The 134,129-nt window shown below is 54.5% G+C and overlaps 39 protein-coding genes across 39 annotated transcripts in view; 17 read left to right on the top strand and 22 right to left on the bottom strand.

Moving 5' to 3' along the window:
* Positions 1 to 905: 905 nt before the first annotated feature.
* Positions 906 to 4,036, top strand: CABS01_15585 (fungal specific transcription factor; the record flags this gene model as incomplete). The annotated part of the gene is made up of 5 exons (XM_060548919.1): positions 906 to 1,298; positions 1,382 to 1,509; positions 1,569 to 1,633; positions 1,689 to 3,261; positions 3,319 to 4,036. Coding segments are annotated over 5 exons (2,877 nt in total), but the record flags the coding sequence as incomplete, so codon positions are not given.
* A 965-nt stretch (positions 4,037 to 5,001) lies between these two features.
* Positions 5,002 to 7,767, top strand: CABS01_15586 (ATP-dependent metallopeptidase HflB; the record flags this gene model as incomplete). The annotated part of the gene is made up of 2 exons (XM_060548920.1): positions 5,002 to 6,901; positions 6,959 to 7,767. 2 exons carry the CDS (start codon positions 5,002 to 5,004, stop codon positions 7,765 to 7,767), a joined length of 2,709 nt encoding a protein of 902 aa, XP_060391116.1.
* Positions 7,768 to 11,168: 3,401 nt separating this feature from the next.
* CABS01_15587 (uncharacterized protein) lies at positions 11,169 to 13,426 on the top strand (the record flags this gene model as incomplete). The annotated part of the gene is made up of 4 exons (XM_060548921.1): positions 11,169 to 11,431; positions 11,631 to 11,867; positions 11,951 to 12,438; positions 12,501 to 13,426. 4 exons carry the CDS (start codon positions 11,169 to 11,171, stop codon positions 13,424 to 13,426), a joined length of 1,914 nt encoding a protein of 637 aa, XP_060391117.1.
* A 1,508-nt stretch (positions 13,427 to 14,934) lies between these two features.
* CABS01_15588 (uncharacterized protein) lies at positions 14,935 to 15,063 on the top strand (the record flags this gene model as incomplete). The annotated part of the gene is made up of 1 exon (XM_060548922.1): positions 14,935 to 15,063. The coding sequence occupies one exon, from the start codon at positions 14,935 to 14,937 to the stop codon at positions 15,061 to 15,063; it is 129 nt and encodes a 42-aa protein (XP_060391118.1).
* A 3,533-nt stretch (positions 15,064 to 18,596) lies between these two features.
* On the bottom strand, positions 18,597 to 20,903 carry CABS01_15589 (homeobox domain-containing protein; the record flags this gene model as incomplete). Its single annotated transcript, XM_060548923.1, has 4 exons — positions 18,597 to 19,201; positions 19,260 to 19,957; positions 20,022 to 20,159; positions 20,215 to 20,903. The coding sequence occupies 4 exons, from the start codon at positions 20,901 to 20,903 to the stop codon at positions 18,597 to 18,599; spliced, it is 2,130 nt and encodes a 709-aa protein (XP_060391119.1).
* Positions 20,904 to 21,923: 1,020 nt separating this feature from the next.
* CABS01_15590 (uncharacterized protein) lies at positions 21,924 to 22,541 on the bottom strand (the record flags this gene model as incomplete). Its single annotated transcript, XM_060548924.1, has 3 exons — positions 21,924 to 22,011; positions 22,078 to 22,199; positions 22,254 to 22,541. The coding sequence occupies 3 exons, from the start codon at positions 22,539 to 22,541 to the stop codon at positions 21,924 to 21,926; spliced, it is 498 nt and encodes a 165-aa protein (XP_060391120.1).
* Positions 22,542 to 27,983: 5,442 nt separating this feature from the next.
* On the bottom strand, positions 27,984 to 28,394 carry CABS01_15591 (uncharacterized protein; the record flags this gene model as incomplete). The annotated part of the gene is made up of 2 exons (XM_060548925.1): positions 27,984 to 28,095; positions 28,231 to 28,394. Coding segments are annotated over 2 exons (276 nt in total), but the record flags the coding sequence as incomplete, so codon positions are not given.
* A 2,668-nt stretch (positions 28,395 to 31,062) lies between these two features.
* CABS01_15592 (uncharacterized protein) lies at positions 31,063 to 32,692 on the bottom strand (the record flags this gene model as incomplete). Its single annotated transcript, XM_060548926.1, has 5 exons — positions 31,063 to 31,232; positions 31,306 to 31,312; positions 31,623 to 31,814; positions 32,088 to 32,361; positions 32,427 to 32,692. 5 exons carry the CDS (start codon positions 32,690 to 32,692, stop codon positions 31,063 to 31,065), a joined length of 909 nt encoding a protein of 302 aa, XP_060391122.1.
* A 138-nt stretch (positions 32,693 to 32,830) lies between these two features.
* Positions 32,831 to 33,379, bottom strand: CABS01_15593 (uncharacterized protein; the record flags this gene model as incomplete). The annotated part of the gene is made up of 1 exon (XM_060548927.1): positions 32,831 to 33,379. The coding sequence occupies one exon, from the start codon at positions 33,377 to 33,379 to the stop codon at positions 32,831 to 32,833; it is 549 nt and encodes a 182-aa protein (XP_060391123.1).
* A 4,669-nt stretch (positions 33,380 to 38,048) lies between these two features.
* On the top strand, positions 38,049 to 38,276 carry CABS01_15594 (uncharacterized protein; the record flags this gene model as incomplete). Its single annotated transcript, XM_060548928.1, has 1 exon — positions 38,049 to 38,276. The coding sequence occupies one exon, from the start codon at positions 38,049 to 38,051 to the stop codon at positions 38,274 to 38,276; it is 228 nt and encodes a 75-aa protein (XP_060391124.1).
* Positions 38,277 to 42,377: 4,101 nt separating this feature from the next.
* Positions 42,378 to 43,463, bottom strand: CABS01_15595 (3-hydroxyacyl-CoA dehydrogenase; the record flags this gene model as incomplete). Its single annotated transcript, XM_060548929.1, has 3 exons — positions 42,378 to 43,108; positions 43,163 to 43,262; positions 43,329 to 43,463. The coding sequence occupies 3 exons, from the start codon at positions 43,461 to 43,463 to the stop codon at positions 42,378 to 42,380; spliced, it is 966 nt and encodes a 321-aa protein (XP_060391125.1).
* Positions 43,464 to 44,019: 556 nt separating this feature from the next.
* On the top strand, positions 44,020 to 47,544 carry CABS01_15596 (timeless protein; the record flags this gene model as incomplete). The annotated part of the gene is made up of 3 exons (XM_060548930.1): positions 44,020 to 44,094; positions 44,160 to 46,512; positions 46,565 to 47,544. The coding sequence occupies 3 exons, from the start codon at positions 44,020 to 44,022 to the stop codon at positions 47,542 to 47,544; spliced, it is 3,408 nt and encodes a 1,135-aa protein (XP_060391126.1).
* Positions 47,545 to 48,312: 768 nt separating this feature from the next.
* On the bottom strand, positions 48,313 to 50,305 carry CABS01_15597 (epoxide hydrolase; the record flags this gene model as incomplete). The annotated part of the gene is made up of 3 exons (XM_060548931.1): positions 48,313 to 49,903; positions 49,997 to 50,130; positions 50,237 to 50,305. 3 exons carry the CDS (start codon positions 50,303 to 50,305, stop codon positions 48,313 to 48,315), a joined length of 1,794 nt encoding a protein of 597 aa, XP_060391127.1.
* Positions 50,306 to 51,585: 1,280 nt separating this feature from the next.
* Positions 51,586 to 54,465, bottom strand: CABS01_15598 (high-temperature-induced dauer-formation protein; the record flags this gene model as incomplete). The annotated part of the gene is made up of 5 exons (XM_060548932.1): positions 51,586 to 52,565; positions 52,656 to 52,899; positions 52,950 to 53,543; positions 53,596 to 54,309; positions 54,370 to 54,465. 5 exons carry the CDS (start codon positions 54,463 to 54,465, stop codon positions 51,586 to 51,588), a joined length of 2,628 nt encoding a protein of 875 aa, XP_060391128.1.
* Positions 54,466 to 55,272: 807 nt separating this feature from the next.
* CABS01_15599 (nuclear pore complex component) lies at positions 55,273 to 56,751 on the bottom strand (the record flags this gene model as incomplete). Its single annotated transcript, XM_060548933.1, has 4 exons — positions 55,273 to 55,840; positions 55,893 to 56,217; positions 56,289 to 56,310; positions 56,662 to 56,751. 4 exons carry the CDS (start codon positions 56,749 to 56,751, stop codon positions 55,273 to 55,275), a joined length of 1,005 nt encoding a protein of 334 aa, XP_060391129.1.
* A 437-nt stretch (positions 56,752 to 57,188) lies between these two features.
* CABS01_15600 (uncharacterized protein) lies at positions 57,189 to 59,003 on the top strand (the record flags this gene model as incomplete). Its single annotated transcript, XM_060548934.1, has 3 exons — positions 57,189 to 57,618; positions 57,668 to 58,857; positions 58,911 to 59,003. The coding sequence occupies 3 exons, from the start codon at positions 57,189 to 57,191 to the stop codon at positions 59,001 to 59,003; spliced, it is 1,713 nt and encodes a 570-aa protein (XP_060391130.1).
* An 839-nt stretch (positions 59,004 to 59,842) lies between these two features.
* Positions 59,843 to 61,556, bottom strand: CABS01_15601 (major facilitator superfamily transporter; the record flags this gene model as incomplete). The annotated part of the gene is made up of 2 exons (XM_060548935.1): positions 59,843 to 60,153; positions 60,209 to 61,556. The coding sequence occupies 2 exons, from the start codon at positions 61,554 to 61,556 to the stop codon at positions 59,843 to 59,845; spliced, it is 1,659 nt and encodes a 552-aa protein (XP_060391131.1).
* Positions 61,557 to 62,229: 673 nt separating this feature from the next.
* CABS01_15602 (uncharacterized protein) lies at positions 62,230 to 62,475 on the top strand (the record flags this gene model as incomplete). The annotated part of the gene is made up of 1 exon (XM_060548936.1): positions 62,230 to 62,475. The coding sequence occupies one exon, from the start codon at positions 62,230 to 62,232 to the stop codon at positions 62,473 to 62,475; it is 246 nt and encodes an 81-aa protein (XP_060391132.1).
* A 579-nt stretch (positions 62,476 to 63,054) lies between these two features.
* Positions 63,055 to 65,772, top strand: CABS01_15603 (uncharacterized protein; the record flags this gene model as incomplete). The annotated part of the gene is made up of 1 exon (XM_060548937.1): positions 63,055 to 65,772. The coding sequence occupies one exon, from the start codon at positions 63,055 to 63,057 to the stop codon at positions 65,770 to 65,772; it is 2,718 nt and encodes a 905-aa protein (XP_060391133.1).
* A 4,648-nt stretch (positions 65,773 to 70,420) lies between these two features.
* Positions 70,421 to 73,071, bottom strand: CABS01_15604 (uncharacterized protein; the record flags this gene model as incomplete). The annotated part of the gene is made up of 2 exons (XM_060548938.1): positions 70,421 to 72,096; positions 72,159 to 73,071. 2 exons carry the CDS (start codon positions 73,069 to 73,071, stop codon positions 70,421 to 70,423), a joined length of 2,589 nt encoding a protein of 862 aa, XP_060391134.1.
* A 6,561-nt stretch (positions 73,072 to 79,632) lies between these two features.
* Positions 79,633 to 79,815, bottom strand: CABS01_15605 (uncharacterized protein; the record flags this gene model as incomplete). The annotated part of the gene is made up of 1 exon (XM_060548939.1): positions 79,633 to 79,815. The coding sequence occupies one exon, from the start codon at positions 79,813 to 79,815 to the stop codon at positions 79,633 to 79,635; it is 183 nt and encodes a 60-aa protein (XP_060391135.1).
* A 1,524-nt stretch (positions 79,816 to 81,339) lies between these two features.
* On the top strand, positions 81,340 to 82,125 carry CABS01_15606 (uncharacterized protein; the record flags this gene model as incomplete). The annotated part of the gene is made up of 2 exons (XM_060548940.1): positions 81,340 to 81,570; positions 81,742 to 82,125. 2 exons carry the CDS (start codon positions 81,340 to 81,342, stop codon positions 82,123 to 82,125), a joined length of 615 nt encoding a protein of 204 aa, XP_060391136.1.
* Positions 82,126 to 89,631: 7,506 nt separating this feature from the next.
* CABS01_15607 (glutathione peroxidase) lies at positions 89,632 to 90,225 on the bottom strand (the record flags this gene model as incomplete). The annotated part of the gene is made up of 2 exons (XM_060548941.1): positions 89,632 to 90,095; positions 90,183 to 90,225. The coding sequence occupies 2 exons, from the start codon at positions 90,223 to 90,225 to the stop codon at positions 89,632 to 89,634; spliced, it is 507 nt and encodes a 168-aa protein (XP_060391137.1).
* Positions 90,226 to 91,778: 1,553 nt separating this feature from the next.
* CABS01_15608 (FAD dependent oxidoreductase) lies at positions 91,779 to 93,409 on the top strand (the record flags this gene model as incomplete). The annotated part of the gene is made up of 2 exons (XM_060548942.1): positions 91,779 to 91,932; positions 92,016 to 93,409. The coding sequence occupies 2 exons, from the start codon at positions 91,779 to 91,781 to the stop codon at positions 93,407 to 93,409; spliced, it is 1,548 nt and encodes a 515-aa protein (XP_060391138.1).
* A 598-nt stretch (positions 93,410 to 94,007) lies between these two features.
* On the bottom strand, positions 94,008 to 94,979 carry CABS01_15609 (dihydrodipicolinate synthetase; the record flags this gene model as incomplete). Its single annotated transcript, XM_060548943.1, has 1 exon — positions 94,008 to 94,979. One exon carries the CDS (start codon positions 94,977 to 94,979, stop codon positions 94,008 to 94,010), a length of 972 nt encoding a protein of 323 aa, XP_060391139.1.
* A 4,100-nt stretch (positions 94,980 to 99,079) lies between these two features.
* Positions 99,080 to 100,449, top strand: CABS01_15610 (oxidoreductase family protein; the record flags this gene model as incomplete). Its single annotated transcript, XM_060548944.1, has 3 exons — positions 99,080 to 99,103; positions 99,158 to 99,320; positions 99,386 to 100,449. The coding sequence occupies 3 exons, from the start codon at positions 99,080 to 99,082 to the stop codon at positions 100,447 to 100,449; spliced, it is 1,251 nt and encodes a 416-aa protein (XP_060391140.1).
* A 1,588-nt stretch (positions 100,450 to 102,037) lies between these two features.
* CABS01_15611 (ribosome biogenesis protein Nop16) lies at positions 102,038 to 102,857 on the top strand (the record flags this gene model as incomplete). The annotated part of the gene is made up of 2 exons (XM_060548945.1): positions 102,038 to 102,150; positions 102,287 to 102,857. 2 exons carry the CDS (start codon positions 102,038 to 102,040, stop codon positions 102,855 to 102,857), a joined length of 684 nt encoding a protein of 227 aa, XP_060391141.1.
* A 568-nt stretch (positions 102,858 to 103,425) lies between these two features.
* Positions 103,426 to 104,470, bottom strand: CABS01_15612 (uncharacterized protein; the record flags this gene model as incomplete). The annotated part of the gene is made up of 3 exons (XM_060548946.1): positions 103,426 to 103,948; positions 104,012 to 104,232; positions 104,306 to 104,470. The coding sequence occupies 3 exons, from the start codon at positions 104,468 to 104,470 to the stop codon at positions 103,426 to 103,428; spliced, it is 909 nt and encodes a 302-aa protein (XP_060391142.1).
* Positions 104,471 to 104,890: 420 nt separating this feature from the next.
* CABS01_15613 (uncharacterized protein) lies at positions 104,891 to 105,190 on the top strand (the record flags this gene model as incomplete). Its single annotated transcript, XM_060548947.1, has 1 exon — positions 104,891 to 105,190. One exon carries the CDS (start codon positions 104,891 to 104,893, stop codon positions 105,188 to 105,190), a length of 300 nt encoding a protein of 99 aa, XP_060391143.1.
* A 2,370-nt stretch (positions 105,191 to 107,560) lies between these two features.
* On the top strand, positions 107,561 to 109,236 carry CABS01_15614 (initiator tRNA phosphoribosyl transferase; the record flags this gene model as incomplete). The annotated part of the gene is made up of 3 exons (XM_060548948.1): positions 107,561 to 107,913; positions 108,032 to 108,066; positions 108,134 to 109,236. 3 exons carry the CDS (start codon positions 107,561 to 107,563, stop codon positions 109,234 to 109,236), a joined length of 1,491 nt encoding a protein of 496 aa, XP_060391144.1.
* Positions 109,237 to 109,479: 243 nt separating this feature from the next.
* CABS01_15615 (haloacid dehalogenase-like hydrolase) lies at positions 109,480 to 110,293 on the bottom strand (the record flags this gene model as incomplete). The annotated part of the gene is made up of 2 exons (XM_060548949.1): positions 109,480 to 110,208; positions 110,285 to 110,293. The coding sequence occupies 2 exons, from the start codon at positions 110,291 to 110,293 to the stop codon at positions 109,480 to 109,482; spliced, it is 738 nt and encodes a 245-aa protein (XP_060391145.1).
* A 2,177-nt stretch (positions 110,294 to 112,470) lies between these two features.
* CABS01_15616 (psi1) lies at positions 112,471 to 113,839 on the bottom strand (the record flags this gene model as incomplete). Its single annotated transcript, XM_060548950.1, has 3 exons — positions 112,471 to 112,764; positions 112,834 to 113,593; positions 113,760 to 113,839. The coding sequence occupies 3 exons, from the start codon at positions 113,837 to 113,839 to the stop codon at positions 112,471 to 112,473; spliced, it is 1,134 nt and encodes a 377-aa protein (XP_060391146.1).
* A 1,373-nt stretch (positions 113,840 to 115,212) lies between these two features.
* Positions 115,213 to 118,272, bottom strand: CABS01_15617 (ubiquitin interaction domain-containing protein; the record flags this gene model as incomplete). Its single annotated transcript, XM_060548951.1, has 7 exons — positions 115,213 to 115,947; positions 116,007 to 116,263; positions 116,319 to 117,638; positions 117,723 to 117,854; positions 117,916 to 117,991; positions 118,045 to 118,101; positions 118,174 to 118,272. The coding sequence occupies 7 exons, from the start codon at positions 118,270 to 118,272 to the stop codon at positions 115,213 to 115,215; spliced, it is 2,676 nt and encodes an 891-aa protein (XP_060391147.1).
* A 1,464-nt stretch (positions 118,273 to 119,736) lies between these two features.
* Positions 119,737 to 120,478, bottom strand: CABS01_15618 (ubiquitin-conjugating enzyme; the record flags this gene model as incomplete). The annotated part of the gene is made up of 2 exons (XM_060548952.1): positions 119,737 to 120,264; positions 120,329 to 120,478. 2 exons carry the CDS (start codon positions 120,476 to 120,478, stop codon positions 119,737 to 119,739), a joined length of 678 nt encoding a protein of 225 aa, XP_060391148.1.
* Positions 120,479 to 122,403: 1,925 nt separating this feature from the next.
* On the bottom strand, positions 122,404 to 127,598 carry CABS01_15619 (uncharacterized protein; the record flags this gene model as incomplete). Its single annotated transcript, XM_060548953.1, has 6 exons — positions 122,404 to 123,162; positions 123,216 to 123,637; positions 123,690 to 124,689; positions 124,752 to 125,090; positions 125,154 to 127,304; positions 127,386 to 127,598. 6 exons carry the CDS (start codon positions 127,596 to 127,598, stop codon positions 122,404 to 122,406), a joined length of 4,884 nt encoding a protein of 1,627 aa, XP_060391149.1.
* A 708-nt stretch (positions 127,599 to 128,306) lies between these two features.
* CABS01_15620 (uncharacterized protein) lies at positions 128,307 to 130,493 on the top strand (the record flags this gene model as incomplete). Its single annotated transcript, XM_060548954.1, has 2 exons — positions 128,307 to 128,376; positions 128,449 to 130,493. 2 exons carry the CDS (start codon positions 128,307 to 128,309, stop codon positions 130,491 to 130,493), a joined length of 2,115 nt encoding a protein of 704 aa, XP_060391150.1.
* A 269-nt stretch (positions 130,494 to 130,762) lies between these two features.
* Positions 130,763 to 131,528, bottom strand: CABS01_15621 (imidazoleglycerol-phosphate dehydratase; the record flags this gene model as incomplete). Its single annotated transcript, XM_060548955.1, has 2 exons — positions 130,763 to 131,175; positions 131,255 to 131,528. 2 exons carry the CDS (start codon positions 131,526 to 131,528, stop codon positions 130,763 to 130,765), a joined length of 687 nt encoding a protein of 228 aa, XP_060391151.1.
* A 707-nt stretch (positions 131,529 to 132,235) lies between these two features.
* On the top strand, positions 132,236 to 133,542 carry CABS01_15622 (centromere/microtubule-binding protein cbf5; the record flags this gene model as incomplete). The annotated part of the gene is made up of 3 exons (XM_060548956.1): positions 132,236 to 132,282; positions 132,348 to 132,624; positions 133,078 to 133,542. 3 exons carry the CDS (start codon positions 132,236 to 132,238, stop codon positions 133,540 to 133,542), a joined length of 789 nt encoding a protein of 262 aa, XP_060391152.1.
* Positions 133,543 to 133,808: 266 nt separating this feature from the next.
* Positions 133,809 to 134,129, bottom strand: part of CABS01_15623 (uncharacterized protein) — a gene marked incomplete at both ends in the record, with an annotated part of 1,823 nt that continues 1,502 nt past the window's right edge. The window contains one exon of the mRNA XM_060548957.1: positions 133,809 to 134,129. This exon is cut by the window's right edge and continues 845 nt beyond it. Coding sequence (XP_060391153.1) covers positions 133,809 to 134,129 — 321 coding nt within the window.

Genomic DNA, 134,129 nt, shown 5'->3' on the forward strand with positions numbered 1-134,129 from the left:
GTTCCAACGCATGTAGACAGCTTCAATCGGACCAGAAGATTGTCCTTGGATAGAACGAGGCAGTTGAGGCGGCTGATCTTAAAGTGGGAACAATCAACAGCTTCCTTGGACTCTTCCTAGTTCGCTCCCCCCTTTCCCCAAGCTGTGGGAAAAGTACTGCGGACCTTAAGGTGCAACAGGAGGTGATGAGTTATGTGATACCGCCCAGCTCAGCTCTTCTCTTTTGTCCATCGTCCTTCCGTCCCATCATTCAGCCGTCAACTTTTCTTTCATCTTTCCCCCTTTCCCACCCTTCCTAACTAGCTATTCAAACTTGCTGGAACTACGGAACTTCTAAGACGTCCAACAACGCGATAACCTCCCAACTCTCCTTCCTACTTGTCAAAGGTACGTTCGCCCCCCCGGGTTGGAACATACCTCACAAGTTCCCTCTCTACGGATATTTCCCTTTCGGATCTCTATCTCTCTCAACGTGATTCAAACTCATCAACTCGACTAGTCGATCAACAATCCCACGGTCCACCAACCCGACGAGACTTCTTACGCCACCCCGATTACCTTAAGTCAACCGCTTCACGCTCTGCTTCAGCTCGAGCTTCACCTTGACGAGACACTCCACCGCTGCGGATTCCAGGCCAGACCTAAAACGAAGAGCTTCGGGGTCTATCGCCTTGGGAGGTCCGCTACGGAAACAAGTCCACCTCTCGGCGTTAACAATTCGACCAAGCCACCGTAGTACCGAGCGAATAGCAGTGCCCACCCCTCTGCCGCTGCGCTAGCCATCTGACGCTACCTGCTTGCAAATACCGTGACAGGCCGATTTCCTTTAGGCCCTTTTCGTCTTTTACTTCATCCTCGAAAACCCCCCCAATTCCTCCTCCCAACTTTGCCGTCTGTCCTTAGACACCCTCCCAATCCCATTGCGCACAGCGCCGCTTTACAACCACTCCGATCAGCTCGTCGACGATAACTCGCGCGCTTCTCGCGCTCATCGGCATCCTCCCACCTTCACAGCAAACCACGCCCCCGGACCTTGCGTCCCGACGACAACCCCGCGAGTGCCCGGCTTCGGTGAACACCGACTCAATTCGTCCAACATGGACCACATGGGCTTCCAGATGCCTCATATGGGGGGACCGCCCCAGATGATGAACCAGCCGCCCCAGATTTTTGGCGCTTACACGCCCGACGGCCTGCCCGTCACGCATATGCCCCCCGACCTTGCTGCTCACATGTTTGGCGACCCGTCTACCCTTCTCGACGATGCAAACGAGGCAAAGAGAAGAAGGATTGCGAGGGTAAGCATCCAAACTCGCGCGACCATCGCCGGCCCTGCCGTGAAGAAGAGTAGAACGCTTACACCAATCATCTGCGCCCGCAGGCTTGTGACATGTGTAGGAAGAAGAAAATCAAGTGCGACGGCAAGATGCCTGCCTGCAGTCATTGCATAAACTACAAGACGGATTGCGTATTCACTCAAGTCGAAAAGAAGCGTAATCCGCCAAAAGGGTACGCTGAGATGTGCTCATATAGTCCTTTCCGCGATATCCGACTAACAAGCTGTCCAGAGCGAAATACATTGAAGGGCTCGAGAACCGTCTAGGCCGCATGGAGAATCTATTGAGGCTGTCAGGTTGGTGATGCATAAATTGATATGCGTCTGCACATGGTTCTAATCGATTGCGTAGGTCTTCTCGGCGAAGACGACGACGGTGACACGGATCTGGGCACACTCGAAAAGCGATTGGCAGAGAAACAACAGCAGTCGAGACAGGCATCCCAAGCTGCGTCTAACCCTACATCTCCGTCCCAAGCAACATCGGGGCAGAACGAGGCCATGTCAACGCCGCACAGCGCTATAACGTCACCTGAGCCTACCAAAGAATCGCACAGAGATCCCAAGGATGCCGACAAGCGCCGGGCCTCCGTATCCGAGGAGAAGGGTAACGAGGAGGAGGTCGAGGCGCTTTCAGAGCTCATGTGCTCTCTGGTCACCAACCAAAGTGGCGAGACGCGATACATCGGTTCCTCGTCAGGCTTCTCCATCTTTTCGCCCAAGGGTATTCAGTGGGTGAACGAGAAGACGGGCGACAACTCGTTCCAGCAAATGATTTCCGAAGTTTCAATCGACGACCACAAGTGGACCGCCTGGAAACCCGAGGTTTTCAGCGACTTGTTCCGCCGCCCAGTCTTCCGGCCACTGCCTCCCAAGACGGAGGCGTTGTCTCTGCTGAAAGACTTCTTTGAGAACTTCAACTGCATGTTCCCATTGTTTCATCAACCCACGTTCATGCATCTGGTCGAGCGACAATATTCCGACGATCCGTACGAGGGCACCGGTTGGTGGGCGAGTTTGAACTGTGCTCTGGCGTTTGCCCATCGCCTGCGTGTCATGAGTAATCTTGTACCGCAGGAGGAGGACGATAAGGCTTGGGGTTACATGAAAAACGCGTTGGGTACTTTTGCCGAATTATCGATGCGCAACACAGATTTGCTGAGTGTACAGGCCTTGCTCGGAATGGCCCTCTTTATGCAAGGAACTCCCAACCCTCAACCGACATTCCTTCTGGTCGCCACATCCATTCGTCTTGCACATAGCATTGGCCTTCACAAGAGAGGAACTGGCTTCAACCTCAACCCCATTGAGATTGAGCAGCGTAAGCGAGTGTTCTGGATCGCTTACATGCTGGACAAGGACCTTTGCCTCCGAGCGGGCCGCCCGCCAGCTCAGGACGATGACGATATGAACGTCGAGTTACCCGATGCTGATCCGGAAGACAACATTGGTAACATTCCTTTGGCTGATGGTAAGGGTAAGATGAACCTCTTCCGGGTCATGTGCGAGTTTGCGACAATCGAAAGCAAGGTCTACTCTCGACTGTACTCGACCAAGGCCACAAAGCAATCGAGCGGAGAGCTCCTCAACACCATCGGAGAGCTCGACCAGGAACTCGAGGAATGGAAGGACAGGATTCCGATCGATTTCAGACCAGAGCACGAGATCAAGGCGTCGCATACGCCTCTCATCTTGCACGTTGCCATGCTCCACTTGACTTACTACAACTGCTTGACGACGATCCACCGCATGTCAGTCCACCACGGCTACTGGACAAGTCGCCTGTCCAACTATGCCATTCAGGGTCTCAACGCCAAACCCCTCAATCCCCGCGTCTTCTCTTCTGCGGCGCTCTGTACCGCTGCCGCCCGAGCATCGATCTCGCTTCTCAAGTACATGCCACAGGGAGATTCTCCAAGTGTTTGGTAAGTCGAGTCAAAACGCTGATTATTGTGCTTATGACAACTAACCTCGTCTCGTAGGCTTATTCTGTACTTCCCAGTATCGGCCTTGATGACATTATTCGGAAATATTCTGCAGAACCCAATGGACCCAAGAGCCAAGTCGGATACCAAGTTGATGAATCTCGTGGTCAACTTCTTGTCCATGCTCGGTCAAGAAGCAGAGACCGGAGGTGTGCACCGTATGCTCGGAGTGTGCTCAGAGTTTGAGAGGATAGCCAAGCTTGTCATCGAAAAGGGGGAGAAGGAGCAGTCTTCGCGGAGGAAACGAAAGAGCGACGCCGCTGTCAAGACGTCGTCAAGTCCCGCCGCATCAACACACACACCCAGGCCTGTCTCAGTCACCACTCCAACTCCCCAAACCGTGAACGGTGCAGCTACATCATCGACGACAAACGGCCAATTATCACCAGACTTTAATGGAGAAGCGAATCGGAGGAGGCACGGCTTCAGCCCCATGACGACAACATCGATGCGAGAACCATCGCCGGCACTCCCGTCTGCCGGATGGCCGCAGGAATTCAGCATACCAGAACAACCAAACTTCAACAACTTTGGCGAGATGACAGGATTCGCAGGGCCAAACAGCGCTCGATCGCCGCCAGTAAATATGGGCGGGCCGTTCCAGCAACCTCTCCTGCCGCAAGATCTGTTCGCCCTCCCCATGACTCTAGATTGGGACTGGGCAGAGATGAGCGGCGGTGCGTACCCGACTGTGGAAAACGGCAATGTGGGTTAGTTGATCTCGGAACCCTCGGAGCAAGTCCGAAGCGTTGGAATATTTGATTCGACGGACAACCGCGTCAACAAGTGGTCACTGGACAGAACATTTTAGGTTGCATAATGTGCATATATGAGACGACATCACGAACCATTTAACGCATGTACGAGTAATTGGCCTGCCGAACGGAGCTATGGCTGGGAGACTTGTAGGGAGAATCTAGCTTATTACGCTGTACCCTGCCAAAGAGTGGCGGAAATGACATATTCAAAATTACCAAGGCGATGCTCTAGAATTGTTCCCTTTTTTGAAAGATGCCATGTGATATTCGTAGAACGTGCACATTTGAATGAAATCATTACTTGTTCTTGGCCAACAACGGTACGGTAGCAAAGCACCAGGTTATACTCCATACTGCGTAGACATTACTGATGATGTACGTAAGTAGACGGCGGCCTGAGAATCGAGCGGGCGGGACCGCTCTAGACCCTGTCCACCGACGCGTGGTATAAATGGAATTCAAGGTGTCATTCATTATTATCGGAGTTTGCGGGCGGAAAGGTCCTTCTTAGCCGAGAACGGGGGCGCTGGAGGCGGCAGCGGTGGGCCCGGGGGTTTTGCTGGATGGCTGCGGACGGAGTTTGACAGTCACGTGCACCGCTAAAATCTCGGCCTCAATGGGGCCCGACATGAACTCATCACTATGGGAGCTTTTGCCATCCTACAGTCATCCTAGGAACACCTGGTCCAATTACCAACCACACCTTACACGATTTTCTCTCACCACCAACGCTGCAACCAAGTGCGGCTGGTGCTCTACATCGCCATCACAAACCCATTGACACCCGACCTAGCATTGTACCAACGACTACCGGGGCGCATCGATGAGATAGCACATTGCTGTACGCGGTTAATACTCCCTCCTACCCGACTCCGGTCGTCCCGCCTCGACACCCCGCGACATACAGACACAACACAACACCATGGCGAGGTTCCTCCGCCAGTCCGCGCAGCTCGCGCGAGCTGTAAGGATCGCTCAGCAGCCGGTAACACGTATGCGCTTCCAGCCCTCCAGAATAGCACGACTCGGACCGCAAGCTCCGCTAGCTTGCTATCGATCGCGGTTTTATTCGACAAACGGCCCCGAGCCCCCGAAGAACGAAAAGGAGACGAATGAGAAGCAACCTGAAAAGAAGGAAGAGGCACCTGAGAAGAAGCTGTCCAAAGAGGAGCAAATAAGGAAAGAATGGCCGTTGCCCGAAGGATGGGTCTACCTCAACGAGGAGGAGATTGAGAACTTGCTCAAGATGGGACAGAACGACAGACTGCCTCGGTTCCAGAAGGACTTCTTCATCAAGAGTGTGGAGGAGATGAAGCTGTTGGGAGCTCCTCAGGAGCTGAGGGATCTCCTGTTGACACTGAGGGAGCGGAAGCTGAAGATGACGGTCACCGACATCGCCAAGATTCTCCGCGTCTCGACGCAGGTCGCAAAGAGGTTCTCCGAATACGAGCAGACTGTGCTTATGCGCGAGGAGCAGAATCCGACAAAGGAGAAGGAGGACGGCGCAAAGGACACCCAGCAGGGCGAGCAGGGCAAGCAACAGAAGGAAGGGCGCAACTCCAGCTCGGAGGGCAACGAGGGCGCACCAGGCGGCGGATTGGGCGGCAAGAGATGGATCTTTGGCATGCTTAGCACCGGCGACCTGATTGTTGCTGCCATCGTCTGGATCGTCGTTCTGCCCTTCTTTGAGTCCATGATCTTCGGCCAGGAGAAGGAGATCACATGGCAGGAGCTGCGAAAGAACTTCCTGGACAAGGGTTTGGTCAACAAGCTGGTGGTCATCAAGAACCCTGGCCGCGTGCGTGTTGAGCTGAACAGGGATGGAGTGCAGTCGGTGTACGGCGGAAACGAGGGTGTCAACCCCAACATGCAGTACTACTTTTCCATTGGCTCAGTAGAGATGTTCGAGAAGCAGCTCGAGGACGCCCAGAACGAACTCGGCATCCCTACCTCGGAGCGCATTCCCGTCAGCTACGCCAGCGAGGGTGGCATCATGCCCTTGGTCTACGCCTTCGGTCCCACACTCCTTCTGGTTGGTCTGCTCTACTACACTACAAAGTCGATGGGTGGACGTGGCGGCAACCAGATGTTTGGATTTGGCAAGAGCAAGGCCAAGAAGTTTAACCACGAAACAGCAATCAAGGTCAAGTTTAGCGATGTTGCCGGTATGGACGAGGCCAAGACGGAGATTATGGAGTTTGTCAGCTTCCTAAAGACCCCCGAGCGCTTCGAGAGGTTAGGCGCAAAGATCCCTCGCGGCGCCATTCTTGCCGGACCCCCAGGAACCGGTAAGACGTTGCTTGCCAAGGCCACAGCCGGCGAGTCTGGTGTTCCCTTCTTCAGCGTCAGCGGTTCCGAGTTTGTCGAGATGTTTGTCGGTGTCGGTCCTTCAAGAGTGCGAGACCTGTTTGCAAATGCCCGTAAGAGTGCCCCCTGCATCATCTTCATCGATGAGATCGACGCCATTGGTCGATCAAGACAGGAGGGTAACCGTATGGGCGGCAACGACGAGCGCGAAGCGACTCTGAACCAGATCTTGACCGAGATGGACGGTTTCAACACCCAGGAGCAGGTTGTTGTCCTCGCTGGCACCAACAGAGCCGACATTCTTGACAAGGCGCTGATGCGTCCCGGTCGTTTCGACAGGCACATCTTTATCGATCGCCCGACCATGAAGGGTCGTCAGGAGATCTTCAAGGTGCACCTGGCCAAAATCGTTACCAAGGAAGATATGGACCACCTCATGGGCCGTTTGGCAACTCTGACTCCGGGTTTCTCCGGTGCTGACATTGCCAACGCCGTGAACGAGGCTGCCCTGGTTGGTGAGTTTGATCTGACTTCTAGTTCCTGATCTGCCAAGAATGCTAACTTTATTCTAGCTGCGCGTGCCAATGCCGAGTCAGTGGAGATGATTCACTTTGAGCAAGCCATTGAGCGTGTCATCGGAGGTCTCGAGCGCAAGTCTCTTGTGCTCAACCCCGAGGAGAAGAAGACGGTGGCCTACCACGAGGCCGGCCACGCCATCTGCGGCTGGTACTTCAAGAACGCCGACCCCCTCCTTAAGGTTTCCATTATCCCCCGTGGCCAAGGTGCATTGGGTTATGCCCAGTACCTTCCTCAGGGCGATGCCTATCTCATGACTGTCCAGCAGCTGATGGACCGCATGGCCATGACGCTCGGCGGACGCATCTCGGAGGAGCTTCACTTCCCCACCGTCACAACGGGGGCCAGCGACGACTTCCGCAAGGTCACGCACATGGCGCGCAAGATGGTGACGCAATGGGGCATGTCGGAGAAGGTCGGCCCGCTGCACTTTGACGACGACCCGAACACGCTGCAGAAGCCGTTTGCGGAGGCGACGGCGCAGGCCATTGACGCCGAGGTGCACCGCATCGTGGAGGAGGCCTACAAGCAGTGCCGCGACCTGCTGACAGAGAAGAAGAAGGAGGTCGGCATCGTGGCCGAGGAGCTCCTCAAGAAGGAGATGCTGACGCGCGACGACCTGGTGCGCCTACTCGGCCCCCGGCCGTTTGGCGACAACCAGGAATTTGAAAAGTACTTTGGCGGGCAGGGGCAGAAGAGCGCGCCGCCGCCGTTCCCTACGGAAGAGGTCGATAGCCCGCCTGAGCAGCCGCCCGTCGGCCCGTCGCCGACTTTCAAGAGCCTTGAGGACGCGCCGAGGAGATGAAGGGTGTATGTGATCGTAGGTGGATGACGAGGAGGAGGAGGAGGATGTATCGTAGGACGGTGGCATGCGGACGCCAACATGCCGCAAATTGTATTTTTGTTATCAACAACCCCCCGGTTTCTCCCCCTTAAAAAGAACTAGGCTATCTCTCTCTCTCAACTCTTGCCCTTTATGGCGGATGTGTTACTAGTAGAAGGCATATCATCATCATCATTGGGGGCTTTTCTTTCCTGGAGTAAAGATGGGGGAAACAACTTTCTTCATAGTGTTGTACTTGTAGGAAATTATGTAGATACATCTCTACCTATTTTTATTGCTTCCATGGTTTGAAGAAAACATGATGGAGTTGTGGAGTGAAGATGTATGGTATGCAAAGGGAGGAGTGAGGGCAGGCTGCCTCTCCTCGATGCCGTTTGTGATTTTGGGAGGTTTGTGTGGTGTCCGGTGCTTTCGATGCCTCCTTTGATTTGGTTGAGAGGGCTGGTGGTTCGACCTGGGCAGAAATCTAGACTGGTCTTTTTGTGTTCTGAACTGCGATGTGCAGGTTGTTGGCTTCGGTCCTCGACGATGCGAAAGGACAAGAGGATACCCCCTCCATACGGCGACGGGGAAATTACCTTGGGTTACTGACGTTGTGGTGTTCTGGATTCAACGTGCGGTGCAATCTAGGTACTGCTCGATAATCGAAGGCCTACGAGGGTACGCATGCTCACCGCGAACAACATCACTTGTGACAAATTGATGCCGTTTGAACAGCCCTCCGATACGGGGTGGTCTTGGAGACTTTGGATGTGACCTATGATCATGAGCGTGACAGCGAATGAAGTCGGCGAATATCAGTCAAGGGTGAGACTTTAGTCACCCCTTTTCCAAGAATCCCGAACAAGCCAATCCGTCGCAAACCGCAAAGAACGTTACTGGGTCGGATGCGTGCCGAGCTCTTTTCGAACATGGTATACGGGTACGGAATTTGATAGCCAGGATAGTAAGTCTCTTGATTGACCCCATTCCAAGCATGACGGACCATATTTGGACTTTGAAAAGTATGATACCTTTTTTCAGAAGCTTCCATCCATCTTTGAACTCAACGCAATGAATCCGACCTTGACTGGGTGCCGCAACCCGGCGACCCGGGACCCCGAGACTGCAGGGACGAAGATGGGCCGAGATATCCAGCGAGAATTGGGATTGGCACTGAGGCGAATGATTGGTTCACCGCACATACACACTGCCACACACACATACAGAGTGACGACGAAAGAGAGAAGAGCAGCGTGCATGCGCAGGGCGCACTAGAAGAAGGTGGTCCCGATCCTGTGGGCAAGGTGTAGATGGGTAGATGTGTGCCGGTCCTGGCCGTGTGACTGGGTTTGTACTAGGTAGGTAGACGTGTAATCGGCGCCCGCCCGCCACCGAATACAAGTGCCGCGCGAAAGGAGTGAGAAAAAAAATGAAGGTTGCCGATCGTTTTTGTGTAATTTTGCCGACGGATCTCACGCAAGTCGAGCAACCCCAACTTCTTGGTACGAGGTAAGTAAGTAGACCTCTTTGGCAAGGAAAAAAGTTGAGTTGGAGAGAGAGCTTTGGGCCCCAAGTGAACTTTGGCCCCGTCGTTCTTTGCTTTTGCTTGCTTACATCGGGGGTAAGAAGATGGCTGACATGAACGGCGCAAGAGTCTGGCGGACTAGAGGAGCACGAGGGCGCGAACTAATGTGTGACTGTTGACTGCAGAATACCTTGGATCCAACTGCGCAGTGTCCGTAGACGTCATTGGTAATTCTTCAGTAAGACGAACTACTTACCCTTTCAGTAAGAAAACCACAACGAGGCGCGCGCACGCAGCGGGATTCCCTCGTACGAGGTCAGGTATCCCGTATTAGGTGGGAAGACGAAAGCATCCAAAAGAAAAGAGGGTATCGAATAAATCATTCATTCTGCCCAAGCAGAATTTCAATATAGTTCCAGCAGAGCCAATCAAGAGCGCCGATTCATTCCCATTTTGCTTCGGGTTTCCAAGACTGGGGTTGCCGGCGGAGGAATGGGAAGAGAGGGGGGGGGGACACTAGGTACGGAGGAGGTACTGCGTTGAAAATACCTGGATATCGCAAAACTTCCAGGTGCCAAGGTACCTAACGGAGGGCGGCTATACTGCAGATATGCACGTGGCGAGAACTTGCTTCGGCGGTCGGCCTTTGTCAGTCTTTTTGGTGACCAGACGACTCGCTGACTCGGCGAGGAGCGGTGACGGCAAGGAAGCGGGAGGCGACCGACGGCGGCGGGGTGGGGGGGAGAGGGAAGAACTGGTGAGGTGGGATACCTGTGACCTGCCCGAAGTATTGGTGGTGAACGGAGTAATACACTAGGAACTTCCGTCACAACCGTGTTTTCCGTCACCTCTCCTCTGTGCGAGTGAGTCTATTGCGACAACTCTATCATGATGATGCCAAACTCTGTCACTTTCTCTGAAGAAATCACTCACATAATCTCATTGCCGTCGTAAGATATTGCCGTTGAATTCCACCCAAGATCGCTCCCTGTTCGAGATCTCCGGCGGGGTGGGGCCGTGTCGTCTTCGAAATTTGTCTCGTCGACCAATCTAGATTCAGCGTTTCCCGTCAGGACCAGGAACTCAGGAAATCAAATCATCCTCTTTTCGGTCTTGTCCCCCCCCCCCCCCCCTTGTCTCTTTGCGTAACTTTTCTTCCTCCTTCTGCGACCAAATCCAGGTCTGTCGTTACATTTCGCACCTCTTTCGATATCCACTCAATTCCAACTTCAACCTGCGGACCCCCGTATTCACTGCCGATTTTCTCTGGACTCTCGCAGCGCGTAGACGATCCCGCGATCTCCACTCCGTCATTGAGAGACAATAACCCTCCCCGGCTCGGGTTGGGTTTCTTGGAGACTTGAGGCGAAGGAAACCTTGCCTCGGCCGCCCGTCGCTCTAGTCTGTCTGCGGATATCCCCTCTGTACGGATACGCATCTTAAATACAACCGCCAACCCGCCCTCTCGGGCGAGGGCGCCCACGAGCATCACGGGTTCCCCAAGTTGCCACCACCCGACACTCAGTACACGAAGAGTCTCAACCGGTTCGGCGGAGTCGAAACAGAGCTTCAAGACGATCTGAAGGCTCTTGTGTTCCCTGCCGACATGATTGCGTATCGGCCTCACATCCTGTTTTGCTGAACTCGTTGTTGGCCCTTGTTTCTACATCTTTGCATTGCTTTCTGTGCATTGTTTGATTGCAGCATTTTGTTTAGAAGAGACCCTCATCTCTCGTCGCAAGGCGTCATAATCAGCAGTCCCACTGTTTCCAATCGCCAAGCCAGACCTCTCTTACAAGTAATCCGATACTTGATCCACTCGACGGCGAAAACGACGGCGACGACAACGACGGCCATGGTATCTACTATCGACGAAAAGGCGGTCCTGCCGGGTCGACGCCCCTCGCCCGCGCAGGACGCCACACGGAACGACAGCACCGGCACGGGCACCGGCTCCGGCAACCGCACCTCGCGCAGACCTGGCGGCTGGTGGAAAGTGCACCTTTTCCGCGGTATGGTCAACGACCTCCGTCGTCGGGCGCCCTTTTACGTCAGTGACTGGACCGATGCCTGGGACTATCGCGTGGTGCCGGCCACGGTCTACATGTATTTTGCAAAGTATGTCCGTCTCGTCGTCATCCTCTGTGGTTCTGATCCTTCCATTCCTCTCGGACAGTGTGATGTTTAGCCAGCCGTATGCCAGGATGAAGGTCGGACCCGTGTGCCTAATCCTCTGTTGTAATGTTGCTTTCGATGCCTATTGCTATCAGTTATCTCGATACTCGGCTTGTTGACACTCGGCTTACCGGCTTTGCAGCATCTTGCCCGCGTTGGCATTCTCCCTCGACATGTTTACGAGCACGGGATCGACGTACGGAGTCAACGAGGTCCTCCTAGCTTCCGTTCTCGGGGCTGTGGTCTTCTCTCTACTGGCCTGCCAGCCTCTGGTCATTGTCGGCGTCACAGGCCCCATCACCGTCTTCAACTACACCGTATACGATATCATGGAGCCAACCGGCACAAACTACCTAGCATTCATGTGCTGGATCGGCCTGTAAGTCTCGCCCAAACCCTTTCCTCCCTTCCCTTCCACCTTCACCTCATCACGCACTGACGAAACATTCAACGGGGGGCCAGGTGGTCACTAGTCTTCCACTGGATCCTCGCCGTCACAAACTCGTGCAACTGGCTCCGCTACGTCACGCGCTTCCCCTGCGACATCTTCGGCTTCTACGTGGCCTTCATCTACCTCCAAAAGGGCATCCAGGTCCTCCAGAGGCTGGGTGACGCCGAGCCCTTTTACCTCTCCATCGTCGCCGCCCTGCTCGTCTTCATGGTCGCCTACGTCTGCGCCGGCGTCGGCGGGAGCAGCCTGTTCCACCACCACGCGCGCGTCTTCCTCAAGGACTACGGCACCCCGCTCACTCTCATCTTCTTTACGGGGTTCGTGCACATTGGCAGGATGGAACCCGTCGATTTGGAGGTGCTGCCTACTGGTATCGCCTTCATGCCCACGGCGGACAGGAGTTGGCTTGTGGACTTTTGGAACATTCCTGTCGGGGATGTCTTCCTGGCCATCCCCTTTGCTATCCTCTTGACCATTTTGTTCTGGTTCGATCACAACGGTAAGGAACATGCGCTCGACCCTCCCTATCCAAGGCTTCGCAAAACTAATACGAGCTCGCAGTATCTTCACTCATCGCACAGGGAACCGAGTTCCCGCTCAAGAAGCCGGCCGGATTCCACTGGGACCTCTTCTTGCTCGGCCTCACGACGGGCGTGGCGGGCATCCTCGGCCTGCCGTTCCCAAACGGCCTCATCCCGCAAGCCCCGTTCCACACCGACTCCCTGACAGTCAGCAAATCAGAACCCGAGACGGACGAAAAGGGCGAGTTCAAGGGCAGCTACGTGACAAAGGCCTCGCACGTGGTGGAGCAGCGCGTGTCCAACCTGGCCCAGGGCCTCCTGACCCTCGGCACGATGACGGGCCCCCTGCTGGTCGTCCTCCACCTCATCCCGCACGGCGTGCTCGCCGGCCTCTTCTTCGTCATGGGCGTGCAGGCCCTCGAGGGGAACGGCATCACCCTCAAGATCCTCTTCCTGCTGCGCGACAAGAACCTGACGCCGCCGGGCCACCCGCTCAAGCGGATCCGCCGGCGCCGCGCCGTCTGGGAATTCGTGGCCGTCGAGCTCGTCGGGTTCGGCGCCACGTTCGCCATCACGCAGACCGTCGCCGCGGTGGGGTTCCCCGTTTTCATTATGCTGCTGATTCCCATCCGCGCCTGGCTTCTGCCGCGCTGGTTCTCGCCCGAGGAGCTGGGCGCGCTCGACGAGGCTACGGCGTCGCCTTTCACCATGGAAGGTATCGGCGGGGTCCACGGGGGCGGGGACTCGGGTGATGATTCGGACGGGACGCGGGTGTCTGATTATGAGAATGTTGGGGAGGGGGGACGTGGTGGTAGGCGGGCATCCGGGAACGGCGATGGCATCTTTGCGTCGGCGGAGGAACCGGGGAGAAGTCGGGAGGACGTGGCGGAGGCGGGACAGTCTCGGAGCGTGCAGGGTGCGGGAACGACGACGAGGAGAGGAGGGCACGCTGCGACGGCAGATTGAGCTCAGCGTTTGAAGTGACCCGAGATTGGAGAGTATTAGAGAAATACCGTAATGCTTGATCGGTTGATACCCAAGAATATTTACCACTGTTGAAAGATTGAGGGCAGAAAAGGGGATTTGAAGGTGGCCTAGGTCGTGCAAACCGTCCTTCCACCTACCTGCAACCACCAGAGAACATACGTACGGAATTCAACACAGATTACTGCACTTTGTACTGGCCGAAAAGCTGCTTTGCTGGCGTGTATACCAACACCTAACAATGTGTGTTTAGTTGGCGTTGATCAGTATATCAACGCACCTTACTCCGTATCCAGTTCTACTCAGCTCCAGTGACAGTGAACCTCCCGGCAACGTGTCAAAGAAGGGAAGAACACAGGGTCTTCTCACATAACTACACCTGTAGATTCTGGATCAAGGTAACAATTGGACAGCTTTTTACGCGTCAGTAATGGGATCGACACATTGATTCTGGGCAGTAGGAGCGGTCAGCGTCCGCTCGGCCCAGCACGCCCCGCAAGCCCGTTTAGGCAATCGGGGTCTCTGTGATTGGCTTCCAGTTTCCCTGGTACGAAAGCCGCTGGTGTTTGGCATGAGCTCGCTTAGCAAGTCGGTATCGGTTCTGCTGAGGGAGGGAGGAGCCTGCGGACAGGCGTCCCTTTAAGAATCGTTGGCTTCTGAAGAATCTTGACCGTAGTCTGTTTGGTTGACGAGAAGAAGGGACTACCGTGTAATTGACAGGAACGGGGACGGGACGTTGGAATTGAGGATGCGGCGGTGGTCAGTGCGCCTCACACCATACTTCTCTTCTACAACCCCACGATCCCTCACTCCTCGTCCTCTTTACCGTCTCTCTCACATCATCTCTTTCGCCTGACGTCGCCTTCAACACTGGGCGGCAATCGATTGAGTCGTCGTCGGCGGCGGCGGCGCCTGATTCTCAGCCACATTCCATGTATAATGGTTCGGGCAACCCTGGGCCGCTCGCTCGAATACACCTCTGATCTTGACTTCGTCGCCGAATTAAGCGTTGAAGCGTGCATGGCTCGCTCGTCGTCTACTAGGCCTGACGTTACGTTACTATATCGTCTCGGCTGAGGTCGACACGGTGCAAAACTCACATCCCGGAGCGAAACCATCAACCTTCGAGGGTCTCTTTCTAGCGGCACATGGGAAACCAGATTCGTGCCATGATCGGTAGCTCACTGACCCTTCCCCGCCACGGGAAGCTTGCAATCTCGGACAGCTTCCGCCATTGGCTCGCCTTGGGCTCGAAGCCTTCGACGGCATGAACCCGGGGGGTCACGCCGACCCTCCCGTCAGGTCCTCTCGGCAACGCCCTCCGTGATAGGCCGTCTCCTGCATGGCAACTGGTAAGGTATGAGGAACTTCCGTCGCTCAACCACGAGACCCAATCATCGCATCTCCCCAAGGTCAACAACAGGGCCCAATACCGCATACGCAGTCAACTTGCTTCAGTCCTAGCATTGAACCTCGCATCGCACCGAATAATGAGGTACCTCAGAGTACCGAGAGCCTTGGTGTGGTTGGGCACTCGCGGAGCCCTACGTCCTCCACCTATCATGCTGCGGCGGCCGGGTCTCTGTCGTCGGCCGTCTGCCTCCGGACACACGCATTGAGCCAAGCGTCCTCATACGACAAACGAGAACCAGCTGTCGCCCGATCTGACGCCTCGGGAACTAATCGCCTTGGCCCAGCCTAGATGAAGACACGCCCCCCTTCCCCGCCTCAACTACATTGAAGCTGTCGGCCTGGACAATCGCGGCCTCTTGCATGTCTTGCGCATCTCTACCTCCGTATTACTTCGGCAAAGGTTGACTTTAACTTGGCCACATGTAGCCGATTATACCCACGCGTAAGTAACCATCTACTGCAGTCCCTCCGTCGATCTGACAACCCTCACGACATACAGCCCGCCAGTTCTCTTCATAAGTACGGAAAATCCGGGGGTCACAACGTACCGTACCATCCAGACCCCATCCCCACGGGGTAGCACAAGGTTAATACTCTGTCCCTCGGGTAGCTGGAGCTTAACTTTGATACCACGTTCCAGTAATTTATCCAGCTCTCGGGGAGGTTGGGGCATTGGCCGGCTGCCTGCCTGCCGTTCAATCGGGCTATGTCTGTGTCATCTGTCACCGGGAGGATTTGATAACCCGCAGCGGGCGGTTCTGTTAATGGCTCGAAGCAGTTGCCACATATAGGGTGCGGAACCAGGTACAACTTTGCCAGCCAACAGCCGAGACAACAGATCCGGGAAAGGCCTGCCTTTTTCGTTTCATGCTTTCTTTTTCTCTTCGCCCTCACAAATCCTGCTTTGGTCCCGGATCATGTATCCCTGCTGTCAGATGAGCTACCGTAGCAAGTAGCTGCCGCAGAATGTCTCTTTTCCTCGCCGCCTCCATCATACGGGGTAGAGTCCTAGAGGCCTGACGTCAAAGACATCCTTGAAATGGCCTGTCGCCTGCTGCCCAACGTCGAAACCACATGTCTCTCTTGCACTCCACAGAGGTTTCGCCTCAGCACGCAAGCGGTGCAAGGCAGTTGGACAAAGACAGAACAGGATAGGACAGAGGGATTCACATCCTCATCGCCCCAAACCACGCGATCCAAGACTTTACCTGTGTATCGTGGCAGATCCGATGCTTACGGCACGATTCAGAGGGCCGCGGATCTTTGCCATACCGCAGCGTGGCTTGAGGTAGTACCTGGTGAGAGACAACAGCTACTGCTGCTACCTTGGATGCTTAGCGGTAAATGTATCCATCACAATGACATTCGGTCTCCCGAGAAGAGATGGTGATGGTCTGATGGCTGTACCCTTGGATCACAGACAGCCACGGCAGGGGTTGGGAAGGGGGAGGCGTGCACACCAAACAAGGTGGCCAGGAACCAAGAACAAAGCAAGACGGAGTATGTAAGTTGCCGGTACTTCTCCATTTTGCCATGGTGGTACGTCTCTCAATTTTGAGACAGAGGAAAGATGAATGACACCGGTACCGTCCCTCGCCACTGGTATCCCCACCATTCCGGGAGGAAGGCATGGCTTCACGGGAAAGGGGGGAGGGGGCGTGTAAGCGTTCAGAAAGGACCACGCTCGTTGGCTTCGGTTCCTTTGAGCTTAAGCTTAATCGAGTTGACTCCGACGAAGCCGATCTCAACCGTGAGCAGTGAATGGAGGGAGCTGCGTGGGGGGTAACCTAACTACATGGAGGACTCATTCAGGGTATGCAAAGTTGGGTGAACTTGGCGAGAAAGCTTACCGGCATTGAGTCTTTGGTATGCCTTCAATCATCATCCTTTTGCCTGTTCCGCCAGAAGGGAGTTTGGGCATACTACGTAGCATTATCTACTACCTCCCGGCCTTACGAGGTTGTATCCTCGATCTTGAGGGTCTCATCGCTCTGTTCAAAGGACCCCGAGTAGCCTTGGATGGCCTCCGTCTGGTCGGGTTAAGTTCGTAGGTAAGGTAAGCTGCAGTAGGCCCGGCGGCGGTACATGAGGGGGCAGGGGGCAGGGGGGGTCTTACAGCTCCTACTTACTCAGTACTGACAAGAGCAAGAGTAAGAAGAGCCCTCCATTGAGCTGCAAGACCAGAGCAAGAGGCAAAGAAAAGAGTAGGATCGTGGGGGAGGAACCGGCGAGCTCGTCCGTCTTGCCAGCTCCCGTGATTCCCCCGCCCCCCCCTTTCCCGGACCAGCACCGCCGAGAATGAAGCCGGCGGAGGAAGCGGACGAGCGAGCGGGGACCAACCAGAGCACAGCATTTGGACGCCTCCGGCCGGATCGCAACTAGTTTCCGGTGATGAGGAACCGGGGGGGCAGAATAGTGGAGGGAAACCACTCGTGACCAACAGCAATGCAAACTACACTGCGCTTGTTGTTAAGCGGGTCGAGGAATCATTCGGTTATGGAGGTCTCCTTCCTCGGATTCACTCACAGAGTCGGATCACTCGATGACCTGGCATACCGTTTATCTCGAGGGCTACTCTCCAGTCCTCGCTGCTAAGTCGTGTTTTGGGAAGGGCTTTTAGGTAAGGTAGTTAAGCTTATGGATCGACCTCGATTCAGTTTTCAAGGGCGGGATGAGGCGAGACGAGACGAGACGTCCAGGGTTACATGAGGCAAGGTCTATGGTGACCCATCACAAACACAATTGTTGGAAAGAAAACCTCGGTAAGGATGGGATGGAAGGGAGTGGGCGACCTTCTCTCTCGCTAACCGAAGCTATACTTGCAGCCCATCACTTCTTTCTTCCGTCTCGGGATATTTCCTTTTTTCTTTCCCTTCCTCTTCTTGAAACCACACCCCCCCCTCCTCCTCCTCCCACCTGTTCAATTTCTCAAGGTAGTCCAGCCCCTCGTGAGATCTCGAATTCTGATGCAAGGTTGTGATGGCGGCTGAATCCGCGCCGACGGGTGTTGCCTTGGACTGGGTAGCTTGGCTTTTTCGGCTGGTTCAGCACACATCATTGAGGCACATCAAGTCTTTGACGAATCAAGGTGGTATTTGCATATGCTAAGAAACTTCCCTGTTCTGCTACAACACTCAAGAAAAGCGGAAACCAAAAAACCACATTGAGATACGTTTTGACGTTTGGAGAAGGGGGTATTTTGATAGAGTACAAATTTCAAGAACAGAAACACCCTGACGTCCAGTCCTGGGAAGCACTCGAGAGGAAAGGAAGAGATGGAGAGCAGTTTGCAGTAAAAGACAGAAAGGTCCCTTTTTGTATGTCATTTGGGGATATATGGAGTTGCCAAAAAAAGTAATATGTGCATAGAGCAGAAGAGAAAAAAAAAGACAAAAACAAGAAAGACAGAAAATTGTGAGCTTTCGTCTCATCATACAAGAGACCCAAGAAGCGAAAAACCCAAAAAAAGGCCAGACCGAAATCAACAAACGCAAGAGAGAGTCATGTCGTTGGAGCAGCGCGCTCGCACACTCCTTATTCTAAGAACAGGTAAAAATATCAGATTTTCCGACCCAAAAAAACCAAAGCAGAATGTTTCCGGATTTCCCCCTCCCTTTGTCTCCTCCTCCCTTTCCTTTGCCTTGGGGTATCTTTGGGGGTTTGGCCAACTTTCCAAGTATGGTCCACATGAGATTTGTGTTTTTTCTTCTTTTTTTTTTGGGTTCTCTTTTACTTCTCTTTATGCTGTGCTTCCGTATGCCTGAGGTCCGGGTGCGGGTCCAGGTCCGGCCGGTGCTCCGCTCGAGAAGCTTCTCTTCCTCTTCAGCGCGCCGAACTCGTGTCCGTACTCATCTCCTCCGCGCTGTTGTTCCTGGTGATGTTGCTGCTGCTGCTGAGCGTACTCGCCGTTGTGGGCGCCGTGAGGGGGGTGCTGAGGCGGCATCGGGCCGCCGCCGCCAAAGGTGTCGCGCATGGGCGTCCTGGAGCTGGAGGTGTTCATGCTGGCGTGGAAGGCCTGCGAGAAGTCGTTGGGCGCGGCGATGGGCGCGCTCATCTGAGGCATCGAGTAGTCCTGGACACCGCCGGGTCGGGCGCCGGGCGTGCGGGGCAGAGAGAAGTCGACGGGCGCGGTGAGGGGGGCTGAGGGCAGACTGGAGGTGTAGGCGAACTGGGCCGAGGTCGCGCGAGGGGCCGGGGAGTGGCCTGGGGGCGGGACGGATCCGACAGAGCGGTACTGGTTGCGGAGGTCGAGGCCGAGGGTGCCTGATGAGGCGCGGGCGCGCAGGCGGTTTGGCGGGCCGCCGGGGAAGCTCGAGTAGTTCATGCCGGGAGGTGAGTTGTTGCCTACGTTTGGGGTTAGTGACACTAGTTTTTTATTATGAGACGATGGTTGAAAGCATACTGGAGTAAGAGCTTGACTCGTAAGGGAGGCCGCTGCTTGAGGGGCCGCTCATCTGCTCTGGCTGGTAGACCGACTGCTGTCTTCCACTCAGCTGAGGGCTTCCGCCGGCTCCGTGGTGGTATGTGCTGTAGTCGATCGCGTCGCCCTTCCAGGACATGCTGGAGCGGAGAGGAGAGTTGAGGTCCGACCTTGACCGGTTCATGGTCTCGCGCAGCTGGAGAGGCTGGAGAGGTCGGCTCGGCTGGCCGCGGTGCATGGACATGGAGTTCTCGAGGGCGCCCTGTCGCGCAAAGGGGTTTGAGGTTCGGGGGCCGGGGCCCATGGGCGACAGGTGGCTGCCGTATCCGTAGCGGTGGTCGCCAGTCGAATTGGGTGTCATGGGAGACAGGATATCCGGGCTGCTCATGGTTCCCGGGGGAGTGAATCCGATGCTTCCAAACCCAGGGCTGAGTCCCGTAGACGACATGTGCTCCTCGCCACCCTCTGCCCTGCGGACGTCGACCATCAAAGGACGAATCATGTGGTCGGCGTATGACTGTGTACCAAAGTTCATGGGGGATGACATGGGAGTGTTGAGACCGTGGACCGCGCCGTAGGGGGAGTGAAGAGCCTGAACGTTGTCAAAGTCGTCGGGAACCGCACGCATCTTGATCATGCGGTCACGGTCATCTGCTGTGAGACGCTTAATCTTCGCACGGCTATTGGATGAACAGGATTAGTTCCACTGTCTCTTTGAGATTGTTAGGTTGCGAGCAGGCTCACCGGTTCTGGAACCAGACTTGTACTTGGCGAGGGCTCAGGCCGGGGATCTCCCTTGACAGGCGTTCTCTGTGGGCGGCATCAGGGTGAGGCTGCTTGGCGAATTCACTCATGAGGAATCTCGTCTGTTGGTGTGTGAGACTGTCGTTGTGGTCAGTATGCCGCTAACAATGCTTCATGTGCTGCTTCGACTAACCGGAAACGCTTCATCTTCCTCCGGGCTGCTGTCCGCTCTGCGGCCGTCTGTGGGGTTCCATCGCCGTCGTCGAGCATATCATCATCGTCAAGCACGTCGTCGTCCTCGTCCTTGCTCAAGCTACCCTCGTCATGGTCCATCTGGGACGAAGACACATCGGCACCGAGCTCTGTTGATGAAGCCGGGTTCGAGATCATTGTCTGGCCCTGCATATCTGTTGATGCCGTGGGTTCCTGAGATGCCGGCTCTGCGGTCTTCTCCAAGGACTGCGATGCCTGTCGCTGTTCCTGCTGCTGTTGTTGCTGCTGCTGTCTGTCCTCGGGCTCGTCTTCCGGAGTGGGCTGCTTCACTTGACGAAGTCCAAGAGGGTCTGCTGTGCCACGGTTTTCCAGACCGGGTTCTTGCTTCGTCTGGATCTCTACTTGTGCAGGGGCGCCGGTTGCAGTGCGAGGTTGCGACGCATCCGAGGTCTCATTGCCAGCTCCGTACGCCTGGGAGAAGACGTTGTTTTCCGGCCCTGGGAGGTAAGAGTACTGCTGCCCTTGCCACTCGGGAGGCGTGGGCAACGGAGCTTCGAACTGGTTCGACATGCGTGGAGGAGTGGTAGGGGCCTTGTGGAGGGGGGTCTCAAATTTGCTGTAGGACCAGTGGCTCTGCTCGGTGGTGTCAAACTGCCTGGTAACAAGCATTGGGACAGGTGTGGTGGTTTCGGTTTATGAGGTGGTTGTCTTGTTTCGAGCTGGTACAAGGACGATCTGGATCTCTCTGGAGAGGATGTCCTGAGATGAGGTTGAATCTAGGACAGATGGGAAAGGAGTGTTTGGAGGGATTGTGTTGGAAGCTATCGATGTTTGCCGAGATCTAGATGAGCTAGAAGGTGTACGACAAAAGCAACCGATAGTGGTAATATAACAGCACTCTATGTTGATGATTCAAGGTAAGGTTGATGTCGGAAGGTCAAGGTGTCTGGCCTTGGAGTTGGGTCCGTCCCGAGATGGTTCTTAACAAGTTAATCAAAAGAGAGAGTGTAAGAGTGAGAGTGATATATAGATGTAGAGAGAGGATGATGCGCTGATGCGTCAAGTCGTTTTGGGAAAAGGAAGAGAAGATGATGAAAAAGGGAAAGAGGACTTGGCTACTCCAGGTCCCACGAGGTAGGATCGATCATATATTGTATAAATTTGAGGGTGTGCCAACTGATAGTATGGCGGGGTCGATCGACTGGGAGGCGTTCCTGGGCCTGGAACTGACAGGCCCCGTTGTGTATGGCAAGTCTGAAGGATACCCGTGGTTGTAATAAGGCGGTCTTGTAAGGAAGCCCTTGCTCCTTAGTTTGACAGAGGTGGAATTAATACCGAAGGGTACGGCCATCCACACGGAGAAATGTCGAGGCTGGATCCGGACAGGAGGACTTGGGACTCGAGCCAGGGCCAGCACGGGCAGCCAGAAGCAACTGGCCACGATGGGGGGAGAGGAATAACGGCTGGTTCAACGACGAGGGTTCGAGTGTACTCGGTACCTGACTGGTGGTGTCGAGGAGGACGAGGATGACTGGGGTGAAGAGGGTACTCAGGTACCGTAGCAGTGGAGAATGAGATGGTTGAAAAAGGGACCCGATGCATGGTTTAAGGCTCGCCGACTCGAGTGAGAAAAGCCGCAGCAGCAGTATCCGTAGCAGAGAAAGCAGAAGTAGAAGCACAAGCAGCAGCTCATGCCATGCCATGCCAGACGGGTACGGATAGGCATGGCATGGCATCGAGCTTTGCCCGCCCGCCGTCGCCGCCGCCAGGCCCCCGGCTTGGACGTGGGTGTGTGTATTTGGGATGTGGACGTGGGTGTAGATTTGTCCATGTGGATATGGACAGACGGGGAGGGAAGGGGACTGCAGGGTAGGGGATGGATCCGTAGGGTAGGGTAGGGGGAGGGGTGGGTAAGGTGGTCTGGGAGAGCAGGACCAGCAGCACCAGCAGCACCAGCAGCAGTTCCTGGCATCAACAAGTCAGTCGGGGCACGCGCGAACGTGGGTGGGCAGCTAATACCAGCTGTTGCTCTTGTCGCGGGATGCTGTTGTTGTTGATGCTGCTGCTCTGCTGAGCCACATGCATCTGTGCGTGTAAATGTGGTATGGGTGTGGATATTTCCGTCCACCACGTCCAGTCTTCTTCCCAAGCACTACCAAGTTCCCACGGTGGTACCCTCCTACTCCTCCTCTTCCAGTGTCCACCCTGTGTGTTCGAGAAGAAGACCTGGGCTGAGCCTGGGGGATCGCTCAAAGCGAGGTGACAGATGAACCGGACGATGGTAGCAGCTATATCACCAAAGCCCATGGCCTTAAGATTTTCGGCTGAATGGCTAATGCCGTGCTGCTATTGACTGTCCTGGAACCTATAACCTACCCAACACCATTCCGTCATTTCCAGCCCAGCATGGCATAGCGCGAGCGAGAGAAAGAGAGAGAGAGTACATAGTATGTGTGTGTGTGTGAGTGAGAGAGATACCTGACCCTTGGCCCGTGTTGGTAAAGGCAAAAAAAAGAGAGAGATCCTGGATTGAGATGACAGATTTCTTGCAGCGGCGTGCCAGCTGAGCAGAGTTGAGCAGCCCATGGTGAAACGGGGTCACCTTGTCTGTGAAGGCCTGAATAGGCAGGCTGATGTCGACACCTGAATCAGTACAGAACCAGGTGGGCGGTTTTGGAGCAATGGAGAGGAGGGAATGAGACAGGGTCGAACGGGGGCTCTCCCTTTTCCCGCGCCTGTTCCCATTTTCCAGTAATTTTTTCTGGCCCTTGGCTTGGTGCGGCCGCAGAGAGATCAAAAAAAGAACCTGAACCTGAACCCAGAGCTGGGTTCATGAAAAAGCTCAGGTACCAGACAGGCACAAGCGCGAGGCACAGGCACAGGCACCGAAAGGCGCGGCCGAAGGTTTGACTGCTTGGCCCCAAAAATAATGATACTATGGATCTCGCATCGAGGCGAAGGGGGATCACAAACCACCTCAAGGTTCCCTGTGTACTTACAAGTTACGGATACACGCGATATTGCACAGGGACAGATGGTCCTCCTCCTCCTCCGAGGCTCCGACATCATACATACATGCCTCTCTCTCGAGCAAGCCCTTGACACACATTATTACTGCGTACTTACGCAACACGGCAGAGAGAAAGAATCGAAAAGACGGCTCGGGAAAAGTAAGAAAAAAAAGAAATCAAGGAGCGAAAGAGGCATCTCGGCTGGGATATCTGCATGACGCTCATTGGACCCTCTGTGACATTAGCTCTGTGTCGACTCCACGGATGAACGCATGACCGTTGTTGAGAAGCCCGGCCGAGGCCACGGCCAATGGAAAAGATCATCGATCAAGGGGGAGCCGGAGGAGGTGGATGAGCCGATGAGGAGGGTGGTGGTGGGTGTGTGTGTGTGCGGTCACTGCTGGCTTTCTCTCACCGTTCACTTTCTCTCTCTGCTCGCTTTCTGGTCCCCATCCCACTGCGGACACCAAAAAAAAGGGCCTGAGGAAAGGTTGCTGCGGGGGAGGGCGTCCCAAAGGGAAGCGGGACGGAGTGGAGGGTGAGCCCTAGGTGTGCGCCTATTGAGTTGGCCGGCCGCGAAGAAAAAGAAGGGTACGGAAATCTGGTGGGGAGTGAGAGCGAGCGAGAACAAGGATCGCGGTAGTGTGCTAGTGTAGTTGCAGGGGGCCGGACGAGAAAGAGACTCAGAGAGACAGCGAGTGCTTTCGCGAGATACGGCGCAGTAACGAGCAAGAAGACGTATAGACTCTTGGAAGATTGGCGCTCGTCTGTGTGTTGACTGACGGCGGCAACTTAGTTGATGACTGACCGGCCGAGTGGAACATCCTGTCTCTCACTCTGTCAATGTCTCTTCACGGACACCCTCGATCATCAATATCCTCCTCGACGGGGAGACGACTGGGTAATGGGTCGAGGACTGGAGCAAGAGGCGGCCGGCCAGAGAGGAGAACCGAACAGAGGCAAGGCAGGGGACGGTAACGGGTAACGGGTACGGACACAGAAGCGATGGGCATGGTGATGGGTTGATGGGCGACGGATGACTCCCGACCCCGGCAGACTGCCTTTGGCGAGGCAAGGGGATGGACGGACAATGAGCAGATCCTCCAAGAAAGTAGATCTTCGTCGCCTCGGTTCAAGACCTCTTTCTTTTCGCCGCCGCCGCTGCCCAGTCTTACATCAAGCAGCGAACTGTGGAAGACACACCGTGGTAAGGTCACACACAGACATTTTCAACGGATACAGGCACACGTAGATACGCACACACAAACCTTAACTACCCGCAACGCACAGCGTCCCTCGAGGCAGAATCAAGGAGGCACACACACAGAGAGAAAGAGAGAGAGCAAAGGGGGGAAAAGAGAGACGGGGAACCTGTCCGCTTCCGAGGCGGAATTGGGGGAGAAAACGGCGGCGTGTCAGCCATGTGGGATTTTTCTTTTTTGATTTCGGAGGTGAACCAAAATATTCCCAGATCTGGACCGAATCTGGGGCCGCGCTTGCTGTACAGCCATGTTTTAGAAGAGGGCAGAAACAGTGAACGCGCATGTCTTTTGGCCCTGCACGTTGCGTACAGAGAACACAACGCCGTAACGCACGCAAGTTATTACTCCTTACACTAAGCCATCTTCGTGGCTCTTGGGTATGGGATGAGCAGAAAGCCAAACCTCCCCACCGTAGTGAGAAAAGCATGTTCACAGACTCCAGAGTGCTCTCTCGCTCTCCCCCCGTGCCAGGGCCCAGGGGAGGTGAGATGCGGTTTCTCGAAGGCCGCAGTCCCTCAATTCCAGTTTCCACGTTCTCCACCCAAGAACAGACAGGCGAGAGAGACTGAGAGCGAGCCCGTCTGCCAGAAGCTGTCGCCGGGTACGGATACTTTGGGCTGCGGTCCACTTCCAATCTTGTGTACATCGGTCCCTTGACCAAGTCGCCCTGTTTGCCGTGTTGCAGGAAACTTAGTGGTCTCGAGCAAGAGCAAAAGTGGATTACAACGTAGCGGTAGCGGCCTTCTAGTGCTCGCGTAGAACAACGAAAACGAGCTTCCAAGTGTTCCAACGAAGGCGCCGTCTGTGTGATTAATGTGTCTGATCTGGCGTGATGAGGCGGCGTGATTTAAGCTCACGGTTTGGCGCGGCGCACTACCGCTATCGAAAGATTTTAAGATGGGAAAAGAGAGATAGAGCTAACTAAGCTAACCAGCCAACGGGCAAACGCAAACTGAGGTTATTACTCCAAGTCGCCTTGGGTGACGTGCTGGAGCCAAACCCTCCCCCCGGAATGATCGAACGAGTTTGGCGGCGGACAAGAAGGCGGTCAGATTCGTCTACGGCGTGTGTGTAATATGCCAAATGTACGTGACCGAACGGAAAAGCTGGTTAATTAGTTTTCCTGTAGCTTCTCTTCTGACAGCACGGCACTTGGGATATTGAAGTCTCCGGGGAGGGAGGGGGGGGGGGGTGCCCGACCTGGCACTGCGGGCCTTGTCCGGCACGTCCGCGAGATTCCAATCTCCACGTGCATTTTGATTCGATCGGACCAAGAGAGACATGAAGAAGAAAGCAACAAGAGAGAGAGAGAGAAGCTGTGTTTGAGAATCGGACACTAGGCTAGCTTAGCTTAGCTGTTGTCGAAAAAAAGTCCCGGTCATTTCCAATCTATGCCAGGCTGAAGAGGTGCCACGCTCGTCAATGCCGTGATGGACGTGGGGAGGAGAGGTTGCGAACGACGGGCGTCAGGGCCGCTTACATGGGCCACCCGGTCCCCAGGAACGACGGGAAGCTCTTCTCCAGCTTGTGTGTTCGAGCAATTTTATGAGGTACTTCGTTTTACCATGTTGAATGTGTGTTGCAGTGAGGTATATGCCGAGAGTTTTGGAAAGTACAGAGTACTCTTTGGTGTGATGTTGTGAACGTGTGTGTGCGCGCGTGTATGTGCGTGTTGTTCCATCAGGGAATTCCGAGAAGAGGCACCACATTCGACGAGAGCTATACTTCGTACCGGGGTACCAAGCAAGGGTAGCATGAGAAGCGAAAAGCTAAGAAAAGAGCGGTAGCGTTGCAGCGAGCGATGCGATGCGTCGATGTGGTGGTGCCGCACTGGTGCTGGGTAAGGTCAGGTCAGGTTGGAAAGCTGCCCGAACGAGCCGTAGGCTGAAAGGGCTCATCCTCCTCCGAGCTTTTTTCCTTGTCGTCTTACCTCTTGGTGGTCTTGGTCTTGGAGGAGTAGTCTTGGGAGAGGGCAATGGTGCGCGCGATGCTTCCCGCCCATTTCGTGGTGGGGTCACGGTGTAACCTCTTCCTCACTCCATCCATCCATACATGATCCAAAGCTGCTGCTTGCTTGCTTGCCTCGCCATGGATGATGGCACTTGTATCTGCGGTGTGGTGTCTCGGTACCTGAATTCGCTGGGCCCTTCCTCTGCCATCTGGTCTACACTACCGTCCGAGTGAGTGCCTGAGTGCTCTCACACACGCACTCGCCTCGGGAACGATTTCCATATTCCCAACAAGCTATGGAGTACCGAGCCTGCCGATCATCTCAAGAAAAAAAGTTGAGCCGTGTCTGTCTGATCCTGTCCTGTCCTGTCCTGTTTCTATCCGTACACACAGACAGTCAAGAGAGACAAGTTCATGCAAGGACCAATCACTCGTGTGCCGAAAAGTTTTGTAATTACCCTCAGAACAGGAGGAAAGGGATACGGGGTACGGGTAAACAAGAAGCAGTCAACCACTGCAACTCTTCTTTTGGCTCTTCTGCTTTCCTACGCTTCGGGTGACAATGACGGCATATGCGTGGTTCATCTATCCGTACCCCCTAAACCAAACGTCACTCGCACTCTCTTACTCTCTCCCCGCAAGATTCAGAAATTAAGAAGCCGTCGAGTTATGCTCTTCTCTTCAAGTTTGCACACGGTGCCCCTCCACTTCCCCCCTTGCATCGTGAGCGGGGGAGACAGAGAGAGAAGTGAGAATGGGGAGAACGGAGCTCGGAACACACACACACACACACCCAAACACAAGGAGGCTGACCGACCGAGCCTAGAACGATAGGATATGGTAACGAGCAGTGAAGATCTCTCAGGTCTCCAGGAACCAACGAACCAGAAACGTTCCTTCATCGGAGGGAAATCCATCACACTCACACACACAGAAAAGCATACATGCACACATACATACATACATACATACATACATGCCTACATACAAGTCATACGCACATTACATAGGCGCCGTCGCCGTCGGGGTTTTTACTCACTTCTCGCCAGCAGCGACAATCGTCCACTTGACCTTCAATAAGGGGGCGTGGGACTAATACACAACACCAACGACAACACTCCACGATCCTCCTTCCGCTGAATGCACTGCACTGCACCTCGCTCCTCAGGCGCTGAAGCTGCGTTGCGTGCAGCACACACTGCAGACAAGACAACAACTACCTGCTGCTGCTAAATGTCCGTGCTCAGATTTGGCCGTAGAAGGCTTCCATCTGGCATCCTCTGGCCAGGGTGAGAGCGGAGGGGAAGGGCATACGAACCGTGGTTTCATCCTATGCCGGGGTACGCTTGCGGACCGGGGTCAGTCGTTGGTCGTTCACATCAGCGTTGGGCTGGGTGCGGGAAGAGACTCGAAGAGCAAGCAAATCGACGCAGCATCAGAAAAAAGGGATCTTCCTCGTCATCCGTACAGGGGGCGGCGGCGGCGGCGGCGACGACGACGACGGGCGGGTGATCGTAGGCCCCTCATCAGGCCAGGCCTGCCAGAGTGACAGGGCAGCCAGCCGTCATCTCCCTCTTCCTCTTCCCCCGCGGAGCGATGCGAGCGCGTGAAGCAGGGGTTTGGGGGGGGGGGGGGGGGGGGGGGGGGGGGGGGCCCCGCCCCGGCCGGGTGGGGGGGGGGGCGCCCGCCCCCCTCCCCCTCCCGCCCCCGCGCGGGGGGGGGGGGGGGGGGGGGGGGGGGGGGGGGGGGGGGGGGGGGGGGGGGGTGATGTACCTTACATGCTGGTGATGCGGATGGGGAATTAGGGGATCCCACTTTCGCATCATCGCATCCGCTTCGTTTCGCTCCTTCGCGGCCGCCTTGCGTGATGACTGTGATGCAGGAATCGGTTCGTGGCTGATGATGGGTAAAAGACACACGCACAGAGAGAGAGAGAGACATCACGAGACGAGACGAGACTGTACTCGGAGTGAAAAAGCGAGGGGGACTAACGGCCCAGCTACACGCTAGTGTACCGTTTGATGCTTCTCACGTCACCAGAGTCTACAGTCGTTATACTGCAGTGCGGAAAAATGCCTAGCCCATCTATCCCGTACCATACGTGTAGAACATCTGTAAGGATGGACCCCCAAAGTCAAAATGACAAGATCCGGACTCGGCGGCGCGGCGTTGTCGGGAATGTCGGGGGCCTGGCAATGCCAAACTCTCTGCCGCTCGGGGATGTCCTCGGTCGCAGGAACCTCAGACCGAGGGAAGCCTGCTGCCATCTGATGTTCAGATATTCGAAAATCCAAAACGGTGAGATGAACGAATAACAGGAATGGTCTTGCTTTGCAAAGAGTTACCGCCCGTCCAAAGTGACATCCAGCATGACCAATTGACCAGCTTCTCACAACAGAAACCGGGTGAGATAGCGAAAGAAAAAAATGGGGCACAATGGCCACAGACGTAACACCAAAAGACATGTCGGTTGTCACTCTGTTGCTTTTTTGTCGGTGTGTTTTCTTCTTGGAAATCTCATGATGGACCGGTCCTTTCACTTCCCTCCTCTCAAGTCTTTGACTCTCGGACGCGTCGCCTCGTCTCGCCTCACCTTGCCCTTGCCTTGGCTAAGGCTTGCCCCGGCCCCGGTGCCCTTTGCTCTCGTCATCGGGACAACAAACCGACAGCAACCCAACCCATGGGGCCAAACGTAAGTGAGCAATGCTGCGTGTGGGTTGGGTCAACCCACGGGTGTGTGGATCGTGTCGTGCGGTCGCCGGGTCCTGTCCAATTTCGTCGCGCAGAAGAGTGGGAATCCATCTCCGCGACGGCCGTCCGTGTGCGGCGTGCCCTGTCATACAGGAACGCCACCCGTGGACTTCTTTCCGGCACTGCTGCATGCATTTCAGGAGAAGAGACGACAAGACCATTTGACAGGAGCAATCGTGGTGGACTTTGATGTGCATGCCGTTTCCCAAACTTTGCTCGAAATGTTGTTCCGACCGGGTTGAGGAATGGTGCCATGCCTGTGTTGATCCCAAAGAACAGCTCCAAGATGAGAGGAACGGGTGATGGGCGTCAGGTATCAGGCTCATCAAGGTCCATCAGGCCCATCCATGAGACGCAGGAGCGTTCGCGGACGCCACATCCGTCAATGCATGTTACTGCTTGTTGCTTTCCCTGCTTTGCTCGCGAGCCTCGCCCTAGAGGCTGACTGTTTGTTGGTTGGGACGGCGGGCTGGCTGGCTTACGCTGCGTCTGTGTTCGTACTTCTTAGTCTGTACGATAATACTGAGAGTCCGTATGAATTACTCCGTCGCATAGGTAGCGTACAGCTTTCCGAGGAAGCCAAGGCATGAGAGACAGAGGCAAGACATACCACCACAGCACCACCATCGACCGGGACAGGGTGACTTGCTTCAAGATCGGGCTGCCGTTGATGTTGATCGCAGGCAAGTCCGAAGAGAGACTCGCTCGGTACACAACTGGGTAAGTCTGCAAGCCACTCGCCAGCCGTTGCAACAGCTGTTCACGGGCTACCCGAAGTCTCGTTGTTCAAGTCCAAGGTACCTGAGTCGAACCGGAGGACAGCTGGGCGTTTTCGGTGTGGCAGGGAGCGGGTGGGAAAGACAGAAGGGCGCCAAATCTACCGGCGCCCCGTCGGGCCATCAACTTGACACAAGAGCCTGTCAGGGAATACCTGGTTCTGCTTCCCAGAGATCTCTGAATCGCCAGCCAGACGCGCTAGGGAGATCCAAGAGGTTCCGACAGCGCGGCAACCGTGGGGCCATGGCTCAGCGAGCACTTCGTCCAAACTTGCCGTTCCACGCACCCCTGCAGACGCGCGCGCGCAAGAATCTCTTCGTTACAACTTGCCCATTCGACAGCAACCCCGGCATGCGTGTGGCTACCAGTACGCTAACTGGCGTACCTGCGTGTTGCCCATCACCTTCACCCTCCAAGAGTCTTGGCAAATCTCCAATCCACCTTGATCCAGCGAGGCGGGACTTTTGGCGTGTCTCAGTTGCCATGCCTTGGGATTGCAGGTGCATGCTGATTGCAGTCCGCGTCAGTCAGGGACTGTCGATAATCTCGTTCGAGTCTCGAGTCTCGGCTCATCTATCGTTGTCGTTGGACCTGCCAACCTGACCTGTCTGACAAACAGTGGATGCAGCCGGTACTCGAAGCCGGCATCAAACTGCAGAATGATCCTAGGATGCCCAATGCGCTAGCAAGGAGTGACGACGCCTTGGAGCAAGGAGAGAGGAGGGATAGAAAGCAGAAAAGCTGGTGTCTAGAAGTTGGTGTGCGCAGATGCAAGATTGATTCTGATTGCCTCCTCGACAACGGGGAAATTGGAGAACGGCAGTTCAGTACAGTCGGTTGGTTCGTACGTACGCCCGTACGAGATGACATTGGCAGAACCAACGCAACGCAACGCAACTCTTGTCCAACCCGCGATCTGCAAAACAAGGAGTTTGTGCGTGTGTTTGTGTGATCTGTACGCAGACATGGATACTGCATTTGCAGGCCTGGGACAACTTGCTTATTTCGCCTTTGCTTTCCCGGCTTCTACATCCCGCCACCTCGTCCAAACACATAAGCAGTGCTGCAGTTACGAACTTAGGGCGTGTAAAAGCCAAAGGGGGCCACACGGTAGACCAGAGAGCAGCCACACTCCGGGATGCGGCTGCTGCGGCTGCGGCTTTGGCCACTCGAGTCACGGTGCAGACGCTGGCCGCCGCCCGACAAACAGCGATTACCCGGTGATGACTTCAAAGCCGTCGTCGGATCTGTTTGTATAACGTGAAATGTCTTTCAAGAGTCTTGGGAGGATCGAAACCTCAGCCTGCATTGCCTGCTTACAGTCACTCTATTCGATGCGTACAAGCAGAAAATAGCATCAGATCCACCGTCACCCGCCTTTCGGAGAGCAATCGTTGGTCTGTGTCAAGTCGACGGAGAGCCGCAGCCACGAGCAGGTAGCCGCGTCGGCGGCGGAAATAGATGCAGTTTCGGGGAGCGGCCATGTGAACACGCCTGTGCCGCCAGAGACAGCACCGGGGGGCCGGTGACCAGGGCCGGGCATGGGCGCATCTGAGGCTCTTCAAGCAAAGGCCGAATGTGGTGGGTGCGGATGGTTTGGTGTTGTATCGCGTCTAGAATTCGAGACAGGTGCGCACGAGTGCGGCGGCGCTTCTGTCGATGCCAAGTGACATGCAGTACGGGCGAAGAACATGGGCTGAAGAGGACATGGCATGGATCGCGATCCGCGCCGTTGAAGCCAACGTAGGTTTCTCTCCCCGACTCTGGTCGTCGGTGACCGGTCCGCTGAGCCCATTCTCGTCACCCTCGGCACTGTGGACCTCGGGCGGCTATGAATAGGACTCGAGGGTTGCAGCCGTAACGGACTCGCCTTTACCTGCCATTCGAAGTCAAGGCCCTCGGTTCCAGTGCCCCTTGCGGTGATGAAGGTTGCCCTCAGAAGTCTCAGAATCTTCCAATCACCCCAGAGTCATGTGTCTCCACGGTGATTAGAAGCCAAGTCAAGTGGAGCTGAAGTTACAACTTTTCATCGCCGAGGCTGCTAAGCTGCTAGCATCACTGTTGCGCAAGCCTTTGCATGTCTAGAAGTTGCAGGATTCGACCATGTGCGACTGCATTTGTGCCCGCGCCCGACCGCGCACAATACGCGTGGCTGTGGTCTTCGCCACTGCGATGGACTTGCATTGCGGCGATGGGAGAAGCTCGGTCTGAATTGTGGGCGGCCTTGGTGCGCATCTGACCAACGAGGACTCGAGATATTCGGTCAAGATTAGAGGCAAGCAGGCTTGAAAGCCGTTGGACAGGGAGGTCCCGGGATGCGTCGTCTTCTCAAGGTCGGCGAGCGCTAGCGGCCGTGCGATGACAGAGTTTCCCGGCCTTGAGCAAAAAGCACCAAATTGCCACTTTGTGCGACGAGGCCATGTCAATTCCAGGTGACAGACGGGTGGCCGAATGCTCGGCATGGCTTGTCACACCAGCGACGGGACGAGCAGGTCAAGCGGGTTGGTTGGTGCGGCTGCAGTGCGAGCAGGGCTTCCCTCGACAAGCCTTTCGAGTGCCGGTCCTGAATCCCCAACTTTTCCAAGACGAGGGAAGTGAAAGGGGGCAGGGGGGCGAGATTTTTCGTTGAATCGCTGCTTGGCACCCTGAATGCCACCAACGGTATCTGGCGTCCGTGAACTTTGAAGTCTTCAACAACAAGTTTCATGGTAGATGAGGGCGATGGATACCGTCCAAGACAAAGATACCACCTTGCACTGGCTCAAGCGTGAGATCATGACTTGGAACGGAACCGTTGATGTGCGTGCACTTGTGGAGACGATGAAGCCGAAGACGAGATGAAAGCTCAAGGACCTGACGACAAGTTGGCAAACGGGCATCGCTGCTGGTCCATGGCTGCCAAGACGTGCCCGGGTTTTGCAGTTGCGGTGTGTGCGGATATCGTTGTCTGCCAGTGCCAGCTTCCAGGATCCCAGGAAGACTTCTGAGCAGTGGAAGATTTGGCACGGGGGGTTCTTGTGGGCAGCGACCAAACCAAATGAGGCAATTCCAAAAAAGGCCCCTGCTGCATCATGGTGCGGATATCTCGCAAGCAGACGACACTGACAAGCTTGTAATCAAAGGCTTGCCTGGCATGCTGATACTGAAGCAGCAAAAAGGGGTGGATTCCCTTGGAAGAAGATTCTGTCGTGCATGGCGGCATCGGCCACGATAATTCAAGGTCATGGATGATGATGGTCCCATCGCGGGACTGTGTCAAGCTAACGATTTTGCGAATTTGTCCGTAGTCCGCGTTGGTCCGTATGATCCCTAGCTTCATGGAGGCTCTCGATGCGTATCCGTGATTCCGTCCACTAGAAGCCGAAGTGAAGACCGGGGCCATGCCGCCCGCCATGGGATGGATCATGGAAGAATATGATCTGGCTATGGACTGCGGTGGGCACGGCACGGCGGGACATGACGCGAGGCACCTGGTAGACGTCTGCCGATGCTTCAGATGCGCGGGATCCGGAGATGGTGCGATCTAGAAATCAAATCAAAGGACTCAAGGGCCGAGGCCCGGGGGGACTGGTATCTTGTAAGAGCCTCCGCTCGGCAGGGCCATCGTCTTACCACTGACGTACCATTCTGTCCTCTTTCTCTCTGGGCATCTGTCCCTTTCGGTGCGTGTGTGCCTCTTTCGAGTCTTGGTCCTTGACCTCGTTGCAACTTTGTCCGCCCACCTCTCCGGAAGGAACCAGAGTGGTATTCGGTCGTCAGCGGGCCTGCTCCGTTTCGATGGTCGTCCGCGACGGGGACTCTCAACCGCTCTGAGGTCCTCACTCGGTCTCTCCCCCGGCACCGTTGCAACGCCGTGGGCACTTTTGGGTACCAGTGCCGAGCTTTGGTGCGTTGTTCGCATACCTACATTGGATTGGGTTTAGGCAGTTTTGGGCGTGAGGTGTGGAGGGTCCAAGGTTCATAGGTACTGCGTATTCATTTATGCGTAAAGAGTGACGGGTTCCCTATTTCTCAAGTGGATCTTATTCCTTTATCCACATTAACCACTACATCCCGAAAAGAGCCAGGAAAGAGCGGGGCCCATGCCACTTCCCAGGCACCGCCAGGGGAGCCCAGGCTGAAGGTGCCGATCGGACGATATTAGGTAAGGTGGCATCCGAACGGTGAGAAGGTACTCAGGTACGTATCCCATGCCATCCCAGGCCACCGGTCCAGTCGGGACGTTCCCCCTTCACAGACTTCACTGAACCCTTCCAGCTCCTCGGACACGGATATACGAGTCGCCCCGACCAACGAGCATCACCCTGGTCGAGCGGTCAACGAATTGCTCTTGCAACCTGGAAACTTCGATGTACGGAGTACGGAGTATGGATACAGTACCTTGCCTGTAGAGGGACCCTCTGCGAACACTGCCACCATCGATCACGACGACGGTCAACCTTGACGGCCTCTGCAGCAGCCTCTGCCTTACTGTTATTGTTTTTCATCAAATTGCCTACCCTTACCATACCGCCGAATACCCGCCCACTAAGGCAATCTGACTTTTGAAATGAATTGCATCGGCCGGTCTCATCTATTCGCCCGCCGCCAACTGTCTATCTACACTATGGAGCACCTAACCTTAGTATCCGACGAGCGGGAGGCCAAAAAGTCCCTGCGCCTGAGCCTTGTGAGACGTCGCAACAAGCTTGCTTTACCTCACCGCGCTCCGTGTCACTGAACGTTATTTTACGATCCGTGGCTCTGGATCCAGTTTGTGGGCGTGGGAACAGACACTCATTCCGAGTTCGCATTCCTCGGTCTCAGCTCCGAGTTTGGAGCTCTGAGCTCGCCAGTGAACCAGTGAATCAGAACAGCAAACAGCCTTGTCGCCAAGCCCCAGGTTCTACTGTTCTGCAACGTGGCTCGGGGTGGCTTTGGAGTCTAGTCGTCGTGACATTGACGGTGAGAGCGACGGCTTCGGAGTGGACGAAGCTCGATAGCTCGACTTTGCGCTCATCTCATTTCGTTTCGTCTCGTACCGTCCCACTCTCCGATATCCCCGCCGGCTGTTCCTAATGACTTGTCGTCAAATCCCACATCCGCAGAGTCCCAGCATGAGGAACCCGAACGACAACGACTCAGTGCTCACGTCGTCTTCTACGCGGGCGGCGGAGTGCATGGGGAATAATCTCGAAATGCGACAACTACGAGCGGGAACCCGATATCTGGGCATTCCAGCAACTCCGGGCTAGACTCGTGCGAATGCGATGCGGGTCTCGTCAGATGCACGAAGTACACTAGCAACGGTGCTTGTTGCGTTTGTCAAACTCCTATCATCGGCTGTGATCATTTACTGATGAGGCATGGTGCTAAACCTTCTTCACGACGATTCTAATGCGCGGCGATTCAGGTGCTGGTCGTCTGACGAGACAAGGCGGAGAAGGCGTGAGTTTGCAACAACCCTTGACAGCGTGGGCAGATGAGCCTCTCTGCCCTGACTCTGGGACTTTGGAGACACCGACACGGACGCCAAGGTGGTGGCCCTGGGTGTATGGGTATGGGTTGATGAGAAGTTGAAAGTGAAATACATAGACCTCGCTAGGCTCATCGCGCTCTCCACCAGCTTTCACTCCACCAAGCAGTAAGTGGGTGGATATGGGTTGAAGTCTTGAGTCGACGTCGACGACGGGAGGTCGCAGCGCGGTGGAGAGATAGCTGCCCCCCGGTTGTTGTGCGGATGGGAATGGGTGCGGATACTTGCTTGCAGCAAATCGGGGACGCGGTGCTAGTGCACGTCGGCCTGGACTGCGACAGTGTCATCAGAGATAGGCGGCATCCGTAATGACTGCAAGAGGATCCCGTTGCGGCGTCCACTGTTCCAGCGTCCCGATTCCCAGTATCGAGGGTGAGGTGAGCACTGGGGGCCCTGAAATCTGGATTCCTGTGATTTCCCGCCCGGGTGAGAGAAGGTATCGTGGGTACGATGACGGAAGCCGGACTGTACTATCTGTAGGGAATGTCACATAAGACGCAGTAACTCGAGGTTGAGGTGCGGTCTGGACATTTCCTTTCTTTTTGCGGGTACCTATCGTGGGATTGGACCATCATTATCCAAGGAGGGTAGAAGGGCAAAGAAAGGCTTGTCATTAATGGTCATGGCATGGCATGGCATGGCCTAGGCCGCGGCACAAGATTTGAAGCTGCCGGCCGCCGGTATTTGCTTCGGCTCCACCACTCGGGTTTTCCACCACTGCCGGATCCTTTTTGCTTCCTTTTTCTTCATGTTACGGATCCCCTCTGTTTTTCTTTCCTTCTGCCCATTACCCCCCGTTTCCCCTTTGTCTTGGCATTCTTCCTCCGCATGGCGCGGCTGGCTACCGTGTATGTGACCAGTGACCATTGGACGGGTAGCAATTCTACCTGCTGAATTGAGTTTCCCCTCGATTTTTTTATTGCTTCTTGGGTGTCGTCTGTGAGGCAACGCTCCTTGCAGTCGTAAAAGCGAGATGGAAATTCCCACCGCACTCAAACCGCCTCCCAGTGTGCTCACGGTCCCAATCCCCCACTTTCCCCCATTCTTTTTTCCCCGAAGAAGAACCTAGACGGGGATAGGAGAAGGAAACAGCACGGGGAATTTCAGAGACGATGCTCCGAGAGAGGAGCCTCCGAAATGAGAGAAGGGGAATGGAACTCGCGAAGGAGAAAAAAAGCAACAGACAACAACAAAGTCTACAACTCAGCAAACTAAACTCACCAATTAAAAAAAAAAAAAGAAGAAGAAAAAAAGAGGCCGGCCTTGACGGGCCTTACTCCGCCGAAGCTTGCCCATGCCCACTCGATGTCCACGCCCAATTTTAGTGTCAATCCCTGGTCCCCAGGTTCTGGCGGCGGCCCTGCCCTGTCTTTGCCCTGGGTGTGCCGTATAGCTATAAGAGCCTCTGACAAGTTCACCCCCGGGACTGCCGTGACTTACTGTATACCCTAGCAGACTATGGTTGCAGTGAAGGCAGCTTTCTCGCTGTAGTGTGGCCCTGTGCCTGGTGCCTTGCACGCAACGGGGAAGGTTGCTGTCACTCGAGTAAGGTACGGGTGGGGGGAGATTGGTTAGGTTGTTCGGGAAGCCTTGGAGAACCGAGAGAGAGAGAGAGTATTCAATAGTTGAGCTGAGTTAAGAAGATTCCCCAGCTAGGATAGACAACGAGCTGGAAAGTCATTGGGGGAAATGGAACCAACCTCAACTCTCCATCAGCCCAGCTTTCGGCAAAGGCGCGTTAGGGTCGGTCTTAGCACATCTTAAAACCCCATTTATGAGTCGCAATCGCCAGGCATCATCTGGGCGGGCCAAGGCGAATCCTGACATGGGGGAAAGTTACACTACCTAGTGTCATTCGCTTCTGTCTAGACTCTAGAGTCGCCTTACTGCGTGAGTTCACTGTGAGGAGGGACGCAAGGCCAAGCCGCAAGGTAAGGTAGGTATAACACGGGTGATGCTATTGATGTCGACACGCTACCTTATTCCGCCATTCATACGAGTCCGTAGTAAGGTATGTTACGCAGTACCTGGCACCCTACCTATGTACGAAGTAGGTACGGATACGGAGTACGGATATACCTTGGGCTTAACACACGATGCTAAGGTAAGCCGCGGTACTCCGTACCTTGCATGATTACCTCATCGTCGGTCTGACTGCACTTGATAGTATTAGGAAGTAATAACCAGTATCAATTGGTCCAATTGGTGACTTCCCATAGGTTGTGCTTGGCAGTTGGCTGCCTTCCCAACTGGGGTTGCTAAGGCTGACTTGAGACGACTAACGTCTGAAGACGACTGCCGTGCCTGTTTTACCACACCACACCCGATGGCACGACGGCATTCCCGCTCATCCCAAACTCCATACTCCATTCCACATCCGTCACTTCAATGCGAACCTCTTGCCATCATCAGTCCCATTTCGTGACTTTTCGTCCCATCATCCTGCCACATCCATCACGCACATCTTCCGTCTTGAGCCCACTACACCTCCATCCACGTTGCAACCGAACCCCAACTTGATATTCCTCCTCCCCGACTCCCCCCTCCCATGACCCATGGCCCATCTGTTCGAAATAGCATCATCCGAGGGCTAATTATACACACATTCTCTTTTTTGGCCCCATCTCAGCCCAGTGACAGCCCAGGCCAGTTCCAGCTCTCCCCTCTTCCCCGAACCTGCTCATGCTCATCCCCGCCATGCATGCCATGCTCGGTTCATCCATCGTATCGTGGACATGGCATACCGCATGGCATGGCATGGCCATCATCGAGATGACCACCATCGCCACGTGCCCTTGACTGGCCTCTTTACGCCAACTTTCAAGGCCCTGCCCTGCCCTGACCCCGTCTTCCTCCCCGTCCCGCCATCACGGAACCCGCGGCGAAAGCTATCTACTATAGCTCTCACCAAACTCGTCTGGTCTTCATCCTCGCCGCAAAACCTTACAATAGATCTTCTAGAACATGGTCAGCATGGGCAACCGCCGCTCTACCTTCTTGAATGCACTCTATCTCGCGAAACTGCTGGAGCTTGTTGCAAGTGCTTTGCCAGTGTTGGACAGCTTTGGTGATAGACAGGGTCTAGTTGGTCTGGGAATCGGCTCATTGTCCCTTGCGCGGCTCTCCAACGACGAGAAATCCCTCCCGCTAGGATCAAGGATGGCAGTTCGTGTCAAGAAAAAAGACCTTGCCCGTGCCGCATCCGCGACGTCACCCGCAGACAAAGAATGAAAAAGCAGTTGGTAGGGGGTGCAGCTCTCATCAACCGCCTCTTGGCGACGTGATAGCAAACGACCTTGCCGACACCACACCACAACCTAGTCTAGCAACCAACGACAAATCACAGGTTTCTCCGGGTTGAGGAGGAGGGGCGCATGGGAGAACTTTCAAAACCTAGAACCCGAAGGTATACAGAGGGAACTTCCGCGCGACCTCGGTCTCGATTTCATTGTTCGCGAAGAGAAAAGGCTGTGCCGCGTGCGGAGTTTTGAAAATCATTTACATGCTGCCAAACAGCCTTCGCGTCACACATGGTTCGAATCCACCAACCGCTGGAGATTCCGTCGTTTCTCGCCATGTTTGACGATGGGTGGAATGGTCTACCGCCCCTCTCTTCCCTTCTATGCTATGGCTGCTATCGTTTGCGGCTCTCTATCTCGCTCTCGAATCCCTCCCTACGTAGTGTTGCAGACGTTACGCGTCTTCCCGTCCATCTGGAGCAAGCCCAGTTCTTTTGTTCTGCTCCCCCGCACCGCCGCGTTTCACATCGTGACCATTCCCGAAAAAGGAAGTCTTTCCAAGGTCCAACGAAGGGGAGGGGGGTCGGCTTGTTGCGCGTAAGTGCACATGTGTGTGTGTATGTGTGTGTCTGCATGTTTGTAGAGACCGCCGCGGGAGACTCGGGGGTGGGTGACAAACGGCTTGCTCGTCATCGGGAGGGAGGCTCGTTCCAGGCGGGGAGGGGTATCAGCGATCGACGTTCGGCCGGTAAATCTCCCTTCAATGATGTTCGGATCTGATAGCATGGTGCAAGGAGGGAGAGGGGAGGGGAGGTGGGATCTGTGGTCTCTGCCGTCGGAGACGGTCGGGCAGCGCATGATCCGGTCGTTCATGGTAGTAAACCGTAGCTCTAGCTTCTCATTGCCTGATCGGCCGCTCATTTGACGCTCGAAAGAAGGCATTATACCGAGGGAAAGGACTGCCAAACTCGTCCAAGTACTTGAAGTTTTGCCGCGGCCCTTTGCCCTTGTCGTTGGTTGGTTTCTTGACACCTCCCACTCGGCATTGAGCTCCAGGACGGGCTCCCACCCAAGACGGGAGGAGAAGAATCTCTTCTTCCCGCACACCGGCGACGTCTTGTTCGGCTCGGACTACACATATCCCCCGGTGGCGGGCGGGCGTTGGCCAACTACGCGTGCGTGTTCGGGGATGGGAGCCACAAGTCCCCGGAGGTCAGAGTGGCCCACGCCGCTTCGTTTCGCCCTCCCGCTGTCCCGAGTGTCCGATATATTGGTCCCTCTTCTCTCGGGAAGCCTCTTTCAAACTGCACTGCCTTCTTCCATTCCGTTCACGGTTGCTTTATACGACCCCACTCCGCGGCCTGGCTTCTTGGCCCGGCTTCAGATGGGGGAGATGGGGCAGGGTAGAGGCTGAGAGGGCCGGATGGGAATACGTGGATTCGTGTCGAGACAGGCACGTTCGGGTTTCCCACGTAAACAGGTTCGACGTCGTCATGCGTAGTTACAGAAACCACGTGGAACGGGGCTGGGCCAATCTGGCCTTGGCTTCGGATTTTCCCCTCTCATGCCACCTTCAGATGTGTCGACATCGTTTGGTGATGCCGGAGAAACTAGCATCATGTTTTCCCGTGGATGTTGTTTACCTCTTACCGAGATTTCCTGTCCCTGTGCCAGGCACGCACGGCACGCTGTAGATCATGAAACTCTCAATCCGATATATATATGGGGGCCAAGTGGCGAAGAAACGTTGCGGGCGTCTGTGAACTGCCGTCCCAAGTTACGTGTAGATCAGTTCTGGACCAGACTTCGTTCGGATGACTTTTTTTTTGGTCTTTGTTCCTGGGGGAAACTAGGCATGATCGGACGACATCATCATCGTATGTCATCTTAATCCTAAATCAAGAAGTGTAGAACGGATGATATTGATAGTTCTTGGCCCATATTGGAAGCCATGGAGGTCCTCATCCAAGCTTTTCAGAGTTTGGCAGGAATGTCGCCTTCTTGGTATTGCTTCATAACCCCTTATGTCATGTATTGGCTTCTCTACCTTGCGTGAATGTCATATATACACCAACTAAGTTTGCTGCTTCTCTGAAGCTCGGCCGGTGGGAGCATTGCTTTGCCGAGACTTACTGTCTGGTGATGAATGGCCAGCAATTGGGACCCTTAGCAGTGTTCTTCTCACCTTGGCTTACTCGACCAGATGTTGCAGGTTGATGAATAGCTCGAAGCTGGGATCTAAGCTTCAAGGAAACGCAAGTATCTCCGTGCGTCTGTTAAATGCACATATGTCGTTCGTTCAACTCACCATTCTGAGAATACATCTCGTGCGAGAAACATCCAGTTCCCTGCGCTACTCCTTTTCGAGCGTGGCGAATAGACGTTATCAACCCGCGACTTGGTTTTCTTTTCACGTGCTGTGACTATGGCTGACCACTTACTCAAGATGTTTCCATGATTCCCACGTGTTTGATGTGTTTCTTAAACAAATGATGGTGGGCTATGGATGGTTCCAAGGCCTGACATCCCGTCCCGTCCTGAAGTCCAGCCTTGAGTACTCTGGGGATAAGGAGTCACGGGGAAACCTTAGCCCCTAATTGCACCTACTTCGAAACTTGCCGCCCCTTGAGCTTGGAATTTGCTGCTGTAGTCGAAACTTGGCTTCCAATGAACGAGTTCAGAATGGACTCTGTCTATGTTTTGGAGGGAGCTGCTTGCGGCGAGTTGGACGCCCAAGCGTGTACACTCTTTCGTAGCTCGAAGGCATTTGGAAGAATTCAATCTGGTTTTCCAAAGATACTTGGATCTAATGGTAGTGTTATGTGCAGATGAAAGCAGCATGGGATCCTCTAGCAAATATGTCTGTGTCACACTTCTTCCGAGGTGATCATAGGCGCCCAGAAAGACTTCCCCTTTAGCGTATACTAGCATATACGTATCTCCTTGACTGAATTCTGCAACAAGATTCTTTAACTATACGGAGCTTTTGCTGAAAAAGGGCACCCCTTTAGACCGTTCAGCCGCATTACCAGCCGCATCTTGAATCGTGAATTCGTCAAGATCAGAGCCGCCCGAGGTTTTTGGCCATACCTTTCGAACCTTCTGGCTCATGTCACGCCTAACTTGGCCCGTGACTCTGGCAAGTATGTCACTCATAAGTAGTACTTTATACTTTAGTACTCATTATCATTTGAGAATGTACGAGGCTATGGGTTCGTTTTTCGCCATTATTTTGAGATGTTCAAGTCATCAAATGGTATTAACGCATCCCATTTGAGTGCTTGTACGAGTACTTTGCTACCTGGGGCATATATGTCCGTCATTCATCTCATCAGCTTTTGAGCCTGTTGGTTCGGACTAGAGGTATTCCCATGTGCATAGTTGTATGCCAGAGTGGGCTCGGAAGAGTCTGCTTCAAGTGAGAATACACACTTCACTTCATCAATGTAATCTGTGATTTAACGCACGTGGACATGCGTGAATTCAACGCCTTACTTCATGATGACAGAGGTCTTGTGCATTGCGATGCATCCAATTCTTGAGCTTACTACTGAGAACTATCTATCACTTTTCGTATTAGATGGTCCGACTTATTAGTAAAATTTGCTCACCATCAACTCCAACATCCCATCTCTGCTTTAGTAGTCGTAAAATCCCTTTCCGCTCTTCTTTCCCATCCAACCAGCATCAACCATCTTGCGCAGCAACACACTCGGCCGGTACTTTGAGTCACCAGTCTCCTCGTGAAGAACCTTCATAATAGCGAGGCAGGTGTCCAGGCCGATAAAGTCGGCAAGCTGCAGAGGGCCCATGGGAACATTGGTGCCGTTCTTCATGATGGCGTCGATTGACTCCTTGTCGCCGACGCCGGTCTCCAGGCAGATGATGGCTTCGTTGATGTACGGCATGAGGATACGGTTCGCGAGGAATCCGGGGGAGTCGGCGGATACAGAGGTAACCTTGCCCATGGCCTTGCAGAACGCGACGGCCTTGTCCAGCGTCTCCTGGCTGGTCTGCAGACCGCTGATGATCTCGACGCCCTTCTGGATCGGGACGGGGTTCATGAAGTGAGTTGAGACGACGCGGGAGCTCGCGGAGGTGTCTGTCGGGTCTTGGGTGGTGGAGGCGGCGATGCGGGTGATGGAGATGGATGAAGTGTTGGTGGCCAAGATGGCATGCTTCGGGCAAACCTCAGCCAGCTTGGAGAAGATGTCGAACTTGAGCTTAGGGATTTCAGGAACGGCCTCAATGACAAAGTCCACATCCGACAGCTCATCAATAGACGTGGCTGGAGACAACAGCGAGCGGGCCTTGTCGGCCTGTTCCTGTGTGATTCTGGACTTGGAAACATCCTTTGCAAGAAGCTTTTCTGTTGAGGTGTTAGCGAACGGAACTCGTTACCAGTGTGTCGTTGAACACTCACCCGCAAATGCAAGACCCTTATCCAAGGCCGTCTTGTTTGCATCGACAAGTGTTACGGGAACTTGAGCTCTCTGAGCAGCCACAAGCGCGATGCCGAGTCCCTAGATTTGAACCCGTCAGGTTTCTGGATGCCGCATATTCACATGCTAATTCGCGGGTTCTCTCACCATCTGCCCAGCACCGATGACACCCAATCGCTTCACTCCCCCTGTTGCAGAAGCAACTCTGGGTGTAGAGCTGAACGTCCGAAGCTGCCCTGGAAGCTTCGCCACCGCCCGTACGCGAGCAATTGAAGTCGCCATAGTTATCGAGGTGAGCGAAACGTGAGTGTGCAGGGATTATGATCTCGGTGATATTCGAGTAAGCCCCGCTGTGGCCGCGTGAGGGATTGAATGGAAGTTCGCGAGGAACAAGTGAGCAAGATACAATAAGTGATGAGGGAAGTAAAACTCTACGAGTTTGATTTGAAGTACTGTTAAGATTGAAGTACAGAACGGAAGTCCGTGGACAGATGTCGTTGCTTGTCCAGGGCCATGATGCTGTCCATGACCCGAGGTTAACCGCGGCCCCCTAATGAGCCCCAAAGCCCAGAGCTAAAGCAGGTACCTTTCGGTCCGCGCGCCATACCTACATGGGCCTTATCTAATCTTCGGTATCGATAGCACAAAATATGGGGCCAATTAACGCAACTTTCTGTTAGGACGCACTGCATCGCGCTGGACGCGTCGCTAGGTGAACCAGGGCAGGTCTGTCCCTCCAGGGCTTTTCTATCATCGTCACTATTGGCGTGTAGATGGAGACACCACCAAGCCTCAATTGCAATCTACCATTGTCTTGAATACCGCCAGAACCGACAAGATGGAGTTGCCGGACGGGTCAACAGAAGTTGTCCACCCTGAAGTTCGTGCGCACATCAACAGTCTTGTGTCCGCGGTACGTTTTGGCCAGCCGAGAATTCCTCCCCAAATCGTTGTACATTGACTCTGACATGAACATAGCTCGGTGGCACCAGCGCCGACGACGATGGACGATACAGACTTGGTGACGACGCCGTCCAGGTCCTCCGCGATCTGAAGAAATGGATTCGGCACTACGACGAAAAGACCAATCGCATGGATGTAGCCCGATGCATTGCAGACTCCAACATCGTGGAAGGCGATCTTCTCCAGATCCTCGCGAGCTGGCCCGAGAACGATACCAACAACACATTCAAAGCACGTATAGCTCTAGCCTGCTTCGAGATTATGGTGCCCCTTACTTGGCCCATGGAAAGAGATGCCGAACGAATGACAGTCAATCACCATCGCCATATGCCTGTTCTCGAGCTGGCGCAAGTGGGATACAAGCGGGCCATCATCAACTTTGACGGCGCTCAAGTTCTCAATACAGCTATCCGGGCAGCTCTACCATCTATGGCAATTTCCATTGGCGAACGATCTGCCCGCGACCAGGGCATCATCAAGCTTGTGCTTTTCTTCCTCCGCAACATCGCCATGATTACCCCTCCTGCCGGTGTCCAATACGATGGCGACGAGACCCAGATATCCCGCTCCACGACGATAGACGCATTTTCATTTCAGGACATCTTTGCGGTGTTGCTGATGATTGCTTCGAATATGGGCGAAGACTTCCGTACCGAGGACGTAGTTCTCATGGAAGTCATCTACCACCTGGTCAAACAGGTCGAGGTCAAGAAGCTGTTCATGAATGAACAGCAATTACACAAGACGAAGGCTAAAGAGCTCTCCTCAATGATGAAAAAGGAGAGCGCGATGCGCAGTGCCTTCAACCGCAAGGCGCCCACCCGCCACAACCGTTTCGGCACCATGGTATGGATGCAGCGCGAAGACGGCCGGGTATCAACAATCACTGGTCAGGATGCGCTCGCAGACAGCGCTACGCGGCAAAAGAAACTGGACGAGTCCAAAACGTTTAAGCCACCGCGACGGGCCAAGAAGGGAGAGGTGGAATCCAAGGACCTCGGTGCCCCAGTCAAGCTCAATGCAAGGGCTAACGACCAGCTCCGAAGCTTTGTCGAAGACTTCCTTGATGCTGGTTTCAACCCTTTGTTCGTGCATGTTCGCAAGTCCTTGGACCGGGAGGCGCCCCATGTTCTGTCTTACCATCGCCGACAGTACATGTATCTTGTAGCCTGGTTTTTGGAGGCGGAGCGAACTCGTAGAAAGTCAAAACGAGACTCGAAGAAGGCAGGCGCCCCCGAAGAGGTCAGCAGCTTCAATCTCGTGGCCGGCGTGCTGGATCAAGCAATGTTCATCACTCTCACAAAGACTATGCACGACTCTTGGGAACATAAGGATTGGCCTACCCTGACGGCTGCGATGCGGTGTTTCACGCAGATTCTGCTCACGGTCCAAGAAATGACAGAGTCAGGAAACGAAGACGATGAGGAGATTGCGGAAAACACGCTGAGTCGTCTCTTCTACGAAGACTCCACACACGACTTGATTGCCAATGTCGTCAGACAATACAAGGAGCAAGGCTTCGAGTATCTCGACACCGCCACAGAGCTAGTGCATCACTTCTTGCGAATTCTGGAGGCCTACTCGAAACAAAACGTCGACATGCAAGTTCGGTCTCGTAAACGGACTCGGCGAAAGAAGAAAGCCGAGAAAGAAGCAGGTATCGATACAGTTGATAACGAGGAGAACGATGAGTCTGCCAACGACGAGGCAAATGCCGAAAAGACGTCCAAAGAGCGCAAGTTCGACTTCCATCGGTTCACATCGCGCTTTACCCCCCAAGGTGTGGTCGATACTTTTGTCGCCTTTACCAAATTTTACAAGGATCTCGACGACTCTCAGCTGAAGCGCGCTCATCGATACTTCTATCGCATAGCCTTTAAACAAGAGATGAGCGTCATGCTCTTCCGCGTTGATATTGTGCATCTCCTTTACAACATGATCAAGGGGCCGGAACCGCTCGACAGGAACTCTACCATGTACAAGGAGTGGGAAGAACTGACCAAGCAAATCCTCAGAAAGTGCACGCGCAAGATCGAGCAGCGGCCCGAACTCATAATTGAGATGCTTTTCTCCAAGATTAGCAGCACCGCTTTTTACCTGGAATATGGCTATGAGAAACAGACTATTTCGACATCGACGCCTCGGCCCGCTGCAGAACTCGAGTTCAAGTACACTGCGGATTTGGACCGGCAAATCGCCATCGTCGTTGGCGCTCTGCTTGACAAAAATCAACAGGATCATATCTCGTGGGTCAAGAAAGTTCTTGATACTGCGGAAAAGGAGCGTGCTGCCTGGGAGGCGGCTGATTTCCTCATACCATCGGTCGAGGGCACCGACGAGGGCGCACAAATCGATAGACACCCTTTGAGTAAGTACTTCCTCAGGCGACCACACTGGTTGATCTCTCTAACATGTACCAGCTGTGCGACCGGACAATGATGCCCGCAAGACTGCCATATTTAAGAATTCTCACCTGCGTCTACTCATGAAGCTGGTTGGTTTTGAGAGGCTAGCACCGACTATCGAGGAGACGCCCCAGTCCGTATGGATGCTGCCACCAGATCTTAGTGCCAGTCTCCTTCGTGTGTATATCAAGCACATCAACGATGCCGAGTTTGATCCACCCGCCTTTGATGGTGCCAGCGCAGAGGATCAGCTTCGCCGCAAGAAAGTAGCCCGAAAGCGAGCCGAGTACGATGACGACGATGATGATATTGATGACGGCTTCCTCTTTGAACCCCTGGGCCCTACCGTCCGCAAAGCTATTGACGACCCTGCTTCTAAAAAGACGAAGCGGAGGAGGCGCAGAAAAGACAGCGAAGATGAGGAGGCGCCGAATGATTCCGAGTTGGAAGAAAAGGCCCAGAAGCGCAGAGAGCGCGAGAGAGAAAAGGCGAGAAAGATCAAGAGCGAAGCGTACGTCCACGCTAGCGATGACGACACGGACGAGGAGTACGACCGTGAGTTCTTCCAACGAGAAGAGGCACAACGCTCGCGTTTGGCTCGTATTGTGGAGAAGGTTGCGATATCGGAGCCGACCAAGAGACCAGCAGCGGTGCTGCTTGATGATAGCGACGACAATGACGATGATGTCCTCGCTGTGACGAGAGGCACTCAGTCTACCCGGCCGAGTGCCGACGTTGATATGGATGCCGATAGCGACGGCGAGCAGAATGGAGACAATGCTACGCCATTGAGCTCCAGTCCGTCTTCCTCTCAAGGAAAGGGATCTCGGAAACGGAGACGCATCACTCCTGAGGTAGCTACTGCTGAAGAAGGGGCGAAGGCTTCAGACAAGACAGATGCCGATTCAGATGACGAAGATGCGCCGGCGCCTACAGCACGCGCACGACAGCGCACCAGAGGAGGTTTCGTGATGGAGAGTAGTGATGAGGAATAATGAAGATAAGCTCTGGGCGTTTGGGTACATGTCTTTTCGGTGGTTCTAGGATGCATAGCGTAGGAAGGTATCTTGGCGATAATATCAAGTTGTTTCCCAATCTTCACACCGTCTCTGAAGGTGGTTCAGCTCGCTAGATTTCGCTAGCTCGTGTTTTGTGAGTCTATGCAGATGACCTGTTTATCAAAACTTGTCTTCCTCTCTGATCGTCGGTTGACTTGAGTTGCTGAACTATGTACATGTACTTGCCAATAAGCAGCGCTCAGCCGAGGATTCATGTCGGGGAGGTTCGCTCTCTAGGAGAAGGGGGAGTTTGATAGACATTCCGTCATGGTTTGACGGCTTGTCTATGACCCGATTATTGGGCTCAGGCCTCTCCTACGAAGGCCCAGCTTTGAAGTGAGGCAGGTGAGGTATGAGCTGAATTCGGAATCCGTCATGTTCCCTCCCCAAAATACGTTAGGAGACCACTTCTATGCAAGAAATCTCCATATCGAACCTGGGCAAAGACTTAGTATGTACTAGAGATAGTACAAAGAAAGGCACGTCGACATCACCTTGCGCTACCACCAACACAACTTGCGATTCACAAAAACGTGGCTTGGGAGCGCCTGATTTAGAACGAACGTAATTACTAAAGTAGCTATATTCTCAGAACATGCCTTGTGTCGTATGCATCGGCATCACATTGGTATCATCATACAAAGGGGAAAAAATGTACAAAGTAAAAACATTAGAGACTACACGCTCCACAAGACTGAATCGCAACTACTTCATGTCCACGGGGGGAGTAACGACAATGGTATCCGGACTCGCCCCAGCAAAATCAGCATCCGGCGGCGACAGCATCATCCCCGCATCGCCGTCGTCCAGCTGCAACGACTTCTTGGGCGTCTCAGACGCCTCGCGGATCTGGCTTAGTCGCCACTTGGTCGCCTCAACCTGCGGAGTGGAAGGCAGCACCGGTGCCGCCGATGTTGCACCCCCTTGTTGGCTCGAAGCCGTTGCGGCCGTGGAGCCAGACGAGTCGGATTGCACAACGACACCCTGCAGCGGCACCGTTTCCGGCCTCTGCTGCTGTTGGGCGACGATGTCTTGGACCCTGGCGTCGAAGGAGAGCAGTTTCGCGGCCAGGCCCCTTACGCCGTCGCCGATGAGCTCCGGGTGATCCCAGGCTACGAGGCCCGGACGTCCTCCCGGTACGGGTACGCGGCGCACGTGGACGGCGTTGTAGGAGACGTTGGCCCAGGCGGGGCAGACGTACGGGTTCGGGGCAGGTTGGGGCGAGAGAATGTCGACGTCGTTCCGGGACTGTGTCTGGGCCTCAAGATCGTCGTCCGCGGTCCGTCGCCCGCCGGATACGTCACCTGTCTCTCCAGTTCCTGAGAAAACTGTAATGGCCACGTTGGGCTTCTTGGACGGCTTTGGAAGCGGCGGGGTCGGCTCTTGATGCGTCAGACAGCGCGCCCAGAGGCGCATCGCCGCCTCTGGACCGGGGAGCCAGGCCGTCTGGGTGAAGGTGATGATCTCGGCGGCCGAGAACTCCTTCTTGGCCCCGAGAACGCGGATGACTTTGAGGACGAGGGCGAGGAGGCCCACGGGGGAGTCGCATAGCGCAAAGGACGTTGTGTTCGGCTCCACCAGAGTACTGCCTGCGCCGGGTTGGAGTGAAGTAGGAAGAGGGCGCCTCCTTCCAGCTGACAGCGTATGGCTGGCGTGGGTCTCTTCGTCGAGTGAGCGGAGGTCTTCACTCTGGTAGCCTAAGATGGGCGCGTGAAAGAACTTGGCGAGGGACCACTTCATCCACTCGAGTGGTGCCTCCTTGAGTGTCGGCGCCGCGAGGGACGGGCTGATAAAGTGTGCGCCGAGGCAGTTGCTGGGGTAGTGGCGGACTAGGTGGTCCGCGAGCTTCCAGTCAATTTGAGCGGGACTGGAGGCCGCGGAGGCGGTGTTGGAGACGAGGTAGTACGGATACGAGAGGCGTGTCATGAGCGTGTTGAGGAGGTCTGTTGTCGTCGGGATGACGGAGGCGTCGTCGGAGGGGAGGGCATCGCTGAAGCCGAGGCCGGGGAGGGAGGGGATGACGACGTGGAAGGGCTGCTGTAGCTGCTGCTCTCCGTCTTCAGAAGATGACGATTCTGGTTCGGTGAGCGGCTGGATCAGGTGGCCGAGGGAGAGGTTCGTGAAAGGGAATGGGGGAATCAGGAGCAGGGGGATGGCGTTGCTATGCGAGGATCTGATGTGGATGAAGTGAAGACGGACGGGCGAGGATGAACTTGGCGGGGTGATGGCTGTGCGGAACTGGGGTAGTTGATTGTTGAAGGCAGTTTCTTGTTCTCGCCAGTCGTACTTTTCGAGCCTGCGATGAGTTAGAAGACTCTTTTCATGAGTCAACGCCTCCTCTTCCGTCGAACTAATCACTTGGACGTGATCAAGCAAGACTTCGACTCACCAAAAGTCAATGAGCGGCTCGATTCGAGACTTTGGCTCCCACCAGTCCCGAGACTTGTTGGGTTCCGAGGGCTCATGAGGAAGTCTCGTGAGCTCCAATTTTTGTTTCGTGAGATCGAGATACTTGCTGGAGACCTTTGATTCAAACAATGACTTTGTGTTAGCTGGGAAGCTCGCCAACTCTCAGTCACCAACCTCCCAAGCAGCCCTCTCTTCACTTCATAGTTCTGGGAGTCCTCACATGTATGCGGTAAGGACTGATCTCATCTCCCGCCAGGCCAGCGGCGCCCGAGTCGTGAGTGTTGGCCATGGTAGGAGTCGATTGGCATCATACGCGTGTGAGTGTACCGGTAGGACTTATATGAAGAACATCAACGACCGCCTTCGCCCAGTACTGAGCGGAAACACCGGAAAGTAAACAAGTCGCAACAGCAACAGCAAATGGGGAGGGTCTTATTGAGTAATTGACAGTAGCCCAGAAACCAGGAATAGCGGGTGCAGTAAGGCTATACGGGGTAAATCATGAACAAGGTTAAGCGAGCCGAAACTATTTAATACAACCCTTCTCTTAAGCCTGGGAAACAGAATCCCATCCTGCATCGTCTCATTACCTACCTACTAATGGTCTGGGACTTTGATAAAGTGCCATGTCCTAGGCGGTCCACCGTCTTTGCAACCGAAGAGAGAAAGCGCACTTCCATGTCGTTCGAGGTGTGGCGTTGTGGCTTGAACTATCTCCCCTTGCTTCACAGGCGGCCTCTGAATGGGCGATCTGGACAGCGGGAGGGGTCTAGAACCGCAGAACAGGTACGCGCCGGGCAAGCTTGTGGCGGTGCGTACGAATCCCTGGACAAGCTCGGAAATGATCACCGCTTTTTGCTAGATTGTGCCAGGTACAGAGTTGCATCAGTCGCCAGGTTTAGGCCGTCTGCCAACACACTCATGAGCGAAGGGGCCCGTTGTAACGGCTCATTGGTCATACTAAAGTCCTCATTCCCTGCTCGTTGGAATGCCGCCCTCGCCACGTCAAGCCACACCTTTCAACTTGACAACCGCATGCCGCCGTGCCGCCTCAATGTTCTCAGGGCAGTAAACGAAGTAGAGTCACGGATACTTCGGTTCCTGCTGGTCTTGTTGGCACTTTAAAAGTCACACGCCGAGCGAAATTGTTGGATTAGATTGTAACTCCTACCGCCTGCCAATGTCTGCTCAATCCCGCTTCGACTACACACGCGTCGTTTGCCACAGCTCACTACCTTGACGCGATCTCGGTGCCTGATTCCTGTCCCGGCGCCGCCCTGTTGGTCTATGGCGCGATTAGCACCTTCCTGGACTCTCGGCCCCGTCTCTCACCGATCTGTTCCTCCTTCACCGACCCTTTTCTACGCAAGGATCGACATTCACTATTGTGGTATGTCTGCTTCTGAGACGGTCCTTCAGCCTGAAGCCGTGTTGCTATCGTGCTTTGCCATCTTCCCCTGAGCCTCGTCTTCGGGTGTCGAATGATCTAACCAGTGTCCTCGCGGGCCCGCATCAGAGGATCAGACCAAGATGTTGAGAAACCTCCCGTCTGTAAGCCTCATCGTATTATCATCCTGGACGCTGACTGGCTGCTGGCGGTGTACCTCCGGGACCTCGCAGGTTCATAGCTCCGATTCGGGACACGATATTGCTTCCAACAGCATCGACGGCTCCCCTCGGCGATGCCAGACTTGGCCCTTGAGGTGCAGTCTCCTGGACCCTGAACAGCTTGATCGCTGTACCATTCCAGATTCCAACTGTGCCCTTCGAGATCTGAATCTCGCTACTAAAAACAAAGCCCCACAGCAACGATTCGTACCATCCTAGTGAGAGCTGCGACCACTCAAAAGAGTGCACTCGTGGTGGTGTTGGGTCAACTCCCACCAGCTTGATTTCTTGGATCTTCAAGAGTGTCTCTCGGTTTGCAGACTCTCCTGCGAGGGCTTGCCTGGGCAACAGGGCTGTCACCTGCTGAATTACGGTAAGAATAGTGTGAAGAGGCAGCTCTGGTAACCAGCTTTCAATCCAATTGGCTGTTGGCTCAAAGCCACCGGATTGTGACTGTCCACTTGCTGAATATCCGCCCAGACTTGTGGTGCTGTTTTGTCTTGAGAAGTTGCTCATGCCGGCGGGCATCTTGCCTCTGGCCTTTTCTGACATACCCCGGAGTTGTGTCGGAACGGCGTCTTCCACCACTGATGCTTGTGACGATGCCACAGACGGATTTTCGCTCGTGGTCGACTGCGCTGGCGTTGGGTGGTGGTCCTCGTCCTCGCTATCGTCCTCGTCATCACCAATCGCGAATGTACCGTCCTCTTCCGGGACATCACTTAACGTCGGAGGTCGAGGATGAGACATCGTTGGGCTCCGGATACTTTCTGCCGAGCTCCTCACAGAACTTGGCTCGAGCCCATCGCCATTGGCTGCTGATTCTTTGCGGCGACGGTTTCGTCTCTCAATCTCCTCCTGACCGCTCTCTAAGGTGAACGTCCGCAATGCTTCTATCCGCTTCTTGTTGCGCAGGATTGCGAAAATGAGCTCGGGATTCTCTGTGTAGACGTTAGCATGATGGATTCCACAAGATCCAGGTAGTCAGGTGATTGCCAGTGTCGCATCTCCTAGCTAAAATGGAGGCTTACTTTGGTAGTTGTGTTCGACAATTGAATTTATCGACTCCAATAGTGACCTTAGTAAATCGTGATTGCTGTCGTTTGCGAGAAGGAAGGAAGGTGAAGACATGGACGAAAATAGTTGCAGGAGCTTTGAGGCAGATGCCGAGCTTAGCCCCTCCAGATAGGGGGCAATGTTATTGATGACAGCCATGAGAGCCGGGTATATAGCTGTCAGTCTGCCTTGGCTCGTGGTGATGAGGTTGTAGATGGACTTGCTTTTGTTAGCTGAGATCGACACAAATGCAGCAGAACCTCTCTTACGTGTATCAGGAAATCCGCATGAGTGCCACTGAAGCCAGGTATCCTGATAACCAAAGGCAGGCTGTCCTGGCCTTCGAATCTTCTGTTGAGATTGGCGCCAAAGTTCTTCTCAACACTCAGCGTCTGCAGCAGAAAAGCACACATTCTCACAACGCCTTGCTTGGATGCGTCATTCTTGTACTCCAGAGCGTAGAAAAGAGTTAGCACGACAAAGTCATGGACCCGCTCAGTATCGATGATGAACGATCTGAATCTCTTGTTGCACTGAGTGATTTCCCAAAAGAGCATGATGATCTCTGGCGCAAATCTGGCATTGGTTTGCCCACTGGGAAGATACGAGCTCTTCTCATGGAGCGGCTGGTTGAGAATCCGTGTCATGCCGTCGACGATGAACTGAAAGTCCTGTGGCCGATGGAGTCTGCCAAGGAAGTGGCGGTAATAGTTCTTGGGAGTCGTGCCGTTTTGCTCGGGAATTGGGTACAACAGGAAGACTAGCAAAAGCTGGAGTGTGTATGTCACCAGTATCTGCTTCTCGTCCTTGAAGACCAGGGTATTGTATGGTACACGCCAGGTAGCTGGATTGTACTTGAGGGTCTGCGTCTGTCAGCATGGAGCCAAGCGATAGAGAACGAGCTGCTTCACATACAGTGTTGAGCAACGAGCACAAGACTGATAGCACGACCTGCTTATCAGGGCACGTGCAGATATGCGTCAAGGCTCGAATTCCTCTCTGCGGAAGCACGTTTGATGACATGTACATGCTCTGGCTAGTCATAGTGAGTAGCAAGCGGAGTATCTCGCTACGGTTGCTCTCGAATTCTTTGGTGGTCGCCACTGATGTGTTGCAGCCTACACCACTCTGCCAGATGGCGTATGACACTTTTGGCCGCCCACTAGGCTGCCTAGGTAGAGTGAGGTCTGAGAAGAAGAGCAAGTCGACCAGTGTGTCGATGAGCTCTTCGGCGAGGGGTTTGGCATCTTCGAAGTCTTCATTTTCGTTCTTGGGCGGTTTCTGGCCTTCTTGAGCCCCGTCAAACAGCACTTCGGCAGCAATCGCAGATTGCCTAGTTCTCTTCCTCCGCGCACCCCAGAAGAACCGCTCCTCCCATGCTGCAAGATTATCTGCCTCGTAGATGAAGGGAAGGATGCGCGTCAGGACGCGGACGCAATTGAGAGCATCGCGTTCGGGAGCGATTTCGGGATCGGGGAACGAAGGATGGTGGCGCAGGATGAATAGGCGTGATGTTAATGCCAATATTAGAGTTTCTAAATTCTCTAGGGCCTTGTCTCGAGTGCGACGAATGTCGGCGGGGGCGAAAAGGCTGAAGATATCCTCTGAGGATTCGGGAAGCTCCCAAAACTACACGGGCGGGCTGGGTCAGTATCGCGGGCAAAGAGGACACCTCACAAGCTGACATACAGAAGTCCAGTAGGGATCATCGGCGGGAATGTGTCGCTCTTCAGAAAGCCTGAAGATGCCTTTCTTGAAGACAAGCTTCGAATCGCTGGCGCCCATGTTGTCACAGAGGGGGCATACTATCCGTAGAAATGTTTCTGACGGAAAGAAGAAGCTTGGGAGGTCGACGGTCCAGTGTTCCAGACACCAGATTCCCAGAGGCGTACGGAGTACTGAGTGCTACGTAATGGCGGAAGAGCGGGTCGCGAATTGATGTTTGGCCAATGAAGGGGAAAGAGCGGGGTGGCAGTTCGCCGGGCGTATCTCAAAAGTCCACGTCCCCGTCCCGTTTCCCATTCTCCGTGCCAGACCTCCATACCGAGGTACGTACCACCCTAAACTTTAAGGACCTCCATTATGCAGTTAAGGTACCTACTTCGAATTGGATAGGTAGGTAGCTCTCGAACCTCATAAGCCTCGCCGAAACAATCAAGCTGCAGACTGCAATCATCTCTCTGATTCACAGTACTTTTAGTTGAAGCTGAAGTTTCCCAATTCCTTCGGGTTGGCTATGCTTAGGATGCTGGTCTGGTGCCCAACCAGCTACCTCATCCTGAAGCTTGACACGTGAACAAACTGGAGCTACTGCATCTGAGTAGGGGCGCAATGACACAGGTCTATTACTTCAAGACTAAGACAGGACCCTTGAAGTTCAGTTCCGCGATTGATTAATATGACCCACGCGAACATTTATGTACAGTCTGGGGACTTTTTGACTTTATTGTAGGGCATCTAGTCAGCCTTTGTCTCCACCCCATGAGAAACATTACACCTAAACGCCTTTCGCAAGGTATCCATCCCACTGACTGCAGTCATTCATCTTCCAAATTCCCTCTAAGCCCTGAAAGCGTAGTGCGCCGTCGTCGCCTAATGCATCCAGGTACCACCTGACGACCTCCTCCCTCTCTCGTAGAGCCACTTGTTGTTTAGTCCTACGCTGGTGCGCTTTCCGGTAGAGGGGCTCGGCGTTCCCGGATCAGGGAAGAGGGAAGATGCAGTACTTGCTCCCAGGTTTGTAGAAGACCCAAAGGACGATCTCCGGTTGCTATTCAAGCTGGCCGAGAACTTGGATGGGCTGTTATGAAGAGGCGAAGGAGAGTAGGATTGTCCGTTTCCATTGAAAGAGCTTCCAAGAGCTGGGCTGCCTCTGCCGGAAAGCGGGGAACCAGAGAAGCTCCGGTTGCTCGCGGGCGAACCTGCCAGAGAAGGCGTCCGCGAGTAACGTGGCGGGGTACTGTAAACAGCATCAGGTGTAGCTGCTGCAGAACTAGGCGGCAGTCCGAGAAGTTGGCGCTGAGCGGGCGTCAAGGGAATGTCGGAAAGATCGTCGGCCGATCGAAGTAGAGGCAGCATAGCCATGCCAATGTTCACTAGCGGAATGAGCTGGACCAGATAGTATGCCCAACCCAGATATGAGCGCAAGGAGCTACTAAACCTGCTCAGCTAGTTAGCAGAGGTCGCACTCGTGAGGCCAGCGGAAGGCGTACCATTGTGCGGGAACGTATGAACGCGAAAAGATCTGGGACAGCCAGAGACTGAGAAGGAAGCCGACGTTCAGAGCTATTCTTCTAACGTTCTTTTCGGAAAATGTCGTTGCGTTCCGCCGTCTCGTGATCTCGTTCAGGCGTGGATGTCTCCATGTGCCAGGACTGTCGACGATAGGGGTGGGCTTTTGCGGCGTCGACTTGACGGGAGTGCTGACAGCAGCTCGGCTCGCCGACGAAGACATCGTTTCAGCAAATATTGACAAGACTGAGAGGTGAGATCGAGGAATAGAGGTCGTCGTGCGGTGACCACAGTCAGGGTCAAAGCCTGTTGCGCGAGAGTTAGTTCCAGTCATCTGCAGGTCTACACATCCGTCCGTCATGATCAATGCGACTTACTCTTCCCAGTGATTTGGCAAACCTGTTTGATGTTAGTAAAGAGTCTCTTAGACGCTGCGCTGTCGCCGAGCGCTCGCGTGCTTCGATGCGCCGCTTCAAGTCGGGTTGTCGATGGTGATGGATGCGGCAGGAAACATTGGCTACAGCATCTCGCAAAGCAGTGGCAGAAAAACAATACTCCAGCCACACGGACCACAGCAACCGGCAGGGAGTAGTCTGTTGCGAGGTGGATACCTGCGCTCCTGCCTAGTGGGGCATGTGGCTTGCTCTTGCCGTTTCTCAGGAGCAGTTGAGGTCCGTACCGCTCACAGCTCACTTCAGGGTGCAATGGTCCCCTAAGTATCGCAAAGTACAACTTGTCAAAGTGTCTTACACATCCGCTGCGGATCACTCGAGTCCTTTCGCGACCCGGGGCAGCCTTAACGAGACTACCTGAAGATACAGAGAAGTGTAGCCTCGACATCGGAAACACTTGGTTAGACTTTCCGAAGCTTGGGAACGCCCGCGCTGACTACGCAGAAAGGCAGGCCGGAGACGCGCGGTGTGCTAGTAGTCCGGCTGTTGGAGAATCCTGGACGCGGTACGAGTAAGGTACCTCACCCAGCTCGCTTTCGAGAAGCACCTAGTCGCAACAACGGAAGCCGGGGGGGACGTCAGATCCCCGCCGTTGACTGCCAGCACAACCCACCTCAAGGCTCAGCACCAAGAAACCTCCGAGCTCGAGCTCCGCGGCACCGCCTCACCTCATGCTCTTCCCTTTTGTTAACCCTCCGAGCTTTCCATGCGGGCCACGTAAAGCCTTTTGTCGTTTTGCTTCCACCAGCACGCATACTCCTCAACTGACGACGAACCCCGAAGCTCGACCCGTCTCGCATTACTCCCACCATCGCGCCGCCCAAGATGGGCTTCTTTGACAACATCATGCACCAGATGGACGAGGGTGTCTCGGGCTTCTTCGGACAATGGAACGCTTATACCACTGCCCTCGTCACTTTTCTCGTCGCCATCGTTACCTACCGAATCGTCTCTAGCCAGGATCCCGATACCCATCCCATGCTGCTTGCCCGTCAAGCGCAAGGCTCTCCCGTTCGCCAACCAGCGGAATCTCCCGTCTACCGATCCCACTCTGCCCCTCACGGCATGCCCCTGAACAGCGGACTCAACGTCAAGGACCCCGGTGCTTCGAAGTGGGCGAGGGGACGTGATGGAGATCTTCGGGATATCTGGAGAAGAGCGGCGACTGGCGCTTCTGAGGAGGGCAAGCCAGTTGTAGGCAAGGGCCGCTTGTTGACGGTACTGGGCTCCGAGAATGTTATCGAGCATCAACTTGGTGAGTACCCTTCTTTTGCGCCGTGATCAACTTCTCTAAGGCCGCGCAGATGACATCACTCGTCAAATCAATCTCATCGGACAGCACATTCACGAGCAGGGCGGCATCCGAGTAGCCGTTTACCTGCCAAACTCTATCGAGCTTTTGGTGACGCTTTTCGCCTGCAGTTTTTACCCGAACCTCACAGCCATCCTGATCCCATTTGATGTGTCAGACGAGGAACTCGTGACGATGCTCCGCCGTTCTGCCGCCGATACCGTTATAACAGCCCCTGGCGCGTTCCCCTTTGACTCGGTCGTCAAGGCATACCCCGCTCTCCGCCAACTCATCTGGGTTGTAGATGAGGGAAGTTCTCACATGGACTGGAATGAAGTTCCCGAAGGCATGGGCGGCAGTGTCAACGTTGCGACATGGCAAGAGATCCTCCGTGATGCACCAGTCGATGCCGCGAGAGAGGTGCCCCCTGTCGACAAGGAAATTGAACCGAAGGATGTGGTGACTTTCTGGCAATCCAAGCCGGGAACCATGGAAGAGATGGTGCGCTTCACTCAGTCCAACTTGGTTGCCGGTGTTGCCGCTCAGCTCGCTGCGATCCCAACTACCCAACGCCTGAGTCCCTCTGATCTGTTCCTTCCTGCCGACTCTCTTACGAACATCCATACCTTAATCCTCACATTGGCAGCTCTGTTCTCCAACTCATCTGTCGCACTCAACTCAGTGGCTGGAAAGGTCACGGACTTGGCTCTGGCTACCCAGGGAGTTGCTCCTACAGTCTTGGTGGCCGCTCCCGAGACTCTGTTGAAGACCCACCAGGAGGCAACTAACCGCCTGACCTCTGCTTTGGCTAAAGTTGCTCACTGGGCTCAGTCCCGCAGCCTCACAGAGAGTGGTGTGATGCCCGTTGCATCCGCCGCGGCACGTTTCAACAGTGCATCTCGACCAGCTATCGGCAAGACTCCTGGAAAGCTGCGTCTTCTTTATGTCGCGGATAGGGTCGGGGCTGGCTCGCCGCCTTTGTCGTCACGAGAACTTTCCGATCTTCGCATTTTCACCGGCGCTAGAGTCATCTACGCTTTGGCCGCGCCCAAGGTTGCCGGAGCTGTCGCTCAGACTGGTTACTACGATTATAGAGTGCATGAGGATAAGCAGTCGCACTTCGGTCCTCCTCTGACGAGCACTGAGATCCTCTTAAGAGATACAGAACAGCATAAGAATGCCGATCAGGAATATCAGGGAGAGGTGAGTTTGATGGCCTTCCGAATCCCGGCCGCACAACTAACGCTGCAAACTAGATCATTGTTCGAGGCCCTTGTGTTGCAGGCAACGAGGCCACCATCAAGGCTACAGGCAAGATCCGGGATGACAACACGCTGGCATACGTATAGAAATTTGTGTACAAGGTCTCTTTGATATGTAGCTGAGCCCATGGATGTGGGACAGACACAATCCGAATCATATCTTCCCATCTCATCCTTTGCCGAGGGATTCCTCGCATCTTCCACTTAAGCCGTCTTTCATGTGCGCATTTAGGTCTGCCAAGGAATGATCTATTGCCAGTGAATTACTTCTATCTTGCCGCCGATGTGGCCGACGCTAGGTCTCTCGATATCATGCATCGCTCACGTGGCTCGTGGCATATTGCTTTGCCCACTGCCAGTCTGCTTGGGCTCTATCGAGTCTTAATGCTCAGTGGCAGGCATCTACAGACCCAACAAAAGCAGTGACGGCGACGCTTCTGACTACTTGCTAAGATGACGCTTTTACCCTCCTCTGCAACGAGTTGACTTTAATGCTCATCTTCACCCTACGCAATGAAACAAGTTACCATCATGCCAAGAATATAGAAAAAATGCGTAGAAAAGAACATCATACTTACACAGCTACTGTCCTAGCGAGAAGAAAAAGATAGACAGTTAGACGAAAATGGCAAAAGCTCAGCTCCCTATAGGGAGCCTACGAAAGATCCGAGGAGGCTCTTACCAGCCTCAGGTGTAGCGATGCAAGGATTTTTACTAGAAGAAGACGGGACTCGAACCCGGGACCCATGGGTGCGGAGCTATTCGAACTAAGGTACGACATTCTCCGCTACGTCACGGGCCTTGGTGATAGTAATAAGTAAATTTATCTATTATGGAGGGTATCGAGGCGGTGGCCGGCGGTTTGTGCTTGTGAGTGAGTGGACCTGAGGCTCTTGCTCACAGAGTCACGTGAACCCCTTCTCATCTCATCTTCTTTCCAAGGTCGAGTGAAGAACATGCTGCCTCATCAAGGAGATGAATACCAGGGCGAGGATGGACAGTCCGAGCATTGTGTACCAGACGCTGCCAAAGGCCTCTCGGAAGGAGTCAATCACTCCCGACTTCCACCCGGGCGGGAGGTTCTTGAGCTCGTCGAGGTCGTCTCTGATGCGGCCGATGATCTTGGCGGCGTTGGGATAGTCGCCGAAGCGTTCCCAGAGCTTGACTCTCAGCACGTTCTGGTAGACGGCGGAACCGATGGTGATGCCGATGGTACCCCCGAGACTGCGGGCCAAGTCTATGGATTCATTAGTCTATGCGGATGGTTTTGCACATAACCCAGGATGACTTACATGTCGCTGACGTGATGACTGCTTGCTGCGAATGGTCGACGGCAGCAATGCAGCCGAGCAGCGTAATGGTCAACATGGCTCCGTAGCCTCCTCCCACCAGGAAGAAGACGACATAGTTGACCCACGCGGGCGTGTTCTCGTTGAACTGCGTGAGGATGATGATGCCGGTGTTGAAAAGAACCAGGGCGCTGATTCCCGGGATCACGTATTTCCCGGTCCGCTTCATGATGTAGCCGGCGCCGACAGACATGATGGAGACGCCCAGAGGTGATGTCAAGATGCGGAGACCTGCCTGCGTGGCAGATAGCCCGTTGACCTGGAGGTACAGCGGCACGTAAAAGATGGCCATCATCATGACCATGGTGCACAGTAGGTTGGTCAGACAGGCGGCGAGGATAGTGCGGTTCGCGAGCAGGCGGACGGGGATAATGGGCTGTTTGACCCTGCTCTCCCAGACGATGAAGCCGATGAAGGCGACGACGGAGAGGGGTATCGTGGTGAGCGGCAGGGGGTGGACCCAGGGGACTAGGTTTCCACCTGCGTTGAGGCCGAGCAGGAGGAGCACGAGGAAGGAGATGGTCAGGAAGACGCCGAAGAAGTCGATGCGCGCCAGGTAGGACTTATCCGAGGCCTTGGGCGGGACCTTTACGAGGACGGCGACGAGGACGGCGGAGACGAGCACGGGGGGCACCTGGACGAGGAAGGCGAGGCGCCAGCCCATTGCCGTATGGTCGTTGATGAGGCCGCCGAAGACGCCGCCGAGCATGGCGCCGGAGCCGTAGGCGATGTTGCCGATGCCCTGGTAGATGCCCCTCTGCCTCAGGGGGATGAGGTCGGAGCCGAGAAAGGTGGAGATGGACATGAGCCCTCCGCCGCCGATGCCAGCCACGACGCGGCCAAAGATCATGACGGACTCGGTGCGGGCCAGGCCGCAGATGAGGTTGCCGGCCGCGAAGAAGAGGTTGCTGAAGACAAGGCCGGGACCACGGCCAAAGATGTCGGTCAGCCTGCCCGAGATGGGCTGACAGGCGGCATTGGAGATGAGGTAGGCCGTGGCGAGCCAGCTCATGAGACTCAGGGACTTGAACTCGCTGGAGATGGGGCCGGAGAGGGTGGCGATGATTGTGCTGTCGATGGCGCCAAGGAAGACGCCAAAGTAGGAAGTGCCCAGGATGAGGGCCAGGCGGGTGCCGGAGACCGTCTCGGCGACGACGGTGGTCTCGTCGTCGTTGGCGGCAGCGGCGGTCCCATTGCTGGTCGTGTTTGTGGTGCCGTTGAGCAGCGGCGTCGTCTCTGAGCTCTGCTCGGTGGCGGCCAGGCGGCGCGTCTGCTCCTCGTCTGCCGTCATGTTTAATGGTGATGTTCTCTCCCACGATGCTTCGGCTTCCAACCTGAGTTTCCCTTTACTGCCTTTACCGGTGCGGAGTTGAGTCCTTGAAAGTCATTCGTCAACGTCGCTGTCGATATGTCTTGAGTGTGTTAATGACGTTCGACCTATTGGGTCAATGCTCTTTTCGTATTATCGGGATAAGCTTTCCGGCTTGTGTCTTATGTAATCTAAACGCTCCCGGAAACAGAATGTCATTGCTGAAGATTCACAGTGACAAAACAGACAGCAGTTCCCCGGACCCCGAATCTCGGCGTGCGCCCCCGTGGCCCCCCCTGGCAGCTGTGCCCGGCCGTCTGTCCGCAAAAGGCAACTGTGCAGCACGTCTAAGGCGGGCCGCCGGGCACTCTGAGTCTTGAGAGTCAGCACGGAGATAGAGATAGTAGAGATGGAGGAGATGTCAGCCACAGATGCGTACGATAAGATGGGCGCTGACGCTGGAACAAGTCTGCAAAAGAGGAGTGTAGAGGACGCCACATAGTAACCCGCCCCGGCTAATCTTCATTGAGTCTTGAGCAACGGCCCAAAGACCCTTCCACCGAAGAGTTTATTGGGTAAGTAATTCCCGAAGCATTGCGTATGCCTTCCTTATCTTACCCACCAGCGACACAACCTTGCAATCACGTCACTGCCGATGTCGGTGTGCCCTGTCACTCCTCGTGCAGTGCGCCCTTGGGTTCTTTCTTTAACTTGGCTTCACTTCCTCCATCTTCATCTTGGCGCTGGGATGAGGGACCTTTGTGATTCGACTCGACATTGGGGGAAAAGAGAAACCCGAAATTGGAAGAGGCCATTATCAACGCTCATGACGCTCCCTTCAATCAAGGGCCTCGAAAGCATCTCACGACGGGCGGGGTTTGGAAACGGAAAACGACTCTGACGTGCCGGAAAACTCATCTTCAACTCACGGCAGAAAGACACCGATAACCGAGCGAGCACGCCCGGATCGAAAAGGTCCAGCAGCCAAGGTACGAGGTGGATCTCATTATTCTTTCTTTTCTGCGCGAGTGTGCTATGCGCCGCCTATTTGGCCTCGAAAATGCGTATTGGAAAGAAGGAAATGAAATGCATGGTAGAAACGGACCTTGTTCGTTTTGGCGCATGTTGTCCAAGACGATTGTCCTCCCCAAATATGGTTTCCACTGAGGCCGCCGGAAAATGGCCTCAGTTTCCTCTCATCTCCACTCGACCATGTCCGGTGGTGTCTGACCGCAGCCACACTGCCCATCACAGAATCGAATCCAAGGAATGAGGACTCTCACGCCGAACGAGTGTTCGGCGTGAGAAAATGGCCTCAACTCGTTTTGTTTCTCAGCTTCGATGAGGCAGCTTTGAGATGATATTCTTATTAAAGCATACTTGACCAGTGTCTCTCTCACCTCACTTCTCACTCACTCAGCATCACCACCACTCATCCTTTACATCTTACTCTCATTCTCATTCACTCCACACGTCGAAAATGGCGTCCTCCGATATCCTATCTCAGACTCTTCACACCATCACAAGTGTGAAGCTTAGCCAGTTGGATAAGCAGAAGGCTTCATATGAGTCAGGGAAGCGAGCCCTACTAGATGATGCGGCCTATGAGACGGACAGTCGGAAAAGGGCGAAGCTCTTAGTCGACCGGGTCGAGAGGCTCCCTGCCATGGCACCCTTGGACGATGGCTCACTACTATCCATCGACAATCTCAAGCGATTCGTTCAGCAAGCCGAATTTGACCCGTGCGTTTCCGACGACTTCCTCCACGACTATGAGAACAGCGTACGCAACGAACTCGACGTTCAGTCGGCAAAATATCGATACGCCGAACTCTACGGCAAACTCGTCAACGAATGGATCTCCGCCGGGAAGGCTGCTGGCCACGGAGCTGAGTCGGGATTCGTGCCCGTGGGTAGGGAGGAGATGCACCAACAGCGAGCGACGTGGGAGCGCTATGTTTTCCATGCGAAGGAGACGGATAGCCTGGCCATCAAAAGCTACCTCGAGAGCCTCTTCGTATCATCCTCCAAGGACATTCACCGGGCATTTCTGGAACTGAAAGAGAACGTCAAGAAGTTTCAGGACACGTGGGACGACAAGACGCACTTTGACGAGGATTCTTTGATGAACACCATCCGCGGCCTCCTCCGGACGGATACCCTCACGGATCAGAAGAGGACGACGCTCAACGACTTTCTGAACAACAAGGTCGTTCTGTGCGAGATCGCCGATGTGCTGAACATGCGGATGCAAACTCGGCAGAACTGGGCCTGGGACAGTGCGACTGAGGTCGACGTACGACGACAACTCAACGGACGCTACCGATTCTACCCCGACGACGACCTCCTACAGGCCATCTTCATTCACCACATCGGCAAGCTGTGGGCCGTCAAGATACGCGGGTTCCTCGTCGCGTTCCTCGAAAGCGCGGGCGTGGAAAAGGATGCGACGAAGCCCATGAGCAAGGAAGACGTTCGCCGCAGACGATTCTTCCTGAAGACGGGGCCACGCATCGAAAGCCCCGATTCGGTGGAGAAGAAGCTCAAGCAGCACTTCAAGTCGGAGATCCTGCTGGACCAGCTGCCGCAGACCTTGGCAGAGGAGCGAGGCGGCTACGGCTCGGACGGGAAGGAGAAGAAGGGGGACAGCCGCAAGTCGCACGTCGCCGTCGTACAGAACCTCTTGCACCTCATGCAGTCCGAGATCATCATGCAGACGCGGCTCGGGAGCGACGTGACCGTCATCCGGTCCGATCTAAAGTGGTTCGGCCCCAGCGTGCCGCACTCGTCCATCTTCGCCGTGCTCGAATTCTTCGGCGTCGACGACGAGTGGACCGGCCTCTTCAGGCGGATGCTCGAGTGCCCTTTACGCTTCAGCGACGACCCGTCAGACGCGCCGGCCCAGATCCGAAGGAGAGGCACGCCCCTGAGCACGCCCCTGGCGGATTTCATTGCCGAGACTATGCTCTTCTGCATGGACTTTGCCGTCAATCAACGAGCCGATGGTTGCCGCCTCTACCGGCTGCACGACGACATGTGGCTATGGGGCGGTCTCGAAACCTGCACCCGGGCGTGGGAGACGATGACTGAGTTTGTCAACCTCACAGGGCTGGAGATCAACTGGGACAAGACGGGAAGCGTCAGGGTCGCCGCCGCCGCCGCCGCGCCCCCGGTAGCCGGGTCGAACCAACAACAGCAACAGCAACAGCAACAGCAACGGTCCATGCCTCCGGGTACGGGTGCTACGACGACGGCACGGGGTCGTCTGCCATCAGGCGATGTCGTGTGGGGATTCCTCAAGCTCGGTCCGACGTCTGGGCGTTTCCTCCTGGACCAGGACAAGATTGACGTGCACATTGACGAGCTGCGGCTGCAGCTGGAGGCGTGCAGCAGCATCTTTGACTGGATCCAGGCGTGGAACATTTACGGCGCTCGCTTCTTCAAGACCAACTGCGCCCAGCTCGCCAACTGTTACTCCCGGCAGCACGTGGATAGCATGCTAGCGACGTTCCACCGCATTCAGGAGAGGCTGTTTGGCGCTGGCGGGGCCGGGGCGCACCTGAAGCGGCTCATTGGCGATCGATTCGGCGTCGAGGACATCCCTGACGGTTACTTATACTTCCCCGTTTCTCTGGGCGGCCTGGGACTCCAGAACCCTTTTATTCACCTCTATCTGATCCGCGACGACGTCATCGAGGACCCCGACGACATCATGGACGACTTCCTGGCCGAGGAGGAGGCAGAGTACAGGTTCAAAAAGTCGGCCTACGAGGAAGACACTGAGGGGGCCGGCGGCGGCAGCGGGCCTGGCAGCAACCTCGACATCTCCGGGGCCCGACACCACGCGCCGTGGCTTCTCGCGGACGACTACAGAGACCTACGGGACCAGCCGTTCATGAGCTACGAGGAGTTCTCGCGGCACCGGAGGCGCACGTCGCCGGCGCTGAGCCGGGCGCTCGACAGGCTGCGGCACACGCCGGCCACCAAGGCGATTGAGCTCAGGGGCGAGGTCGAGGCCGCGCTTAAGACCACGCCGGCGGGCTGGTACGGACTCAGCGGCTACGAGCAGTGGGTGTGCGGGCTCTACGGCAAGGACATGGTCGCGCGGTTCGGCAGCCTGGTTGTCGTGGACAAGGGGGTTTTACCCACGGGTTTGTTGGACATGTTGAGGCAGAGCCGGTTCAAGTGGCGCGGCTGAAGGGATGAAAGAAGACGAGAATGAAAATGCCGAGGATAACAGGATAGGGGAAGTAGGACAGGGGAAGGGGGTGCGCTCTGTACGATGGATGGGATGGAGAGGCGCGGAAATTGGATATGGAAGAAAATAGCCGCGATGAGGCCTATCCTGGTGTCCGTTTCTAGAACAACGGGCAGAAAAGTCTCTCGGGCAAGTCGCGTGATCATCGGGGATTCGGGCGCGGCAAAAAACATGAAAACACACACATCGGATACCCTGGGAGGGCAGTGAAAGTGTAAGAATAGTTTAAATTGGGTTTTCGGTCAAGTTGGACCGGATATTGGCCTCGTTCATTACTCGTGGAAATAGATGAAATGCGAGAAACTCACCCTGAATCGCTGAATCGCAAAACGGCTATGAATTGGTCCAGAATTGCCACTAAAAGAATTAAAGCTCCCACCCCCGGCCGGCCCCCTCGTCCCTTGCCGGGAAAAAGTCTTGTTCAAAAGAAGGCACAAACCGAGGTAAGTATGATAAAGTAAGTGTATGGATAGGCATAGCACGATGATGGGCCGGGACATGGATATCACAAAACTTTGACATATGGAGCCTCACTTTTCCACTCTCTTACACACCCCTTTGCCAAGCAAAAAGGGTCCTCGGTTCGTATTGCCTTGGCATTTAGTAGTGTGAACGGTCTTCCCCTCCCCCGATCTCGACTTTGCTATGTTTTCTTTGCTATCTCATCTTACACACACCCTTCCTTTTTCCATCTGCCGCTGTCTCACCCCTAGTCTAGCTGCCCAATTTCTGTACTATACACAGTAACTTACAAAGTCACGATGGTGGATCCATGCATTGTTTTTTGCGTGCCTTCTTCTTGTCTGCTAACCGCGGTTGAAGAATGGTAGCCAAGGTGGCTTACGGCACAATGCGGGCGCGAGAATATGTTGCATGGTGGGTAAGGCACGGCAGTGAACATGCGCCGCCAGGTAGTGAAACTCTTCAAGTGCTCGGATTGCCGGTGGTAGAATGGCGTCATTGCGGCCCTTGATCGAGAGGGCATTGTGTCTGGATAAACAGTGTCACGCATACCATGTCGAATGAGTTCACCGCAGTAGATGCCTGCCAGTCATCAACGGTGAAGGTGCAGATGAACCACCTGAGCTGATTCGACGACATCAGATGATCTGAAGATGATCACAGACCCGATGAGCCTCGAAAAAGTTGCTCATGACGGATGGGTTGGGGGTTGGGTGAGGTCATTTCAAGTCAGGTCAGTTCAGGTCGAACCGTCGAGGGGAAAGGCGAGGATGAGAGTGAGAATGAGAGTGAGAAGACCCCCACGCGTCCCGTCATCTCACTTCTTCGCCAAGTCGCCGTTACGAACGATGGACGGGGGGAACTTGACTATCCTCACGACTAATTCACAAAGGTCAACATCAAAAGCCGACATTTAAATCGCTATCTTCAGTATCTCGTTTCGATGTCCCAGAGACGCCAGGAGATGGCTCGTGCTATCTCCAGTGTCCTTTTGTTCGTTGCCAGCGGCCGCCTAGTAGGTATCCGTATGGATACGCAGTAGCTTCCTCCTCTTCGACTACTTCTTTGGTTCTCGCAAAAGGTCTCTGCATATTCGCAGGTCACACACCCCCTGGTACGTTCTATTAGGCGAGTGCTCCTCCGTACGGAGTAGTGTACATAGGCGAGCAGACAGAACGGACAGGCGAGGGCTAAAGTATGGGACCCGAGGTAGTGTACTCCGCAGGTGAGAGCGTGTCAGTACGGACAGAGCAGTGAGCATGTACCAAGTTTAAGCTTGTTAGTGCGTGCTTTAGGCCAGGTCAGGCAGAGTAGTCAATATGGATTAAGGTGTCTTTTGACTCTGCGACTGTGTCTCCATCTTCGCGCAAGGCAAGGTGCAGCTTGCGTCCGAACCTTCTGACTCTCTCTCTGCCTTGTTGAAGCTCCTGTGAAGCGAGTACCGAGGACGGAGCAGTGTAAATGGGGTCCTTCCCCGTCGCCACCGCCTCGAGTTTCCCTGCCACATCGTCCTGCGCAGTGTCGGCCTCGGCTGGGGTTGTCGTCCTTCTCTCTGTCAATCTCGAGTCTTTTCTGTGTGTCGGTCAGCTTCCCCTGCTCGAATCTCCACGGCTGAACCAGTGACCAGTGAACCACTGAATAAGTGAGGGTGAGTGATCGAGTGACCGACCGGGCATTCCCTTTCTTTCTCTCTCTCCCTCTCTCTTCGGGGCTCTCTCCACTCTTTGCCATCTCCTAAACTCCCTGGTCGGGCCTTGTGGATGTTCCTCCTCTCTTCTAATCCTTGGATTCCAGGCCCCCTTTCCTTGTACGGATACCCTGTGCCTGTCCACGGAAGACCACCCCCTGGGCCCTGCTAGAGAAGAAACCCATGCGTCGCCAGATCGGAGAGAGTGTGTGTGTGATGGTGTGCGGTGCCACAAACGCCCGTGCCAGTCCCGCGTTCCCTCTTGTCCAGTTCTGTCGTGAATTCCAGCCAGTCATGAGCCCGGCCGGAATTTCTTGGCCCGAACGTCCCTTATCACCCCCACACCTTGGGAACTTTTTTGGCTCGGGTGGATTCAAATCGTCAACGCTTCTTCCCCAGGCCTTGAGCAGAATCCTTGATCCTTGTCATCTCCGTCTGTTCTCCGTCCTGGTCCTGGTTCATCCTGCCAGCCAGTCGTGTCAGTCTGCTTTTACCCCGATGCCCTTGATCCGTCCGTTCCCCTCCTCTCTGCCTCAAGGTGGTGACTGTCTATTGGGGCTGTTGTGTGGCTGTCGATGAGCTACTACTGCGTACAGTAAAGCAAAACTACTTCGTCAACATCTCTATCCTCCATCCTCCTCCGTCATCGCCCTTCAACTACCCGCTCTCCGCAGCATGCGAGTGGAAGCATTCTGCAGCTCTTTGAGTTGTGAAAGTGGAGGGCATCCTTCGTCCCTGCAACAGTGACCTCCTCCCTCCTCACCTTTGGACTCCTTCAACAAGGTCCAATGGCTTCGCTGGCTGGGCTGAGAGCAAGCAAGAATATCGAACCTCTCCAAGTTCTCAGGGCCTCTGTTGCCGCACATCAAATACAACAGAGCGGACGGCACTCCAGCCCGTCAATTTTGCTTGGCTCGGTCTGGAGCAACCGAGCTGACAAGGATCGTGAATGCCATATCCGTAGTGCATACGGACTACAGGAGATGGAGAGTGTTACGGGGCCGGGAACGATTCAGACTGACTCTGTCTGCATTTGCTTTCTCACTCCTTCGGTCTCCTCCTCTCTTGATATGATATCGCCATCGGCCTCCTCCGATCCACAAACTCATGCTGCACGGTCATCATTCCGTGCTCCTTTCAGATCCGAGTATTTTTGCACAGACGGGGGACAACACAATTAAGCAGTCCATCAACCACTTTACCGTGATTAAGTTATGGAGAAAAAAAAGAACGAGGCACAGATATAGTATGTATACCGCGTTCTCCAACCCCCTCCCCTGATGCTCTAGTCCTCAGGCACATGGGTAATGGGATCGCGCCGCCCACATGCGCCTCCCGCTCCAAACGGCGCTTGGAGCGATTGCGACTGGACAGAGACCAGGTCCCCTAGGACAAAGTGGTGGATCTGGGCTTGGTCGAAGCCGTGCCTACAAGTCTTGGACCGGGGCAGAGCGGGAGGGCAAATACCTGGGTACCAACCTTACTCTCCTCCACACCCCCTTCGTCTATTCCCATCTCACCCCCTATTTCTTGCCGTGTATACTACACTCCCCTCGTTCAGTCGCACCCCCCTCCCTTCACCACTCAGCTTGCGCCTGCGTTCTACACAGCTCAACGCAATGAGACGCTGGAACACAATGGCAAGTACTCCGTGGAATTGAAGCATACTGAGAAGCTGGACCCTGAGTCGGAGTTGAGGGGTGAGTGAGGAGGATCCGCCGCGCCGCCGCCTGGCGGTTGTTTCGGTACCGCAACGCAGGTACCATCGTGATAGAGCACGCCATCACAACGCCATCGGCCTTTGAGTGCTGTTGAAGTTGGCGTTTTGACCTTGCTGTGGGAGACTGTTGCTCAGTGAGCGGCAGCTGTCAGTTTAGAAGCCTCTTGAGAACGGAATTGGCAAGATCAAAGTATGTGTGCGATGGAAATTATGTACGCCTTTCTCATGGTATTTGTATTCTGGAAGCTATCTCCATCAGACTTCCCAAGTCATCCCCATTCCCATGCAATCAGCCAATCTTGAGGCTTACACGTCCAAGAGACGACCCTATTTGCCTCCCAGTTTCCCTTGATTAACGCCGCATCATAAGTATGTATGCCCACAAAGTCGTCGTAGTTTACTATTGTACAGGTTTACAGATCAGATAGACCATGCCACCACCGCTGCCGCCCCTCTTCTCATCTCATCAGTCGTGATTTCCAAGCCCAGCTTGCCAGCCGGAGCAAGGGGGAAAAAAGAAAACACATGCGCTCACTCCGACATCTCTCTCTTTTGCGCGTGACTCGTGGTCGTGCTTCCCGAGTTCCCCTTGCTCGCTCTTTTTTTGGTGTTCCCTTTTTCACTTCCCCTGCAAAAAAAACTCCTGATGATCCATACCATCCAGCTCCGCAAGGCGAAGCGAGCTGCAGCAAAGTTGCAGTAAAGTAAAAAAGACACCCTTAAAACATGATCCACTCTACCTCGACACCGGGACCCCCGATGCACCTGGTCCAGTTGAACGGACCCCGGCGCATCGCCTCGAGCTTGACGGCCGCCGGGCTCCGAGGCTCATTGTCCTTCCACTCGCCCGCCCACAGCCTCTCCAGCACGTCGAGCGCGGCCAGGTTGTTCATGTAGCCAGAGCGCCCCATGATGTCGCGGCACTTGCTCCGGACAATGTTTTGCTGGAGCTCGTTGACGCACTCGCTGCCCGCGACGAAGAGCGGCCACAGGAGGAACTTCTCCGCCTGGCTGCCCGCCTCCAGGCTCGTGGCATAGTAGACCACCTGCGAGACCAGGTTCTGGAAGTTGCTGTGCGTCGAGGGGACGTTGGGCGACGCCAGGCGCTCCGTGTACAGCAGGGCCGCGTAGCGGAACGCCTCGGACAGGGAGCCCAAGTCCCGGACCTGGGCTGGGGTCGCGGGGGAAGGGAGGGAGGCGTGGAGGCGGGCCGAGTCGAACTCCCAGCTTTGGAGGGCGACGCGGGCCTCTTTCCACTCTCTCCAGAAGTTGTTGCGGTTGTCGTCGTACGTTGCCGATGAGCAGAGCGTCGAAGATACAAACTCGTCGTCGTCCAAGGTAGAGCCGAACCCGTTGCCGTCGAAACGGTGACCCGGCAAGCTGTAGATGTCACCGAGTTGCTGGTGATGCAGGCCGTTGAGGTTGCTCTTGAAGGAGTGACCCAGGGGCGAGCTAAGGGGTGACTGCGAGCGCGAAGGGATGTTGCGCGCCATAGGGCTGGTGACGAGGTTCTGGACCGAGCGGTGTTGAGAGAGGAGGTTAAGTCTGCCCAGCTTGCTGATGGTCTTGAAGAGCTCACGGTCACAGCCGACGAGGTTCTCAGCGCCAGGGGGAAGCAATTGAGCGTCGGGCATGACGCCGTAAAATGTAGAGTTGAGCTGAGCCTCCCGGTCGTTGATACTGGCCGAGATGGCGTCGAAGTAGGTAAAGATGGCCTCCATCCATGCAGAGTCGCGGGAGGGCGCCAGGTTATGTGATCGCCGCATAGAGAGGATCTTCTTGACGCCGGCGAACTGAGTGTGGAACTTGGCGATGCCCGACTCCACCATGCGGTAGTGGCAGAGAAGCAGGATCGTGGCGAGGACGGAGTCGTGGCTGGACTTGGCCGGATCGTTGAGCTGCTGGTTGAGAAGGTGGACAGCCAGGTTGCGGTGCTGGTACTCTTCGGAGAGGGATTGGTCCTCGGGCTGGGCGTCCGCCATGGACTCGGCGGTCGACTTCTCAGCCATGAGCTTCTCGGAGAGTTCACGTGTGTCCTGGCCCAAGCTAAGTCTGCGCTTCATCCGCAGGTTGCAGGCTGATAAAGCGCAAATGGCATGCTGTAGGCTCTGACTACTCGAAGCCAGGTGGAGAATGTGTTCTCTGTAGGGGTTGCTGGGTCCGTCCATGAAGACCATGCCCGGGCACATGATGTTCTTGTAGTAGTCCATGAAGAAGGGCATCTTTGCAATGAGGTCAGAGTTGACGTGGACGGCCTGCGGCTCGAACATGGTGGGCCACTGAGCCGAAGCGTGGTGATCCGAATGATGGGGTGACATCTCTTCCGGAGGGGGCGATGTCCAAACATGACCGTTGGAATTGCAGCTCGTGCTGTATGCATCCATCTCGGGTACGCCTAAAAGTCGTCACGTCAGCGAGTCTGATCCTAAAGCAGAGCAGCCGAACAGGGCGTCTTACTCAAAGTGTCACACTCCCGCATCAGTTTCTGACTCAACTGGCTTTCGAAGTTGTCCATGTGTGATGTGAGACTGGAGCTATGTTCGGATGGGGCGTACACGAGGCTCGGGCACGATGTCGGGGCGGCTCTCTGGTCAATAAGAATGGCAGAGATGGGGCTCTGAGGCACCGGCGAGCCGTGGGTGCTGTAGCCATCGTACATGACGTTGGGGCTGTGGAGGAAGGGGATATCGTCCCTTGAGTAAGAATGGCTCATGGGGGACATGTAATCGCCATCGCTGACGGACTCGAGTGAGGAAGACAGCGCGCTTGAGATGGGAAGAGGTCCCAGGTGAGCACCCAACTTCCTGTAGTTGGGACCATCCGTCGGCATACTATTTGAGTACGGGAGGCCGCCCCAGTGTCCAGCAGTCATTGATGGTGTGTGCTCGGGGTGTGACATGGAGAGCATGTCGTAGCTGTGAGGGTAGGGTGTCGTGGGTGTTGAGACAATGTGCTCCGGTGAGAAGCCGGCATCGTTGCGCGGACTCCTTCGAGACATGTCGTCTGCATCGGCCCAGCCTGCGCTGGTAGCCGTGGAGTTTGCGCGGGGACGCGAGGGTGACTTCTTTGCAACTCCGGTCACTGGAGGTGCCTTTGCAATGGGAAGAGACAGACCGCGCAACTTGCCTCTGCTGGCAACGCCAACGCCCCAGGTCAGTTGAGTCTTGTAGCCTGAGCACTCGTTGCCGATTTCGAGACATTGTGAGCAGTAGGGCCGTCTGCGGTCACACTTGACGTTCCTCTTGGAGCAGGTGAAGCAGTCGTCGGCAGCGCCACCGGCGGGAGCGCGTCTTCTCCTTTTCCGGACCGAAGCGGCAGCGGCAGCATCTTTAGCTTGCGCGGATTGTTGTTGAGTTATGGGAGCAGTCATCTTGTACTGTGTTCAAGTTGAATGTGGGATGAAAGTGTGGAATGCGTTTTATAGCGCGTTTGTGAGACCGGCTGTCAGTCAGGGAGGAGGCAGGGTACTATCGATGTCGGACAGTAAGGCAGTCCGGCAATGGTACGGACGAAGTGATGGTATTCTGGGAAAAGATGGTATACCGCTAGAGGTAGGAGAGCAATAGATGAAAGCGAGAGGATAAGTCAAGAGGCACAGTAATACATCCAAGTGTGGCAAGCCTCGGGGACGAGGAGTGTATATATGTATCGAGAGGTGGTGAGCGTTCTGGTTGGCAACCATTGGCTACATGGATGAGAGATTGGCTAGAGATACACAAGCGGCGTGCGAGGATCCTGGGCCTCAGCAAGCAACTCGTCCGGGGCAGAGAAGCGGGTATTGCACAGGCAGTCTGAAAGTACATCATGTGCGTTGACGGGGGGTAGGAGGCAACTTGAGAGAGCACCGATGGGGGTGGGGGGGCAGAGAGAATGAGTGTAAGAGGATGCTTGGAGGAGCACAGCACCCAGCATAAAATGGCAAGAGAGAGACAAAGTGAGTGAGAGAGACCAGGGGCGGGCGACTTGGACGGATGGAGAGAAACCTACGTGAAGGCGAGCCGGGTTGTCTGGGTGTGTGAGAAGAGAGCGGCGGTCGGGGAGTGTGTCTCGTCTCTGGGTTCCTGGCCGTTCTCTCGATCTTAGTGGATGCGGGAGGTAAGAGCTCGAGAGACACAACGAAGAGTGGGAGGCAAGGCTAGAGAGGAGCGGCGGGCAGAGCATAGCGAGTGGGAGTCGAGAATGGGAGGATGAAGATGAGCAGATCAGCGGGTCCATTGCCAGATGTCTGAAGAGCAGGGGATCCCTAGGGTAGGCAAAGAGGGAGTCCCCATTTCATTGCAGGCACAAGAGCCCAGGGCCCTCGACTGTGAGCTGTGGCTACTGCTGCATCCGTAGGTACCTTGCCTCTCGCTGGCTTGCCCGCGATTTTAGGTTGTTCTGGTCAAGATGTGGCCGGACGATGCGACAGGGACCCCTTGTCATCCAGACTTTGGAGGGGTTGCATGCCTCATTCATCACCCCCCAAATTTCAAAGTGTGTGCGGTGCGGTGCGGTGCGGGTGGCTTTGGTGGGCGTTCTATCTTGTTAGTAATAGTTGTCGATATTGGGGGAAGAGGAGAGAGTTGAATGCGGAGTAAGAGCCTAGAAGAAAACTATTATCTCCAAGATCTGGTTCGGGAGCTTTCACGGTAGGTTCTTAGTTGGAGAGAGTAGTGTGACCGGACGCAATCTCAGGAACGTCTCGTGCGAGGACTGAGTGCCATCTTCGCACAATACTTGGCCGGGCAAAGACAGAGCGCGATCAATGTGGTCGGTATCCGCTCTGCTCTCCGCTATTGAGATAGGATAGACGGAGAGAAGGAGAGGTACGCAGTAGAGAGAAAAAAGGTTCAATCCATGGCTGGTGACATACGATGAACGGAGATCCAGCCCGGTCGTCGCAAAAGAACCTGTAGCACGGGAGGGCAACGAGATAAGACGTGATAGAGGATTGCGGGGGGGAGAACTTGAAGGTGAGGAGACGAGACGGATAATGATCAATGCACCCACCACTAAAGGCAAGCAAACGAGGAACGAGAGACGACATGTTCCCTTTGGGCGCTTGAGATCCCTGCTATGAGATATTCGGCCCCAACAACTCGTATTCATCGGTCCCTGAACATTAACAGTTCCCATAACCAGCCCGCGAACCAGCCCCTACTTGCTTCCCGCCTTCGCCTGGCCTTGTACGGCGTATCTGATTCTGACAGACGAGTATCCGTAGATCGGGCAAGACGAGACACTGACGGTAGATCCATCGGAAATAGCATCATTGCGGGAGCGTCTCTGGCAGTTTCCATTTGCTAGGATTCTGACGACGTTGGCAAGTCTCAGATTAGCCCGGGCTTTCGACCAGACCAGCTGTCAGTCAGAAGTCTGGTCAAGAGAAGGGGAGAGTCGGAGACAGTAGGATGAGACAGTCTTCGTTCTGCAGCCTGTCAGTGACGACTGCGCAGTCAGTCAGTCCGTCCGTCAGTCTCCAAAATGAACGTCTGCACTCAAGAGCAAAAGACTGGCTCGCCGGCTCCCAGCTGCTCCTCTTCGCGCCTAGCCTCAACCTAGCTCAGGTCCTTTTGCAAACCCACCATAAACCCACCCTGCTGCTCCCTGAGCGAAGGCCCCTGCTAGCCACTCGATGCGATGCAATGCTGCTGCATCTGCCGCGCTACAGGGCAGGGCAGGACAGGGTCGGTCCATGCAAGGACAACGACAACGGCGAGGGCGGAGACGGCGGCCGTGGCCAGGATGATTGGCAGCCCCGGGGGGGGGGGGGGTTCTCCAGGAGTCTAGCTACCAGCCAACCAGCCAGCTTGCGTGCTTCTTCTGCATCCAGAATCTCTTTGGAGTAGGTACTACAGACAGAGAGAGGCGTCTATGAAGAACAACAAGCCTGTGTGCAATTAACTTTCGGCCTGCTGCGGGCAAGGAACAAGGCGCCGCGAGCTAAAAACGACGCGGACAATTGTCGTCAGACGGGGGTGAGGCTGGAACGGTACTTGAAGCTTGGATGAGCGAAACGAGGGACGAGGTCGGTATCTGTGATTTGAAGTGAAACCAAGCAAAGCCCTTTTCGTTTTACACATTCTTAGTGGTCCGAGTAGCGTTGGTCTGGCAGTTCTCTGCGATCCAAAGAACAAGAAAAGATGAAGGTAGGTTCAAGGTTCAATGTTTGGACGAACTGGCGGCTGCTGCTCCTCCTCCATCGATCAACCCAACCAATGACATGGCCAAGCAGCATCTGCCAATGGAAGCCGCGTCTTGGTAGCTGGGCAATCCCGTATGGACTGTCTTCGTAGCGTAGTAGCTTAGGTTAGGTTAGATGACTAGGCGGCCCAGTCAACAGCCGATAGGCTCATGGGGTCGAGACTCTTGTCTGAGATAATGACTCTCGAAAGATTGCGGCGACAAGAGAAGTCGAGCAAAGGTTCATTGAGGTCCATGAACAGCGAGACATGGACGCTCAATGTGAGCAGAAGAGCGGATCGCATGTGACAGAAACAGCCACGGAGATGAATGCTATGATGCTTGTCACTGCTGTTGTTGCCGAGCCGTGTCTGTTTTCGGTCGCCAGTCTCCTCTCTATCTGTCTTCATACGGACAGAGGATGCACCTGAAGTGAGGGCGAGGCATATGAGATGGAGTGAGCGGGTGAGGCGTGCGGCGCCTGAGTCTAAGGCGAAAGCTACAAGTGAGCCTCTGTCGGCCGCCGCTGTCGGTACATAGTCTTGACGGGGAGTCCTGCGGCAAGTGGCAGGTATCTAACGGCAAAGTGCTTTGTAACTCAATCTCACCCGTGTTCCGTGTTCCTCGGTACGCATTCCCTCGAACCGAGCTGGCCAGGATGATGACGGGGTGGTTCATCGGTCATCTTGGAACCCACCCGCTCAACACTGACCACCTGGCGACTTTGTGACTTGTTAACAGCGCGAGGGCGTGGGACTCGTGGGAGTCAGGACAGGGCAGCGAGAGTCAAGTGTGAGGGTGAAGCGACATGTCAGAGAGCTTCGGACATGGACGACGGGTAAACCCCCGCGCCCCACGACGGAGCAATTCTGGTCCATAGTGACCCATGGCCAGCTTTTTGATGGAGATTTCCTGTTCCTGTTCTTGTTCCCGTTCCAGCATCTGTTCCTGATTTCCAAGCAGATGCAAGACGCCCGTGCCCATAGAGTGCCAGTGCGACAGGTATGTACCGCGGTAGAGACTTGTCAATGACCGGATTTGGTATGTTGGACATGGTGATGGTCGTGGTGGTGGGTGGTTATGGTGATTGATGGGTCTTATTTGGTGGAGTGAGCGATGCAGTTCGCATGTGTCTAATATCCGTGGCATACGGGTCTGGTGTATCCGTACTTTGAATCCATATCCAATATCATCGGCGGTTGTTTCGAGCGAAAGAGATTTTGTTATCTTTAGCCCAGCAACCCTGTCTGCCGATGCGCTCATTCCGGCCTACTGTAAGGTAGAGGCGCGTATGGAGCATCCCATAATTACTTGGTATCCGTAGCTCAGCCAACATTAGAGAGCCGAATGGATCGTAGCCACAGGTGATGAAAGGGTACAGTTTTGTGACACCTGAAGAGAGCAGCGCACATGTATCCGTTCGTACCCATATTCCGAGTCTGTCTTGGTTGGCATGGGCTCTTAAACGCGGTAGCCGTTGGATAATTCAAAGTCTGGCTCAGGTGTCAAGTGATGAAAAGGCTTGTCGTTGTTGTGCGGTGAAGCCTATCGAGTACCTACATACAGATACACATAAGTAATAAACTAGAGGAAGCAGCCCCATGCCGGATTGGCTGGATGCGTGTTAGACGCAAGGCAAGGTGAGGGAGGTGAGTTGGGTAAGTTGGGTCGGGTTGGATCGAGGTCTGCGAGATGTGGAGAGGGGGAAGGGGGAGGGGGGAGAGGACGGGCGGGATGCAGGAGTCCTTTTCCCGCCCGCACTGGAGAAATCTACGGATACACACCGGTACTCGAGGGAACGACAGCCGAGCAAAGATCTTAACGTTTACCTTACCTTCCAATTAGCTAATAGGAACTTTGAGGGCACACTTGCGTTTGTTCTGGTAGCGAGTGGCATCAAACGTCCATCGTCTAATGTCCTGTGTCAATGTTTAACATCCAAACTCCGAGGAACCTTTCCCCTTCTCTCCTTGATACACATCACAACACCTCACGACGCAACTCGACACACTTTTCCCCAGCGTAACACTTCGGAAGAAGCATCTCATCACACCGGATCACCCTCACTTCCATCCCCAGTCCTTCCGGCCAGGGCCCTTTCCTCTAGAATGCTACAGAAGCACAGGCTATGATGGACTATGGATTCATGGAAGCCTTGGCCTGCTTGTTGGGCTTGTTGCCTTCTGGACTAGCTGCGCCGTGGCGCCTCTGCCCAGGAGCAACAGAGTGTGCCATTGCAGGATAGGTGCAGGGCATCGCATCCTCTACGCCGTGCAACAGAACGGGCGGCGCTTTTGCTAGACCTTCCATGCAGACTTCGACGCGCCTTCTGCCATCCGGCCAGTCTGCTCAGAGGCCAACCACTTTCACGAGATGTGACTTGCAGGTCAGGCGCGAGCAAGTGCTTGTGAGAAGGGGGAAGGCCCAAGGGGGGGGAGTAAGAGAAGGAGGAGGGGGGGATGAAGCATGCATACGAAAGGATGGCGTTCTCTCCAGGCACACACTCAATCTCACCCACACACTCTCACTCTCACCCTCACAGGCTCACCCACACCTTTCCATCGTTATCGTCAGTACCTGCCTTCTGCCTTTCTTATCCATCGGTGGCCGACGGCTTCCTTCGGTAACTCGAGGCAATGGAAAAGAGGAAGAAGGAAAGGAAAGGATGAGAAGTGAGAAAGAGGGGAGGGGGGCAGCGGGCGTCGAGCGTTCTGGAAGCTTTGCAAAGAACCTCACAATCCGATTCTACAGTACCATCTCGAACCTCACATCTCGTCACCGGGATCCGAGCCTCCTCTGTCTCTCTCACCTCACCTCGAACTCAACGTCGTTTAGCGCTCTTGGTCAAGCGGTACATGCTACCCACACTTTTCATCACACTTAGTAATGGGTTACTGCACGTCTCTGAACCGCCATCCCGACTGCCGAGACTGGTCGTAGAGACCGTCGCAACGCAGAAAGTCCACCTAGCTGCTTTGGCCTCAACTGTCGCCGCCGTCCCATGAACCCCTCGTCAACCTCGCTTGCGCCGCTGATGACATTTTGCACCTTCAACTCACTTTAGCTATCCGTACAGCCTACCAATATCATGCGACATCAACACCGCAAACACACATTCGCGGTAGTGTGACTGAAATCAGCAGCAATAGTCCGTCCTAGTATTATTGCCCTTCCGCCAGGCCCTAGGCCTGCCTGCCCGACACGATGCGGATGTATCGATCTCTCCGATGCTGGTTGACACAATTCCCCTTCTTCCGGACCTGACGGCCTTGGCTTTTTGGCCTGCCTGATTCCTTGATCACAGCATGCCAAAGGCGCCTAGGATCCAGTTGTCCAAGTACAGATACCTCCTCGCCGGTTCTTCGTGTCTCAAATCTTGCAGGAGTAGCGCCGCTGTCACGGTCCCAGGGACGTCCGTCCACTTTGACACCCCGGGCTTCACCTCAGGATACCCAGGACCTAACAACTAATGCTGGCTGACGTTGCGTTGGTCCAGATGACAAACGTCCGCACTGACACCGCACGCCCCCATAGCCTTAGCTCGCTTCGCCCGCGAGAGCCAGGTGCACCGGTTCGCGCTCTTTTCGGAATCCAACCTCGTCAAGAACAACCCTTGAAGGATCAATATCAACGCAGCCCTGAGAAATTGAGAAACCAACAGCAGGATCCTATCAGCCAGCCTTGAGTGCGGCAGAGCGACGGGATCGCCATCGTGGGGCTAGCCGGAGGTCGCCCCAGCTCTTTGCTCAACGTCGGCCGTCTCCATCCATCACATGCTTTCCCCTATTTGCGAGTCTCGGCCGTTCCCTTCTCCATCTCTGCTATTTTGATAGTATCCAATCCGCGCCCCGAGGTTGTCCTCAGAGCCCACTTCGGACCCGACCGACACCTCCTGCGTCCCTGCGACCCCTAACCACCGACATTGATCAACACTATAGGCCTTGAATGCCATTAACCCTTGTCCCTGGGAGCCCGGAAGGGTAAAATAAAGGGTTTTGCCCAAGTTGATTTGATTTGAGCACAGAGTGGTTTACAGGTTCCGGAGAATTGGCAGAATACGGCTTCAGCCACGCTTAAACTTGGCTAGAGGAAGCCCCCAACGCAACCTAAGTGACTCGAGAGAAGCGTTTGCAGAGCAATAAATCATTGCAGCCAAGAAAGGCATATTCACGACCCTCCGTGAAGCTGCAGCCCGCGATTCATGACGATGCCTGCTGCGGCTTGCCCCTGAGAGCTGAGACTTGGTCTACTCTGCGGGTATTGATACTGAGCACTTCAAAGTGCCCATGCACAGAATATTGGCTTCACAAACAAGTTCCAAGAACAGCAGGTTGGCAAAGAGTCTCCTTCTCAGAAAGGACAATGAGAAGATCAACCCCCATGGTTTTGCATTGCCGTTCTGACTCCCGCTTGCCCAACTACCGCAAGACTGGGGCTACGCGAGACGGCATGTCGGGAGAAGCGCGTCCAGGAGTCTGGTTGACGTGCATTCGACAACCATCGTGAGACATGTCATTGCTACATGGTCCCAACCCACGCCGATGACGAGACGGTGCAGCAGAAGCGCGGACGATGCCTAGAAGGGCAGTTCAAACTTGGACCACTTCATCTTCCGTATCTCTGATATCGTATCCAGAGAGCAGAGAACCATCGCACATGGTTTGGCTTCTTCTTGATGTCACCCAAGAGGGCGACGTCGTCAAGAGAAGTTCGCCAGCTTCCTCTCCTGCTGCACTCTAAACTCAGAGAAGCAGCCTCTAGCAGTCGCAGGTACGGATAGCACCAACCCTATTCCAGAACAGTCTGAACAGAGCAACGATACACTTCCCGCCTAGCGCGAAGGATGCAGTTCGGAGCGCTAGAAGGACCGAGGAAGCATGCAGAGAAGCTCTCCAAACGCCATTTCACACAGTCAGGGGGGTGGTCTAAGCCTCACTCGATGCAAAAAGTCCTCAAGCCAGCCGTTAGCGCGGTGACCGGCTCATCCCCCCGTCGGCGAGTTAAAATCGACTTTGCCGTCTCCAAGTGTGCGCCTCCCGTCATCCGTCATCCGTCAACCGTTAAACCGTTCGTTCGTTCACCGCAACGCGCGAACTGCTCCGGCCAAAAACAGCCAACCATAGGTAACCAGTTGAAAGAAGGATCCTGTTCAAGCCCGCCTCGCTGCCGTCATCTGCTTCCTTTTCGCTCAATGTGTCCCCCCACCCCCAATGTTCGGTCTCGGGACGTGTGGCTTGTCTCCGTATCTGCTTGGTCAACGATTGGTTTGCGTTCCTCTACCTAGCGATTAGGTAGTGCTGTGGGCGCCGCCGTTCGTTCGTGCAGAGAACCGTTCGTCCTACATGGTCAACTTCCACCCAACCATCACTCCTTCAGCACCCCTGATGCCAGCTTAACTCTATCAGGCTCGAGCAATGTGATTGGATGCGGGTTGTTACGACCGCCAACACCATCTCCCGAGACACTCACACACATCATGCCGGTTTTGTGGACGACGTCTAGGTTGGCGGCCATGGGCAGACTTCTCTTCCGTATGGTACCGGAGCAACATGATGCGGTTTGTCAACACTGGCGGTTTGACCATTGGTGCCCAAATCAAAGCTGTTTACTGGGTGGCAGGGTCAGGGTCAGGAAGGCCTCTCTACGGAGTGGACTATGGACTCTGGACGCTACACCGCACGCTGTTGTCGCTGTTTCTCAAGTGAGAGTGAGCCCACCGCCACTTCATCAATACCCTAGAACCTGCCCCTCGATTCCACGCTAGGCCAGCCGGTGAAGGTGAGAGTACTCCGTAGAGGGGTGACCCCCAACCATCTCCGCCTGGGACTGATCGTTCTCTCTCCATTTCTATCGGGATTGACATTAAGGCGCTTGTCAGGGCTCCATGAATGGTCTGGTGCAGGATGAGCACGCATACACCACGTACCTACATCACTCTTCTCTAAAGCTTGATCAGATCATTGTGCAGGCGGCCACGCATCACTCAACCGTTCCTGCTCAAGAAAGCACCTGGGACGTCATCGTACCCCTTCGACAACAGCGTGAGTCTGGCCTTTTGATGATGACATGCCCATACCGATCCATCATCCCGCGCCGCCGCTGTTGTGGAAAATGGGTGGTCTGCCAGCTGGCTCTGGCTCTGGCTCAAGAACCCCTGCTTCATATCAATCCTGGTCGGTCGAGCCGCCAATTGCTTTTCTCTCCTCTTGAGCATCGAAATCTTACCAGACTTTTTCCACCGACTGGTTCTGGCATGAGCTAAAGCGCCTGCCGCGATCCCTGCTCGGAAATTTGCTTCAGCACTGACAACGGCGGCTGTTTGGCAAGGTCGCTTCGATGTCCGGTGTGTTCAGAAGCCCCAGTCAATGTCGGGTTTACCCCTAGTCTTATCCTCGGGGCTCTTTCGGAGCATGGATGTGTTTATGTAGCGTACAGCTGCGAAAAAGAAGGAAACATGGAAAAGATTCTGGCAAACTGGATTCCGTAAGCTCATACCAGTCCCCGCGTTCCCCTTCTTCCTTGCTCTCCTTACGCTCTGTCAGTGTCTAGATGTCATGATCATCCCCCATCGGTGTCTACTCATCACCTCTCGTCGAATCGGCTCGCCTCACGCCTCGGACCTTGAACGATTTGCCGCTATCTTATTGGCGTTGCAACGTTGCAATCATCATCTTAACAGAGACAAGCGTGGTCCCTGGGACTAGCGAATGACAAGCGCCAACGACCGCCTCCAATAGCATCCATCAGAGACCGTGGGGTGGAGTAGACTTCATAAAGAGAACGCCGTCGTTCAACCTCCAGTGTTTGCAACTCTATCGGTAAGGAAAGTTGTGGAGGGTTCGGAAGGCAATAGCCTGACTCTTCCTCAGGCCGATATGTCGGGTATCCGATTCGAGCCCACTGGTGGCAATCATCAGGCCTTTATTTTAGTCTATACTAATCGGTCCTGATGCAGTGGCCTGCTCGTAACGACGAACGGCACAATTACGATTACGCAGCCGCAGCCTCGTCTGTCGTTTGATGCCTGGCCGATCTGGACTATCGGTTCCTGTGCAAGTAGAACGCGGTCTACTGAGCCGCGGCAACCTTATGAGTGTACATCAGGCTATTTCGAGCTTGTTGATCACTCGGCCCAAGGAAGTATGCTCAAGGCTATCGCTACACTTCTGGAATACTGTAGGCTGCCTGTCCCTGGCAAGTAACTGAGATACTGCGAAGCCACTTCATCGTAGAGGCGACTCCGGCCGGGGGCTGAGTTGAACGCACACTGCCCTTACGTTCTAACACATAGGAAGGATCTTCTTACCGCCGCTCACTCACATGTCTAGGGATCCGTATATGCCTCTCTTTTCAAGGGTTCGCCAGGCGGGACTATGAAGATCGGGGGTCTGGGCCAAACAGTCAAGGCAAGTTAAGCTCGTCGCGTGCCCTTCAGTTCGTCTCGTGCAACTTTCTTTCCCCGCAAATTGGATCGGGGTGGCATTCCGTGGCCATTGCTTTCCCTTGCCCCAGCATCAAGCTAGTCTTGCACGATTACCGACAGTGAGGTCGTTGACAGGACGCCATGACTAAAGATGGACCTCGAATTTGCTAATGCCAATGTCACGCGTGCCAAATGACCCCTTCCTTCACAGCATACGCGGAGACAACCAGATCAGCGGAGGCGGGAAGGCGGTCTTTTGCCATTCAAGCATCTTCGACCGTTGGGCAATTTGCATGTACGGAGTATCGATGTAAGGCCAAGGGAAGGGGGTGGTTCTGCGGACGAGGCCCTTAATGCGGGTTCGTTGACCGTTGTTTTCCCCGCATCCAACTCACCTTCAACACGCCGGCATGAACGAGTTAGCCTCACGGTCGTTTCCATGGACGATGTCGACGTCAAAGGGCTAGCCGGCACGCTATCTCGAGTCCCTTTTCTTGGCGGTTTGCCGACCGCGGCTTTCGCTTCGTTCAAGATTAGAGGGGGGAGGATCTCATCGGGAGTGGTCGGGGGCCCTTGGTTTTCCTCGCTTCCTTGCCTGCTCTTTCGCCTTTCGAGGCAATGTGCTGTTGTTCACACCACAGGTCACTCCTTGCCAGGTCCCATCATGTGGCGTTTCACACGTACTCGAAAATGAAGATCGTGGCTGGGCCCCCAGAGAGGTCGACTGCGGCAGTATCCCCGAGGTAGGTGTGTTGTACGTGTGAACAAAAGTGTGTGCCTTGCGTTCCCTCTTTTCCAGGAACCGTATGCGAGGAATTCAAGCGCCTCTCTGCCGGCGGCCGTACCCTGCCTACCTAATCACCTCTCATCCCACTTCGATGTGCCTTCTTTACCTTGGGCAACAGCTTGTGTCAGTGAGAGAGAGAGATACGTCAGTCGCAGGAAACCTGAAGTGTGAAGTTGCTACGCAGTACACTAGACTGGCCAGCCTTTTCCCTAATTACGCAGTAGACCTCTCTGCCCCCACACACCCCAAGTCCTCGAGCTATTTGCCTGATTTGGATCCGATGGAGAAGTAGGAACCAGGACCATGCGGGGGTGGTTCTTCTTGCTGCGACTGCGAGGAGTGTGTGTGGTGGTGCGGCCACGACCCCCCGCTTGGCTTCCACAAAAGTTCCCAGCCCGGCTGCCGCAGGCCCGCATCGGCACAGGGGTGCGGCGCGCGAGGGGGAATGGGACGCACATCATGTACGCTCGGGTGTAGTGGGCATTTGTTGTGCTTGTTCTTGCAAGCTATGGCTCTCCGCAGACGTCTACCCGTACTTGTGATACGCAGTAAAGAAAGGAACCTACCATGAGCAAGCATCCCACAGGACCCTTTTTCCGGGTCTTCCTGTCAGGTTACTTGTCAGGAGGCTGTTTTTACGAAATTCGGACGGCGTCAACTTGTCACGCAGGCTAAAGGTGATGAGGTTCTTTTGTTTACCCCTCGGACGTTTCTCGCTTGGGTAGACTTTCCCAGTCTCGTCTCTTCTTCTCCGACTTTACTGCGAAAAAGAGCTGGGTCATGTCTCGATGCTTGTCATAGAGAAGTAGAGACAGAGAATGAACTCCATGTATGCAACCCTACCCGGCGATGCTCTACTTGCTTCGACCCAATGAGATGAAGTTGGGAAAGAAGGGGTGGTGGTGGTCTAGCCTTCTGAACCCTTTTTCCCTTTCCCACCACTGGGCTCTGGGCGGCGACTACAGCAAAGCGTGACCTCCCTCGAGATCTACCTAAGCTTCGCTGAAGATGGTGAGAGATTCTCGGTCTCTGACGCGGACGACTCTTGCTTGCGCATTTGTGGGCATCCCATTCATATCAGAAGTCACGCCTCTCCCCTCCCTCCACCACCTCGAGATGTGCGTCCTCCCCAGGAGGAAAATCGATTCGCTGATCCGCGACATCGGACGACGTTTCTTGCCATCTGTGGGTAGTGGTAGTGCTCCATCGCCACACCTTCTTTCGAGGTCCAAATTGTAATCAGAAATTCTAGACCTTTCTCTCTCTGTGTGTGTTGTGTCCATCAGATATCGATGTCTAGACCTCGAGACCAGCCCCAGGATCTTTTTTTCGCCCCTCCTCTCTCCGTAGCCGTTGCCGGCCCGCAAACGGGGCTCGGGTGCTTCACAATGGCACGCAAGATCGCCGCCCCCCTAATAACAATAATGGCTTCACTGTTGTTGTGGTTTTGGGGTTCATCACCCGATCTTGGATGGATCCAGATAGACCTCAAAGTGAAGCGGCAATTGCATGTTACTGGTACTACTGTACCTCTGTAGGTTCCATGTCTTGGCTGCAACTGTCAACTTTCACAAGCATGAAGAATTACAAAAAAACAAGCAGTGGCAGTACCGGCCGGAGTGGACCAAGCTCCTGGTGAAAGTCCCGCCTGGTGTTACCGCACATGTCGAGAAGGAATGAGGATATCCAATAATACGGATATGCATGGGAAAGCCAAGTCGGCGGCTCTGGAATTAGTGTTCTCGTGTTGCTCTTGGTCATTGTTGATAGAATTACGAGTGAAGAGAAAATTCTGTGACTTCCGCAATCCTCTCTTTGAATGGCGTTATACAGCACTAACCAAAATACCCTCTTCCTTCTTATTTTACTTTGCTTCCTTTCTCATTACATCTTCCCCCTTCCCCTGCTCGTCAAAAGTTCGTTCGTCCCGCTTCGCGCCATTGCCTGGGCATTTTTCACGTTTGTTGCCTCCCACCGTCTCCCGAGCCTTGCCTTTGCATCTGTAGGTCCGAGGCGAATCTGGCGTTACAGTGACACGGCAGGCAAGATGAAGCAAAAGAAGAAGTAGGAAAAGAAAGGACGACATGGCCAACCTAGTTTCTATTACTTGATCGTCTCCGGCACTTGGGGGCGTGTGCTCTTCAAGCGAGAAGCATTGGGCACCTGGGCACGCGATGAAGTCCCATAACTTCACCGGTACTATGGAGTCGAGGATGGGGGTCTTTCTTGACAGGCGCATTGTGCATTTGTGCAATGCCGCAAAAAAAAAAGAGCGCACGACCCAGGGGGCGTGAGCCAGATTACACGATTCTGTGTCTCTCTATGTCTCTGCACGCCCACGAGGGGGCAAATCTTGGCTTTCCCACTGTTTGGTTTGCAGTGGGACGGAGATGAGGCAGTGGTGATGGAGCCTTGTGTGACGGTGAGTCGCGTGCCGTGGGGGGTTTCTGGTTTCATTTGCGTGGCGGCATATGGCAAAATATCTGTTTCTGTCTTCTGGGTTTTGAGAAAGGAGAGATAGTGAGATGAATTGGAAGGTTGAAGCTCTGTTTCGTCGCGGCGGTCTCGCGTACCAACGAGTGTTGTCTTGGGCTTAGTAGGCATCTGTAGCAAATTAAATGCCATGCGTTGGAGATCCCGTTTGCACATGATTACTGATAGTCGTATACGCTTTGTGATTATCTTTAGGCCTTAACTTGATATCTGTACGATATTCGCCCTGGCCATGGCTTATGGTATAGTCCCGATGTTTCCGTGGCTTGATGTATAACGCTTTCTCTGATTCCGATAAAAACTTGAGGCCCCGGATCGTTCATATTAGTTGGGACTATCCTAGTTTGCAAGTACGAAGACAGACGTGTTCCTTATGATCTACTCTGTCTCGGGTCGTCATCCCGTCTCTAATGTAAAGGCCATGATTCATAACTCAGGATGCGGATTAGTTGGAGCTCAGCTCAACCTCTGAAGCTTGATCGTGACTTACTTCTAAGACTAAATTTCCGTATCGAAGTAGACTCTCGATCATTCCCTACACTGCTATTCAATACCGAGTTCGCCTCTCTCTAGTCAACATGGGCTTCCAAGTGTTAAGGAAGGTTTACGAGTGACTTCGCGTCGACATATGGCTCGAGCCTCCACGCTCGTTGTGACCTTGATTTGTAAAGTATCTAACGTTCGGAGTCCTGACCATGGTTCCAATATCGGAGGGACATTTCTCTAGATCAAGCCTAGACATATAGTTTTAAACGGCTTCCGTGAACATGTCAAGGAGCTACGTATCTCAGTAGAGTCTAGTGAAAGTTGTTGCTTCTTGACTTGTAACACTAGGTATAAACAGTCATACGGCTATCCGACTACTTGTAGGGAATGAGCCTGGCTTTATAAAGCCCTAGAGGCAGCCCCATTCTGATACATGTGAGCATAGCCCATCTGCATCCATGCACGGGTTTCAGGTCGCGCCAAAGTCTGGTATATTCCGCCTGCAGAATAACGTCTAGAATGTCGCCCGTAGCTGATGGTTTGTAACTAGGAGACGTTGATTGAAACAATGCGATACAAGACAAGAAACCACTTGGAAGGAATAGTAGGAGAGAGTATGCTCTTAAGTGACAACAATGTACGGTAATAGAGCCTTATACTTGATGGATCATGGGTTCGGGGCTTGACTGGCTGCTTAGATCGATCCTAATTGGATCCAGACTTCAAGGGAACTATCACAGAATAATGGCTCCTTAGAAGCAATTTGGTCTAACTCTGTACCAGCTGACTATTATTTAGTCACTTCAACATGTGTGTGCTTTACAAAGAAACATGGGTTGCGAGACGCAAATATCAGGTCGGACTTTCGTATGGTATCTCTGTCAATGTCCTGGGTCACAAGTGTTGGAGTCTACTTACGCGACGGCTTCTAATTCCCATCTTCCAATCCAACCCTGATCGTTCCGTCTTCTTCAAGGACGACGGTTACTCAAGAGAGACGGCATACAATTTTACGCCGACTAGTGGCTCACTGTTGTACCAGAAGAAGCGCGTTACTTTTACGTGTACTCACCCGTCTAAGACGGCAGTCAAGGTCCCTGAGGACCTTGAGGGTCAACAGAGCTTCCCTCATACCAGCTGTCTCACAAACACAGATTGAGATCGCCCTGATTCACTTGCCATTTTACTCTTTCCATACAACAGCGAATAATCCATTGGAAGAACCAATAACAGAAACGAAGCCCCTCGTGCAAGGCGGCAAAGAATCAGTCACCGAATCCCTTGAGGTTGGAAAATATACCACGAATTGCTATTACTCTGAAAACGACTCCACGAAGTGAAGCGGCAAGAATACCTTTTATTGTCTCCATCGGGTGGGCAACAAATGGCATAGATCTTCCTCGAAAGCGATTCGACGACGACACCTGGGCAGGAGCTACGCGCGAGTCGTCCATCTTGTAGTGACGTTGTTTCCTTCGTGTCGTTTGCATACAACGGAGACTAACTTAGATTAGAGTAGACAGTGTTAAACTGAACATTGCATGCGCCATGATCGTTCAGCTTGGTATCCAGTAGTGCGGCATCTCAGCATTGTGGATGTCTAGGATGGAGATATATAGCGACTAGGTAATCGACAAATCTATCCATTCTTTCGCTTTCTACCGCAATGAGGAGATAAGTGAGATACATATCCCGTCGAGTATGACAGAGACTGTCTTTCTCAAGCCTCGTATAATGGCCAAGAGAAGTACTGCTTTCTCTCCCTCATCAAGTCTGCAGCAGCCAACGCCAACAAGCCATTCAAAGAAGCAGCCATGCAACGCTGGAGAGTCTTTCAACCGGCCTCGAAACCCTGTCTTCTATCAAACTATCACAAAAGTTTGATTCATCCTAAAGATGGTTATGATCACTTGGGGTTTTCATCTCGAATAAGTTTGCGTTGACTATAGCAACTTTCATGGCTGATGTTGACCGGAATCAGTTTCACAAAGTGACGAGGATAGATTTCAAAGAACAGCAAGTATTGGGTGGATTTCAGTCATTCCTAGAATGAGATGAAGAAAGACCCGATGGCTCGACTATTTGGGAATGCGAGGAATCACCTCAGTAATGGTCTAAGGAAAGGCATGTGTATTTCATCGTACGCAAATCCACCATCATATTGCCTATCATAACTCCTAGCCTAAATCTTAAAGGTACAAGACAAAATCTATGGCTCTCGAAGGAATTAGAAGTAATCTTCAGTCAAAAAGCATCATTTAGCCTGTGCATGTCATACTGAAAACATGAGGTGAAGCTATCCAAGCCTACGAATGTCACGTTTTGAGGCCATCCTATGATTGCCACCTCGTCTTCAAACACTGCGCATGCTTCAGACAGACGTGTAACAAAACAAATCACTACAGTGGTTCATATTGTTGATTATCCTCCGTACTATACTAAACCGAAGGGAGTAGGGCGCTTGTCAACTATACTACAAGACCTGTGCGTATGGCTCGGATGTCCCAGACAAAGCACAACATAGCCCTCATAGGTCCGTAGCTAAACGCGCCCTGGGTATCATTCTCTCCTTTTCGCGTTTATTTCTTCTCCAGCTCGTCAAGGATGGGCTTCTCCAAGCTCTCGGGCTTGGTGGTGCTGGCCCAGCGGCCCTTGACCTGGCCGTCGCGGCCGACGAGGAACTTTTCAAAGTTCCACTTGATGCGCTTGAGGCCCATGATGCCGGGCTTCTCCTCCTTGAGCCACTGGAAGAGGGGGTTGGCGGCATCACCGTTGACGTCAATCTTTTGCATGATGGGGAAGGAGACGCCGTAGTTGACCTGGCAGAAATTCTGGATCTCGTCGTCGGAGCCGGGTTCCTGTCCGCCAAACTGGTTGCAGGGGAAGCCGAGGACGATGAAGTCGTCGCCGTGCTTCTCCTTGATGTCCTTGTAGAGCTTCTCGAGGCCGGCGTACTGCGGGGTGAAGCCGCACTTGGAGGCGGTGTTGACGACGAGGACGACCTTGCCCTTGTAGTCGGCGAGGGGGACCTCTTGGCCGCGCTCTGTTTTGGAGGGGAAGAATGCATGTCAGCCAAACCGTTTTCAAGGTGATTGGTTAGTTATCACGCAACAATGGGAATCGCACGTACTGTCCAAGGGCTTGAAGTCGTAGAAGCCTGTTGCGGAAGCCATTACTGCGGTTGTGTGAATTTGGCGTTGCTGTTCTGCGATAGCTCTAAAATTACCCCGCAATTGGATCTTGTTGATTAGTTGCGGTCGGTCCGGCGATGATGCACAAGTTTTGAGCGAGTAGATGTAAGGAAGAAAAAGTCTTGGATGATGCACAGCTACGGAAGCAGCAGTGGAAGTTGTTTTGAGAGAGAAGGCTCTGGTATGTAGTTGACGAAACATGCCATGCGTGACGCCACGAGGGAGGGATTGGGTGATGCAGGGACGGACGGGAAGGGAAGTGCGTCGTCCTTTCCTGTCACGCCTGTTCCCTTCGCCAGTGGTGCTGCCGGGACAAAGTTTCAATCCGGTTTCCAATGGGGTCCCCGGGCACGGGCGTGCACTCGCATCGAAGCCACACCAACAGGCCAAGGTACCACGTATGCGTACACAGGATTCCGTAATTGCCTACGGATACCTTCTATTACCGTTAGTGTTGCACCATCACACTTCCAATGCCTCCACAGAGCTGCACTTTGACACCTCGAATGGGCCAGAACAAGAGGGGCACGACGGGGTCTTCGGTCGAAAGTGGGGCTCCGTCACGATGGATGCGGGAGGGTCGACAAGCTCTGCATCGGCCGAGGTACGGGACGGCATGTCCTGGTTCCGTTTTGTTTCGATCTAGACATGCCAATGTAACAGCTTGTCTTTGGTCGCTGGTGACACTGGTAGGTGGATAGATGTGTATCAACAGTGCATTGCCTACAAAGCTCAACTCATACAGTAAGTTCTATTCCCAAGATTCTCGCTTGAAGTCAACCAAAAGACATCATCTCTGGCAACTCATCAGCTGGTCAATACTGAATCACTACTTCGGATTGATGAAGCGAACGCGAGACCCGGCTCTTCATGTGAGAGTGGAGCCAGTCGGCTGAATTTGTTGTTCCGGTGCCCGAGTCGGCCAGTCCAGATGGGTGTTGAAGCATCGACTTTTGCGAGTTTGTTCAGCACCAACTTTGAAGTCCGGGTCTTCCGTGGCGGCAGACTGCCCGAGTCGAGGCAAGAGCACCGAAGAGCCGGGGAGGCTAGGTAGGTATCTCAAATCCAATGGAGGGGCTCACGCAGCCACGCCAGACCGGCTCATAACGTTATCGGTATTTGGCCACCCATCGATTGTCAATTACTAAGCAGGACGCAGCCGAGCCGAGGCGGATCAATGCTTGTTCCGTCATAGCTCCCTCGCCGAGGTGATTTCCGTATTTGGAATGCAAGGTCGACCCTGAGCCAATTGCCGCCCCGGTCTCTCTCAGCGCAATCTTTCCCAATCACCAGTACGCGAATCACCCGAATCACGCCAGGCTGCTCGAGACTTTACTGCAACCCGCTACCAACAGATACGGATACCTGCTCCAAAGTACCTTGAAGAGGGGGGGCCGCAGCCCGGCCGCGGTCTCATTCTATCAACGTTCCGCCGCCGTCACCACGCGCTATCGATAAGGAACTACCCCGCCACGGACCGTGCCCCTCGAGGAGCTCAGGTCAAGCAGGACACGGCCGCCCCACGGGGTGACGAAATGCCCGCCGTCAGGAAGAAGACGAAGAAGCAGCGGCGCGAGAAACGACAACTCGACATTGCAAGACGGATACTCGAGGAAGAGGCCCTGTCGACACTAACACCGCCCTTGCCAGCCATGGATCCCCAAGCAAAGCGCAACATTGTCATCGTCGGTACGTCTACTACACAACAGGGTCGTCTTCGTCGTCGTCGCCACTTTAAGTAGACTGACATCAAGGGCATGGCCACTTTGCAGGTGGCGGCATCATCGGTTCCACAACGGCCTACTTCCTCACAAGACACCCGAAATACAACCCTGCCCTCCATCGCATCACAATCCTCGAGGCCACTGCCATCGCCTCAGGCGCCTCTGGCAAAGCGGGCGGCCTACTCGCCCTCTGGGCCTACCCGTCTTGCCTCGTTCCACTCTCCTACCGCCTGCACAAGGAGCTCGCCGCGGAGCACGGCGGCGAGAAGAGATGGGGCTACCGGCGCGTCAATTGCGGCAGCTTCGAGGCCCGCGTCACGAAGCAGACGCTCGAGAACATTAAACAAGCTGCCGTGAAACCTGAGGCTGTCGTGCCTGGCGCCAACGAAGGCGACCAGGAAAAGGGGTGGGAAAGGCTGCCGAAGCAGGACGAGGCCGCCGAGGCCATGTTGCGAGATTCGGGCGGCGTCGTGCCGGGGGACCTCGACTGGATCGATCGGGCCGCCGTCGAGACGTACGCCGAGATGGGCAGGCCCGGAGCGACGGAGACGGCGCAGGTGCATCCCTACGACTTCACCACGTCCATGGCGGCGCTGGCGCAGGAAAAGGGCGTCGAGGTGCGGACCAACGCGCAGCTGAAGAGGATTATCTCCGGTGAGAGCGTAGGCGGCGGCGGCGGCGGCGGCGTCAAGAGCGTCGAGTACCTTGATCGCGAGTCCAACGAGACCCGGACGATCGACGACGTGACGGACGTTCTAGTGTCCGCGGGGCCGTGGACCGGTCGCCTGCTGCCGCGGTCCAAAGTCACGGGCCTGCGGGCCCACAGTGTCGTCTACAACGCCGACGTGAGCCCCTACGCCGTCTTCACCAGCATCAGGCTCCCGGCCGACTTTGTGCCGGAGCACCGGGTCAGCAAAGGACAAAAAAGAAAACACAAGCGCGTCGTCGACCCGGAGATTTATGCGCGGCCGTATGGCGAGGTGTATGCATGTGGTTCGTTGCCCCCTTTCCCCCTTCCCGTCCCTTCCCCTTGGACATATTTCAACAACCAAACCCCAAGTCATCAAAGACACAAAGCTTACGGCAATACTCCCCACACTCTAGGCGAACCAGATGAAGACGCACCCCTCCCAGACACAGCAGACAAGGTCCAAGTAGACGAAGCCAACTGCGACGACATCATCTCGTACATCGCCACCGTCAGCCCCGCCCTGGCAGCCGCCTCCGTCAAGGCGAAGCAGGCGTGCTACCTGCCCCAACACGAGTCTGGCCCCCTCATCGGCGCGACATCGGTGCCGGGTCTATGGCTCGCGGCCGGCCACACGTGCTGGGGCATCCAGAACGGTCCCGCGACGGGAAAACTCATGTCCGAGTATATACTCGACGGCAAGACGGCCAGCGCCGATATCTCGGAGTTGGATCCGAGGCGGTATAGAGTCTAGGTGGTCTGTGATATTTAACGCAGACTTGCAGTAGAAGCGCAATTTGGTACTGGAACCGTTGCTGCATGGTATAGAAAACATGGTAAAGACGCATGATTAATGAAACATGAATAGTCATTTGAAAAAATCATAAAATCTATTATGAGGTTCCCCTAGGATACTCGGTCCCGAGGACAATATCTCTGACTATGCGTACCTCCTAGTGCAAGAGTACCAAGTTGGTTATGGCACCAACAAATGCAACCTCTCATCCCATATCGTTATTTCCGCGCCCAAAAACTCCCTATAAAACTATCGATAGATGCCAACCCACTTTGTATCTTTTTGGAGGGATGAGGACAAAAAAGTTCGAGCTATGTCAGGCTAGGTACCTTGGTGAAAGTGAGGTGGGGGGTACGCCAAAGAGCTCGGCACATCATCACCCCGGACATTCTTCCGAGACCTAGCCCGGGGAAACTACCCCCACGACCGTGATCGGTGGGAAGGGGGACGTTTACCCCACCATGTGTCACGCCGGGCACAAAAAAAGTTGCCCGCACGCTGAAATCATTTCTCATGAGTGCATGAAATCATGAGAACGAGGAAGATTGCCTTCCAATTAGAGGGAGTTCTCAATGTCCATGACCTCCTTGATGCCCTCCTCAATAGAAAGGGTACGGGCCTTCTCCAGACGTCTCAGAGGCCGTCTTGGGAAGCCTCCGTAGCCGTAGTAGCTCTGGATGGCGCCCTTGGTGCCCGCGATGGCAGCCTTTGTCAGGAACCAGTCGCCCCGGCTGAGCTTCTTCTGGAGCTCAATGGCCTCGTCCCTCTTGCCCTCCGAGTAGAGGTTCCACACCTTGACGCAGACCTTGGGCATGACATTGGCACCGCCGGCGATGATGCCGCTGCCGCCGCTGGCGAGGGTCTGGGCCGTGAAGTCGCATATGCCGCCAAAGGCCATGTAGCCGGAGCCTTCTGACCAAGGGGTCTTTGCGTTGGTGGCGAGGGCTACGCGGGTGAGCTTGCCCGTGTTGCCGCAGGTGAACTTTGTGCCGACGATGTTGGGGTGCTCCGCCAGCTTGATGAGCAGGTCGCTGTCCATGTCGATGCCGGAGACGGCGCCGGGGTAGTTGTAGAGGACAAGGGGGATGGGGCTCTGGTCGGCGACGGCGATGAAGTAGTCGTAGATGGCCTGCTCGTCCATTTGGGCGCGGAAGTACGAGGGGGGAAGGATGAGGGAGTAGTCGGCGCCGACCTCGAGGGCGGCCTTGGAGAGCTCAATGGTGCCGCGGACACTGCCCTCGGTGGCACCGAGAATGATGGGGGTGCTCTGGAAGCCGGCAGCGTCAAGAGCCTCACGGGTGGCCTTGGTCACGGCCAGCTTCTCCTCGCGTGTGCAGTGGGCAGCCTCTCCGTTGGAACCCATGACGACCAGACCGGCAAGACCAGCCTTGGCCAGGCGCTCGGCGTGCTTCTTGATGGTAGGGATGTCGAGATCTTCCGTCTCGGGGTCGAAGAAGGTCATGGTGGGGGCGTAGATGCCGACGGGGAGGGGGCGGCGAGCGCCACTGCTTCCGTTGGAGACGGTCATGATGGGCTGGTTTGGTGGGTGAGCTGGATGAATGAGAGAGCTGTGAGCAAAGTGTGAGTGAGAGGGGTAGGTTGTAGAGGTGAAGAGCACAAGAGAAGAGTGGTGTGGTTGGTGAGTAGAGGTGAGAGGTAATACTTACCAGAGAGACGAGTAGAGGCCGGTGTTGTATTTATAGGAGGGAGAAAGAAGAGAGACGACGAGGAGGACGGGATGATTTCCGTGAGCTAATGGGCTTGTTCCAGTATCAGCAAGCCCGCGTGGGGTGGGATGAGTCTAGAAATAAATATTTGACATGTCGCGAGGGCCTTGCTCGTGTGGACATTGGCCCGAACTATCGAGCATCGTGTAGACTCAAAGCCAAGACCGGAGAAGCTAACAACTGCACAACGGGGCCACCTTGGGACGCTCCCTTGCACCCCCAGTTGGGGGAGGGAGGGGGAGGGGCAATCGGAAACTAGACGAGAAGAACGCTAAGAGAAATGGAGAAGGGGGTGGAGTGTGCAGAGAAACGAGGTGCATCGCCGGTACTGCGGCAAGCGGTTCCTGTTTCCAGGTAGCTCAACAATGAGGCTTTTGGTGTCCAATTCCTACTCTTTGATGGCCCGCATTAGCCTACTAGGATAATGATGGTCAATCTCACATATTTGCAGATATCTTGAGTGAAGATATGGACAGCATTGGTGAGGATGAAGTCGGCTCGCTGCGTTTCAGTCCCACTTTGAGGAGGAATCCTCTGGGCAGTGCTCTCAGTCATGGCGGGGTATTTGCAGACTTCGAGAAAAGACAGTCGTCACACGTCACAAGACGAAGGAAATCCGAGACAAGCAAGGGACTTCCCTTGAAGCTCCGATCCATCCAACATCGCCCACCCACGTCTGTGGTCCGTGGGCTCCGGTAATAGACGGTAGGGAAGATGCATCTGCTGTAAGCTGTAGCCCTGTGTCGTGGGCAGGATCTGCTGGGAAGATGGATTGCGCCAATGCCACGAGATCTGCACGGAGGCAACCAGCACAGGGCTGGGTGGTGTCCGAAATCTGAAATCGCGCGTGGAGGGCAATACCAGACGGTGATGAGAAAGATGGCATTATTGGGAGAGCTGTCGTCTGGTCATGCAGCACAAGGCCAGTCAAGCCCGTCTTGAGCATTAGCGCTGAACTGGGACATGCACAGCTGCAGGCCGGAGGGTGCCTGGCAAATCACCCGGCGATTGGTAGCCCAGTCTCGGGTTTGCTCGCCCGTCGTGCATGAGTTGAACTTTTTTCCGTTGTCATCTCTCTTTTGACCTATCGACACCGCCAGAAGTGTAGACGCACTAAGCGGCATATTGGAGACGAGGAAAGTGACGAGAGCCACGGCGGCAGTGGTGTTCAGCTCAGAAGATACTGAAACCCTACGGTCAGCATCAAGAAGTGAATTCGGTAAGTTGTCTTGCTGTGTATCTGGAGACGAGCCAAGTAAGCTATGCTCTGTGCCACCGATGGCTTTTCTCTAAGCAAGTCCGGATCGCTACCGGTCAGCTCCGATGACCGCAGCCTGTGGCCGGCGGGAGAGAACCGGTATGGCCACTGAAACAGTAGGGCATCTAGCAGATGGCGCAGTGCATCGCTGTAACCTCTTTGCAACGATATGTGAGAGGCTGGCCGGCGATACGAAGCATATGGAGTGGCATGGATTTGTGCGTCGTTGAAGTGTTGGAGAAGGTTGGAAGTGATGGAGATGGAAGTCAGATGAGTGGACGGAGAAATTACGTCCAAGATGTTCCTCCAATAGGAAGCAGAGAACTACGCCTGGCAGGGTAAGTGGGGTGTCTTTGAATGAGTGGAGGTACCACGGTACCTTAGCTTCAGAGTTGGAGCAGGCACGGAGGGGCACGAGGGGTCTAGCCATCGGCGCTGGAACGGAATGGACGAGCGAAAGGACATAATGTAGGTAACAAGACTCGCGATCAATGTGAGATGCATGTAAAAAGGCGTTAGGTAGTCTAATATTCTGAAGAACCTTTCAAGGTTGGTGTGGCCTAGAGTCTGCGCTACGTTCTGGTGCAGATAGTATCATGAAAGGCTTCATGTTGTAAGTATTGAGTTACATAAGCTACTAGGCATCTACTCCTTAGACTCCAATTCTCGGGTAAAGTCGTTCAAGATATTGCATATTGCTAATGTCGCGGGCAATGAAACTCAAGTTGGTAGACTGCTGGCCAATACAACCACAGTCTTTAGCCGGTTGAAGAGGGATTAAATATCGAATTCTGCAGGCGATGTATCGTGTGCAGCAGGTAAAGGATCCCATCGCCTAATTTTCTTCGGAGCAGGATGCCCTGGTGCGCGTTTCGGAATGAATATCACTGCATCAGCCGTAACTGCCTGCATACCGTCTGTCAGAGGGGTTTCACAATCGAGAAATTTCCTAAACGCACTCTGTCCAGCGAAATATGCAGTAGCAGAATAGTCTTATGGCCTACGGATACCTTGGTGGTTTACTGAGATATCAACTCACTCAAGGTACCTTGTCTCATGTATTTCATACCAGCGGTCATCCATGTCACGAGTTGTCGCGGGGCAGATGGGGCGTGGGGGCGGGGAATGGGGCCAGGAAAAAGATACTTATACCAGCACTGAGGTTGTGTCTCCCCGGGCGGGCGAAGGCTATCCAGGTAAACTTCGTCAAGTCCAAAATCAAAAACTGAGAATATTGGCTCCTTGAATCATTTAGCTTCCGTTTAGACAGACGATTGTCCAACATCATTCTTGCCCGCTCTCGGCTCTCAAAAGTTATGGGATTGAGTTGTGGTACGAATACTCTAAACAGGGTTGATTCTTCTATGAAATGGTCTTCCCAGCCAATGGGTAATAACCGGCGTTAATTGCTCTAACCAGCCAGCAATTGATCACCCCGTTTAAACAAATTGGCATTATTCTCCTTGGCCGAGTCCACACGTTACTAGGCCGACTACTAGCACAAAGTGAGGTACACAAGCACACCCGTTGAACCCCAATGGAAGAACGGCACGACGCTGCCCCACACTTGCGATTCCCACGGCCCCTCCCCCTCCCCCTCATTCCACTTTTTTTGCTGCCCCTCCATGTTTCTCTTACTCTTCAGTCACGAAACTGCAACTCCCAGATGTCTTCACTCTGGTTATTTCTCCGAAATGAGAAGGCAATGCACAGAACAAATTTCAAAGAAGAATTGACTACAGAGTTGCCCTGGTATCATTGGAAGCCCATGCTAAATCATGAAAATCCGGCAAGATGGCGTGGCGGCGCAGCCTCCGTCTTGGGCTTGAATCGGCCGGTGCGACCCTCCGAACACCGGCGTCGACGGCACCGTGGCTTCGGTCATGCTCGGGATGTGTTTCCAGAAGCGGCAGCATGTTTTTTTTTCTTCTCCTACATTCTTTCCCCTCTAGGGACAAATTTCCATTACTATAGTCAGAAGTTCTTTGCAAAATCTCTCATGATTCCGCAATATGCTCCCGATCCAAGTTGACGCTGGATGAACGCTGAAGAACCAACCATGCATGCGCCATGCAACCCGTTCGCTCTTCCAAAAGTCTCGCCTTTTTCTAACAAAACAAGCCAAGAACAGCCATCATAGCACATCATACCAGAGACTCCCTATAATTGTCTCCATCAGACTATCTGAGCGGATAAGTCGAGCGTCTGGGCTGGGGGAGCTGACGCACGGCGGAGTGCGGGGCTGATAAATCCCTCCAATTGTCTTCCCCCCTCCTCTGCCCCTCAATTTTTCCGGGCCCAGCTTTGTCGTGGAGTAGCTACGAGACGTGACGGAGACGAGACGGGAGCTTCTCCTTGGTCGCCATGCCACGGCGAGCTTCATCCTTAGAGAGAGAAAATTATTCTTGGCCTGCCCATTATTATCCGTTGCCGCTCTTGTTCCGTGCTGTCTCTCGCTGCGTCTCGCCCGAGCTACTTGTGCTACTTTGCCCATTGACACGTTCCCACCCCTCTATTATATAGACCGTAACTTTCGCCGTCTGTTCTGGCTCGTGAAGTTCCTCTTCTCCATTCCCTCCCAAACTCTCCTCTCCCCTCCTCTGTATCATTTTCCAAACCATTGAAAGAAAAGACGCGACCAAAATGGAGCCTCTCAACGTCTTGATGGTAAGCCAATTCAGAATCATCCGGCTCAGTTCCACGTGCTAATTTCATCACCAGGTTGGTACCGGAGAGTACACCACCGGCTTCGTCGGTGGCGGTGCCTCTGGTTCGGACAAGAAGGTGGGCGTCGTCGGCCTGACTCTCTTCGACCTGAGGAGAAGAGGCAAGGTCAACCAGCTGGGCATGGTTGGCGTCAACGGCACAAAGTTCCCCGCCATTAGTACGCAAAACACCGCTATCCCGAGCCAATATAGTCAAAGTGACAATGCTGACCTGTGCGTGAAGGGGAGCATCTCCACAAGAACATCACCCAGGCTTACAACGGCCTGGACACCTCCTTCGACTCATACCCCGCCAACGACAAGAAGGACCCCGACTCCTACAAGACGGCCATCGACGCCCTCAAGGCCGGCGACGCCATCACCATCTTCACCCCCGACACCACCCACTACCCCATCGCCCTCTACGCCATCGAGCGCGGCATCCACGTGCTCCTGACCAAGCCCGCCGTCAAGGACCTGGAGCACCACCAGGCCCTCATCGAGGCCGCCGACAAGAAGGGCGTCTACGTCTTCATCGAGCACCACAAGCGCTTCGACCCGGCCTACTCAGACGCCCGCTTCAAGGCCCAGAAGCTCGGCGACTTCAACTACTTTTACAGCTACATGTCCCAGCCCAAGTCCCAGCTCGAGACCTTCAAGGCCTGGGCCGGCGTCGACTCGGACATCTCTTACTACCTCAACAGCCACCACGTCGACATTTGCGACTCCATGGTCACCCAGCAAGGCTTCGTCCCCGTCAAGGTCTCCGCCTCGGCGTCAAAGGGCATCGCCACCGACCTCGGCTGCGACCCGGCCACCGAGGACACAATCTCCGTCCTCGTCCACTGGGAGAAGAAGGGCGACCCGTCCAAAAAGGCCACGGGCGTCTACACCGCCAGCTGGACCGCGCCCCAGCGCGCGGGCGTCCACTCGAACCAGTACTTCCACTACCTCGCCGCCAACGGCGAGATCCGCGTCGACCAGGCCAAGCGCGGCTACGACGTCGCCGACGACTCGGCGGGCCAGCTCATGTGGTACAACCCCTTTTACATGCGCTACGCGCCCGACGAGGACGGAAACTTCAACGGCCAGACGGGCTACGGCTACATCTCGCTCGAGAAGTTCGTCGACGGCTGCCGGCAGGTCAACTCTGGCCAGCTCAAGCCCAAGGATCTCGATGCCAAGGGTCTGCCTACCCTCAAGAACACCATCGCCACCACGGCTATCCTCCACGCCGGCAGGAAAAGTATCGACGAGAACCGTGAGATCAAGATTGAGGTCAACGACGGTGTCTGGAAGCTGGTGTAAGGGGTTTTGTGTGTTGAAGGGATGACGACCTTGTGTGGATGACCTGTGGATATGTAAAGGGCTTATATACCATCTGCTATTTTACGCTGAATGAAAATAATTCATGACATGAATGAGATTACGCTTTGATTGCGATGAGATTTTAAGCCAGAGTTCTATCGATCGTGAAAATGGGATGTCCAGAGATTTGAACCTCAGTGTAAGTTCACACATGAAGGTGTGCGATCCATCATCACAGGAAGTTCTCATCCGCCCTTACGAGCTTGACCTATCAATTGGACAACAGCCAATGAAAAGCGCCAAGCGACCATCTCAAATAGTCAATCGCTTCTGAGAAAACATTCTCCAGCTTCAAGAGCCAGAACTAATAATGGATAACAACATCACAAATCTGAGTCGATTCCTCCATGGTTGGCGTGGGATGAATCATCACAGCTTGCCGCGCACGTCTATCTATCTAGCCGAAGGGCTAATCACTCTTTCGCAACCGCGATCTTCATCATCCAACCCTGTGCTGGGCCGTAGTCCCCACGATATAGGTCGAACCGATACAAGAGAAGCCAAAAAAGAGTTCACCCCCCCGGTGCTGAACTGGGGGCTACATCTCTTGGTGCTCATGCTGGGAACTCGAAATATCTAGTGCTTATGCTGGAATTCGAACTCGGGTACTTTCGTATGCGCTTAGCCTGTTGTCGAGTAGGCTGGTTGGCGTAGATTTTAATTGTTGACCATGAACCACTCCACCACGCAGTCCAGTTTGACCTGACCCCCCCGCCTAGAGGAGCGCCTGCTGTTGCTGGTGACGAGAATGGTATTGAGGGGGCCTATATGGGCTTCGTCTGTGGTGTATTGTGATGTTCAGGGCGAATATACATGAAGACGCAGGTGGGATGTGCCACGCGCAAGGCACCTACCTGCCTACTTTAAGGTATCGACAGCTGCGTGAGAGGCAAGAACGCTGGAACACAGATTGTAAAGATATCGGCGTTTCTTTTACTGCTTATAAACAGTGTGTCCCAACGAACGGCTATGATTTGAAAGAAATTAACACTCAAAAATGTTGATACGATGATAGAGAAGGTTTCAGCATGGAGAGAGTCCTAAAGCTTCTCAGGCGATATCCGCGAGAAGGTTCGATTAAAACCATCCATGAGGACTCGACCTTACCCTCCTCTCAAGAAACCTACCCAGAACGCCTTGAATCTGTCGTAATTTATAATAAAGTTAATGACTACGAAAAAATAGAGATTCCAAGGAACTTGAATACCTCAAGTACGGCACGGAACTAAAGGCATCACATTCAGGTGAGAAAGACGAATCTCGGTCAGATATCGGTGAATCTCGGTGTAAATTCCAGCACCCACACGTCGAACCACGCTAAGCCCGATACGAGCCAAGTGGCCCCTCCTCCGATAAGATAAGATTAACAAAAAATTCGAGAAGCGGCAACTTGAGCAACCTCTGGCCAAACTGCTTTGCGCCCGGCCACCTCGTACCTCGTTAATTCTACCTTACCCAAGGCACTCGTGATCCCGCATCCCACCACCTCCTTCACCTTTTCCGGAAAAAAAAAGACAATCGGCTCACAATGGGTTCCGTCCTCCAAAAGAAGAAGCGCCGCTCCGGCCGCGCCAAAGTCAAGACAAACAGGCCCAAGAAGCTCCTCAACCCTCTCGGCAACGACATCATCGCAAAGAACTGGTACGCAGACACACGCAGACACACACACACACACACACACACACTCGTCGCCCCTTTGAACTGCCCGCACCTCGACGTCCAGATCCCACTACCGAGAGAGAAACACAATTTGTGCTGACCACCCATTGTCGTCCAGGAACAAGAAGGAAACCCTCACCCAAAACTACCGCCGCCTAGGCCTCACAGCCCGCCTCAAATCAGCAACAGGCGGCACAGAAAAGACGCTCGCCCAACTCGAGCAAGCAAAGACCGCCTCCTCCTCCACCGCCGCCGCCAAGCGCGACCCCTTCGCCATCTCCACAACCGAAGAAGCCGTCTTCGAAGAAGCCCGCGTCGAGCGCGACGCCGACGGCAAAATCATCAAGATCCACTACGCCAGCGCCAATAAGCGTCCCAACCCCCTCAACGACCCCCTGAACGCCCTCGAAGGAGGATCCGACGACGAAGAGGAGAACGAAGAGGAATGGGGTGGCATCGACGACGAGAGCAGACCCGAAGTCATCCGCCTCCTCGAGAAGGAAGCCGCCCTCCCCGAGATCAAAAAGCCGCGACACATTAGCCAGCAGGAGAAAGAATGGCTCGAGAGGTTGATTGCCAAGCACGGCGACGACTACGATGCCATGGTGCGGGATCGCAAGTTGAACCCCATGCAGCAGACGAAGGGCGATATCGCGCGCCGGGTGAAGAGGTTTACTGGCAAGGCGTAAATCTTTTCGGGAGAGGAGACGCAGTGTAGATGAGAAGGGGGGGAAATGAAAGGAAGGAAGTAGAGGGGAGGGGAAGAAAGCATTTACAGAGAGGGAGGGCATGGAAGGAAAGAAAAAGTTCCAAAAGGAGTCGTTCATATTACATGTTGGTCGGTGGTAAGAGCCTGGCCATAGAGGAAATACTGTCGTGTCCCCCCTTTGCGGAGTTATGGCGTTTTCAGATCAAATTTTTTGGCATAAAACACAATATTCCACATGTTCACTACGAAAGCAAGCTGATCATTTTTCATCATTGACTTTTAATCGTCATGTCATCAAATTTGATGTCTACCTAGAGAGAGCTTCATGCCTGGTATCTTTGCGATTACCTTTGTTACAAATGGGACGCCAACAACACCCCGTAATCCGGAAAATAAAAATCCAAGCCCATCTATGTGAACACTGGACAGCACAGTCCGTCCGCCTTCGTCAACCCAAAACCGGCCTAGGTTTTGCTCGGGCTGTGGCCCTGCCATCACAAATCCTTCACACTGGAATACTATCCCATTGAAAGAATATGATATTCATCTTAGTGCATCGTGCGATCGTAGGGCGCGGAAGGGAACTGCGCCGGCCGGTCGTCGTCGTAAGCAGGCGCTGCGCCATACGGCTCAGGGGCGGAGTACGGTTGTACCGCTGCCGCGGGGCTGGTGGAGGTGGGCCTCTGGGGATGAGTTTGAGAGTGGTACTCGGTCTCGCTGTCGAACATGGCACCGTTCTGGCGCGAGGGGAGGGATCCGTAGCGGTTCGGGTCGTCATCCTCGCCGTAGGCCGAGCTGCCGGCGCCGTAGCGACTGTTGTAGCTGTTGTTGGCATATCCGTGGTTGCCGGTGGCGTTGCCGCCGTAGAGCGTTGTGTTGTCGTCGTTGTGGTCATCCATCTGGACGGGGGCGTATGCCTCCTCGTCGTGGGGTGCCATGGAGAAGGCGGCCTTGTCGGGGTCGATGTTGTCTCCGCCGAGCTTCTCCTTGTCGTAGCCGGGGAGCTTGCCGTGGAACTGGTAGTACTTCAGAGTGTACAGACTGACAAAGGTGCTGCCTCCGAAGAGAAGGCTGCCAAAGTGCTGTTAGCATCATTGCCTGAATAGCTGCGATCCACATTCTCTGATGACTTACCACACGAAAACACCCAAGCCGACAATGGCCTTGCTGAGCTTGCAGCCGTCACCGCACTGGTTGGCCGTGTTGTAGGCGGCCTGACTTGCGAAGGCAGAAAGCCAGATGATGCAGAAGCATGCATCTACGATGGCCATAGCGTAGGGGTTGGCCAGTTTTCTCGTTCTCGGCCACCGCGGCGCCATAATCAGGTAGATCCACGCTGGTAGCGAAAGGAAGCACTGCGATGCGACTGTCAGCGATTTGCATACCTTGCCAAAATACAGGACTCATTTTCCTGTCAGGTTGCCTTACCACTCCAAAAGTCCAGCCATTGTTGCCGACGATTTTTGCGTTATCGGCTCTAAACACTGCAATTTCCAATGCCCAAATGGCGAAGGACAGAATGAACTGGAAGATGTGCAGACCGAGCTTGACGCCGGGGACGTATTCCGGGTCAAAGTCGAGGTTTCCGAGCATGTTTGTCGTCGAGTCGTCGAATATGTCGGGTTTTTTGGTGATCTAGTAGGGTTTCCCTACGTTTGTGATCGAAAGGGGGATGTTGGATGAGAGGAGGTTGTCAGCTATGCGACTGTTGCTCCCCTGGCCTTTTTTCCCCTTCTAAATAAAGATCAAACTCAATCCGGCTCGGCAACGGGGTTTGGCGAGACAACCCAGGGATCGGAACCAGTGGACGGGGGGGTTTTGGGGGGCCAATCGATAAGGGAACCCGCTGTAATGATGTAAGATAGGTAGCTCGCTGGCTTGGGTTGTTCGGGTTGTGGGAACGAGTGTCGAGGGCGAGGTGAGATGCTGTTCGTTGATTGTCAAAAACACTGGAAACTATCCGTGAGAGAAAGCTTGGAGGTATGTGAGTGAGGTGAGGTGAGTGTGAGGAAGATGGGAGGTAATAGACGGGAAATCAGAAACAGAAGGAGCAAAGTGGCTTTTGGGGGACGCGTCTGCCTTTTCTTGTCTTTAAAACGAAACAGCCCCAGCTGGCCTCGAATTGCGGCAGTGACGAGACGTGGATTCAGTGGGCAACGACTCGTTCCCTCTTACCTTACTGTAGCAGTGGGCGGTGGAGTGGACGCCTGGCAGAGGTGTGGGTCCAAGCCGCGCCTGAAGCTCCCGTCATCTTTGGTCTTTGCCATCCCTGCCTTGCCTTACCTTAGCAATTCGAAGTTTGCTGTGAGTTAAGGCAAGGTACCTTGAGGTATGTAATCATTCCACATTGCACTGCAGTGTACTCCGTAATCATCTTCTCGTCTTGATACCAACCTTGAGGCTTCAACCAGGATCCCTCCTACGGTCATTTTGCAGCCCCGATGCTGCGGAACCTCTACGCGCAATGGGACGGACACCAATGCGAACTCACGGCCCATGATCCAAGGACACTCCATGAACGGATGGATTCCACACGGGCACACGGGTTGGGATGAGGCAGACTGCGGAAACTTGGGTTGAACCAAGCCACTCAACCGCTGGGTTTACACTGCGCCACTGCGGCCCAGGCAGCGAATTATCGTCCCTCAAGTGCGACCAGCTGAGCAATAGATCCCTGCACGCCACGCCTCCCCGAGCGAATAGTTCGAACCCGTCTCTTTTTTTACCTTTTCTGTCCCCTTTGCCCTGTGGCCCTATGGTTCACCATGTGTCCATGTACTTGGTGTCGCCGCATGCTAGCCAAAGGGACGACGTTCAAGGTACAGAGAGCCTACCGAGGGGAGGAAGCCACGCACCAGTTCAATGGTATGGTGCCTTTTCGTATTTCTCAACCGTCGACCGGCGCAAGCCAATGGCTGACGCGCCGTTGTTTCTCCTACCGAAGCCAGCGAGCCCTGATTTTCGTCTGACGTTGTCTGGCGTTGGATTGGTCGTTGCTTCGCGGTTGCTTTGCTGCTGCTTTTTTGCTGCATGCTAAAACGTCCTGGTTGTCACGGTTGTCTGGGGTGATGCGCGGCAGCAGGGGGAGAAATGGCCGGACGGCGATCATCAATGATGACAACCTGCAGACGATAATGGACCTCTATTCCTTGGACGGCAACCCACGGCAGACGAGACGAGACAAGACGACCGCCCGTAAGAGCTTCTGGAGAATATCGTCTTTTTGCGAACGGACTGGGTACTGTCATCGCAGCGGAGCCGCCACAGAATTGCGCGCGACACTGACAATTGACACTGACTGACACCTCAGCCGTCTTCAATCTTCGGAGAACCTAGCAAGATGAGGAAGCTAACACGAGCCCGCTGCCGCCGCATTCCGGGTGGTCCACGCGCACAACGGCTGAGCCGCCCAGCGCTTCCCTCCTTACCGTCTGCTCCGTACGCCGGGGTTGCGACTCTCAAGGTTCAATCGGCCTTGCATTGTTTGGTCACAGGGCAACTGTTGTCTCTCGTACGAGACCAGAGAAGAGAGGGCCTCAAGAGCCTCGGAACCTTGAGAGCCCATGGAAATGTAGTCTATTCCACAACGAAGACCTTGATCTTGACAGACGGGAACCCCGAGTCCGCCTCCAGCTAGACGAATCTCTCTGTCCGTTACTCTCCCACATCAAGAGAGCTGTTGGTCTGATCACCAGAGCAGCACAGCGGGAAGAGCGCACCAGATGCCCTTGCGCCAGGAAAATAAAGTCACTGATGTATCCGTAGGGTGGATATAATGGCGTAAGTCTTCGCCGCCCGACGCTATGTAAAGACGGGTCCCCATCCACCCACGGCCGCAGTACGGTCACAAGCTATTGCTGGGGTACAGAGAAAGCATCTCACCCGCACAGCAAGCAAGCGAGCGAGGAAGCGAGCGACAGTTACGTCGCCCATCTTGGCTGTACCCAACATAGCCACGCTTGCTTGCGTGTTGCCAATTTACCATCTGCCGGCGCATCTTTACGACGAAAAAAAAAAAGGCGGGGAGATATCCTCGACATTCCGGTGTTTCCATCATCTTCTCCGTCTTCAACTCGTCGGCGTTACCGACTCTCAAGTCCGGCCCGAGAGAGCCCGCCGGCGGCGGTGGTGGCGGCAGCAGCAGCAGCACAGAACTTTGATCATCTTGGGACGACATCTGAGTGAGGCATGCCAGCGATCCCTAGCTTGCGGCTGAATGCACCTGGAATTCAGCACGGACATGAGAACGAAGCCTCATTCAATGTCTCTTAACAATATCTCCGATGTCTCTGATCCCATTGAATCTCATTCAACCCTTGGCATCAACTCATCAAACTTTCATCTGCTAAACCTGCAGAATGAGTGCCTTGAAACATGACCTCACAATCTTATAATCGGTGTTATCCAAATGAAATGCGATGAATGAGTCGCCTCGCATCCATACAGTATCGAGTGACACTGTTTTCGCGCCATATTCAAGCGCAAGCACCGTGCAAAATAGGGTCGTCCACATTGGAAATTTCACGACCGAGACGTGCCTCATTTCGAGCCCTAGACAGTGCCAATCTTGTACAACCCCTTCCAACCTCACTCAATTTCATCTTGGATGAGATAGCTTCAATCCAAACACACCCCTGTTCTATCCTGGAGCTCCCTACCCCTCCAAAGCTTCAACCGGGAAACATGGCGCAAAACACACACCCCGCCGCCGCAGCACCCGCCCTCTCAGACCTCATCTTCCCCACGACGGCGAACCACAACTTTTCCCACATCCTCACGGACCTCAAGCGCTCTAACCTCTCCATCGCGAACCGACTTCGCTCTATCACGCAGGACGCCGACTTTGTGCAGGATGTCGCGGCCAGTTTCGGTCGTCCGCTTGTGGCGAACGAGCGCTGCGGGAGCTGGTATATTCGACCTGCGGACAAGCGGGCAAGCGCGTACTTTAAGAGTACGGATGGGCATACGAATGCCTGGAAGTTTAGTACGCGCAGGTTGAATTTGCATTTGCTTGAGCTTGTTGGGAAGCATGATGGGTGAGTTTTATGGTGGTGTTTTTGAACTTCGATGATGGTGGCATGAGTGCGTTCATAAGAGGAAGAGGCTTTGGATATAAACTGCTTCTAATAAGAGCAGAGCTGACTGAGAATCTAGATGCATCATTGTAGATTCAACCCGCAGAGGCAAGAGTAAGTCCACATCATCAGACTCATACATCAGCACATCCACGAAGCTCAAGACTAACACGACTCCCAGGAATGCCAGACGCCCTAAGCAAAACCATTCCAATCTGGTGCGCCGTCCTCAACGCAGCCCTCTTCCCAGACCTCGACCCGGCGCGCGAGCTCCGCCTCTTCACCCCGCCCAACGTCGTCTCGGCCTCGGAACACGCCCAAATCGCTGCCCTCCTCCCGTCCTTCCTCGCTTCCCTCAAGAGCCTCGACCTCGATCTCGCGGCTCTCCGTGCGCACGTCTCCAAGCCCCTGCGGCCATTTTGGGTCACGCAAGAGACGCAGCTTCCGTCGTTATCCGCGTCTGCGGGCGATGATGACGACCCTGTGAAGAACGTGGTTTTCGAAGATTACCACCCCATCATCTGCTGCACCTCCTCGCGCCGCGTCGCCGGTACGGAAATGAGCGAGGCCGGGTACATCCAAGGCGCCGGCGACGACACGGAGAACTGGGCTCTCGGTCTGACGGCCGAAGTATTTTGGGAGAACGCCGCGGCGCTGCTCTCGTGTGCCGAGGCCGATCTCCCGGAACTAGTGATTCGTCTCGTCGCGGAGGACAAGAGGAATGCGCCGAGAGGGGTGCAGCCGAAGCGAGTTGCGCCGCGGATCTACGTCTGTCCTTTACCCCTGGACGATGAGGAAGACAGCAGTGGTGGTACGGATGCTGTGTCCGCGGGTGCGTGCAGAGTCGTGCTAACACAGGACGTCACGCCGCGGGACGCGTGGGTGAAATCTCCGACGTACATGCAAGTCGGCCTCGGGAAGCACAAGGTCGCGAGTCGCAACCTCCGGCAGGCGCTGCCGGATATCTGCGCCTTTGTCGCGGGGTACCTCGACTCGCATCGTGATGTAGTAGAGGGCGCTGCCGAGGGCGACAGCAGCAGCAGTGGCAGCGTCCTCGTGGCCTGCGAGACGGGCAAGGATCTATCTATTGGCGTTGCGCTGGCCATTTACTGCTGGTGCTTCGACCGGGACGGCAAGTTTCGCGTGGCGGACTCGACGACGTTTTTCAACAAGGACATGATCCGGGTAAAGCTGGGGACAGTCATGACGGCATACCCAGAGGCCAATGCGAACCGGGCTACGTTGCAGAGTGTCAACAGCTTTCTCATGGACCACCGAAGATGAAAAGGTCTCTTTTTACTAGTCTTGAGTCTACCTGGATTCCATCTCTCTCCTGAGCGGGCTAGTTTGACAAAGCGCTTCCAATAATTGGAACGCTGTCGGTCCTGGCTAACGATATGAACACTTAAACAGAAATGGGAAGAAAATATAAGGGGTTTGGTAGGGAGATGGAAGCCATCATGATCCCTCTACATCGCCGCAGCCTCAACCTCACAGAGAAGGCGACGGGATAGAAACCCCGGCTAGTCAGGCGCTCCCGCTCTCAATCTTGGCCAGCATGTCGGGGAACTCGCTCCAGTCCTTCATGACGACCACGGCCCCGGCATCGCGCAGCACCTTCTCCATCTCCGCCTGCTTGTCGGCGGCGTAGGGGCCGACGTACCCAATCACCTTGATCCCCGCGCGCGTGCCGCTGAGCGTGCCGCTCTTGGAGTCCTCGATGGCGACGCACTCTTCGGGCTTCTTGCCGAGCGTCTTCATGGCGTGCAGGTAGATGGCCGGGTCGGGCTTGCTTGTGGGCTTGGGAAGCGACGTGGCGGCGCTGAAGACGACGTCCTCGGGGAAGTACTTGTCCTGCCCGACTTTCACGACGGACGCCCAGACGCGGCGCTTGGCGGACGAGGAGACGACGGACAGGGTATGCTTGCCGGCCTTTTGCAGCGCCTCGAGCTGGTCGTCGACGCCCGGGCAGGGTTTGAGTGCGGCTTTGAGCTTGGCGATGACGGCGTCCTCTTCGCGGGTGACGTACGTCTCGAGCTCGTCGGGTTGGAGCTCAAAGTTGTGGGACTTTGCGAGGCCGAGGAGCATGCCGCGGAAGTTTTGGCCGACGAACTCCTTGATGAGGGATTCGCCCGTGAAGCGCTGCTCGATGCTGCGGGAGGCGCAGATCTCGTTGATGAGGTCGGCGCAGGCCTCGAAGGCGAGTTCCTCGGAGAGGACGAGGGTGTTGTCGCAGTCGAAGAGGAGGGTTGTGATCTGCGTGGTGGTGGTTAGTTCATGTCAGTTCGAGCTGGGTCGTACTCGGTCGACTTGGGTTCTCATCGTGACGTACTTGAGGCATGTTGGCGGTTATTTACAAAAGACTCGTCGGATGCTATTCCGGGTTTGAGGTGGAGAGCTTGCCTCGTGAAGAGCGGGGTTTAATGAAGCTGGGAGCTGAGAGCTGAGTCTGGAGGGGAGGAGGGGGAGTAAGCAAGCTATCTATAAGGTAGACGAAGCTTATTATCCGAGACCAATTGAGAAAGAAACCTTGGTTGCAGCTGGGGACTTGAAGAACTGGGAACCTCGGAATGGAGGAGGAGATGGCGAAGAAATGAACTACGTAGTGAATCAGGGTAGAATAGGACTTCTATTAAGGTATCTCACGCATCTGTCTCCCAGGAAACCACAAAGGTCTCTCTTTTCCTTCCGTCTTTCTCCCGCGCCCGCTTCCTTAACCCCCCCTCCCCTCTTCCTCCACGCCGGCTTCTCATCTTCGTCGTCCCAACGAGTCCAATGAGAGCCGCGGAAAATAACACGCAAAGTACGGTAAGTAAGTTAGGTAAGTCGGACCTCGACCAGCTCTGGCGGGAAAATGGCCTCACAATACCCGGCAGCACTTGCATCGATGGCTCTCTGGGCCTACCTAGGCTGGCTACCTAGAACGAGGGGCCCCACCAACGCTTTTACCCCTCCCCCTCCAAAACCCACGGGCGTCCCCATCCCGTCGTCCACCCATTTCCCGCATGTGAAGTGTCGTCATCACCGCGGGGTCGAGTACTTACATACACATACATACATGCACCACCACATGGCCAATGTACATAAAGCTCATGAAGAACACCGCGGCGAAACTCCGGAACCGCAGCCGCCGAATCTCGCTTGATGCGCCATTTACTTGCTTTGATATGAGAGGAATCCTGCATTCTCTGAACACCAATAGTCGTAGTTGGAGTAGCGGAAGCCGAGACTTCATCGCGATCAGCCCATCGTTCCAAACCCCCCGCACAAACCATCCGCCCTCCATCATCCCGACTCCCGAACCCGGCCGCGCCCAGCTTGCGAAACAGAGTTCTGCCGAGCGTAGGGCCGGGGAACTCGGGGAGACGGGCCTGTGAGAATCTTCATTACGACCTAACCTTGCGCGAAATATTCCGTCTCGCATAGCCGCGTAGATGAGTGAATCAGTATAGCGTACAGATCAACGTCGAGTGATTGACCACTATCGACGGGAGACGAGGCGCATTCGTACTCAGTAGGCTTACCGCCGAGGTCCTTTCTTTCTCCGTTCTGAATATCGTGATAAGATTGAGGTAGCTTCCGAATTACAGACTGAGAATACCACTTACTTTTGAGGACATACGATAGAAGAGGGGATCGGTCCAATATAACCGCACTCCAGGAACGGGAAATAAACAAAACAACCTCACCTGTTGTGTCCAATTTTTCGTATGCTTACCTTACCCTACACAAGATCTATTAGATGTGTAACTAAGTGGACGGTAGCTCCCGAGGCAAACTCCACTAGCCGCAAGGATACAGCTCGCTCGGCCTGCGCCGGGATGAACATGGGAAATTCCAGCACAACAAAATCGGGACGACGGGAGGGCTGGACACCTCTCGGTCCCGAGATGCGCGAGTGAGCCGTCTAGTCGTGGTAATGTCGTCATTGGAGCCTGGTCACAATATGCCGACCATCTGAAGAGAACATGGTGATGTCTATTGCAAGATGTTGAATAGGATCAATGTTCAGAGCTCAATATTAAATCCTGGACATTGGCTTCTCGCGCCATCGTGTCCGCCGTTCACCCCCTCTACCACGACAGCTCTTCCCCATTACGATTGTGGCGGTCGTCACAGCTCATCAACTAAACGAAAAGTCACTTCCTGGTGCCAGCTTTCAGGCCGTAGTCACAAATATCACAACGACACTTGAGTACGTGTCAATATAGTCTTAAGCTTGAATTATTTCATATCTAAGTACCTCTGCGCAGGCATCACCTCTCCACCAGCAACTCAGCTCGTGTTGCCTGCTCATGAAATGCGCAATGCTCGTAGAGGGGCAAAAAGGAAAAGGCCAACCCTTGGCCTTGTAAAAGCAGAAAACCCAACCACGCCCCAAACTCCTATTCATGATGAGCATACCAGCCAGCCGAACCAAAGGATCATCTTGTTTACGGTGCAAACACCCCCGGCGCAAACTGCGTCGCCTTAGCAACGTCTCCGCAAGCCCCTCCATCCCTCACTCCTGAGTTCCCTTTACAGAATCTCCTTCAGCTGCTGCTTCTGCGCCGGTGTTAAGCTCGTGGGGAACTTGACATTGTACTTGATGACAAAGTCACCCCTCGTTCCAGGCTTCTTGGAAATAGGCATGCCCAGGCCGGGGTACCGATCGGAGCTGCCGGGCTGTGTGGGGCCGTTCTTATCGAGGTTCAGCTGCTTGCCGTCGATCGTCGTCACCGTCCGCTTCCAGCCCGTGAGGGCCTCCTTTAGGTCCAACTCGACGGTGTGAACCAAGTCGTTGTCTTCGCGCACGAAAAGCGGGTGAGCTTTCTGTAGTATTTGTTAGTACCGTAACATCTCTAGAGCGTTTGCATTGGGAATGAGTGTGTGTGAACATACCTCTTCCAAGATAAAGTGCAGGTCCTGCTGGCCGCCTTCTTCCTGGTCGCCTACGCCCTTGAACTTGATCTTGCTTCCCTTCTTCAGACCCGGCTTGATGGGCACCTCGAGAACCGTATCAGTCGTCGTCCTCTTGCCCGTGTCGTCAAAGGTCTTGCGCTTAATCTTCATCTTCTTCGTCACGCCACGGAACAGCTCCTCCAATGTGAGTGGGAGAGGCCGCTCCACCGTGGTGACCTCGGGCGTCGCCTCCCTCGCCCCCCGCGAGTCGCCGAACCCGCTGCTGCGCATGCGCGATGATCTGCTACCCCGCGGGCCGCCGGCACCGCCAAACGTCGAGAAGATGTCGGAAAAGTCGTCCATGCCACCTGCGCCGCCGCCGCCGCCGCCACCGCCCATACCGCCAGCACCAGAGCGCATGAACTCGGCAAAAACGTCATCCGCCGAGCTGAAGTTGAACCCGTTGCCGCCCCCTCCTGTGCTGAAGCGGAACGTGCGTGCGCCGCCGCCGCCCGGCATGCCTCCTCCTCCAAAGTCGAAGCCACCGGGCATGCCGCCCCCAGCGAAGGGGTTGGCGCCACCGGCATCTGGAGGAGGGGCGCCGCCTCCGCGGAGCAGGAACTCGAGACCGTAGTCATCGTACGTCTTGCGCTTCTCGGGATCGGAAAGGATCTCGTAGGCCTGGGAGCACTCTTTGAACTTCTCGGCGGCGTCTGGGTTATCCTTGTTCTTGTCGGGGTGCCACTTTAGTGCGGATTTCCTATGTACGTGAGATGGTTAGCATACTACGGTCTGATATGGCCGTGTGTGGAGGCAAAGAGGGCGATTGGGCCACGCCGTTGGGCAACGACGGGTAAGAGAGAAGTGAGGGGCAGAAAGGGCGAAAGGACAAAAAACAAGTTTCAGGGAAGGCTATTGTGACTTACCGATAACCCTTTTTGATTTCATCTTGCGTCGCCGTGGGCTTGACGCCCAGCTGATCGTACAGTTTAGTTTCTTTCACCATTGTTCAAGACTGTCGTGTGATTGTTGTGTAAAAGTCGACCAGTCAATTAAACGGAGGGGTAAAAGTAGTGTGGATATCGCAGCGAAACTGTCACTTGTCTTCGCTGATGTTGTGTCTTTCGTGTGTCACTTGGGGTGACTTTAGGTTTGAATCCTTGAATGTTGCTTTGCTTGCGCAGTCAATCGACGTGCGTGTAGGTAGTGAACTGCAAAAGAAAAAAAAAAAAGGTTGGTGGTTTTTTAAAGAAAAGAAGAATTGGAGAGAATGGTTGGATGATGCAGCCGACTGTCTGGGTCTCGGTGCGTGATATGTACCTCGACGTACCTAAGGTAAAGTTGGTCCTTACTGCGCAAGGTAAAAGGCCAAGAAAGACTGGGTCACCGAGGGGAGCCCAGAGCGTCTAGTGGTAGAAAAGCACCCCCGGCCGTCTTCAATGGAAGAAACAGGGCGTGATTGTGGAAGGTTCGGTGCCCGTCTCTCTCAAGAGGAGCCCAGCCCCAAAGAGCAGGGGGGGTGGGAAGGGAGAGCCTAAGAGGACGGGATTGGCGGGAGCAGGAAGGAAGGAGGGGGAGCCTCGACCACCGTTACCCCCGTCCCCTTGTGACTTTGCGACCCAAAACCTGGCGGGGCGTCGAATCGGGTGATCTCACTCGAACTGCCTCGATGGAAGAGCGCAGAAAGGCTGGATGGGGCTCGTCCAGTCGGGCCCTTGGTCTCGAGGTTGTCTGATCACAAAAGTATCCATACAATCCTCTACATCTAGATAGTACTTATCCAGTCTTTAGTAAACGGAGTCCTGAGATAGGTACTTATGCTCATGATATCCTTCATTCCAGACGAGTATCATCAGCCAGGGAGCTCTCTGGGCAGCAGGGAAGCAGTCGCAAATGGACAATGACGAAAATGGCGGGGTCTCTTGCCGTGCGGGAATAGCGGAGTCAAGCTCATGTCGTGGCTCGAGCGCCGCTTCAAGCCACCCCTGTAGCGTCTCTCAATTCTCCTAGTTGAATAAGAAGCTTCGAGAACCTTCTACGCAGTTATCCGACATACGCAGTACAAGATAAGGCATCTACGTCAATGACAATATTGATCGTTGATGAATTAGGTACATAGTAGGTAGGTACGCATGCTTGCATCAAATAATCCGAGCCAATGGGGTATCCAATGATTGATAATCTCATCGCCTATTGCATACATCATCATCATACCATGTCAATGCCGTGTTGCGCTGTGCTGTGCTGCAGAGCCTCCGAGAAGCAAAAGATGCTTGCTGCTTTGCATACCTCTCAAGGCTTTGCCTGTATCGTTATGCCTTTGCAAGTCTCACTGTGTAGACCAAACCTTCCCCCCTGTGATGCTCTCTAGTGCCCAAGCTACTGATGCTCATCGGGAATCTCCATATCCATCATTTTTATCGTCTTTTGCTCATCTCTGGGGTCGTGTGCCGTTCCATAAATCGAGTGTCTAGCCATGAATGGCGATCCGGCCCCGCTTCCGCTGCGTTCCTGCATCTCGGGCCCCTTGGCTGGCTCTTCCACGTCTACGTCTGGCGTCACTGTACGACTAATCTCTGTGACGTCGTCCGTGGGAGCACTGGTCCAAAGGCCGTCCTGTCCCATACCTGGCCCGTTGATGTCGTAACCTCCTCGTGCCTTATCTTGCGTCTCACTAGAGTACATGACCTGGGCTAGACTCGAGTTTTGTGTCTCTGTAGTACTTTGCCTGGTCGACAGATCGGTCATTTCCGTGTCCATGGTGCCGTCTCCGTCGCCGAATGGATCCGTCTCAAAGTCCCCGGCGCGCGAGTTTGTATCGCTGTTGCCCAATGAAGCTCGGTTGGTTGCCATAGAATCGACGCTGCCTGACCGGTATTTCCTCTTGGACGGCGAAATTGGCGACATGTTTGTGTTTCTCAAGTTGGCCACTTCCTCCGTGGTTTCCTGGTTCAATTCTTGCCTGAAAATCTTGTTCTCGGCCTTTGCGAACCGTAATAGGGCGTCTGAAAGCGGTGACACAGGCGTATTGATTGCGTCTTCTGTAGCATACACGAGCAACGGGTTCTTAGTCTCAAAGTAGATTGCGTCAACCACCTGTTGGAAGGTGTATTTCTGTAACAAGTCAGCATCCAAGTGAGTCCCGAAGAGAAACACGCTGCAGCTTCGCGTACCTCGGCCTTTGCGTATTGTTTCGCACTATAAGACAGCCGCCACCACTGATCTACTAAAGACGGCGTCTCATCAATGTCAATGAGGGTCGGCTCGGCTCGCTTGCAGACATATGTCACGTTTTGCTGCGTTGCTATTCCCCTCAAGAGGTACTTCTTGCCAGTGAACGGCTTGCTCAAGCCTGGCTTGTCGGGGTCAGTCAGTATAGTGTTGAGATACTGCTTCCTTTCCTCAAGCCTCTCACGTTCCCACTTGAGTTCTGCTTCCATTATTAGTGGCCGATAAACATGTGGTAAACATTGAGCTCGACGTACTCTGTTGCTTTTCTCTGACTTGAGCAAGCTGCCACTTGCATCTCTGGAGCACCTTTTGCGAGCTCTTGAAAAGCTCCTCCTCGCCTTCAGACAAGACACACGGCACGTCTTCTAGACGAAGGGTACCTTGCTCATCGTCGTCTGACTTTCGCAGCTCTCTGAACCGTCCCAGGCCGTCCAGATAGTTGACGTGGCTCTCATACTCCTTGATTGTCTTCTCCAGCATTTCCTCTTTGTTGTGGACCTTGTCGGTCTTCGGATCAATCCACTTAGTGAGCTCGAACTCCTTGGATTCGGCCTCGTAGAGCATTCTATGCACCCACGCAAGGTGTTCCTGGCAGACCTTTGCCTCTTCCTTCCGGCTCTCTAGATAGCGCTCTGGATACCACACTTCGGGAATGTCAAGCTTATCGGGCGTGCCATCGCCATCGATAACAACTGTCATGACCTCGCCCATGTCGTCGAGAACAACCATTCCGGTATCCGCATTGAGCTCCAGCCACGTCATGACATCGTGCCACACGATCCAGTTCCAAGCTTCGTACAGAGACGTCGTCTTTTCATATTGACTCTTCGTCAACTCAAAGTTCAAAAACGCAAATCTGTGTGGGTCCTGAGTCCTCTCCAAGGTATCTGTAGACATGGGGCATGCTAGGTGCGTCAGGGGTTTGATGACATCGGCATCGGTCTTCTCGACGAGCGTGTCAAAGAACTGTCTCTCGGTAGCGAAGTTGGTTTTGGGAACCAGATCAGCCATGGAATCGACAGAACCGTAGCTTCTCTCAGTCAGGTCCAAAAAAGCCATTAGACGATGAATCTCCTCATGAAAGTCCGGCTTCGTGTCGTCAGCCCACTGGAGGTCGCCTTGGTTCATGGCGGCCAGGACGTGAGGGGCGTAAATCGGTTGACCTTTCCACCATTCGCTGTTGTGGCCATAGCTGGCAGCTTGTTCACCACCCTGCAGTAAGATATTGCGTGCAAGCGGAATCTCATGCAGAATTGTCAACACGGAATCCAGATGGTGCTTAGATGTGCGTGCCGTGGTTCTCTGCACAAGAAACGCCGGGGCGTCATCTTCTCGCTTCCTCGCAGAAGGGGCGGGGTCGTCATCGACTGTCGTTTGGTACGAGCTCGTTGCCGTCGTCACCATAGCCCAGCTATTCGAGTCGTAGTCAGACCTGTTGGCAGGTCCAAAGTGCGGGGCGCCGGCGCTTCCGCCCGTGACGCCGGCTTCCTGAGGTATGTAGTCTGCATCCCGCTGGGAGTCTCGAATGGCCCTGTTGTAATCGTCCTCTTCTTGCGCAGCAGTACTGGGAGCTCCTAATGTCCATGGTCAGCCAAAGCCCCACACAACAGGGAAGGCAGTACCGGAAAGGTCCCCGGTCGTCCAGTCAATCATCCTACCAAGCGGCGATCGGTTGTTTGTTCTCGATGGAGGTCGTGAGGGAGCACCTGCTGAAGGCCCGTAGAAGCCGTTGTCGGGTGGAGGCGTAACGCCTTGTATGACGGCATTGTCGGGGGCCTCGATGTTGAAAGCTGGCCAGCAAGAGTCAGCAACACGATATCTCCAGCTGCTGGAGCGCAGGACCAGACGCACCTATACCCGTGTGGTTCGGCTCCCCGTCACGACTGGCTCCGAATGCTGTGTCGTCCCATGTGTATTTCCTCCGGAACTGGGAGCCCTGTTAGCTGCGATGAAGCGCTCTTTGACCAGGGCACGACATACCACGTCGACTCCATCTATCAAGACCTCTGACGCAAGCTCATCCCGATTGCTGTTGCTCTGTACTCCACGTCAGCCCTTCTGTGCAGCAGGACGAGCATCGCGCTTGTCCAACAGCCGCCGTCATCTCACCTTGAGTGCCGTAATGACGATATTACGGTCTCTGGCGGGGTCAAGGCCCGAGAACTCAAGGAAGTTGTCCACATCCTCAGGCGTGGGTTCAGGCGCCATGTTGTAGAGCCACCCCTCAGACAAGAATATTGTTGTCGAATCGATTCGTTGCGAATGGTTCGATTAAAAGCGACGGTGGTGGAAGGGTCGAGGGTAGTCGCGCATGGCTATCGAGAAAGACGGGCTGGAGTCGTAGGTGACCTGGCGCATGTAGCTTTGCCAGAGAGAGGCTCGGAGGTGTGGGTAGTGCCAAACGGAAAGGACCCGACGTGCTGTAGAGGCGACCCGGTCTAGGCGTGATGCTGCCCGTAAGGATGCGGAAGAAAGGTCGGAAGGCAGCACTCAGTAACAGTACGGGAGAAAGCAGTGCCAGCGGACTCGCAATTCCACTCCGTTCGTCTTGTCGTCAGATGGGGTCAGGACACCTCACGTTCGGTATGGTACCTAAGGGACGTGGAAGTGGCATCGGATGCAAGTACGTAGACCTGTGCTGAGAAGGCCCCATGAGCTGTCTGTCCTGCCGATTGCTCTGGTGGACAGTGCGTCCCAAGGTAGCAGCGGCACAAAGACACTTCCCCACCATCTGCCGTCACCATCACTCTTTACCCTCATAGGCACCTAGCCTTTGGGACACAATCAAGCAAACATGTAAATCGAGCTCTGGGCTCAACTACTTAGAGAAAGGAGAATAGTCGGCAATAGGTCTTTCTTCCTGATGTTACCCATCTACTTCGTAGAAAGTTAGGTAAGACAAGGTCATTGAAAACCCTCATGGATGCTGATGGTGTCAGCGGGGCAAATTTACACTTTAAGCCCCTTACGGCGCTGAAGGATCGGAACGGCGTGCACGTTTACGGCCACTGCCGGCCCAGTCGTCGCGAATGTTGTACCGACGAGCGGCATATGGAAAGTGACCGGAGTTGGTACGTAAAGGTGCGATAGACTGGCCGAGAACGTCAGGGAAAGTCTGCTTATTACCCGCAAAAGGTACGGTATACTTTCTCAGATAATCGAGCTTTGCTAAATTTTCCCACAGTGGCGCACTCTGCAGTTGCTCAGTTGTAAAATCATTGATTGGTCTAAGTGCGGTATCTCATACGCTGTTCTGGCTGCTTGGTTTGCCAATCAGCCACCAAACTACTGAATCCCGCCCCCTTCTGATTTCTCTGCTTTTGCAGAGCCAAATATGAACTCCCGTATCCTTGTGTGGAAGCCCTTCCCAGAAGCCCTCCTCAGACATTGAATGATGCCAAACCCGTAAAAGAAACCAAGACGCCGTGTTAGCCTAAGCAGGCCGTGCTGACAGCCGGTAAAACGCCCGGGGCCGTCGCTATGCATTATCATGCGTGTAGAGGAAGAAAGATATAAGTAATGTGAGAGATGGAAAAGCAGACCACCGCAAACGCCGCCGCCGCCGCCAAGTCAGAGTGCCCGCCGGAAAGTGTTTGCATTTCTTGGTGTCGCAGGTTCATGTTGGAGCAGAAAAGTGTGTGCTGAGTCGATTCCCATGTTCGAGGGTTGGAGTCAAGGCTTATCGTCGTCCGCATCCTCGTCTTCATCGTCCTCGTTGTACTCATCCATGTCGAAGTCGCTATCGCTGCCGCCCAAATCAAAGTCGCCCTCGTCGTCCGTCTCGTTCCAGAAGGCGTCGTCGTCGATGGGCTTCTGAGGCACAGGCTCCAGATCAGCAGATGTGGGGAAGACCACACCCTCGGGAATGTCCTTCTTGGACTTCGCGACCGTATCTTGCGCTCTCTTCTGGTACTCGGCGCGGTTGTCACGGTAGAGAACGCTTGCGTCGACGTTGGCGGGAGAGTTGATCTCAGGGTCGTCCAGAAGGAGCAGGACAGAACGCAAGACCGACTCGACGCCCTGCAGGGGAGACCAACGCTCGCAGGCCTGTTCGCCAGACTGCTCGTCTTCGCCGGGAGTGTGGAGGATGGAGATGCAGAGCTTGCCGTCGGTGTAGATGTTGGGGTGGCAGATATTCTTGTTGAGGAAGCGGAAGGTGGGAGGCTGGTATGGGTAGTCTCGAGGAAACGTCATTTCGGCCTAGAAAAATTCAGTAAGCCGTGTGCTTTTACAGTGTATTTGGGGGAGGGAAGATCAAACAAACCTTGAGGTAGCCTCCGTTGAAGGCGCTGTCAGGGTTGACGACCATGAGGCCAAGCTTCCAGTTCAACACATTCCGCTCGTCGACATCAATGTGAACCCATTTCTCCTTCTGCAGGGTTTGATATTCACTCATCAATCGCTTCTGCGCCATGATGTTGGAGTATTTGTAACGGTGAGGTGGCGGTGATTAGTATGCGGGAAAGAACCACTTAGTCGTGAGGGAGTGGGATGAAGTTGGAGCGATGAGATCGATTTGTCGCAGAGAAGAAGATGTCGGAATTTGATACGATGCAAGTATGCAATTGTGTGCACGAGCAGCAGTAGAAAAAGAAGGGCACTCGTGTGGGCAGACAGTGAAGAAGGCGCACCGCAAGTTCTCACAAGAGGCGTGTGACCAGAGAAAGGAAGCGACGATGAGGTGGGATGGAGGGTATGGAGGGGCGAAAGGGGGGATGACTCGATAAACCACCGACCTGACTCGGAGTGGGCGGCAGGCGATAAGATAAAGGGAGACGGGAGGACCGACCCGTACGTATGAAGACCTGGGGCTATTTGGTGGGTGGTGGGATTCGGGTGTGTAAGAGTATGAGACGGGGAATGGAGCGGCGGTAAAGGCCTGGTCCAGGGAGAGAGATTTTATGCTGTGTGCGATATGAGAGAAAAAGAAGAGGGCATCCGGGGACAAAGCCGAACAACGGGAAGTCGCGATGCAAAGAAATAGTCTCGAATTTAGAAAGCAGCAATTCCAGCCAGACTCTGAGATGGTCCCTTTGCGATTTATCAAGGTTCCCTGCCATGAGGTACTCCGCAAGGTTAGTAGACCGGAAACTGCCCTGCCTGGACGATTTGGGATACCATGGGACCAGGGACCACCCGAGATGGCTAGACTCCTCAAGGAGGTCACGCAGTGTCTCGGATCCGTGGCCAGCTTCAGAGCCGTCGTCTGTCCTTGGCCCTAGCAGTACCAGCACCCTACCTTGCGGAGTAAGTACTCCTTGTCTGCCGCTGTCGGGTGCCTCTGCTTCTGGCCCTTGTCTTATTGTCCTCGGACATGCGAGGACCTTGCGAAGTATTCGCACAACAATGTAAAGGTCACTTCACCAGTGCAAGCATCAGTCAGCCAGCCAAATATACCGCCACCAACAAACCTTTCGCAATGGAAAATCTTTTGTCTGCTCTGCCATCAGTATTGCTGTGTCATCTTTGTGTATGTTTACTCGAACTCGCCTCCGCCACCTCCAGTCTTCAACTCAAAGCCAACAACACACTCTGACACTGCAAAGGGGTGGTGGTCCGGACTCGCCATGCACCTCACAGGCACTGCCAGGTTTCTCTTTGTTGTCTGTGCATTTCAGCCTGTCACCACATCAGGTACCAGCACAGCACTTACACCGCATGATTCCCTCGAGTATCCCATCTACCTTGGCTACTGTTTCCAAAGACTGCCCGAGATGACTAAGGACACTAATACGGATAAAAGTTGCAAATAATATAAGGTCCATCATAGTATCCATCCTCTATAATATGCCATCAAGGTATCCGTACAAGTTGGAAATCAACTGATCGAACGCTCCCAAATACTTCCGTTTCGGTACCTGACCGGGAGACTCTGTCCTCGCATAACGACCCGGCACGTAAATCCTTATTACCTACTTTACATACATGGTATGTCGCAAAAAAGGCGTCACAGTAGTGTAGGTAAACCAAGTCGAACCCCAGATAAACTCAATGCTCCTTGGTCCGATCGTCCCGACCCAGCCATGCAAACTCGCAGAAACCCACGTCACAAGTCACCGCCCCGGCATCGGACCCCTGCTTTCCCGTTCATTGTTCTGGTTTTGGCACCACCGCTGTCAACCGCCACAACCTACACCAAGGGATTGTTCTTGCAGACTCGACCGAAATTGGTGCTTCGAGTACGAACTCTCGGTAGAAATGGTGAAGAAAACCGATAAAAGACCTTGGAAAGGAATCAGGGACAAAATAATTGAGCTTCCAGGGATTCTTCATTTCTTTATTTCTCTGTGTCTTGCGGCAGCAAGTTACAAGCTCACCCCATCTACCTTACCCATCTGACTATGCTCCCAAATCATAGTAGATGCAATTCCCTGTCCGGAAGTTGTATAAAAACGCGTGCCGGCTGCCGCCGCTACCGCTCTTCTTCTCCCACGCCCACTTCCAATTCAGCAACATGTCGTGAATCTCCCTCACGTACTTCTTCTCCGCCGTCGTGACGCTGTGCTCCACCCGCCGCCAGCTCTCCCCGTCCGAAAGGCACGTGTCCCGGATGAGGTCCATCACCTGATCCGTCGTCTCGATGGCCAGGATCGGCCCGTCGAGGAACGACCGCACCAGGCTCGCCGCGCTCACCTGCGCCTGCTCCACCACCGTCCTGCGATTGAACTTTTTGCTCCGCGTCCCCGCCACCAGCACCCGCACGTCCTGCTCCTGGTGGTGGTACGTCTCCATCGTCGCGTTGGTCTCGGCCTGCTGCCCGCTGCCACCGGCCCGCGATTTGACCATCGCCGCCGACTTGGACTCCTTGGAGTCCCGCTCCCGGATCTCGGCGCGCAGCCATGAGAGAAGCTGCGCCATGGGTATGTCGACGTCCGGCGTGTCCTTCTTGTCCATGGTCTTGACCTTGAGGATGGCGTCTTGCTTGATGATGATGACCCAGGAGTAGCCCTCGTCGCGGTTGCGAGAGAGCAAGTCTTCTGGGGACCGCGCATCTCTCGCGAGCTCGGCGCTGATGTTGTGCGACCACAGAGTCTGCAGGATCTCTATGCCCGTAGACCGCAGGACGGCAGCGTCGAAGCTGGCCACGAGGGCATCGCACTGTGACTTGTTGTGAGCAGCCAGACCAACCAGGAGGGAAAACGATGACTTACTCTCTTCGTGCTGCTAAACATGTTGTGACCCTCTTCTTCCGACTTTTTGAGGAATGCTTTTCCGCTCGTTTTTGGGGCCCTCGAAAGCTTCTCCCACGACAGGTTAAATCCCACCGCGTGGCGCTCTTCGTAATGGCTGCCAATCCTAGGACGATTCTCCCTGATGAGGCTGTCGTATCTGCCACCCGCGGCAAACACATCCTTCATCTTCTTGTCGTAGAGGCAGGAGAATAGAGTGCCGCCGGTATAGAAGCTTTCTTTCAGACTGTTCAACGGCGTGACATAGATCTTGCTTGTGACTCCAAGTCGCTTGGCATACTCCGAGACCTCTCTTAGGTGGGCTAAAGTCGACGAGGCTCGCTGATACATGTCAGTGCCTTCAAATAGTGTCTTGAGCTTTGAGAAGGCCTTGGACGGCGTATCTGAATCCTGTTAGTATGTGCCTCCAAGTAATAGAAATGGAAGCCGACAAACCTCGAAAGTCAAATCGTTGCAACTCATCGACACTGGTTGCCGAAAGGCCTACGAGGGGAGAACGTAGCTGGGCTCTGATCTTCTGCCAGGACCAGTGATGAATATTGAGCTTGCTGAGAACATCTGCCACAGCCCTTCGGGAGCCATGCTCGACGCGACAATAGTCAAAGATTAGTTGCAGCAAGTCGGAATGTCCTAGATGAAAACACATCTGGCTCGTAGATAGTGATGGAAACGTGACAATGATTTCGTCGAGCACTTTGAGAACCTCGGCCTCCTTCAGTGCCATGTCAAGGGTGGTGGTCGTGACAATGTCAAAGTCAACTTCGCCCAGCATATAGGGTTGCCCGGTATCACCCTTATCACGAAAAATATTGCCAAAAGTGAAAGTGCGCTGGACGCCCGGAGTCCCGCTGGCTTTGGCAAGCATTCTTGCGTGGCCCATTGTGAGATCAAACGGCAGCTGCAAAACGGTACCATTCGAGTCCAGGAGTCTCATGACGTTCTCTGCATAGTGGGATGACCGCGGGTAGAGGCAAGTGCGCTGACATTCCAGAGCTCCGTGTCGGCGAAATATGGAAATCAGCGTTTCCTTGACGATGCTCTGGTTGAGCAGGTCTGCCTGGCTGGGACTCGCCTCATGCATGTCCCAAGCGTAATCTTTAGCTTGCTCCAGGGGCCGTGAGAAAAGCGTCGAAAGCATCTTCTTGTAGTAAGGCGAGCTGGGGTCGGCTAGACCAGCCAACGTTCGTCTGATGGTCTCGCTTTCCATTTGCACCGGAAGCTTACCGCTTTGCAGCAATTCTGCGCTCGATGGCCTTTCTTTGGGATTGTGGGTGATGAGAGACAGGACGATATCCGTCTGTATCTTTTCGGCAGGCTTGAAATCCACAGGGAGCTCGGGACTTGGTCGCCGGAGCTTCTCGAGAACTTCTGCTCTTTGCATGCCCAACATCGGGGGATAACACATCTCGAAGAAAATGATGCCCAGAGAGTACATCTGAATAGTGTCAGCGACACGATAACCAAATCAAAACAACATAGTTTGCGCTAGAGACTTACATCCACTTTCGAGCTGTACATCCCGCTAGACCCGGAGCGCACTTCCGGCGCAGCATACGACGTAGTCCCGATACTCCTGGTAATATCGTCCGACTCCATGGCGTTAGGAAGAGCCCTATCGACCGCAAACTGACCGCTAGTGGCCAATCCAAAGTCTCCGATCTTGACATTATCCGTCCCGTCACTGCTGTGAGCAATGAAGATATTTTCAGGTTTGAGATCTCGATGGACGATACTTAGACCGTGGATATGTGCCAGACCTTCGAGAACCTGACGGAAAAGACGCCATATTTCCGGCGTGTTTTGGTACAGCTTTCGAGTGATCAGATCACGTAACGTCTATTGCTGTCAGTCTCGCCGATGGTTTCGTAAGAGTGAATTCTGTGTGGTATGAACACTCACCCTCTTTTCGCAGTACTCCATGGAAATGTACAACACGGTTCGGAAAGATCGCTGGGGCTTGATTCTTCTCTGAATTTCCCTGCTCCTGGGGCCGTTCCCGACAGCCTGGCTGCTGTCGTCGTCATCTGAATCAGTTTCTTCCTCAGAGCCTTCTTCATCGTCTTCCTCATCTTCTTCAGATTCTTCCTCGGCGTCCGAATCATCGTAGCCAAATTCCACCTGGGGATAGCCACTCGAAGACATAAAATCCAGGCCGCCGGTGCTGGTTGCAAAGTGAATCGCCGGGTCCTGTGAAATGGTATCGCGAGAGTCTTCCGTGTTCAGATCTTCCGTGGACGTGTCTCCCTCCGTATCAGACTGATCCGGTATCTCCTCAACCCAAGTGTTGTAATAGCGCACCACAGCCGGGTGACTGAGCTGCGATAGTAGACGAACTTCTTTCAGAATTTCTGTCAAGCTTGCTTGTGACCTTTGGCTAATCTTCTTGATGGCATAGATCTGCCCATCCAGCTTCTTCCGAGCTTTGACAACCTCGCCGAATCCTCCTTTGCCGAGTCGACCTTCCTCGTCGAAGTCTTCCCGGTATCTCGACGAAGTGAGAGTTCTATTCGTTGACTCGCGTCTCAATCTCGGAGGTATTGGCGATAATGCGTTTACGGAGTGGTAATTGGACGCAATTGAAGCGGCATCCTCGACGATCACAGGGGCGTCGGTGGCGAGGAACTCGCTGGAGCCGAGTTCGAAAGCACGTGGTCGTTTCTTGGGGTCCGGTTTGAAGAACCTAGTCACCAACTCCTGCAGAGGCCGCGATAGAGACATGGAGTCGGAGACAGCAGAGGGTGAGTGGTATTTTTGAGGCACGTCAAGTCCAAATATCATTTGAAGAAAAACGATGCCAAACTCCCACATATCCGTCTTTTGTGTATAATGCTGCTTCGATAAAGCTGCAGTCTCTGGCGGCAGCCAATATGCAGACTTTGCAGAGCTCAACCCAAGTGGCACCTGTCCCTTGGAGGAGATGTTATGTAACTCCCTTTGGTAGCCTGCGTCTGACAACTTCGGCACGACTTCTCCTGTCTGTTCCCGGAAGAGCAGAACATTCCCGGCATGGATATCCTGATGCACCAGAGACTTGTTGTGCAGGAAGTTCAGGGCATCCAAGAGATCCCGTGTCCAGGCACGCACTTTGCTAGTGTCCAATTGGCCAGCCAGATCGAGCAGCTCGGCTAATGATCCCTTCTCAGCACTAGGCGTGAGGACATTGACAGTCCAGAGGCTTGCTGACGCTTTCTCGACATTGTTTTTCTCGCGCTCTACCTTGAAATCCAAGACCTCGAGCAAGTTGCGATGACGCACCTGTTTGAGCGCTTCCAGCTGACCCTCGAGTGACTGGATCTGCTTCTTGAACACCGCAGTGTCTTTTGAAGCCGGGCGAAGAACGGTCTCCTTGAGCGCCAAGTTGGGGCACTCCTGTCCGCTGCCAACGAGAGGCCAGACGGAGAAGACGGTTGAGACGGGACCTTTGGCAATCTCAGACTTTCCAAAGACAGCCTGGAAGGAAATGGCATTTCCAGTCTTGTCGGTGGTCTGGCAAGGTCTGTCAAAGATGATGCGGCCACTTTCGGGCCAGTTGGGGCCGTCCATGGTGTCGAGAGATGGCAATCCTCCGTTGGGGCGGTTCTTTTTTCGTGTCTCCTTGGCTTTCTCTTTCTGACGCTTTAATTCAACCTGCAACAAGCCACCGAGAACCCTCTCCTCCTCCTTGCTTTCCTCTTCCTTCTTGCGCTCCTCGGCCTGTTTCTGTTCTTCGGCCAACTTGGCCAACGAGGCCTCGTGAGCCGCTCTCTCCTCTTCCAACGAAGGCAGCTCGAGTCCCTTCGCCTTTGCCTGGGCCGCGTCTTCGAGAACGTCTCTGAGTCCCTCTACGATACGGTCCACCATCTCCTGCTCCTCGGTAGCAAAGATCTTGGGCTCTGTTTCGAGATACTTTTGAAGTTTGAACAGAGTGACCTCGCGAAGGTCGCCAGTGTTCTTCAGTGTTAGCAGCGGCGGGCTTCTAGGGTACGTAGCAGTCATCACCACGCCCAGCGTAACTGCAAAGTCTTCATCTGATGAAGCTCTGATGCGAACATCGAACGAGGGGTCAGATTTCTGTTTGGAGCGTCAGCATCATGCTCTATTCAGTAAAACCTTGTTATACAGAGGACAGGACGATATAGTTGTATTCATTACCTTCCAGGCACCCGGCGTCTCTGCATGCCTCATGAAATCCTCTCCATAAATGGCTTCAAGGGCGATGAGCTCGTTCTGCTGGAGCTCTTCATATTCCAACTTGGGGGCCGCCTCGGGACCCTTTGGTTTGAGTCCCGGGAAGCTTGAGTCATCTTCATTTTTCTGCGGTTTGTCGATGGGCTTGTTCCACACCCCGGATGATTTCCACGCCATATCGAGGACGACGAGAAAAGGCTTGACGAATCACCACAGCGCGAGCCGTGACAGTCCGTTACGGGAAAGCCATAATTGGTACGTTGAGCAAAGTTAGTTATTCAGATATAGTGATATGGGTGAAGAAGAGCTGAGAAGAAAAGAGGAAGAAGTCACAAGCGCAGGTCTAGCCGATGAAAGCGCCACACCGCGACCATCGACGGCTGGCGGCCTGGTGCGCTGTCACAGTACGGCGCATTCGCCTTCAGCTGGGTGCCTTACCGCTGCCAAACTGAAAGTGGGGAGTCGTTTTGGGGCGAACAAGTGCCCCTCAATGATGACGCTGACCGTCTTAGTTGCTCTTTTCAGTGGGCCAAGGCGCCTGAAGCTCTGAAGAACCCTGAGACGAGGGGCAATGGAAGTGACAGACATTGGGGGCAGTGTGCACACGGGATGACTCAGCACTGTGTGGGGCCAGGGGCCGAACCACGGACGCGCCGTCCGTATGCGGTAACAAAGTAAACAACTGAGAAACCACATCTGTTCGCCGCGGTCAGATCACCAAAGACTGCGCAAATAATTGATACCTGACCCGCCGGGACACGAGCGCATGTGATGTGATCTCGTCTGTCGGACTCCGCTCAACCTCAAACACCATTGATCCGCGTGCATACATCTACGGGCACAACCAACTTCCTCCACCGATAAGAAGCCCACAAGCAACCTAGGATGTTGGGCTGGGTTCTTAGACGAGGGTTGGAGGGCGCGTCGGGGGGAAACAGAGCAAACGCAGGCGCAGGTGAGAAGACCCAGCCAGACCGACCCTTCTTTCTCGCCGCATCGCACGGCTTTTCTGACTTCTAATCCACAGCAGACGACACAACACAGATTGAGCAACCAGATACGCCCGCGCCCGTCTTTGCCGCCCGCGCACTCAAAAGCGCCATCTTTGGAACACCCGCGCGACCTGACGACGATAATACTGCCACCATGGCGCGTCGCAAGGACGAAGACGACTCTGATGCTGAATCCCGAACCCCGATGAAACAACCTCAAGGAATTCTTCTCACTCCTGGAACCGGAACCTCTCGACGGAAGCGTGTGTCGTTCGGGCATGATGTGCTGGATAACAAGAAGGTCGACAACAGAAAGGGCAAAGAAGTAGACACCGAGGAACGACCGGGGAGATTCCCAGACAGTTTTGCCGACACGACCAGCGACTCCGCAAGCAAGCGCACCAGATTGACCGAAACAATGGAGAACTCACGACGCAACAAAGGAACTTCAAGCTCGCGGGAGAGGAGCCAGACGCGGACCACCGCAGCCAGGAGTGACGATGCCGAGGACGAATGGGAGGAGGCCGACGACGACCAATGCATGCACGATATCACAATGGACCTTAACGAGCCCCATTCGCGGTCGGGCAAGTACTGGAAGTCGGAATTCGAACAATATCACCAGGACGCTAAAGCCGAGATGGAGAAATTGCTCAAGTACAAACAGCTTGCCAAGTCATACGCCAAGATGAAGGACGCCGAGGCTATCGACCTCAACGCCAAACTCAGGGAGGAGCAAGAGAAGGCCGCCAAAATGGAGAAGAAGATCTCTGAGATGGCGGCGCAGATTGCTGCGAAGCAGCGAGCCAGCGGCGAAGAGAGAGACAACCCTCAGCTCATCAAAGACTTGGCAAAGCAGACTGCCGTAGCTGTTGAGTACCGGACGCAGGTGCAAGAATTGGCGGCCCTTTTAGAGAACCGCGAGAATGGCGAAGACGACGAGGGGGATGCACGAAGCAAGCGCCGGCGGCAGGCTGCCTCACCACGAACACACAAGACCTTGCTCGAGGCCCAGCGAGAATTGAGGAAGGCTAGAACACAAGTCAAGGAGAATGGGCAGCTACGAGAGGAAGTAGAGCGGCTGAAGTCCGATCTCCTGTTTGCAGAGCAACGAGCAAACAAGCTCGCCGAAGAAAACAAACGGCTTGCCGAGCAACAACCATCACAGAACAAGGAACAAGGCAATGACGCCACGACAACGGGGAAGCGCGTGGACGAGCTAGAGGATGCGATTCGCAAGAAAGACGATGAGTTACGCAAGTTAAAGTCGGAGTTTGAGAATTACAGAATGGATGCCGAAGCTACGCAAGAAGATACGCGGCGCATCTTAGAGAAGGCGACGGAGAAGATCAACGAGCTCAAGAGAGAAAACAAGACTCTCAAAGCAGGAACAGCTGATGTACCGAAGACGAAGAACACTGCTGTTCCCCATGAACGAGAGCCTGCCGTCAGAGAACAACGCGCTCAAGAGACTGACCGCTTCACTGCGGATCACAAAGGCCGTAAAACATCGACCGAAATAGGCCGCCGGAGCTTCGACCTGGTAGAATCACTAGGGAAGAAGCTCAACGAGCCAAAGTCTCAAAATCTTCGGGACAAATATCAGCGAGATGCCGACTCCCCCAGTTCAGACGACGAGCCGCCGGCGAGAGAACCACCAAGGCGCCCCCAGTCCGAAATCTTTTCGAACTGTGTCAGTCTTGACAAGCCTAAGTGGCGACCTTTCATCCCAAGGTCACCCCGCAACAGAGAATACCTAGGTCCTGATCTGAACGACCGGATTGTCACCTCGAGCGAGGTTCCGACAGGCAACACGCCGGCACCTCGACACAGGTTCTCCAGCAAGGACAAGGACGCACCAATCGATTTGCTACAGGATCGTTTTGCTCGGCTAGGGGGGCCGGGCGAGCCCGATGTCGAGGCCAGCACCATGCTGGCGGCAAACATGTCCAAGAGCACGTTACCTCCGCAGAGACGAGCAGCGGCCATCGCGCGAATAGAACAGAGAAAGGCCGACAAGAGGCGCGCAGCGTCGGGCCAGAGCAATAACAAGGAGAACATGCGACCACAGCGCTCATAATGTTAATTTGCATTTTGGGGCGGTTCACGTTCTTCCGCTCTTTAGTGTGTATGGCGTTTGGGTTGAAGGGATATGATTCAGGCATTATTGTACGAGTAGTCTTTTTCGACCACCGAAGATGATAGCATGGAGTTTGGCGGGGGTATCATATCAACTCGGATTATTCAAATGATTCCAAGAAACCTCTCTCTCGCAGGCTGTGTGTTCCCCATGATTTACGTTTTTACCGTGTTTTTTTTTCCTGTCTTTTATTTTTCCCTTTTCATTCCTTATGCGCTCAAGGTTCCCTTGGTGCTAGGCACCTCGCCCTCCTTACCAGCGACGCGGCTGGTGGCCATCTTGACGGCGACGGCGAGGGCCTTGAAGGCGCTCTCAGCGCGGTGGTGGTCGTTTTCGCCGCGGAGGCAGTCGACGTGGAGGGTGATTCTGGCGCCCTGGGCGAAGCTCTGGAGGCAATGGGGGATCATCTCGCAGGACAGGTCGCCAATCTTTTCGCGGCGGAGGCCAAGCTCGACGACGCTGTAGGGCCGGTTGGAGAGGTCGACGACGGCGCGGGAGAGGGCCTCGTCGAGGGGCGCGTAGGCGTAGCCGAAGCGGGCGAGGCCGGTTGCGCTGCCGAGGGCGGCGGCGAAGGCGTAGCCCAGGGCTATGCAGACGTCTTCTGCTGTGTGGTGGTCGTCGACTGTGCAGGGGTAGGTCAAGGTGTAAGTGGGTGGATGGTTCTCTCTATGTCTGGCTGGTTGTTACTGAGGGAGACGAACTGTGAAGGTCGCCCTTGCAAGCGATGGCCAGACTCCAGCCGGCGTGCTTGGAGAGGGCGTGGAGCATGTGGTCGAGGAAGCCGATGCCCGTGTTCACGCTGATGGTCTGGGACTTGCTTGCCTGGGAGGCGTGTTCGGTGACGGCCGCGGTGAGCCTCTCGTCCGTGTCGGGGGGGAATGCCCCGCCATCGAGGTTGAGTGCCATCTGTATCTTTGTCTCGTTGGTGTCCCGCGCGAGGGCGGCCCATCTGGGCGGGTGAGATGTTGCAGACATGGCTGGTGTGTGAATAGGTCAAATGTAATCGAGAACAGGGGAGTGTGTGAGGAATTAGTCTCAAGATTGAGGAAGTATCGCAGGTGTATTGAGTATCATCAAGCCTGATTTGGGACTTTTTCTTGGAGTCACTAATCGTTATCAGTGGGCGCCGTGTGTCGGAGCTGCCAGTGGCGGGGAGGGGCAGACTTGGGATGAGGTGGGGCATTGCCCAATCATCACCCCTCAACTGTCAGCGATTGCAGCTGCCATCAAACAGAAGGTCAGGAAAGTATGACCACGATTACCTAAGGTAAGGTAAGTAAATCGTACCCGACCGCATTCTCCAATTTTCACCGCTTGGGGGGGCAGGCCCACCCAAGAGAGATGGAGCTCCAGCGGCAGAAAAAAAAGAATTGAAAAGCGCAGAGGTAGGCACGCTTCTTTGTCCTTCCAGCTTTCCCCAGCTCGCCCCCAAAAGGAGAGGACACGGGTCAGGAGCAGAGCTTAGGTGACCAACACCAACACATCAGTGCTGTAGCCTGCTGTCTGATTGGTCACGTCTTCCCTTTCCCGCAACGCCCTGCAGATAAATAGTGCAGCCTGGCCAATTTGCTAGCTGCCTTGCCATCTGCAACATCACCACATTCTCTCGTTTGCTTCAACGACTTCTTACTTACCTGCCTTTTCAACGCACTGGAACACAGCTTTGCTGGACATTGGAAAATATGTCCGAGTTCCTCGATGCCTACTGGCAGGCGCCGCCTGTTGCAAGGTAAGCACAGCTCATCCCTCTCACCTTACTTCTCTCTCTCAGCCTTGCTGACTCGTCTTGAACAGAACATTTGCAACAGCCGCGTTCGTCACCTCTCTTTCTGTTCTCCTGGGCGTCGCAAACGGATACTGGTTCATCTTCATGCCCCAGTTTCTCTTCCAGATCCCGCCTCAGATTTGGCGTCTCGGGACCAACTTCTTGCTCACCGGCCCCCAACTTGGCCTGCTCTTTGACACGTACTTCCTGTACCACTACCTGACGGCGCTCGAGGTCGGCAACCCTAGGTTCGCCAGGCGCGAGGATGTCATCTGGTATCTCATGTTCGTTTGCACTGTCATCACGGTAAGTTGTTATTGTCGCTGCTCCGGCAGTCCGTCCAAAACCATGCTATTTCCCCTTGGGAAAACTTTCTCTATTATACACAATGCCCACACGAGAGAAGAAATATCTTCCTCTCTTGCTATACACACAACTCTCTTGCACCTCATATTATCTGCCCGCACAGTGGATTCCCACAGCTGTCAGCGGTTCCTGGAAATGAGGAAGATTACCCTCACGGCGCGACCCGTCCTCTTTCGCTTTAGGGACGTGGCTTGTGGCGTGGGCATGGTGGGATGTCTTATGGATGGCTCGTGCAACCTCACAATGTTGCTCGAGTGGTTTTCTTAGCGCCCTACATATCAACACCCGAACTCTGGGTTTTTGTTTCTCTTGTTCACTGTTTATACCATTGTCATGACCATCATTATCATCATCCAGCTTCGGCCCAAAGGAGCATGCGCTAATATCGCACAGGCACTCTGCACCTACCTCATGGGCGGAGGAGCCTTCCTGCCGGCTTTGATTCTCGCCATGTGCCGTACCGTCACCCAAGACCAACGTGGGATGAAGGCCAACTTTTACTTCGTCACCATCCCCGCTCAGCTCACTCCGTTCTGCATGATGCTCGTGTCGTTGCTGTTCCCTGGCGGATACTACACCGCTATGCTCCAGCTCATGGGCTTCTTGGCCGCTCACCTCTATGATTTCCTGTCCCGCGTGTGGCCTGAGTTCAGCGGAGGCAGCAACCTGATCCCTACGCCCGGCTTCCTGTCTCGTCTTGTGCAGACGCCTCGCTTTAACCAGCGTGGATACGGAACCGCTGTTCGCGGTGGTGGTGGCTCCGCCCAAACTTCGGGTAGCAGCACTGGTGTATCACAGGGCGGCGGTGTTTTGCCCGAGTCGTGGAGGACAAGAGGACCTGGCAGACGTCTGGGTTAAAGCAAATGCTACGATAGTCGTCGTACGATAGACTTATTCAATGATGAACATTGTATTTGTTCCATGACTCTTTCGATCACTTTGATTACCTGACGTCGCAGGCTAGCACGCTGTAAACATACAAATCACCGACCCATTCCAAGAAAACTCCATGATATCAAAAAGAGAAAACCGTCCTCCATTCCGTACAATCCTTGGTATACTACCGATTGTTCCTTTGCGCCATTGTAAGGACACATTACCCACTACCTAACTCAAAGTCCTTTTTATCCATACAGAGTACTCTTGCCGCTCCGAATCGGCATATCACCCTCGTACTCTTCAGGGTCAATCCGCACCGGCACCTGGTGCGTTATTATCGCCGACCGGCCCGCGAGCGGCTCGTCCCTGAACCTCTCCTCATGGAAGGTCAAGGGTTCCGAGATTTGCATCTCGTTTGTCCTCTCCCCGTGGTCCGCTATCGGCGTGGCGCCTTGGACTGTGATGGAGGGCGGGGAGTATTGCTTCGGCACGCGGATCCGCGGCACCGAGGGGAGGGAGATGGATGGTATCCGCACCGACGTCTTCCTCGAAGGTTTCCCCGGAGG

Source organism: Colletotrichum abscissum (genome assembly GCF_030869225.1).
Source record: "Colletotrichum abscissum strain IMI 504890 chromosome Unknown Scaffold_70.1, whole genome shotgun sequence".
NCBI lineage: Eukaryota > Fungi > Ascomycota > Sordariomycetes > Glomerellales > Glomerellaceae > Colletotrichum > Colletotrichum abscissum.